The 144,179-nt window shown below is 38.2% G+C and overlaps 1 protein-coding gene and 1 long non-coding RNA gene across 2 annotated transcripts; one reads left to right on the plus strand and one right to left on the minus strand.

Annotated features, from left to right (window-relative positions):
• Positions 1-68,036: 68,036 nt before the first annotated feature.
• IFT57 (intraflagellar transport 57) lies at positions 68,037-120,008 on the minus strand. Its single transcript, XM_025990011.2, has 11 exons — positions 119,705-120,008; positions 116,874-117,036; positions 115,965-116,083; positions 113,638-113,728; positions 109,281-109,349; positions 92,415-92,537; positions 74,010-74,081; positions 72,954-73,085; positions 71,546-71,608; positions 69,602-69,668; positions 68,037-68,597 (listed from the first exon to the last, which is right to left on the minus strand). The coding sequence occupies exons 1-11, from the start codon at positions 119,914-119,916 to the stop codon at positions 68,419-68,421; spliced, it is 1,290 nt and encodes a 429-aa protein (XP_025845796.1). The 5' UTR covers positions 119,917-120,008; the 3' UTR covers positions 68,037-68,418.
• Positions 83,599-118,052, plus strand: LOC112913413 (uncharacterized). Its single transcript, XR_003233687.2, has 3 exons — positions 83,599-83,683; positions 108,146-108,199; positions 117,968-118,052. It is a non-coding gene; the product is annotated as an uncharacterized lncRNA (long non-coding RNA).
• Positions 120,009-144,179: the final 24,171 nt, after the last annotated feature.

Genomic DNA, 144,179 nt, shown 5'->3' on the forward strand with positions numbered 1-144,179 from the left:
TAGGCAGTCTAATTACTTCTTCCATTATACTTTGGTCATGTTACTAATGTGTCAATACATATTTCTTTCTGCATATCTGTCTCCTATCTTGTCGGCTAGGAGAAAACGAATTTTTTCCCCAGGTATATTTGCATCTCCAGGGGCTGGCACAATGCCTGGTCAAGACCTAAAGGCTCTATGTATGTTGGCTCAATCAAGAGAAATCCGTGCGGGATGTAGTATACAGAAAACTTTAGCCTAGGTTTGAGTTACAGCTCTAGCCATATACTACCAGGTGACCTTTGACAAGTTATTTAACCTCTGTGAGTCCTGGTTTCCTCATCTTTAAAGCTAGATGATAATAATAGACGTTAACTCTTCAAATTGCCTTAAGCGTGTAAGTTAACACTTTTATAGTTACATGGGACAGAGCCCGGTATATGCTAAGCATCCAATATTAGCTCTTATTATTACAATCTCCTTATAGTGAGGTGGTTTTCCTAGAATGGCAGTGAAAATTATTATTAAAACAATCACCGGTTGCTGGTCTGGAGCCTTAAAGAAGTACTGGGACTTGGCAAAATTTCTACAGTTTGATTCAAGCTAGAGGCACATGTCTGTACCCAGTGGGTAGCCCTTAATCCTCTTGCTTTTCTGCACACTTTGTTAGTGACTGAATGCTGAGTGGCCCACATCTTCGACACCTGGCTCAGGGCCCAGTGTCCTAGGGTGTTATTTCAACTTGACCTAGTTATTAAAGCATAGGAGCTTCAGTCATCAAATAAAGCAGTTATAGCAAGGAGGGTCTGTGCTCTCTGGTTAAGGACTAGGTTTGGTTGGTTAGGCAGCTGGAAGATACTGCCATGTGGTTGGAGAGGTGGAGTTGGTTGGTGCAGGGAAACAGAAGGAAGGCTTTAGCAGCAGGAAATGACCTGCCTAGACTGTGCTTCAATTAGAAGCAGATATTAGAAACTGCCTCCAGGTAGGAGGACAGCAGGACTTGAGGGTTCCAGGTAAGGAATATCTTCCAGGTAGGAGGACGGCAGGACTTGAGGGTTCCAGGTAAGGAATATCCTACCAGAGACATGACAGTCAGCTCTAGGGTGAGTTTCCTTCTGGATGTCAGGTGCACAGGTTTGTTTTGCCTAAGTCGGGGGAAGCACAGCATTTCCTGCCCCACCTCGTCCTCCTGCAGCTGGAGGCTCCTCATGTAGGGGGCCCACACTCAAGACAGCTGGAAAGCACTAGAGAAAGCCAGCTTCGAGGTTAGATTGCAGAATTACAGCAGGCTTACATATTTGAGAGCACATAATGTTTAGGGTCCTGGGAAGGCCCCTCTGTATCTTGGCTCCTCTGTGAGTGCAGATAACACACATGTAGTGGGCACACACTATGCACCAAGACCTCACTGTACTAGTGTATTTATTTTCTATTGCTGCCAGAACAAATTACCAGAGATTTAGGGGCTTAGGGCAACACCCATTTATTATCTTACAGTTCTGTAGGTCAGAAGTCCACTGGACTCAGCTGGTTTCTTTGCTTCTGGTCTCAGAAGCTTGCTGCTTTCCCTCCTGGAGGTGCTAGGGGAGAATCCATTTCCAGGCTTATTCAGGTGGTTGCCAGAATTCAGTGTCTGAGGTCCCCATTTTCTTGCCGGCTGCTGCCTGGGGGTTGGGGGTGCTGCTTAGCATCTAGAGGCCTCTTTTCGGGTCATTGTGTTTTTAGTTGCATGTGGTCTCTGAACATCTCAGAGCTAGCAGTGGTATGTTAAATCCTTCTTACGTAGTCATGTCTCTTCTGCCTCCCCTTCTTCTGCCACATTTGTGTGACGGACTCTTCTGCCTTCCTCTCCTCTCCTACTTTTAAGTGCTCAAGTGATTAGATTGGGCCCCTTGGGTAATCCAGGATAATCTCCCTATTTTAAGGCCTGTAGCCTTAATCACATCTGCAAACTCTCTTTTGCCATGGAAAGCAACATATTCACAGGTTTGCAGGAATTAGGGCTTGACAATCTTCGGGAGGCATTATTCTGTGTACCACAGTGAGGTTCTTTGAGGTTCTTTTCATATTTATTCCCTTAATCTTTGTAACAGCCCAATAAGGGAAAAAGCATTGTTCATACCCACTGTGTATGAGGTTCAAAGAGGTTTACATCACCTGCAGAAATGGTGGACTAGAGTTTGAATCTTGCTTCAGAGCTCATGCTCCTTCTTCTGGAGACAAGAAGTATAGGAAGCAAAGCAGATGTGTGATCTGTCATTCTCACTGCAGTTCCCACTACTGGTCCACTAGTGCTGCTTCTCAATTTAGTGAGGGTGTCACCAACGTGTCCGTCAGATTTCCAGCTCTCCTCCTAGGCACAGAGATGTGTAACCACTGGGTCTCAGAGAAAACAGATGGCATGCTCAAATAGAGTTAGAGGAGATTAATAAAGGGACTGTTTACCAGGGTGTAGGCAGGGTTAAGGGAAACCAGTAAGGAATGGCCAAGTGCCGTTAGCTAACAACAGCTGTTCTCCCCTCCTCCACAGCCCAGGTGTCTGGTCTGGAAGAAATGGTTACCAGAACCCTGAGAGAAAGGAAAGACAGGAGGAGGGCTGTCTGGCAGGACAGCTTTGGTGGAGGAACCCAGCTACTACCAGCCTTGAGGAGAGGAAGGATGGCAAAGTAAGTACTCCAACTTGACTCTCCTCCTCCTACCTCTGAACTTCTGCTGTGGGTCAGTCTCAACCAGAAACCTAGAGGGAAATGAGGCTGTTCATACAATTCTCAAAGCTTAGCTTCCCAGGCTCAGAGCAGAGGAGAACTGACCTGAGGGGAGTACCCAGCACAGCTGCACTGTCTCTTCCTGTACCCTTGAGCTTGGGTGTGATGATGTGACTTACTTTGCCAAGTGTATTAGCACCTTAGAACTATCTTAACAACTACAAACGAGGGGACTTAAAACAAGAGAAATGTGTTCTCTCATAGTTCTAGAGACTAGAAGTCTGAAAATAAGGTATCAATAGAGCCATGCTTCCTCTGAAAGCTCAGATAAGAATCCTTCCTTGCCTCTTCCTAGCTTTTACTGGATCCCAATGATGTGGTTATGGAATGTGATTGGGGTCCAGAGCCAACCACCAAGAAAGAATTCTTGAGATGTCTCACGTTTGGTGAAAAAAAAAAAAGTGGTTTTATTAAAACCCAGGGACAGGACCCAAAGGCAGAAAGAACTACTGCACCAAGGTTGTGAGGAGTGGCTGATTACAAACTTGGGAGTTGGGGGAGTTAAGGACAAAGAGAAGTATCTAAAAGGACTTTCATATGCTAAAGAAGATTCTCAGGATACTGGAGGCCTGGCTGTAGCCTACCAAAAGTGTCCCCCGCCCCCCTCCCCTTCCCTTCCCTCCCCCCCAGCCCCAAGGCATTAACATTGGGATAGTTGGAAGTTTCAAAGGAGAAATGTTATATACTCTTCCTATTTCAACTATTTGTCAATGAGCCGCAGGTTATAAAGAAATTTAATTTGGGGGTTCCTGAGTGGCCCAGTCAGTTACATGTCTGCCTTCAGCTCAGGTCATGATCTCTGGGGCTTGAGCTCAAGCCTGCTCAGTGGGGAGTCTGTTTCAGTGGGGAGTCTGTTTCTCCCTCTCCCTCTGCTGCTCTTCCTGCTTGTGCTCCCTCTCTCTCTCTCTGTCAAATAAATAAAACCTTAAAAAAAAAAGAAATTTAATTTTAATTTTATTTACATTCCTTTTTGACTTTGTTTCCTACATCACTGTGGAAGGGATGGTGATGTTAGGGCCCCAGGGAATTGAGTCAATGGGTTTCCGAAAGTTAGGCTATTGATAAGAATGCTTTTTCCTTATAAATCACTAAGACATTTGTAAACTGATGGAGACTAATGCCCTGTGGGACTGTGATCTCTATCAGTTAACCATTCATTTTTCCCCCTTCCCTTAGTTTTAGGGCAGCCAGAAGTGCCAGAAGAATGTCACACATAGCCCACCTGATTGTGTATGTATAGGGGGCAGGGGAGGGTTAATGGGTCCTTTGCCCTCAGCTTGCCTTCTGCTCCCTCATCACTGGTAATCCTTGGAGTTCCTTGGTTTCACCTGTAACATTCTAATCTTTGCCTCTATTTTCCCATAGCCTTCTCTGTCTCTATGGCCTTCTTCTTCTTCTTATAAGGATACCAGTCATTTGATTCAGGGCCCACCCTAAATACAGTGTGATATCACTTCCAAATAGTTTCAAATTAAATACATTGGCAAAGATCCTCTTGTAAAATAAGGTCACAGTCTGAGGATCTGGGAATGGACATGAATTTGTGAGGGATAGTGTTCAACCCATTGTAGCCAGTAAAGTGTGTTACTTTCGGACAAAGCATAAAACCTAGCATGTAATTTGCCATTCTTTCTTTCCCTCCACCATGGCAATCAGCAATGTTCCAGACAGTGGCTGCTCCCTCAGCCTGGGTCCTAGAGTAAGGATGAGGCAAATCATAACCCTAGCTGACCTACAAAAAATACACAAGAATAGAAATAAATGTGTCATGTCTCCTGACAGATCAACTACAGTATTTAATGACACAGTCTAGCCCTTCAGAAATAGTCCCACAGCTAAGGCAGCTCCCCACTCCCTTTTTTACATACAAAAACACCCTTGAATACTGGCATCAGCCAAAACCACTCTGTGGCCTTGCTGTTCCTCTTAGTCCCTACTCCATTGGCAACATTTTACTGCACTATTGTTCCTCTATGGAGCAAGGTGTAGAAAGAAATAGATTTCAAAGACTTCCTTTTGTATCCTTAGAGGGGCAAGTTTTCTAGGAAAAAAAAAAAAAGAGTGAAGGCTACAGCATATGAGTGTCCTTTGAAATTAGCTACAGAGTAGCTGCCTGCATTTCAGGCTGATAGTCTCATCTCCATTTTCAAAAGAGTTCCCCACCTGCAACACCCAGGAAGTCTGCTGATAGAACTTTTTCTCTGCCTAAACCAGGGCTCTCTAGGTGTGCTCTCCCTTGCCTGTCCATGGCCACTTGTGCAAAATCACTCAAGACACCGTGCCTCATGAAGTTTGCTTATTGATGCTACATGAGTTCTCCGGCTACAACTGCCAATCTGCTCTTCTCTAATACTGGTCTAATTGCTATGGGTGTGGGCCAGCGGACTCCAACTATCATCAGATGGGCTTTAAAAGTGGAGTGGATAAACTAGGATCAAACTGCCAGACAAGACAGATGTACATATTTGGAATCATGAGAAAGGTTGCCTGATTCCATGTGCCCATAACCCCACTTATTTGTCTGTCTTGAATGGCAGCCTGGACTTGAAGGCTCCCATGTGCCAAGTGCTCCTGTGGCAGCTGTGACTTCTACCCCATCTTCCCCAACAACAGGCTCCATGAGCCCCAACAGTAGGAGGAAAGGAAAAAGTTACAGAAACGTTACGCTTACAGGGGTAGCTCTCTCAAAGATCTCCTTAGATCGGCAGCAGTTGTAGCTCCTGGGAACTTGTTAGAAATGCGAGTTCTTGGGCTCTAGCCCAAACCTACTAAACCAGAAACTCTGGAGTGGGACCTAGCAATCACTGTTTCAGGGAGTCTTCCAGGCCATTCTGGTTTGTGCTAAAGAATAAGAGCCACTGGTTTAAGGCCTGACCTAGGAAGTCAGGTGGTCCTCCTAGAAGGTAATCCATCTTGGTAAAAATACTATCAGTTCCTCAGTCTCCCTGGATTTGGTAGGAAAGACTCACCTATGTATGGTACAGTGAGGAATCCCTGGAAACCCTGGTTATCTCCTTCCTGGCCCACGGGGCATTTTGTATTAGCTGCGGGTCATAAGCACTGGTCTGGCTGTGGCCAAGCCCAGGAGACAACTCAGCAGCTGGCAGAGAAGCATCTCATGTGGAACAGCTCATACCAACAGCTCATACTGAAAGAGCACCCATTCTACCTCTGGTCTGATAAAAACCAATGTCTACTTTACAGTGACTTGTGAATCACCTTAGTCCTAATAGTTAGTGGGTTTATAAGTAGTTTAAGAAACTGATTTCATGGTAGTTTACAAACTGCCTTTTTGTGTGTCCTTCAAGGTACTTAGTATCTGAAATCTGGGTTAATCTTTTGTGAGTTTCCACTTAAAAGATGCCATTTTGATAAAACGTAGAAATCTTCCATGTGGCCACATAAATGTGTCTCTTTGTCTAGAGAAGGAAGTAAACGAAACTGGGGATTCCCTGGAGGAATGACAGATCAATACCCATTTCACCAGATGACAAATTCAGAGACACCTACGGGCAGTATGTGGAGTAGGGGAGAAACGAGTCATACTCTATCATAATTCAAAAGAAAATTATTTGTTCATTTTCGACAGCCATATGGGCTAGACCACCTGGAGTTGGTTCTGATGAACTAAGGTAAAGGGATCATCTTAATCTACTCTATCCTAGAAAGGTAAGTGGCATTCTTGCCTATGGAGTATACATGAATGCTCTTTCCTCTGGATGGAAGAAGGGCTCCTGGTGGACAAATCAGTCAGATTTCCTAATGGATGTATTCCTCCTCTTCAGTTGTTTAGAAGATTCTCTTAATTTTCTCTGGCAGTTCTGGATGGCCTGAGAAAGTCTACTGCTTTCCTTGCATAGCACAAATTCTTATGAACCAAAAATTTATTGTTGTTGGTATTATTTTTTGGTGTAAAGGTTTCACCTCTCAATCTTTTCCTTCTTTCTACTCTGAACTTTCACTGTGTTTTGGAACATTGTAAATATGGCCCCAGAAGACCAATGGAGCATGCTTGTAATTTGTGCTCCAATAGTCATCTCCTTTCCATGTCTTGCCTCTTTGGGGGCTGAATATTATGCCTATCCAGCTTCCTTTTCCTTCCCAAGCAGTGGCTTTGTGCTAGTGGGACCGCAAGCTAGATGAAAAGCTATCAAAGCGCTAAGGGAAGGAATCAATATAATATATGTAAGTGTGTACATATATCACAAGTGACAGGCTCATTTCCATGCAAGTTAAGATGTTCTCACTGCCTCTAATTGACACCCTGTGTGTCTGTGTGCACACATAGTCCGAAGGGGATATACATGGCTGGATTCATCCTATAGAGGCAAAGTGGACAGCTGCTGATGGGCTGTGATTTGATTTTGCTGGAGGGACCTTTCCATGACTACCCCAGCTGGCCCAGGCCTTTTGCCTGCTGGGAATTCCCACATCACTGGCCTCTTTGGATTGAGGCACTGAAAGTTGTTTAAATGCAAATTATTTTCTAGGAGGTAGAGACATTATTATTCATTAATATTTGGGCTTTAATGAATTTATAAGTTTAGAAGAGGACAGGCCAGAGTCTTTTGGTAATAGAAGCCAGAGAGATATGTTTTAATGATGATAGGCCAAAAAGAAAAGAGTGAAATCTAAAATACTACAGAAACTATAGCCATAGACTCAAGGAATAGGGCAAGTCCACTAGTTACATGGTAAGAAATAAGATGGAAAAAGGAAAGTGGGCAAGTGGGAAATAAAATGCCCCCCACAAGTATAGAAGTCATTTCTGCCTGGAGCTCCCTAGTCAGTCTTTCCTAAGCAGGAATGTTGGTAGAAACCCTGACTGAGACACTGATGCATTTCACATTTGCTGTAGCATCACTACTTGTAAGGATTTATTTATTCAAAAACAGCTGTTGAACACCTAATACATGCCTAGGCACTGTGGGTATATCAGGGAAACAAACCAGAAAAAAAAAAAAAACTTGCCCTCACAGAGTTTGTGTCTTAGTGGGAAGGTGGGGAGAGACAACACGAAATAAATAAGAGATGTGTGGTACGTTAAAGGGTGGTAGAAACTGTGGAGAAAAATTAAGCCATGAGAAGGAAGTGGGGAGGAAATAAATAAGAGACGTGTAGTACTTTAAAGGGTGGTAGAAACTGTGGAGAAAAATTAAGCCGTGAGAAGGAAGTGGGAAGGAAGTGCCATTTTAAATACGGCAGTCAGAGAAGGCTTACTAGAAGGTGACATTTGAGTAAAAAGTGAGTAAAGAGTGAGCAAGCCAGGCAGATGTCAACATGGATATAATTTCTGGCAGAGAGGACAGTATGTGCAAGGTCCTGCATTAAGATCTGGTCTGGCTTATTTGAGGAAGAGTGGGGGGTGAGGAGAAGAAGAGAGGCCTACGGGCAGGGAGAAGTGTGGTCAGGTGAGAGTGAACACAGGGCAGAGCAATAGGAGATAAGGTCAGAAGATCATGGCAGGGGCAGTTCACAGGGCTCTATAAGACTTGTAGTCTGTAGTCTGGGGGCACCTGGGTGGCTCAGTGGTTGAGGGTCTACCTTTGGCTCAGGTCGTGATCCTGGAGGTCGTGATCCCACAAGGAATCTCCTTCTCCCTTTGCCTGTGTCTCTGCCTCTCTCTCTGTCTCTCTCTCTCATGAATAAATAAATAAAATCTTAAAAAAAAAAAAAGACTTGTAGTGTGAGTGAGAGAGTTTGGAGCAGGGCATTGATATTATCCAACTTTCTATTTAATAGGCTATTTCAGGGGTTGGCCAGAGACAGCAAATATCTTCAGCAGGCCACCAGAGTATCAAGGCCAACTCCTTGATCCTTCTATTGGAGCATAAGGTAAACCAATGAATATGGCTGTGTTTCTATAAAAGCTTATTTACAAAAGCTAATGGCAGGCCAGATTTGGTACAAGCTGAACTTGGGCTATTGCAGGAGTCCATTGGAGAGAGGAAGGTGGCCCAGACCAGGGTTGTAGCAATGGAGGTGGCGAGGAAGATAGTAGCTATATTTGGAAGGAAGAGCCCAGGAGATTTACCATGGGGCCAGATGTTGGGTGTGGCCAGACGACTCCGGGGGTTTTTGGCCCAAGCAACTAGAGAAATGAAGTTGCCAGGACTGAAGTGAGCAAACTGATGGGTTTGGTGGGGGAGGGGGAAAAGAGGGGGGAGGGGCATCAGAAGTCCAGTGGAATATGAAAATTGAAGTTCCTTTAGGATAAAAGAATTGGACTAGATGTTCCCTAATGTTCCTTCTAGCTCTAATATTCTGTGATTCCACAACTGTGAGAGAATAAGCATCTACCCTCGTGGCTTCTGCTGTGAATGTGTTCTTTGGGGAGACCTTCCACGCTGCATTACTCCATCTTTCCCAAATGCAATTGGTGATTGTGCTGGCTAGAGATCAGTTGCTGGAAGGAAGAAACACTGAAAGGGAGGCAACTGGCAGCTGAAACTAGCAGGGGGACTTGGAAGAGCAGCTTAAATGGTGTATGTGCCCGAGGAGGCTTTAAAGGGCTGGAGGCAAATTCCTGTGAATCTTAGTTTCCTGGAGGTTATTCATAATGGAGGGTTGTCAGCCGACCAGGCTAAGAATGTTCAACTCATTTTCAGAGAAAAAGCAAAGCCTCGTCTTCAGTTTCATTTCTGCTGCTCTCTCAGAATGCCTGCACTTCAGACCTGCTGGCCCCTGCATAGATAGCCCCGGCCGAGCAGGCTCGTTCTGGTGGTCCCCCCAGGAGACCTGCAGGCCACAGACAGGGTCTTTTTCATTGGCTTGCCCAGGCCATTGCCCCCTCTTCTCTTTCACCTCTCCTCACTGGGAAGTATATCTTCTGTCTGCCCAAATTCTTTCTACCCAAGAAGTGGCTCCGTGCCAGTGGGGTTGTTTGCTGCGTGGAGAACCAGCAAGCCACTTTGGGAGTGAGCTGATAGTAATATATTTAGAATATGAGCATTTATCAGAAGCAGCAGATGGAGGCAGCAGAGTGGAGCTCCCAGAACCGAGGGCAGGGAGCGTTTCATTCAAGTGTAAAGCGTGTGCCATCTAGACTCAGCTGGCACCAGCTCACGAAACCAGTGAAGAGAAGGAGGAAAACAAAGAAAGGCCACCTTTGTGCTAGGTTTGAGAGGTTGCAGCGTTCCCTGACCAAGAATCTTCGGTGCCTCAAAGACTGCATTCAGTCTGGGTTAGGAAGGAAAACCCTTGGCGGTTGCTTTCCCTAACATTTGTTACTTCCCTAAAGCTGAGTGATTTTAATAAAAAATTCTGAAGCTCAGAATAAATGGAAATATAGACCGTTTACTTATGTATGCATAGATTAATTCATTTGACAAACATTTGTTACATGCTTCAGACATGCCAGGAGCTGTGGAATATTCTGGGATGGAGAAGAACCAGGCAGATATATATGTTGTAATTCTTAACTATTAGAACTGTCAAAAGTATTTTAGTTTTAATTTTTTATCACCATTCCCACAGCCAACCCTTAAAAATACAAATATATTCAAGACCTGTTCTATTAACTATTTGAACTAGAAAAGTATATTTTTTAATGGTAAATCTCCTCAGGGCATAAGTATCAAATTCAACATATTAGTGGGAGAAAAAAAAAATCATATTAATTCCAAATCGCCTGTTCGAGCAGAGTACTGTGATGAAGCCATCCCATTTGGAGAGGCCAATTTTAATGGTGGATGTCAGGTCTGAGGAAGGGCCACAAGTCACCCAACAGGGGGCAGATAGGTATACCCTTAACAATGAACCTTTAAGGAAATGCCTGTCGTCAAGTTTTGGTTTGAGGGTTGGGTTTTGTTGTTGTTGTTGTGTTGTTGTTGTTGTTTTTTTTTTGAGAGATTTTGAGAAGGATCATCAGTGAATAAATCACATATTTCTTTATATTGCCTTTATATGAGAATCCTAAAATGTGAACCATTGCACGATGATAGATGGAAAATGTGGATCCCAAATCACCTAGTCAGAATTCATCACTCCGTCTCTTGGTGCCACCAGGGAAGCAAAACATCACATTTAAACACACCAAATTGTGTACTTAGTTCTTTCTCAAGATATATCATAGATTCCTCAAAGGAATGAGCAGTTCAGTGCCTCACATACAATTGGTACTGAATACATCGAATGAAAGAATAAAGACTACAGAAATACTTGTAATTATGAAGAAGAAGGAAAAAAAAGATTACCAAATGTCCATTTTTATCCTATTATCCTAAGGGTAAAATCAGTATATTAGAGAACATTCGGTTGTTATAGGTGGGAATGTCTCTAATCTACATACTCTCAGAGTCATTCTTTTATTTTGTTTTTTAAGCTATTTATTCAACAATGTTTGAGCATTTACTCCATTTCAGATTGCGCAATTCCCTGGAAAGTATAAAGGTGATTAAGTGACATTCCTCCCTCCACACTTGCCCACCTGCACTTCAAAGGCTGGACCAGAACTATTCTTAGGGGAGCTAAGAGAGCACCATTGAAGGATAGAGCCAGGGTAACACCAGTGATGGAAAGGGAGACCGGGTAAACTGAGGGTTGAAGAAAATCTTAGAGTGCATCTGACAGACCAGCAGTTCACAGCAGGAGAGGTATTGTCCCATCAGGAACTTTGGAAATCTCAAGGGCATTACTGATGGTCACTGATGGGAGGATGCCTCTAACATTTAGTGGATGGAGGCCAGAGATGCTAGATGTCCTGCTATGCATGGGTTAGTCCTGTGTAACAAAGAATTGCCCTGCATCCAACACGACACCTGAATGTCCCACCAGACATTCATGTAGGTTAAAATCTGGCTATAATTATCTGAGCCTAAAACCCAAGTTTGTTGTGTATAAACAAAGTATGTTTTGCATAGTTTTAATAAAAACTGAATTTTCCAAGAATATGACCCCATTGTGCGTCAAAGGAAGATTGTGCCCTTTGGAATTTTGCCACGAGTTGTTCGCCATCCTGAAAAGTACATCATTGACTGCCTCATTGCTCATGGTATCTGTTGTCACCAATACAATATACCTGAATTAGTCCTCGTTTGTGTCTGTCAACCGCCAATGATTCTAGGCAAACATTTCATCATTTTGTTATGTCTTTGAGTACAATTGTGTCCCACCATTAACATACAGAAATACGTGTTTTAGCCCATATGACTTGCCTTTTTTCCATATGATTGTTAAAGTACTATATTGGGTTTTTAAAATTATGAGCATAGACACATTATCATAGCATATATTTCAAGATGATAAAGGACAGGTTAATTTTTTTAATATATAAAAAGTGTCCATTGTGTCTCCAAGCCTGAGAACCAGTGAGATGAACAAAGTAGGTGGAAAGAATATTCTATGCAGTACTCTAGAACTTTGAAGTATATAAGAATCACCTGGTATCTTGTTAAAACGTGGATTCTGCTTCAGTAGGTCTGGGTGAAGCCTGAGAACCTGCTTTATTAAGAAGCTCCCAGGTTGATGTTTCTGGTCCATGGACCACACTTTGAGTAGCAAAGTTCTAGACAAAGGGATTTGTAGGTATAAAAGTATGGAGCCTTGGAAGAGCTTTTTTGGGAACCAACCAGTAATTTGATATAATCAGAACACAGAATGCAAAGTGTTATGTGGTGGGAGATGATGAGTTTAGAGAGGAAGGCAGAGTCAGAACAGTCAAGACCTTATCCACCCTATTAGTATTTCATTTTGTAGATAAAAGAGTACCTCAAAAGGATTTTAAGTAGGGTAGGTAATATTAGATCTCTCTGCCACCTTGTGGGATGGCTCTGCTGGATTCAGGGAGTCCAGTGAGAAGGCTTTTACAATTATGTTGGAAGAAGGAGAAACAAGTGAGAGGAGGAAGACAGGCTTGTTATTTGGAGTTAGGTCTACTGAGACTTAGTAATTGATTGATTGTGGGTAGTGTAGGAGCAGTGGGATCAAGGAAGACTTGCAAGTTCCTGGCATGAGCGCTGGATATATAGTGATGCCATTGACCAGCATAGGGAGCAAAGGAGGAGGTGTAAGTTTAGAGGCAAGGTTCAGGGAAACTGGCTTTCAGGTAAATGAAATCAAGTTGCCTGTCGTACTGAAAAACAGAAAGACATTCAATTGGACTTTGATGTGAGGACTTTTTTTTTTTAAAGATTTTATTTATTTATTCATGAGGGACATAGAGAGAGAGAAGCAGAGATACAGGCAGAGGGAGAAGCAGGCTCCATGCAGGGAGCCCGACGTGGGACTCGATCCCAGGTCTCCAGGATCACGCCCTGGACTGAAGCTAAACGGCTGAGCCACCCGGGCTGCCCTGAGGACTTTTTTTTTTTTTTTTTTTTTTGAGGACTTTTTTTTAAGAGTGTATTTTGTTGTAGATAAAAGGGAACTCTTGTACATTGTTAGTGGGAATGTAAATTTGTGCAGCCACTATGGAAAACAGTTTGGAATTTCCTCAAAAGATGAGGGGCAGCCCCGGTGGCTCAGCGGTTTAGCACCATCTTCAGCTCAGGGCCTGATCCTGGAGACGGGGGATCGAGTCCCACATCAGGCTCCCTACATGGAGTCTGCTTCTCCCTCTGCCTGTATCTCTGCCTCTGTGTGTGTGTGTCTCTCATGAATAAATAAAATCTTTTTTAAAAAATGAAAAATACAACTACCATATGATCTAGCTATTCCACCTCTGGATATATTCTCAAAGAAATAAAGTTAAGAAGCTCAAAGAGATATTGACACTGGCATGTTCATTTAAGTGTTATTCACAATAGCCAAGGCATGATACACACTCAGTGTCCATTGATGGATGACTAGATTGTAAAAAAACTGTGGTATAAACATACAATGGAATATTTTTCAGCCTTAAAAAAGAAGGGAGTGCTGCCACTGTGACAACATGAATGAACCTGGAGGGCATTATGCTAAACAAAGCCAGATATGGAAGACAAAAAATACATGAAACCATTTACATGAGGAATCTAAAATAGTTAAACTCATAAAACAGAGAACGGTAGCTGCCGGGGCTGGGAGGAGGCTGAAAGAGAGAGGTATTAGTCAAAGGCCCAAAATTTTGGTTATGCAAGATGAATAAGTCCTGGAGATCTACTGTATAGCCAAGTGCTTATAGTTAATGATAATGTATTATACATTTAAAAATTTGCAGAGAGGATAGCTATTAACTGTTCTTATCACAAAGAAAGATAATTATAAGAGGGCCGGAGGAAACTTTTGGAGGTAATGGATATGTTTATGGCATTGATGCTTTCATGGATATATACCTATCTCCGTCATCATGTGATATACATTAATTATGGACAACTCTTTGTGTGTTAGGCATACTAGAAAAAAGTGGCTTAGAACGGTGTATTATATTTCACCCTAACAGGCGTCAGTTGGACAGGTATATTCATTTGTCATATTCCAGTGGATTATGGAGAGGGATAGAGGAGGAACATGGGCAATGTCTCCAAGCTCCACAGTTGTCCAAGCCAGGTGTTAGGATGAGAAGAAAGGGGGCAGTTTGAACATATTTGTTTTATTATGGAAAGTGGCTTAAATATTATCATCTGGGTGTCAGAGGTAGTAGACACAGGTGGAATGAATTTACTACTTCCCAGGGTTAATCTTTCTTTTTCTCCACCCCCACCCCCACCCCCCCCCCCCCCGCCTACATACACACCCAGTTCATAGGTATTGGTATGGCAGTGAGGTTGAGGTGGTCCTGCGAGGTCATGGGCCTGGCGTTCCCTTTCTTACACATTTAATTGTGTCAAACCCTGCAAACACCGTGAGCAGCTAGCTAGCTAGTCTTCATTGACTGGCTTGGGGCCAGTCCCTATGTCAAATCTTCAATATACTTCATTCTGTTTTCACAATAATCCTAGGAAGAAATGTTATAAATGAGGAAACTGAACTTATGGAGGTCAGGTCGTTTGCCTAAGGTTACACAGAGAAAAGAAATTACAAATCTAACTTTGGCCCCCATTTCTTTTCTCATTCATGCTACAGTTCATTTCCTTTAACCTTTCCCAGTCCCACTGAAGTAATAGCTGTCCCTGTAACACCCCATGCTGCATCACACCTCCTCACATAATGAGTAGCTTTGCTTGGAACCTTCCTTTTGGATATTCGGCTGTTAAAGCCCTACCTGGTTTTCTGTCAAAATCCTACCCAGGGGCCATTATATCTGTGAAGACTCTTCTGAGCCTCCTGACCAGGTGCCCTATACACATTTCCCCTCTTGCATGTGTCGTGCTGCACTGCAATTATGTGTTTATACCTCCCTTCCTCTGCAGGCTGTGGGCTCCTGAAGGACAGGACCATATCTTGGTGGTCTTCCCTCACTGTGTGTGATACCCATGGCTGTCTGGTAAGGGCTTTTGAACCAAACTGGTGGATGTGTACAGTTATTACTCGATTCTCAGTAAATATAACTGGATGTCTGTAGTGCCTGGGAAGTACAAACCAGCTACTAAAGAAAGTAGACACTAGCAATGGGCAAAAAAGGTGACCTGGAAAGTCATAATCTCTTAACATTATTTATGTATAAAAATTTTTGTAAAAGTGGATTTTTACAATGGATTTCCTCCTCTCCTGTAATCTCTCACCATTAACATTAGGCTCAATTATTTAGGGGCACCTGCTTTGGCTCAGTGGGAAGAGCATGCAACTTTTGATCTGGGGATCATGAGTTTCAGCCCCACATTGGGTGTAGAGATTATTAAAAAAATAAATAAATTTTAAAAATCGTAAGCTTGATTTAAATTTAGTTTATCAGAAGCCAGTATTTAATTTAAAATATAATTTTTATTAGTTTTAATAAATGATAACATTTAGTAGCTGCAAATGACAATTTAAAAGCACTTCTTAACATAATTAATTTTTATTATGGAATAATATGTGAAAGTGGAAGATTTACTCTACCTACAACTCCACACCTTGACCAAAGTTTAGTTCTAATCCTTATCCTTGATTTTCTTTGTACTGCTCATATCCTCAGGTCTTCTTCCCATTATTTCTTCAGTGAGGCTTATATCAAAGAAGGTAGACTTTCTTCAGGCTTATCGTAAAGCGGGGGAAATCATCACTGATTTTCCCCACCTGATAAAAAAAAAATCAAGCAACATATAATTACTTTTAATACACAGAAAGATATAAAAAAATTCCTACAAATTAGCATATTTGGGTTTGAACATTAAATTCCATATTCTGTAGCATGTTTATTATAAATTAACAAGTATTTAAAACATCTAGAATGCTGTCCTGGCTTTTGTGATTAATAAGAGGTTCTAGAATGGGGCACACACATACACACATTTATATCTCCCTGAAACTGCTGCATTAGTTAGAATCTTCAGGGAACATTCAACTAATATAAGTTTATTGTAAGACCATGTTTCTCCAACTGAGGTAGCCATACCTTAGAGGATTACATGAGTTATTGGCTAGGAGTTATGGGAAGGAACCGAAAAATAAGAAGTGGTATATCTCCCTAAGTTGTTAATTTGAATCAATGGGTTAAACATTTGTTGATATAGAAACTGGTACAGATCTCTTAAGGAGGGGAATGCAAATTTCTCATGAAATTTTAAAGATAAAAATACCACGGGACGGCAAAGAAATGTTGAACTGGTGATAAACTGCTTGGGCTATGTCCCAGTCTGCTAGTAGTACACATTCTTTTCTTTTCTGTTTCTTTGGTTAAATAGGAAAGTGAGAGAAATATTGTATAGGATTTACATGAAATAAGGACAATAGTAAGAGCTGCACAATAGTTATTGTTAGAGATTAGAATGTTATTCAAAGAACAGAGTTAGCTAAAAACATCCAAGACAGCTCTGGCAAATGAATTATCTTGACATCACCTCAACAGTTGAATGCTTCCACCTCTGCTCTTATGTTAACTCTGGCAAGAGTCAATATGTGTGCTTCAGCAGTTCCTACTCCCACCAGCCAACCACACTCCTTGCTCCTTGTCATATATTTTCGTTTCTACTTCCTTATGACTTTTGCCTACTAATAATTTAAGCATATCCAGTGGTCTTTCATAGCTTACACAGTTTATTTTCTGTGTCTTCTTCCTCTGCTCCATCTTCCAAATGCCCAGACTGGTGTATTAATATAAAACTCTTCAAAAGAGAGAATATAATCCCTTTGATTAATCACCATAATCTCTATTTTAACATAGATTTTGTGACAAGCTGCCACCTAGAACACAAGCCAATCTCCATGTTTTTTTCCCTTGAGTCCAGTTTCCACTTCTGATGAGGTTGGCTGTTGTGTTGGTGGAGTAGCGCATTATAGGGATTAAAGTTATGTCAGGTTAAGGATACACCATGGTTGAGTCTTCTCTGCAGGACTCTAGAAGTGTGTCATGGGCATTCTGACTCTCCCATTTTCCAAAACAGTCCTGCTAAAAGATGTCAGAAATGGATTCCTTTGGAAGGATGAACACCTGATATAACCAGATGAAAGACTAAAGGCTTTTCATGGCAACCATAATGCTGGGTAAACTTATATAGAAATTTAAAGAATGGAATCTTTGAAGGGACTACCTACATAATGCAAGTATCCTTTCTTATTTACTTTCCTTTAACTTAAAAAAATATTATTTCAATTACAGAAGGTTGAGTTAAATCTACTCCTTACTTCCAAGCCAACCACCACCATTGTCCATGCCTGACCTCCTGTAATGGATTTATTAATTGGAATCCTCAGTTTTAAACTGCTGCTAGAACTCCTCTCTACAGGGAATAGCCCATACCACATTTAGAGGTTTGATTCTTAGATTAATTTTTTCTTACATTAAACTAAAAATGACTTTCCTAGAACTTTGCCCCAATATCCTCAGGTCTGTCCTATGAAACCACACAGATTAATCAATTCCTTCCTCAACAACTCAGTAGCTTTTCAGTCTCGTAAAGTCAGCTCTCATGACATATGCATGTTCACTTTTCTATGTGAAACATATTCTGTTCCTTAATTCTTCATAGGATGTGGGTTAAAGACACTGTACTACCTAGTTACCTTCCCTTGGACACATGGTAGTTTGACAATGTCTTTTTAAAAATTTAAATATTTTAAAATAGATGTGCCCTGCCAATGCAAAATATGACGAGTGCAACCTTGCCGCTCCATTCCTTAATTTCAGTTTCTATTAATGCACCCTAAAATTTGTATAAGTTTTTTTAAAATAATATCACATTTTTGACTCTCATTGAACTTTAAATCTTTTTCAAGTGAACTGCTGTCAGTCCAGAGCTTTCCTACCTTGTATTTAAGTAGTTGATTCTTTGAACTTAGATGTAGAACTTAACATTTAACCCTATTAAGTTGTATATTGTTAATTTTCATTTCATCCTTCTCCTTTGTCAAGGTCTTTTTCAAGTTTGATTCTTTAATACAGTTTATCAGGTTTTCTTCCAACTATCCATCATCTACAAACTTGATAGGCAAAATTTATGTTGGAATTCACCTAATTCACTGATTAAATGTTTAAGATTTCAGATCAGAGGGTAGAGAACTTTAGTGTGGTTCTCAAACTTTAGTGTATAACAGGATTATCTGGGACATTTGTTAAACATGCAGATTCCCAAGTCTCGTTTCCAGAAATTTTGATTCAGTAAATGTGGGATGGGACTCCAGGAATGTGCATTGATGCATTTGGTCCCAGGTCAACTCTAGAGGGATTTTTAGAAATGCCCTTTGAGTCTAAGTTGACAATAATGTGTTCATTAATTCCAACACAGTGGTTGTCTAGCACAGTGCTAGACACATGATTGATACTGAATGAGTAAAGGGTTAAAAGAACGATGGACGGGAAGGAAAGCTCAGCTAACAACCCAGCTTATATTTCTCCATTTTAATCACATAGCCAATCTGATGGGCTTTTTCAAATACTTCGTTGTAATTAAATTATATCTTTTGATGTTCCCCACTGGGAAAGGTATATTATGCATGACCTATTCTTCATGAACAACATATATGTTGTCTCCTAGTGATCATTGCTTTCCTTTCTTTTTTTTTTTTTTTTTTTTCATTGCTTTCCTTTCTAAGTGCTCACAGACTATGGCTTTCTCTCCAGAATTTTATTGAAAATTAAGGAGTGTTTTATATTAAAAGACAGGGATCTCCTTCCACTACTTCCTGCTTGACTTTTAAGAAATTAGGGCATGGTTTTTAGTGTCTAACTTATTTGCTCCCCTTTAGGCCATGTCAGTTGGCTTTTCTGTTTGTTTGTTTGTTTGTTTTCTTTTAAGATTTTATTTACTTACTAACAGCACAAGCAGGAGGAGTGAGTGGCAGGCAGAAGAAGAGGGAGAAGCAGGCTCCTCCAGGAGCTGGAAGGCCCATGTAGGCACCATCCCAGGACCCTGGGATCATGATCTGAGCTCTAGGAAGACGCTTAACCTCTTAATTGACTGAACTACCCAGGAACCCCTGAATTTTCTGTTTTAACATGTTTGCAAATAAATAAGAACCCAAGCAATAGACATTTCAACAAGGAGAGATTTGTTTCTTTCCCCTGAGTTTATATTTTTGAAAACTTTATATTTCAAAATCACAGTAACACTTGAATGTTCTTTACTTAGATCAACAATTATTAGCATTTTGCCATATTGGTCTTTTGTGTCAAGCTATAGCTAGATAGATTTTTTTCCTCCTGAACCAGTTGGTCACGATGTTTCTTTAGTCTGTTAGAACAATTCCTCTACCCTGTTTCTGCCTTTCAAGGTGGGCATCTGAATTCTCTAAGTATACTTTATTTTTTTGTATTTGTTTGCTATTTTGTTTTTTTTTTGTTTTTTTAATAAATTTATTTTTTATTGGTATTCAATTTGCCAACATATAGAATAACACCCAGTGCTCATCCCATCAAGTGCCCCCTTCAGTGCCCATCACCCAGTCACCCCCACCCCCCCACCTCCCCTTCCACCACCCCTAGTTCGTTTCCCAGAGTTAGGAGTTTCTCATGTTCTGTCTCCCTTTCTGATATTTCCCACTCATTTTTTCTCCTTTCCCCTTTATTCCCTGTCACTATTTTTATATTCCCCAAATGAATGAGACCATATAATGTTTGTCCTTCTCCGATTGACTTATTTCACTCAGCATAATACCCTCCAGTTCCATCCACGTCAAAGCAAATGGTGGGTATTTGTCATTTCTAATGCCTGAGTAATATTCCATTGTATACATAAACCACATCTTCTTTATCCATTCATCTTTCAATGGACACCGAGGCTCCTTCCACAGTTTAGCTATTGTGGACATTGTTTGCTATTTTGAGTTTTGGTTTTTGAATCACTTAAAGTTTTACATATTCAAAAAATAAAGAGTATTGGAAAAGCAAACTTTAGAATTTGTCTCTAATGAGAGATTAGAGCACATTACAGTGTTCACCACAAATTTTAAGGACTCATATCGTAAGTAAAAGTGAAGGAAACAGAAGGCTGGGTGGAAGTATCCTAGATCACTATAAAATTTAAGGAAGGTTCAACAAGGCTGTGGGAGATTTCTTCAGATAAGATCAGCTACAAGATCAGTCTCCAACCTCTGAGGAAGGGATATAGTATCCCTTGAGACATAAACACAGTGATGGATTTCAGATCCCAGCACCTGGTCTGTGGGAGGAGACCTGAGAGGAGACTTGCAGCTGCAGCACCAGGGTCATGACCCCTTTCCCAGTTGCCATTACCCGATTGATTGCAGAATATCAAGGCCAGCTCCCCAGCTCAGGGCAGATCTGGAGCTAACCCTACTGAGGCTCTGTCAAGACTTTGTCACAGCTCATCCTCTTCCTCTGCTCAGTGCTGCTTCCTTCCTCCTGCTATACCAGGTACTGCTTTTAAGAGCACTCCCTATGAAAGCACCTGTGTGCCCATCTCCCAGCACTGCTCCAAGCTCTTCTTATCTATGAATGTATGTAATCCTCACAATGCAATGAGGTGGGTGTTACTGGCATCCCCATTTTACATGTGAGGAAACTGAGGCACAGTGAGTGGCTATGTGACTGACCAATGATACAGTGGCAAGGCTTGACATAGGCATCTAACATCCCTGCTACCCCCTGACTAGCCACCACAGCTCTCCTCTGACACAGATTGCTGTTAGCATACTCAGTATTATAGTTCTGTTATAGTTTCAAGATTTTCCTAAGTAAAGATAAAGAAAAACTTCTGTAGATTTGGCATGGGAGAGGATTTGTCCTGATGGTGTAAGAAAGGCAGGTAAAAAAAGCAGTTCAAGCCTGATTCTTTGTTCTTCTACAGAGCTTTAGCTCTAACCAGGAGGTTTGCTTCACCCTGTAAGCGGATTCTGCAGAGCTCACTTTTCCTCTGGTGACATGATACACCTGCCACTCCCACTGTTGCAGAGGGAAAGAATATGTACAGCACAAAAAACCAAATGAGAGATAAATAGGCTTCTCTTCCCTAAGACAAGGGGTAGTTCTTGTTTCCTGACCTATTTGAGTACACATTCAGAACTTGTATAATGTCGCTTAACCAGCCTATTTAGCATTTATGCAATCTGCTTTGCTTTCAAGCTCTTTAAGATGTGACTTATTTAAAAAGCTTCATAAATCTGCAAGGTCAAAATAGACAGTTCTATAGGGAGACTGAAGGAATTATCAAGACTACTGTCAAAATTTACAGTTGGGAAATCTTTCTACTTCAGTGATTCTTTTAGGCCCAATGGTAGGAATGACCCAACTGTCCTGGCTCTCCCTGTGGCGGAGAGGGTTCCCAGGATGTGACCCTTTCATTGCTGAAACTAGGAGAAAGCCATGCAAACTAGGTGAGGTGAGCAATCCCCAGTATACACTTTGGGACCCAGCACCAGTGGGTCACAGGAAATGTCAGCCCCTCTATTACAGATACTTTTTATTATCTCAAAAAATACTTACATTTTATTGTTAAGTTAGAAAATTTAGAAATTTTGGAAGAAAATAAAGGAGAAACTAAAGACCACACATGAGCTCTTATTGCACAGATCACTGTTTTGATCTTTCAACATCCTTCATGAGTTTTTCTTGTGTGTGTGTATACATGTATTTTACAAATCTAAAATTGTGCCATATAAACAATTCTGTATCCTGATTTTCATTTAGTGTGAGCATTCTCTCATATCAATAAACACCTTTTGAAAACACCATTGCTAATGGTTGCCTAATTTCCATTGAGGATGCACCATACTGTATTTAACGATTCTCCTATTGTTTAGCGTTTGGCTCATGTTTGCTCTTAAAGATAATATTGTTGTGAACATCTTTAGGTTTCTAATTATTTCTTTTGGAAAAGTTTCCAGGACCTCATTGGGTGAAAAGTTATGGGTTTTGTTAGAGCTACTGAATCCTATCTCCAAAATGCTTCTGGAAAAGTTGTATATTAGCATTGTTCATGCTGGCTCCACTGAACTGCCAGCAGTGAATACTTTTTTAATCTTCAAAATTGTTATAGGTTAAAAGAAAGTTACCATAAATAATGTATATTTCTTTGTTTACTAATGAAGTGCAGATCTCTTTTATGTCTTTCTCTTTTGAACTTTCCTATAAGTTGTTCATTTATTTTCCCAGATTTTATATTGAGTTTGTGTCTACTCAATTTACACAAATTCTTTACAAACTATAATAACTCTTTAATGTCATGCTTATTTCAAATACTTCTCTTGGTTTTCTGTTGGATAGTTGTTTTTCAAGTAGTGACCCTTAAAAGTTTTGATGTTTCTGTTTATGCTTAAGTATATTAAACTGCACACATGTGTGCACACAACCCTGTGGGTAGGCCTATGCTTTCCTTTAAGTCTTTTTTTCTTTCACTCTTAGCTCATCAGACTTAACACTATTTTGTAATATTTGAAGAGAATATGTGTAACATATATGTATTTGAAGAAAAAATGGTAAAGAAATCATATGAATCCACCATCCAATCTAAGAACTAAACCATTCCAACTACGTTGTGTTTCTCCCTGTAATGACTAATTCTATGTCAACCTGATTGTACTATGGGATGCCCCAGATTAAATGTTTTTCCTGAGTGTGTCTGTGAAGGTGTTTCTGGATGAGATTAGCATTTGAATAGGTGAACTCAATAAAGTAGATTGCTCTCCTCAATGTGGGTGGGCATCATCCAATCTGTTGAGGGCCCAAATAGAACAAAAAGGAGGAGAAAGGAAAAATTGGCCCATTTTGCTTCCTGCCTGCCTACTGAGCTGGCACATTGGTCTCCTGCCCTTGGCTGGGATTTGCACCATCAGCTCCTCTGGTTCTCAGACCTTTGGAATAGAATTACAGCACTGGCTTTCCTGGGTACCTAGCTTGCTGATGGCAGATCTTGGGACTTCGCAGCCTCCCTAATCACATGAGCTAATTCCTTATAATCAGTCTCTTTCCATACATACCCTATTGGTTCTGTTTTTCTGCAGAATCCTGACTAAAAACTCCACAATCTCAGGTCTCTGCCTTTCCAGAGATGTAGCTACCATCCTGCTTTTGCTTTTATCATTCGCTTTTTTTTTTTTTAGATTTTATTTATTTATTCATGAGAGACACACAGAGAGAAAGGCAGAGACATAGGCAGAGGGAGGAGCAGGCTCCCTGCAGGATGCAAGAATCAATCCCGGGACCCCGGGATCACACCCTGAGCCAAAGGCAGACGTATAACCACTTAGCCACCCAGGCATCCGCCCTTGTTTTTAAAAACCATTTTTATCCTGTGTATGTTTTGTACCTCTGAGCATATGTTTGGTTTTCATATTTTTGAGCTTTATAAAAATAGATTAATCTTTTATCTCATCTGCTCAGTCTTGCTTTTTTTATTAAGTACTATATATAAGATTTATCCATATTTTATGTGAAGATATAATTCATTCATTGCCACCTCAGATAATAATTCCTTTCAGGAATATATCTATATATATGTATATAGATACATATATATATATATATATATATATACATACATGCACATATATACATGGGAATGAAATTACTAGGTTGAAGTATATGTGCCCATTCAAATTTACAAGCTATTGCTAAATTGTTTTCCTGAGTGGTTGTACTAATTACATTCCCAACTGCAGAGTCTAAGTCTCCTGTTGCTTGACTTCCTTGCCAGTACTTTGATATTTTCACGTATTGAAATCTGGTAACCATTTTTCATTCGGGATATTTGCACTAACTCTTTTGGTTTATTTGGCCAAGTTCTTAAAGACTGAAAAGTAGTGCTCAAAAACAAGCAAACCTTTTTATTTAGGCTTCCAGTTTCTCCTTGAGGTCAGTCACCTTGGCATGGCATCTTTACAGTGCAACACTTAACAAGCTGCTCATAATGTGTCGTGCTGGGCCCAATGTTCAGCCCTTGGAAGAAGAGGCCACATCAGCGAGGACAGGTGAAGAGTAGACTGGGTTGGGAATTAGGAAACTTGGGCTCTAACCTGGTTCTGCCCTTGCAGCTTTTCAAGGTGCGCGTCTAAGTCACGTCACCTCTCGGCATCCCATCTGCTCACGAGGCATGATAGCGCTGACCTTCCTCCCTGGCCTGCAGTGAGGATGAAATCCTGTTGTGGAGCACTTTGAAATCTTTGGATGAAAAGCACGACAGAAGTGCCAAGTATGATTGTTACCCGTGCCAGCAACACTATAAGACAGCATAAAAATAGGAAGCAAAGAAAATTTCGTTTTACAAAAGCTTCAATGAGAAAATTGGCTGGTCAGAGCGTCATTCCCTGTTTTTGGTTCACATAGATATTGGCTTTTATAAAATTAAAAAAAATGTACACATTTTTGTCTTTGCTAGGCAGAAATCCTTTGATCCTCACTATCCCTGTGACATTAGGTAAGTCACTGATGCAGAGGGAAGATTAATACCTTAGGAAACCCTGTGAAATCAGTTCTTTGTAGTTACACCCCAAATCTTAGCTCTCGATACAAGGCACCGAAGCTGTCAAGTTGGAGAGGATGTTACAGATTGAGGCGTGGGGAGAGCCTAAGTCTCAATATTGTTAACAATATAGGATCTAAGACCGTTTCAGCTGAAATGGAGACTGGGCCTCTAGTCAGGTTCTGTTAGATCCTCCATCCTGCTCTTAATATGAAAATACAAGAGATGCAGCTTTAAAATCTGAGAGGGGACCTTTGCGCTCACCTTTGATATATTAGGAACCTCACAATTAGATGCGTCATGCTGCTTAATGTGAAGGTTCATTCTCAAAATGATTTTGCCATAGTTTTGGTAGCTCATACTCATCCAGGTATGAAGCTGTAAATGAGTTGCCATGAGCTGTAATCAGCTTTCCTTATGAATTAAATGGGCTGCGGAGACAGTTCCAAGCCACAGAAAAGGCGTTTCAAACCCTGATCTTGCCACCTGATATGACATTCAAAGAATTTAGAACAGGAACTTTTGATTCTTTTGCCACGTCTTTACCACTCAACCTTTTTATACTGGGGTTTCACAAAGTCTGTCCCCCACAGGGTGGTTTGTTTGCTGCATCCCACTGAGAAGCTGAGAAAGTAAAAGGTGAGGAGGTGTAGCCTGGGTGTAAAGGGGAATGTGGGTGATACGAGTCCACCCACGGCAACCGTTCCCTGAAGTTATGAATCATATTGAACTTGACTCTTGATTCCTACCCAGGAAGGCAAAACTACTGAGCACTATAGAAATGTTTTGTTCACAAGTTTCTCAGAGTGAGGGTCCTTATACTGTTTTGTGGAACAATTTGCATTCTAATTGGCATAATTAAATTATTGCCATAGAATTGGCATTGTGGGACTCCAGTAGGAATACTTTCCATTAGGAAATACTCCTTAGGGAAAAAAATGTCCACTGTAGTACCCAGTCATATAGCAATCTCTATTTATTCTATTCAGTAACCCCACGAGAAAGGTCATTCGCACTGGATTTTCAATTGCTTAACCGAAGAAATTAGTTGAAAAGTGGAAATCCAACCTGCTGATAGTTTCTTTCTCTGCCCACACCTAGTAATTGGTTTGACGGATTTTTTTCTTTAGATTGACAGATTATTTACGCTTCTGTGAATTGCAATGTGGCTAGAGTCTCTGTTTCTTTCTTAATTTTTTTTTTAAGTTGGTGGTTGAAATTGTCCATAGTCAGGCTAAAATTCTGTTCCTATCTTCAGAATTCTCATTTACATAATACAAATTTCTAACAACGGCAGGATAGTGGATTATTATGCAGCCTTGAAATATCACATTGATTAAGACAATGGAGCATCATAGAGAAATGGTAGCATGTTGAGTGAAAAAGAATATGAAATTATGTCTGTACCATGATTTCAAGTACATAAATTATGTGTATGTGAACACAGACTGAAAAAGGAATATGGAAGAGGAAACAGATGGTTGGGTAAGGTGGTGGGATTATGGGAGCCTTCCCCTTTTTTTAGTTTTCCACTAACACTATGACAGTACTACTTGTGTAAGAAGTATAATTGTAAAAGCATTTAGATTTAGTTAGGTGCAGGAGAAGATATACCATGAAACTAATAAATTGTAAGCTACAAATCCCCTCACTTGCAGGGGCCCTGTGAGTGTCGGAATTGCTAAGAGTTATGGAGGGTTCCAGGTGGGAGAGAGGATTGTGTTACAATCAGAAACATTTCCATGTCAGCATTTCTAGTAAATTGCTTGAAGAGATCTCAGAAGAAAGGGACCTAATTCTCCAGCACTCTGGTAATCTGTCATGATCTATTTTCTCGTTCTAAGTAAATATTCACTTTCATGCCTAATTTTGTATTTGTATATCCGCATTCTTTTTTAAAAAGAGGGCTCCCATAATTGTCTAAGCTTCATGCCTCACAAAACCTGAAGGTGCCTTTGATTAGGCAGGTCATCAGAACCCCAAACGAGCAATGGGAAGTGTGAAATCTACCCCAGGGTCTCATCCCTGACTTTTCCTAAGAACTACCTCGCATGTGTTAGACAAACTGCTGCTGTGCTCAGTGATTTGTAAGATCACCATCCATTTCACTTATGCCTCCTTCTTAGCTGATGTCAGTTCTTGGTCATGAGAAAAGCAGCTTGAGATACCAGTTCAGAATCCCAGGGTGAGAAGGGACTTACCTGATGGTCATGTCCAGCCATTCCTTGGACACTTGATTCTCCTCTTCAAAGCATCTGGGCCAAAATGTGAAATTAATTTGTGTTTGGAGAAGAACTACCAAAGTGTCACATATTTTACAAGGCAACTCCATTATATGCCCATTTTAGAGCTAAGGAAACCAGAGTTCAGAGCTTGGCAGGTGGCAGCACTGGAATCCAAGCCCTGGTCTTTGACTTCAAAGCTCAGTTTTCCCAGTCGTTATATGATACAGTTATATAATATCTCCCTCTGACCCAAGCAAAATGTGGAATTAATTTCTCAAGAGAAGGGATCCCTGGGTGGCGCAGTGGTTTGGCGCCTGCCTTTGGCCCAGGGCGCGATCCTGGAGACCCGGGATCGAATCCCACATCGGGCTCCCGGTGCATGGAGCCTGCTTCTCCCTCTGCCTGTGTCTCTGCCTCTCTCTCTCTCTCTCTGTGACTATAATACATAAAAAAAAAAAAAAAAAAAAAAATTTAAAAATTTTAATTTCTCAAGAGAAGAACTCCCAAAGCTATTCAAACAAAAAAATGAAACAAACAAACAAAAAAACCAAACATACTCTCAGCTAAGAGAGGAAATCCCCAGGAACTACTACTCGTCTATTTATTTGACATTGTAAGCAGAATTCCTGGTGAGAAACTCGAAAGAACTTTAGCTGAGAGTGAACACTGGAGGTGTGAGGTGACCCTGAGAAAGAGATGAGAACAGTGGGCTGAGGGCCCCTGCTGTTAGAGCAGCTGTTTCCAAAGGCCTCTGCAAAGCAGCCTCCTTTGTCAAAGCAGCAATGGGAAAGGGGAGGCTGGGACCCTGCTGCACAACCCCTCCACCTGGGTGTCACTGAAACCTGATGTCCTAATCATATTTCGCTGTCACCTCTCAGTGCTGATTTACTTTCTCCTCCCATTCTACATGCTGCAGAACTAATTGCCTGCCTAATTGCCAAAACTAATTGCTGTGACATTCATTGTTCATCTGCTCTCTTCTCTGGCTTGAGCTCAGGCAGGTGGCTCATACGAAGGCAAGGATGGAATTATTCCTGGGTTGCTTTGGGGACAGTGATGTCCCCCAGCAGTTGCTCTTCTCATGAAGGTGGACCAAGGAGCTAACTTTCTCACTTCAAAGAGAATAGTGACTCTTGGCAGAGGTTTACCGTCTTCTGGCTTGAGATGAGGCTGTTTGGACTAGTTTAGCGTCTGTTAAATTGTACTTCTCAGGAAGTCCCTCTCTCCCAGGTAGAGATTAGTATTCGATTTGCTGACTAAGGAATTGGGAATCAAAGAGATGAGCCTGCTTCTTGTTGGCCACAGAACTCATTAGTGGCAGAGTTGGGTCTGCTCTGATTTCCCAGTTTCTAGATCAGGATGATTTCTACTGCATCACCCTGAAATTGTTGCAGTAATTACTCTTTTACATTTCTTGGTAAATTTGTATTAAAACACTGTCAAAGAGTGTTTCCTTATTGGTAGGTAGGATAATCATCATTAGTATTTATTGAGTTGTTAAAAATATCAAGCTCTTTCCATGCATTATCTCCTTTAATCCTCAAAAATAGTAGCACGAGCAGGTGCTACCAGTATCGTTGTTTTATATATGGGGAAACTGAGGCAGAGGGAGGTGAATAACTTGCCTAGGTTTGATGCCAGAGCCCTTCCTCTGGCAACCACAAGGTCAGACGCATGATCCTGCTGACAGCTTCTGGATCCTGATACATGAAAGAACTTCTGAAGACTGGTTGAAGGCTGGAGTTGGAGCAACTTGAAACTAGCCAAGCAGACTATGCAAATTCTTATGTAAATTCATGTTGCTGAGGCAGAAGTCTTGACATTCTCTTTTCTCCATGCTGCTGAGATAAACACAGATAGATTGCAGTACTTCTTTGGGATGAACCTGGGGACCTCATCAGGAATTCCTGGGGCTTACTGGGCAGTGGCAAAGACAGCATGTTGGGCATGAGGCCTGAGGTTTAGTTCTAGATCTGCTGCTAGGCCACTAGCTATAGCTGTATGGTCCCAGGATGACCTGATTGCCTTGGTTTCTTCCATGAAGTGAAGGGATGAGGCTCCATGGTCCCGAGGGTCACTGCCATTCTGTGCCTCTCATTTGGCTTACCCAAGGTGAAGCACACAATGGCAGAAGCTTGCTGTGACCTTCAAGACAGCTCTGCAGTGGCTGTAAATAAAAGTCTTATTGTTTGGTTCTTGATCTTTTCCCCCTCAGTGATAGGAATAAAAGCAATGGCACTATTGTGTGAAATAAGAGTTTTCTCATTCAGAAGAAAACTATGACACATGCAATAGCAAACCATTTGGAAGCTGAAAAAAATAATTGTATAATTCATTGAATAGGACAGGAAGAGTGATTTAGGAGATAGGAGCACTAAGGGTTAAAAAAATTATTTTAAAAAGGTTTGGAATTTTATTACTAAAAAAGGGAGCATTGTAGGGTGATTAGTTACACAGAAAGAAATAATTTTTTCAAACTGTTTTAAGGAGGGAGGGCTAAACATAATTAGAAGAAAATAAGGGAAAGGAGAAAATTATCATTTCATCTGAGGGGGAAAAAGTCGTCTTTATGAAAAAAACAGAATTTGAAATAAGGATGTCTGTCATCAATTGTCTTTTCAATTCTTCTGGGTAATTTTATGAGGCCCTTGTGACCTTTCAACTTCTAAAAGCATGTTTGAGGGAAAGGTGGTTGGTTAGGCATGAATTGTAAAAATTAATTTCTTTCTTTTAGTTTAATTTTAATTCCAGGATTGTTAACACACAGTATTATATTAATTTCAGGTTAAAAAAGTTAATTTCTGTGTTGTGGATATTATAGTAGAAACCCCCTTAGCAGGTGGTAAGAGAGAGAGAGAGACTGCTGGAGAAGAAGACAGGATTTGAAGCCTCAGTCTGCTCCTTTCTCCTGTGTGACTGTGAGCAAGTCCCATCCCCTCTCAGGGTCTCACTGTCCTCCTGTCTGCACAAGTCATAGGCTTGAATGCCTTCAAGGCCGTATCCTGTATGTTTGCGTTTCTTACTGTAAAGCATGGTAAAAAAACAAACAATTAAAAAAAAAAAAACCAAACCAAAATAAAAACAACCCAACATTTTATAGTCATCTATGGGCTCCTGACAGTGAGATAAAACCTAGAAAATCTATTTTTAAGATGATGAGTATTAGGTATAGTGAAACATTCATATTTTAGAAAAGAAAGTTCTGTTGATAGAATGATTCTAGAGTAGTCTGACTTGTTCTCATGACAAAAAGGAGGTGGATGCAGGTCCTTCTTCTTCCTCTACTTCCTTCTTTGTTCATGGGAGTGTATAAATGTTTGTGGGAAACCATAGTAGTCAACTGTGTGAGAAGGTACTGGCATAATTCATTATGGCAGTAACTGTATTTCCTCCCAGTGCCCTGTCACTGAGCTGCTCTGGGTTGGGGTACAGTGTATTCAGCAGGCCACCGTGAACCAAGTTAGAGCTGCAGCTGCAGGCTGGGAGTGACACCCAGAGTGACTCCTTGCGGTGGGAGGCAGAGCCACCCATCAAAGGGAAACAGCTGCCATGAAAGATTTACTGAAACTAGAGAAAATAAAAGTGAAAGGCTCTGGGTGTCCTACCACCAGGCTCCACTATTACTGTAGGGCAGAGTGCACCTGTTGGATCACAGTGCTGTGAAGGGGACTGCAACAGCCCCAACTGTGAACACTGGCCTCCAGAGATAATGAGCCATTGAAATAGTTCTGAGGGGGGAGCCAGAGGGGCAGGGACAGAGGAGGCAGTCAGAGATGAACTAGGGAGATAGAAGAGGCTAGACACAGTGGTCTAGTGCCTTGTCTCATTCCACATATGTGGCCTGAAGATCTGCTTATGCATAGGGTAGTGGCCAGAGGTGTGACTGGAACGGGAAACATCGGGAAAGGAAGCAAAAAGAGAACGTTCAAGTCTTGACAGGATGGGGGCATTTGGGTGGCTCAGCGGTTGAGCGTCTGCCTTTAGCTCAGGTCGTGATCCCAGGGCCCTGGGATCGAGTCCTGCATCAGGCTTCCTGGAGGGAGCTTCCTTTTCCCTCTGCCCATGTCTCTGCCTCTCTCTGTGTGTCTGTTATGAATAAATAAACAAAATATTTAAAAGAAAGAAAAAAGAAGTCATGGCAGGATCATAAACATCTGAAATATTTAATTGCCGTAAAGTGTTCTGAGCCTTTATCTACAGCTATATTTTCCAAACCACAAGTCATGGCTCAGTTGGTTGTGAAATCATTTTAGTCATGTAGGAATGCTTAACCGGGGGTCCATGAATATGGTTCTCCCTCCTCTCAAAGGTTCAAGGATGGGAACTGTATTTCAAAATAATTGATTTTTTTTGTAATCCTACGAGGTTTTTTTTTTTTGAGTTTTTTTTTTAATGCATTTAAAAACATTAGTCCAAGAAGGTATCCTTTACCAAACTGAGTAGAAATGGCACCAAGAACTAAAAAAAATCCCAGGGTCAAGACCAGCATTTTTATTATGATAGGCTAAAGAGAGACAGAACAATTTTAGTTCCACATGTAATAAGGATAAGTATGGGTTCGTGAAAATTTTGTTTCAGATATTTAAATACGTGTGTGTACAAACACACATATGTGTGTGTTTATACATATATATGTTGATTTCTAATAGTCCCACATGGCCAAAAAATTTGACAGCCACTGATCTATAGGCTTCCAGACATTAAGGTAAAAACTAAAAAATCAATTTAAAAAGTTATGGGTGTAGAATATGGTGACATACTCATATTTTGGATCAGAGAAATCTGCTTTTATGCAGACGTTTGACATTGTACACTCAGCATCGCTACATTCTGGCCAGCCTCTCAGTAGATGGTGACCAGCTGGCTCTGACCACAGCCTGTAATGGATAGCCACATTCATCTTTGCCTTGTTGAGCCCTGAGTTAATTTGAAGTGGACAGACCCTCTCAGAGACACATGTTGATTCCTGTGGCTACAAGGCTCCAGGAAATGTTAGAAGCAGAGGTCTTATTTCCGGAGAAGTGTATCTTCCTGTTTTTCTGCCAGGAGATTTGCTTTCTAACCAAATGACAAGGCCACGGGAAGAAATAGAGCCTCTCCCACTGAGGGTGACAGCAAAGGAGAAATGCAAAAGTGAGGAAAAGAGAAATAGGAGCAGAAAGGTGAGATGTAGCAAATACTCAGGCAAAGGGAATTAGGGCTATAAAAAAAGAGAAAGGCAGAGAGAAAAATAGCAAGTGTATAAGGCAAGTAGCTGGGCCAGCTGAAACGTGGGTGTGGTAAGAAGCTATTGCTGGCCCGTTAGCCTCCTGCAGGATTCACAGCATCCAGGATGGTGAAACTAAAAGAAAGAAAGGCAGCAGGAAACATCAACAAAGTCAAATCCTGGGATAAGACCAAGTCGCAATTAGACCTGAACCAATACAGAGATATGGCCTCCCGTTAGTGAACTGTTGCTCACTCATTAATATTTTTTTAAATGAAACGTGTATGTATTCAGTTCATTTAGAAAGTGTAAGCTTCACTAGAGCAGGGACTTTATCAACCTCATTTTCTAGGTCAGCACCAGTGTCATGGTAAGGGCACAATAAAGATTTGTAAAGAAATGGTAATGGCTTAGCTGGTAACTGATAGTAAAGATTATTTGGAATAATAATAGTGATAACTAAAATGTATGCACTGCTTAATGGTTTAGAAATCAATTTCTTGGCTATCATCTCATTTGGCCCTCATACAGTCCTACAAGTATCACCATTAGCATCATTATTTTAAAGATGACATTAATTAATTAAGATTTTATTTATTTACTTATTTTAGAGAGAGTGAGCAAAGCTGGGAGAGGGGCAGAAGGAGAGGGCAGAGGGAAAGAGAGAGAATCTCAAGCAGACTCCCTGCTGAGTGCAGAGTCCAACCCAGGGCTCTATTTCACACCCTGAGATCATGACCTGAGCTGAAACCAAGAGTTCAACACTCAACCAACTGAGTCACCTAGGCATCCTGATGAGGACACTAATTTGATTCTATTCAGTGATAAGTGTCTAGGATTTTAATCTGCACTTTCTCATGCCAAAGCCAGTAGAGCACATTGCCTCTTCTGGAATGTTGTATATTTAATTTAGATGTCTTGTAAATCTAAGTCATATCTATAGTAGGTATGTGTATTAGGTTAGATCCTTTAGGAAGCAGGTACTCTGATGGAATTGGGAATGTGTGAAGAGGAGGGAGTACCACTTGTGAAAGATAAAGGGAGAGGGAGCAGAGTAGGGCAGGGTTACTGGAAAGGCACTTGTGAGAGGAGAGACAGAAGAAGGCAGAATCAAGCCAGGAGTGCCCCAGACTATGATGCAAATCTTACAAAGACTTAGCCAATACAACAGGAGTTCCAGAGCAAAGCTTGCCTGTATCGGGTATAAATGGCCAGGCTGCAACCTCCCTGTCTCCACCATGCTCGGTGTCTGGGTCTGCCTAGGAAGCACGTGGCCTTGACTTGAAAGTTGAGGTGTGTTTTGCAGGAACTGTCGCTGGATGTTGTCAGCTAACTGCGCTTCTTGCAGCCAAATGACAGACTCTTTTTTGAAGGCAGAAGCAAATGGTGCAGCCCCATGGCCAGCACAGCATATATTAAAGTTTTCTTAAGTTGGAATTTCCTTACAATTCCAACTTAAGTACACTAGCTGGATATTATTTTATTTAGGATACCCTCACTTTCTAGTTAGTAAACTAGAGCCCATATAAGGACTAAACATGCCAATTTGAAATACTAAATTCCTATCTGCAGGATTAAGAGAAGAAAGAGGATTATAGTAAGTTGAGCAATTAAAATGTGATAAACTGGATCAGGTCAACTATTAGAAAATACAGGTGCTCCCAGTCCATTTTTCACATTCATGGCAGACTTGGCCGATTGATCACAACACTCTTCCTCATGAGTTGTGTTGTCTGCCTCAAAATTATTCTCAGCATAGTGATCCAGACAGCCACTACCAATCTATCAGTGTTGGCGCCTGAGATGAAACCAATTTATCATCTCAGCACTAGGTAATAGGGGCAAATATAGGTCTTTGAGCAGGTGCATGTGTGCACGGATGTGTGTGTGAGTGCTAGTAAGAGCATGGAGTTAAGGGAGACACAATGAACACTTGGACTTTTTTTATCCATTAGGGAGTTGATGTTTCAAATTTTTATTTATAAGTCTGTTTCAACTCAGAACACTCCCCTCACCCAAAAGCAATGCTATAAATAAGAATTATACACAAATTCAGTCCTTAAATTCTACTTACTTGTACATAAGTGTTAGTGAAGATGCTTTTGGATCCTAACACAAAACAACACCCATTGGCCTTAATAAATAGTGGTTATTTTTTTCTCCCATAATAAGAAATTTGCAGGTAAGCAACTGCCCGCATAGGTTCAGCGTTTTAACAATGCATCCCCATAATCCTGTTGCTGTTTTCCTCATGGTTGCAGAATGGCTCTTGTTACAAGCATTATTATCAGTGGCAGGAGAATTGTGGAGGTGGGGTACCTCCATTCATCAGGAAAGAAAAGCTGTCTAAGTAACCTCCCCCAGAAGACTTCCATTTACATCTCATGTGCAGACAGTATCGTGTGACTCTCTGGTCTGGCTTTAAGAAAAATGAAGAAAGAACATACTTCATTTTTCCAGCCTCTGTGGTGGGAAGCAGCAAGAGAAAGAGAATTGGGAGCAGCTCTTGAATAGGTAACCAGTAGTCAACAGCACTTAAACACCTAAAGGTTAGTAATAATCATATTTTAGAGGTTGAAGCAACTCTCAGATGTTTTTGAGGAAAGGTGTAAGATACTCTGTGTTCATTCTTCTACTTATTCCTACTTTCCAATAAAAAAATAACTTGATAAAAAGAATAAAGTGTCTCTTTACAAGAACTTTTGTTGGGTGAGGGTAGGTTCTACCTATATGAGCTTTAGGAAAATAAATTCATACCTTGACCTTCAGTCGACCTAAGTCTTAATATCTAGTCATTGGATAATTGGGAACCAAGATACTGTTAATACATTACTATTCACAATAGGATTAACACAACTCAATGCAAACTAAAATGAGGATTCTAAAATTAAATGAGCAATAAATTATACTTATAGGTGAGAATGTCATAAGTTAAAATCTCCAGGCTACTCATGATGACAACACTCAAGATGTACAGCATAATTACTAAAATACGAGAAGTTCCAAACCATCTCCATGTCTTTAAGTAGGTCACATGCCAAAGTTGACAATCCTTTGGTGCTATTCAAGCTTCTTAGTAAAATACAGAAACAAGTCCTTGGTAAACTCTAATAATGTGTTAATTTTAGATCATGATACCATATTTTAATAATCCTTAGTAAAGTAACATACTTTGTAGGTCACTAGAAAGTTTGTCTCATCATATGTAAAAAAGACAATCTAGGACATTACATGCCATTTGCTTCTAAGAACTAAAAGAGGAAAATTTGGGGGATCAGTTTTTGGTCCAAATGTTCAACCACGTTTTAAATAGTTATGATGGAGTAGAAGAGAGCTCTGGTTTGAAGTCAATAGCTGAATTTGAATTTTCATTCTATCTCTGACTGCTAGGGCAAGTCTGTTGACCTCTCCAAAACTCACTTTCCTTATCAGTAGGCTAGAAATACTAATATAGAAACTCCTCTACTTACAATCAAGTTGTAAGTGAGTCTATTTGTTGAAAAGTCCAAAGTGACTAAGCTTGCAGTCCCAGATACATTTCCAAGAATAGGAGCATGAATCAGTTTCTCAAAGCTTTAATTAAGGCTAGTGTTCTTGTTCATACATCTCTTATGCCATGTGGGCCTAGCTAAGAGAATAATGCTTGGCACAGAGAAGGCATTGAGTGAGTGAATGATATCGTTTCCCCAAATCATCCTTGTTTGTATCTACTGGAAGTCTGTGGAGGAAGATAACTACCCTACTTGGGGATCTCCGAGTGTCCTGGGCTGTCCTGTAGTAGCCAAGGTTTCTGTTTCCACCATCTCACCCCTCATGCGGATGGAAACCACATTGGAAGAGGCTAGAAATAAGAGTTGTAGCAGCAGGGCCCCATCTGCTAATCCTCAGACTTCTTTGATGCTTAGCCCTTTCTGGAATTAACATGACTCTCCAGCAGTATCCCTCTTTCCATCTCTTGTTGGTATTGTCCATTGGCAAAGGGACAGCACTTTTGTACATTGCATGATTTGTTCTTTGTCCTTCAGAATCATTTCTACACTTGAATAATTCATTCTATCTTCACCTGAACATTCTTCCTTTTCTGACCACTTTTAGTTTTAAATCTCTTCTGTTTCCATGGTAATTGTATATCTTGACAAGGGCTTTTAACAGTATCACTGCTCTTGGACTTATTAGACCTGATGTGGTTAATGATGTTTGGAAAAATGTCTCAAAGTAAAAACAAACACGCAAAATGCATGGATGGCAAAAATTGCATTTTTATGATCCAAAGGCAGCAGAACACATTCCAATATTATCTGCTGGTACCATGTAGTGTATTCTCACAGGAGAGCTTTGTTTTTATCTGTGACCATCCGTAGGGTGAAAGTCTGTAAGCAGAAAAGCATCTGTAACTAACCTACTTTCCACACAGGTTTGTTGTTGGGATAAAATAAAAGTGAAAGTGTAAAATGTTATTCAGATCTTTGTTATCATTTCCATGAAGCTTGCCTCATTTCCATACTTTCATGTTGGAACACCAGAGACAAACCTTTCTCCCGTGGCAAAAGTAGGAACTCTAAGCATAATCTCTCTTCATCCCAAACATACAAGCATGTATGCATGAATGCACCCACCTATGCACATGCACACGTACACATCACTATCAGGAAGAGAAATAGGGATCTTGGCTCATAGAGTTCACATCTCTCCCAGTAGGGAAAGGAGTAGAGTCAAAATTCTTAGTTGCTGATCACTTCTCTTCATTTTCACAAAACAAAACTTGCTATTGTTTCCTTAATAAAAGGAAACAAATCATTTGAAAAATGTTTTGAATTGGATTAAAATAAGACACTGGTTGAGATTAGGGTTAGGGATTTTATTATATCCTGGAGTGCCTGTATAAATTGTGTTGCAGTGATGTTTAATTGAAAGCTTTTCTAGATAATAAATAGGAAACTCATTTACTGGCACTTCTAAAATGCTATAGGAATGAGAACATGTAGATGCCAGCACATGTTCATGTAATTAAATAATGAACGACCAATTTTTATGTTGAGTTTTAGAATCACACAATTATAAACAATTTACATAGAAGGAGGGGTCATAGAGATAGCCTTTGGGAAAACAAGATGGATTTTTCCAGCCAAACTTGTCTTGGCGCACAACTACCTTAGACATATTGCTGGATTTTATGAAGATATTTTTCCTCTCACACTTCACTTTCACTATCTAGAAGCCAAGTTGAGGCATTTTCCTTGATGAGTGGGACTTGTAAGGACTAGCTCAAAAGTGGAGTAGGCTTTTAGCAAAACTTTAATGTAGGGGAAATTATTGCTTTAGCCTGCATCTTGTTTCAGTGTCTTGAATCTAAGCCCTATCCTCACCCTCAGGCACCCAACTCTCTACAGACACAAAATTTCTCACAGAAGCAGCGCCCTGAGGAAATAAATATTAAAATTGTTAAATTTTAGATGGCTGCAAAAGGGAAATTAAGCCCCGGGCTTCAGTTTGTGGACATTAATCTCTGCTAATATCCACATTTTTTTCTTCTTTTTATCTGAAAATGTTTTTCTTCTAAGTAGTTTGCATTCTAACGAGGGTAAATAAATGCCTTGGCTCAAAAGAATGGCACCACAGGATTTTTAAAGTGCCTTTCTTCTGGGAAGTATCTCCAGGCTTCCTCCATCCCCACAGGCTAGGTGTTCCCAGTAAGACTCCTAAGCAAAGTGTACTTTTCTTGTTATGGCACTTAGCACCCATTATTGTGACTATTTGTTTAACTGTCCCTCCTCCAGTTCAACTGAGAGCTCTTTGAGTCTTATGTATATTCCTATACGTATACCATTATATGAATCCCACCACCTAGCTCCATGATTAAATACTTGGAGGACCTCAGGGCACCTGGCTCGCTCAGTTGGAAGGGCATGCAACTCTAACTTTTGATCTTGGGGTCATGAGTTCAAGCCCCATGTTGGGTATAGAGATTATTTAAATAAATAAAGTTAAAAAAATACTTGAGGGACCTTGATAAATACTTGTGGATTGAAGAATGAATGAACGACACTAGGAGTTTCAGAAGTTCTAGAAAAATGATAGGGTGAGGGAAAAAGAATGCAATATTTTGGAGGTCAGATGGCTTTAATTAATGCCTCCTACTTAGTTACTTTATAAGGCTAGAGGACCTTGCTGACAAACCCCTGAAAATGCCACCTCAAGATAACAGATACAGATTTCAATATCAGTTAAGTGCTTTTAGAAACCCACTCAGCATTGAATGTAAGTAATTAAGGAGTATAGCTTTGATCTTCTAGAGCCACAGTTACCTTTAATATACAGAACTTATACAGAAAGTGTCATAGCATCCTTGTTTTACTCAACAAGGGAATTCATTGAGTTGAAACCTATATGGAAACTACTCCTTCCACCAACAAAAGCAGAGAATGAAAAGAAAAAAAAAAAGTAAAATCTCCCCATATCCACAGTATGACATAGAATAGTTCTATAAAAAGAGAAAGAAGGCTTCTGGGAAACACAAATAAAAAAGAGAATTATTTTAGTGATAGTCTAAGAATGTAAATAGTGGCTAGCATTTGACTCATTTTCTAGAGGATACGAAGACACCCCCCCCCCCTTAGCAACACAGTGATAAGAGCTCTTCTCCAAGTAAAGTGAACTTGGAACAAGTGAATGAGAAAACACTGAGAATAGGGGGCAGCTAGAAGAATGCAACCTCTCAGAGCATGCCGGGAGGTTCAGCTGAATTAATACAAGGAGAGAAGACAAATTTATTCTAGACCAGAGACTACTCTATAAATACTCTGGGAGTCTTCAGTTCTTAGTGAGGAGCAAGTGTAACTGTTGGGGAAGAACTTCAAAGTTCTTGTGGCTGATCTAAGAATTTAAGTGGCATGAGACACATTAACAGGAGAAAATAAAATTTAATTATATAGGTACAGGGACTCCACCAGAATATGAGGCCCACCACAGTTTAGCAGTTGAGGTTTATATGCCATTCAGTGCTAAGAAGGAGCTTGGTGAGGGTCTAGGATTTCAAAGGGAAGAAAGACAATTCACAGGAAAATGGAAAAGAGTAAATATTTGTTAAATATATGTTTGCTGGGCTACACAGAAACAATGGGACACAGAGAGGAATTATAACAGACTTTGCTAAATTTCTCCCTACCATACTTAGCTCATATTATCCTGTAGGTATCTATGGTGATAGCTCCCTTCTTGAAGCTGGTCCTCTATATTCTTTTAGGCATTTGGGTGGGGGGAGGTGGCAAAAAAAAAAAATCTCCTTGAGTCTTCTGTTTCTTAAAAATAATCAGCCCAAAATAATTCACATGCCAAGGAGACACATTTTGGGGTGGCAAATTTTACTCATCTTCAGTCTTGCATTTAAAACTGGAAGTTTCAAAGTCCAGAAGTTGAGTTTATAGACTGTTCCCTGTCATTGAATCAGTCTCTTAGTTCTGATAGTAGGTCAGTTCAGTTAAATTCATCTCAGGAGGCAGTGATGGAGGTATGCTCCCAAAATTAGGTCCATGGTTCAAGTAATCAGGTGTTAAATAAGAGCTATTTCTATGGATTTTTTTTTTAAAGAAAGAAAACAATGGTTAATGATTGGAGCAAACTATTAACCCAGTTGCTGAGTTCTGAAGACAGCCAGCCAAGAAGATTTTTTAGATGGAATGAAGGCAGGCAGTGGCAATCTTACATATTTTCCTGGTTTGTAGTTTGAATGTCTCTGATGATCTTTCTGAATGGCTACACAACTGCTATGAACATTATAAATACATGAGTTGTTATGGTAATTTCTCTGAAGTTTATATCAAGTCATTCATATTCAGTCTGTAGGGCTTCCGGAAAAGGCAGTTTTCATTCTCAATGATTCCAAGTCAGAGGGTGGGAGAAAAATTGAAAATGTTAGTTTGGAGACTTGTAGCCAGGTGTTAGAGGAAACTAGAAGAATTCAAGATTGAGTCCAGTTTAAAATGAACAATATTAGAATTTAATCCACGAAGACTTGCTATTGAACATCATTTTTCTCTTTACAATCAGCCTCCTTTCTACCAAAGATAGCCAAAGTTAGACTAATTCGTTTGCAAAATAAGTCTAGTTTTAATAAGCCTGGTCTGATTATCTGCCTAAATGCAGCAGGAATAGTGATTGATCATATAGGTTTTTATATTTATTAATTCATTTTTTTTCATATAAATCTGCTTTGGTGAGACTTCTCATAAAGAATCTCAAGACTGAACTTTTAACAGCCTCTTGAGCCTAAGAAGCCAAGCCAAATATTTACCATTAGACTTTGCCTCAATACCTATAGATTTGGGTTAATTCCTCTCTTTTTGAGGTTCCCAAATATCCTGAGACTCCTGCACCTGCCAGGAAGTAATCTTTTTTACTCACCTGGGAATGCTACTGGAAACTCCATAAGCAAGGTATCAGGCTCATATTTCCAAAGGGCTCTCTTGGCTCCATAAAGTCAGCCTAGTTCGTTAAAGCTGTCTGGTCATGTCTGAGTCTATGCTCATCTCTCACAACTATGATGTTTCAGTCAAAGTCTTGGTAATATAACCAATGTTTCCAATTATGTCCTCTTACAAGGAGAATAGATTCTTATTGAACATATGCAAATAAATATAAATATATTGTCATAAAAATAAGAATACTCACTAATTTTCTGAATTCTGGAGGGATCAGGTAAGGAGAAAAAGATAAATGTGTCAATTTGTTCACAAAGATATACTTTATCAAATTGCTATAAGTTATAGTTAGCTCAGGAGAAAAACTGTGCTTGAATCTAAAAAACAAAACATTAAAAAAATCAGCAATAAACATCACAAAAATTATAATCATCCTCATCACTTCATCCAGCCCCACATTATTAATTTTTGTTCTACTTGAATCCAGTTTTTCCATTAGTTCTGAAAATTTTTGTCCACATAAGTTTAATGGTCTTAAGGTTATCAGAAACTTGTATTCTAGAGGCTTTTCAATAACTTTAAGATGAGCATTTTTGCAGAAATTCTTTTTGTAAAAGCATCTGAGTAGATGAATAACTAAATTAAAAAGGCTTAAAAACAGCATGGTTAGGGCACCTGGGTGGCTCAGTTGGTTAAGTGTCTGCCTTCATCTCAGGTCATGATCCCAGGGTCCTGGGATCAAGCCGCGTGTTGGGCTCAGCAGAGAGTCTGCTTCTCCCTCTGCCCCTCCTCTGCTTATGCTCTTTCTCTCTCTTTTCCACTCTCTCTCAGATAAACAAATAAAATATTTTTTAAAATAGCATGGTTAAGGGTCTGATTAGAGTTCATTACAATGCGATTGACAAGGAAGTTTGATTATTTCTGTGACATGCAACATTTTAAGATAACTAGAATTATGACTGATAACATCATACCAGGATATATCAGAATTTCAGGAATTTTGTACAATTTATAGAACTTATATTAATAATATTTATCTACTACAATATAACCACTAGTTACCCCTTCCTATATAATTTAACATATCAAGCCCAATTAGTTAAATATCTCTCTTTTATTAGGAAAAGGACAAATCTTTTGTAATTTCTTAGGAGCTATCTGAAAAATCCCAAAGTTATTTTGAGTCAAAAAGACTTTATTTAGAATTTTATTTTTGGGAAGTTTGTCAAAAATATCAAAAAGTTTGTAAAACACTTTGTCAAATAGGGTCATTGATCTATGTGAAACAATACTTATCCGTTTAACCATGATGACAATTGAAGACTTTGCAGGCAACTACAGAATGTTAAATGGCCCATAAAGAAAAACTTAGCTAATTTTAATATTGAGAACATTCATTTTCTTAAGTAATCGAGGACCGGATTAGAAAAAACATGAAGCACAGGACAGTATTTTTTAAAAAGACAGCATTTTTGTTTCCACAGATTAAGAGAAAGAGAAACCCTTTATAATCTGTTATTATAAAGAGCAGATCAAGAGTTCAAGAAGACCTTATACTTTTAACAGACAGGAAAACCAAATTCTAATTGTGTACTAGTGTACTCTCGATATTAAAACTCATTCTTAAATAGGTTTATTTTAATCTTAGCCAGCTTGACTACATATTAAAACTCCTTTTCAGAGATTCCATTTCCATAAATTTTGTATGACTTTCTTTTTTACATTTAGATTTTGTCCTTTCCTCTTTTCCATAACCAGTTTTACTTTAGGACAAACTTATTTTTATTTCCTTTAACAAAAGCAACTTTACCTCATACTTTTTTTTACTCAAAATACATCCTTCTTTCCTTGTATATACATTCTACTTCCCTGATTATTTTTAACAGCTTTAACTACATACATTAATTAGAATTCCTAACTTATTTAAGATTTTATTTATTTATTCATTAGAATACACACAGAGAGAGAGAGAGAGAGAGAGAGAGGCAGAGACACAGGCAGAGGAAGAAGCAGGCTCCATGCAGGGAGCCTGACGTGGGACTCGATCCTGGGTCTCCAGGATCACACCCTGAGCTGAAGGCGGCGCTAAACCACTGGGCCACCCGGGTTGCCCAGAATTCCTAATTCTTAGAAATTTTTTTTTTTTTTTTTTTTTGGTGAAAACTAAGTAGTAATCAATTCTGAACTATCTGTTATGTCAGCATTCTTTAGGTTGGCAAATTTATGAATACATTGCATAATTTCTAGCAATGTGCATCTTCAAAGGACAACCTTTTAATAAAGGATAAAACGTATTTACTAACAGACCCACCTAAATTTGTCTTTAGTTTCTTTGTAATAAGGATGCCAAAAATAAATAAACCTATTTTCAGTAGCTGATGTTTCATTATTCATTCATTTTATTCTATTTGGAGATGATCTAGGTATTCAGTGACTTTCCATTATTTAACTTAACTAAGCAAAACTCTTTAAGTTTCAGGTTGCCAAAAAGATTTTGGAAATTATTTTTAAGTACGCATACCATAATGCATAACTTTTGCTAAGAAGTTTACCTAAAAAGTCTTATCTCACATCTCTCTGAATAATTTGCCCCCAACAATTATGTTTATATTACCCATGAAAACTTCATGAGATGTTAGGCAAAGTCAGCCATCATTCTAAGTTATTTTTTGCTGACAGATTTTGCAACAGAGATAATATTTATTTGACTAATAAACCCAATAGAATAAATGCAGTTCTATGCCTGCATTATAGTCAATTTTGATTACTCTAAGATATGCCTATTTTAATCAAACCAACAACTGAACATTACGTTGGATACTAAATATTTTTTATTTATTTATAAATATATTTATTTATAGGTTCAATTCCATGACCCATGACTCAAGCCAAAACCAAGAGTTGAATGCTTAACTGACTGAGCCACCCAGGCACTCCAGTATATCTAGTTTTTGTTCTTTCATCTTATTAAAGGAGTCCCTAAGGCTAGCCACTATACCAATAGGACTATTGTTGAGGATGAGAGCTCTCCAAAATTTTTTCTTTCAAATAAAGCCAACTTAAGGGGTCCATTGTCTGGCCATTGATGAATAGAACTTATATTAAACTCAATAGTGACTTAAACCAATAAACTTTTTTATGGCTTAACTGTATATACAAGAGATATCCTCAAAGGAGAGTGCAAAAAAAAAAAAAAAAAAAAAAGACAATCCTCCCAAGATCCAGAAAGTTTACTCCCAAAGTTAGCCTAAGAAAGATCTAGCCACAAACGGAGTGATACTTCCATTTCTGTCCAGCCATATATCTAGCTGCAAATAAAGAGCAACCCACATTTCTGTCTGGCCAAATTAGTGACGGTGAAAGTTGAGATAATAAAGGACCTTTATGAACTGGAAGACCTTATGACAAATTCTTCTAAGAGCTGGCACTGTTGGACAAAGAGAATGCTGACTATTGGATCCATAACCTATCAGGCTTCCTGCCAGATGTTGCCAGTATAAGCATCCTCCAGGTGGTAGAGACCAGAGAGAATATTCTCACTGATCATAAAGCTAAGCTCTCAAGACATAGAACAAGGTGACAGGAAAACTTAATCAGAACTATGGTTCACCATTTCTTATGACAAATGACACAAAAGACAGAGAAGGGGCACCTGGGTAGCTCAGTGGTTGAGTGTCTACCTTTGGCTCAGGAAATGATCCTGGAGTCCTGGGATCAAGCCTCACATCAGGCTCCCTGTGGGGAGCCTGCTTCTCCCTCTGCCTGCCTATATCTCTGCCTCTCTCTGTGTCTTTCATGAATAAATAAATAAATAAAATATTAAAAAAAAAAAAAAAGACAGACACAACAGAAAACAATGACCATCTTTGGGAGAAAAAGGATCAATAGAAAACAACAGTACTCATAATAAATTTTTACCAAAGTCGCTTTACCCAAGGAAATAGTTCCATGAATATTTTCTCCTGCTAACCTAAATTTAGTTAAAGAAAAGGACTTTTAAACTACTCTTGCTTCCATTAGATCCTGCAGCCAGAGATGGGGAGACTGGTATGGTAGGAATTCTTACCTTCTTTGAGCTTTTTGTTGCAAGTCCCAGGATCTCTCAGCTGCAGCTGTCCTGGAGTGAGCAGCATTCAGCCAGTTAAAGTTTATCCTGCTGGCTATATCAACGCTTGGGGAGGGAAAATTTTCTCTACCCTTCAAGATTCTTTTGGCTGGTCTAAAAATTAAATTGACACGAGACCAATTAACAAGAGAAAATCAAATTTAATTACGTATGTCTGGGGGCTCCATAAGAATATGAGGCCCATTGGCAGTTAGGTAATTGAGGCTTAATATGCCATGAAGAGCTGAGAAGGGGGTATGTGGCAGCCTGGTAGGCAGAGGGGGCTGAGACAATTGACAGGAAAGATGAAAGGGAAGAAAGTTCACAGGAAGACTAAATGTTTGGTAAACAAACGTTTGCTGGGCTATACAGAAACCATGGAACCCAGGAAGGAATTCTAGCAAACAGATATTGCTAGTTTCCTTCCGGTCTACCACCCCTAGCTCATATTACACTGTAGGTATTTATGGTGATATCTCCCTTCCTGGAAAAGGTCCTCTATCTATATTCTTTTAGGCAGTTGAGGGAGTGGCAAAAAAGATAAACTTCTTTTTTTTTTTAAGATTTTATTTATTTATTCATGAGAGAGAGAGAGAGAAAGAGAGCAAGAAAGAGAGAGAGGCAGAGACACAGGCAGAGGGAGAAGCAAGCTCCGTGCAGGGAGCCCAATGTGGGACTTGATCCCAGGATTACCAGGATTATGCCCTGAGCTGAAGGCAGAAGCCCAACTGCTGAGCCACCCAGGAGTCCCAAGATAAACTTCTTGAGCCTGTTTCTTAAAAATGATCAGTCTAAAATAATCCGAGTGCTAAGAAGACACCCTAAAGGGTGGCAAATTTTGCTCCCCTACATAAATTATATCAGAACTGCACTACACATATGTATATGTATGTATATGTGGTTTGTTAATGTAACCGTAGTTCATAGTAATATGGCATTTGGTCATTTATAACTCTTCCTTTTTTTTCCTCCTCTTTTTTCTTTTTCTCTCTCCTTCTTTCTCCCTCTCCCTCATTTCTTTTGTCTTTATGATATTTCAACTTAAAGAACCACTTTTAACGCTGTTATAGATTAATATATATGGACAAGGTAGACCAATACATAAGTTATTATATAAAGTGGCCAAAACCCAGTAAAAGTGTCTAAATTCTATGGGCTTATTTCAATCCAAATGTGTTACATATTTTATTTACACACACACACACACACACACACACACACACACAGAGCCACTTACTTAATTCCCCAGAACATCCCTACTCTATAATAATTTTATTGCTATTTTTTTGATAAATAAAATGAATTCAAGTAAGTTGTTTGGCCAATGACAACTAAAACGTAGAGCATGAATTTAAAGCTAAATTATCTGGCTCCAAAACCTATAGTCTGTTCCCTGCATATCTTGGGAGATAATAGGTACAATGTAGGACAAAATCAATGTTGTGCTTGTTGTTTAGCTTAGATAAAGATGTAATGTCCTCATTCATAATGGAGTACTCATTCCTACTCTGGAAGAGGAGATTTTTTTTAAAGCTGCAAGATACTAGTAAGGACTCAGAAGGTATCCATGCACAAGTTTGAAAACCCAGTCATTTCATAGTTTCCTTTTCCTTTGGCTGGGCCAGTGGATACAATGGTCACATTCCTAGCATGAAGATCTCACCTGTGATGGGTATTCCTGAATTGATGCCTGAGGCTCCAAGGCTTAGGTGGTTTCTGCAAGATGCTGCATACCTTACACTCTTCCACAGGGTACCTGCCCAGGTGAACAGCATGCTGATGGCACCAGCGAGACTCTATTGCTCCTACTTCTCCATACTTTACTTACAATATGACTTGGTACAGGATCAGAATGTTGATATATTTTAATTTGCTCATATGCCAAATCACAGGGTTTGTATTTGCAACTCTGAGAATTAATGGAGAGAATAAAGAGTTAGAATTCATATTCCATGAAGTACTTTTGAGCTTCACTAAAAAGGGAGACATACAAGACATTACATTTAGAAATTGTTTAGGAGCAGCAAATGGAAAGAAGCAACATTTTGCTTTAAAAAAAAAAAAAAGAACACATCACAACCCCTTCATTATGTGCAGCACACAATTTAACAGGTGTGTGATTTATTCATTTATTCACAGATTCATGGACTAACCATTCCATCACAGCACTATTGTCTGTGAAGCAAAACACATTTACAACAAACTATATCAGCTTCTTCAGAGTGACTGAATTAGTTGATCTCTAGAAATCCTTCACTGCCAGTTGAAAAAGAGGGTTAATAATCACCAAAATGGTGATCAAGGATAATTAAGCTTTATCTCATTAAAGTCCTTTCCATCCTTAGATTTCTGGGTAACCTATAACTGGCAGTTGATATGAAAGGGAAAAAATTGTGTATTATTTCCATTGGAGAAATAATAAAATATATATAAGAGTTTCTCCACATGCATCTAGAATGGTCAGTGGTCCTCTCAGAAAAGGTGCTATAGCCTGCCCTTTACTGCTTCCTTAGTTCTTCTCTTGAGAAAAAAGATGATTTCCCTGATCGGTGAGTGACCGCAGCCATCTACTTGGCCACATTTCTTTACTGGCAAAGTTAAGTGTTGAAGGTCATTGTTCTTTTTCTCTTGGCCTCTCTGACTCACGCGTTCCTAGGAGCTGCATGTGCCTGTCTCAGGTCTCCACATGGTTAGCTTATCACTGGTGGAGCCAGGCTGTTTCTTGTTTTTGCTTCTCCACTTGTGGCAGGATAAGAAGTTATGGCCCAGTGGGTGTCCTGGTGTAAATGTGGAGCAGAGAACTAGAAGTTTGGGGCTGCACTTTCTGCACAGTTTAACAAAGTGCCCTGTGATCTTTGGCCCATAACATAAAGCTGATACTGTGCTTGGACTGTGCAATGTTACTCAATCTAGCTTTACTGCTGGTAAAGCTGATAACTGTGCTATGATCCTCCACTTACTCCTTTTGCCAGATTTTCAACTGTTTGGAAATAGAAGGTAAGGATTGGATGAGTGATTTTTATCCTGCCCCCAAATTCCAAGAAACACCAAAGGTTCCCGAGAGAACTAAAGGGCTTAGCAAAGTGGAAATAAGTCAATCAAAGAAAGACAATTATCATACAGTTTTACTCATCTGTAGAATTTAAGAAACAAAACAGAGGATCATAGAAGAAGGGAGGGAAAAATAAAACAAGATGAACTCAGGGAGACAAACCATAAGAGACTCAACCATAGGAAACAAACTGAAGGCTGCTGGAGGGGTGGTGGGTGGGGGAATGGGGGGATGGGGTAATAGGATGATGAACATTAAAGAGGGCACGTGATATAATGAGCACTGAGTGTTATATGCAACTGATGAATCACTGACCTGTACCTCTGAAACTAATCATACACTATGTGCTAAATAATTTAATTTAAACAAACAAACAAAAGAAACCAAATATTCCCAAAGACAGGGCAGCAAGAGGGAGAGGAGAAGGGGGTGAGGATGGGGAAGAGAGATTATTGTTGGATGTATGCATACCTATGGATGTGTGTGGGGAGATAGCTATTTTTCACTCTCTGCCTGCCTTTAATGCATTATAATGCCCTTGTTAAAAAAATTTAGAAGCTGCATTCAAAAGTGATCCCCGGGACTATAATGCCGAAGACACAGTGGGAAACATACAATCAATAAGTAAACAGTGTCAGCCTGAAGACCTTTCAGAACAACATTCCTACACAGGAAAAAAAAATTAAGATTTAACCTATTTAAATATTTCCCAAGGTATTTGTTAAATTTCAGGTAATAGTCTTCCTTCTTTTGAGCAAGCTTGCTTGCTTGTCTTTGAGAATAGCCTAGGATAGAGACCATTTGATATTCAACCTGTGACTATTTTAGTATTGGGGTTGGACCCAAAGAAATTTATACTCAATCAAATGATTTTCACTTACTGAGACAAATTCACTTTTTCTCCTTCAGCAATTCATCAATCTAATGGGAGAAATAGAAGCTATCATAATAATGAGAATAGACTTCTAGGAGCATGAGCCAATATCAATACTGTATTTAATAATGCAAATTCTATTGCTATATATTTGATCTCAATCCAAATTTGCTTTTAATTAAGTTTTCTTGCCATTTCATGCTTCTCTCTCTCACTCTATCACCAGACCTCCAACTTCCCCCCACTCCCACCACACATATACATATGTATCTTTTTTCATAATACCGGTATCACATTTGGCCAGATCCTATTGTCACTGGCAAGATTTTAACGACACTGATGGCATCACTATTACCATCATCATTGTCATCATGTTGGAGAACATTTTTAGAACATTTTGAATGTGGCTGTGAGTGGGTTTTGGATAAAGTAAATACTTCCTGTCTGGTATATTACATCCCCAAACAAGAACACTAATTGAAAATACCATAGAATATATATTTTTAAGAGTAATGTAGTAATATGATATGTAAGCATCAAGGTGTCATACTGTGTCATGACTCAACTTATGTAAGACAGGATACTCTTAAATACTTGAACAAGAAGGGCTACCAAACTCTGTTATTTTATTGTTTATATTTAAGACAATTAAAAATATTTTGGTGGTAGGTGACTCTGAGCAGCAGACATCTATCTACTTAAGAATGTAATGAAATACTATGGCTTCTCCCATCCTGTCCATCTACCTTTAGTAGGATGCTCTGGGCATCCCATGGTTAGCATCCATTTCCCAGCCCCTAACTCCCTGGTTTCTAACCTGCTCCTAACCTATTTCCAGCTTGTTCCTGACTCTGCGTTGCTATCTCTCTTTATTCTTTAGACCTATTTAGGCCTTTGACTTTGGGCTCCTTTTGAGGACTTTTGGCTCCCTTTCTAGTTACTTTGAAAGGATTAACCCATCCTAGCAGCTTCTACCTAGGGCTGCGGACCTAGTTTCTCTGGTGGGTAGATTGAGACAGCACAGTTTCAGACCATGACTTGGTTGTTCTTCATCCTTCTTTATCCCACCATTAAGTTTTGGATTTCATTAAGGCTTAGTTCTGGGTCCTACTTTCTAACTTCATGTGCTCTCTGGAAGAACTAAAGTCCACATTTAATGACCGGTTAATAAAATAATTACTAGATTCTAAGAACCATTTTAGGCTTTTTAAATGCATCATGCCATTTAATACACCCACCAGGTGGAATATTATTGTCTCTGCTTTATAGATAGGAACATTTGGCTTAGAGTATTTGAGTAATTTCTTCATGGTTGCACAGCTAGAAAGTCACAAAGCTGAGCTATAAATCAAAACAGTTTTAACCCAAGACCTCTGCTTTCCATCCATCCCCAAAACCCTTCCCAAGTCTCATTAACTTTTATGCATTAAGTTTTTAGGTCACGTGTCAATTCTTCAGAGACAACTTCCTGGCCCCCCTTCCCAGAGTGGGCCAGGTTCTCCTATAATATGTAACACTATGAGCCTCATTGTTATACCACTTAGCTCAGTTTGTAATTATGCTTTTGTTTATGTAGTTAATTGTTCCATGACTCTCTTCCATAGTGGAGTATAAACTCCATGAGGGTAGGGACCAAGTCAGTTTTTGCTGAACATTGTATCCCTTGCAGGAATTGATAAATATGCATTGAATGAATAAGGTGAATGATTCTGAAAACACAGGAATTTTAAATGTAACAGATTAAATAGTAAGAACTAAATCTTTGTTGAGTGATAGACCATATATTAAATTTTAAGGCAATGTGGGTTTTTCTTTCTTTTTCTTTTTTTTTTTTTTTTTTTTTAGTTTTTTGGTTTTTTAAACATTTTATTTATTTATTCATGAGAGACCCAGAGAGAGAGGCAGAGACATAGGCAGAGGGAGAAGCAGGCTTCTCACAGGGATCCTGATGTGGGACTTGATCCCTGAACTGGGATCATGCCCTGAGCCAAAGGCAGATGCTCAATGGCTGAGCCACCCAGGTGTCCCTAAGGCAATGTTTTGTTGACTCAAAACTTCCCTCTTTTATTATAAGCTTCTTAACACAATCTGAATATCTCAATGTAGAATCCTTTTAATTTTCTCAGTAGCATGTAACAAAAGGGTATGATCTGGTCCTGAAACCCATACCTGAATGTTGAAACTTGGCCCCACTACAGTGCATGGAAGCCAGAGCATGCTGCTCTGGGATATTGGCCTGACTGTTCCCCTTCTCACCACACTATTCATACTTCCCTGCATTTGTGACCTTCTGGTCTTTCCAACTAATTGCCTTCAAGTCAGAGTTTACCACTGGCCTTCAGGCCCCCCCCCCTTTTTTTTTTTGCTCCACCCTTGGATTTTCAGCAGGGCTAGGGAATAGAGAATGGTGGTGATACTGATGTCTGGGCTAATTCCTAGTCCCTGGCAAGAGGGGAATTTACGTAGTTCTGATCTGGAATCCAAAATGCCTAGAAGAAAGAACAGGTTGTGGTGGAGCTGTGTGGAAGGATAAGGTGCTAGTATTATTATCAGTGTGTTTGGGAGGAAGTGGTTATTTTTAAAAAGATTTTTATTTCTTTATTTGAGGGAGAAAGCACAAGCCAGGGGCCTGGGGTAGAGAGAAAAGTGGACTCCCCACTGAGCAAGGGAGCCCATCATGACCTGAACTGAAGGCAGATGCTTACCCAACTGAGCCACCCAGTCGGCCCTGAGGAAGTCATTAAATGCCAGGCCTACTTACTCTGAATCTCTGAAACTGGCCCAGAAATATGTAATTTAATATGCAGCCCAAATAATTTTGATGCATGTCATCCCTGTATAGCACTTTGAAAAAAGTACTGGCATAAAGACATAATTTATTAAGAGCAATGTTAACACTTACTTAAAAAAAAAAACCCCAACAAACTACATATCTCAGCTGTACTGATTTGCTTGGAAACAGAATACATACATGCCATCATGTAGGCTGACCTTCTGGTCTCTTCCATTGAAGTATATTAATGGATATCATTGTGTTTTTATGCTAAGAAAAATAGAGGTACAGTTACCTGTTTTTCTTTGTGAAATCCGGGAACATCTGTTGCCTAACACCTGGCAGTCTCTGTAACAGGTGTATGCTCAAGATAGCAATGATAAAAAATCATATGATGTTGGCTCAGATCACAATTTGCAGCCTGTTACTCCTGCCAAATGGGTCAGTTGAGATGGAAACCACAATCTGAGCAGCTGTGTATTAATAATTTAGGGAAGTGTCACAATTTAAAACAAAGATTATAAGAATATGGAATATCTTGAGGAATGGGAGAGGCAATTTTCAACTCCCAGGAACCTCATTTTCTTTCTTGCCCTCGCCCCCTCCTTACTCATCTCCCAAAGCCTTGGCTACTTTTATGACTTTATGAAGGAGATGAAAATTAGAAAGTTGTTTGAACAAAATAAAGCAGTTGTGTAAATGGTAGAGACCTCAGTTGGGATGTCCTCAAATTGTCTGGTTCAGACCCTCCATTATGTAGACAAGGAAATGGGGGCCCAGGGATATTATGTGGATGAGCCAGGTGACAGGCTATATTATCTTTTATCTGTTTGGAACCCATAGCACAGATAGAGTCCAAGTGCCAGATGTAGTTCATTATTCTTCCCACACTACCACAACATGTTAGCTCAGAGTTCTGGGCAAGGGAAATGGCCAATGATATTCCGTCTACTACAGTGGACTTTGCCTTTCTTTTTCTCCATTGTAACCTCAGCATTTAAAGCCATGCAAGGCACTATGTGAGTACTTGGTAAAGCCCAGTAACTTCTACTTTTGTGTGTCTGGGGAACATAGGTGCCTCTAAGAAATCCAGCTACTCAGATGGAGCCGATATGGAGAGATCATGTACACATTTGCAACCCATGAAAGAGATTTATTTGGAAATAGGGTCTTTGCAGTTGTCATCAAGTTAAAATGAGGTCATATTGGGTCCGAAGGAACATAAGTGCAATAGCTGGTATCCTCATAAGAGGGCCAGGGGAAACAGAGATGCATACAGGAAGAACACTGTGTGAGAACAGAGGCAGAGACTGTGGTGATGCAGCTTGCAATCCAAGGAATGTGACCAATTGGCAGCAACCACCAGAAGCCAGATAGAGGTGAGGAAGAATTCTTCCCTAGACGCTTCAGTATGACCATGGCCCCACAGTATCTTGATTTTGAGTTTCTAGCCTCCAAGACTGTAGAGAATAAATGCCTACTGTTGTAAGCCACCAGCTTGTGGTTACTTTGGTATGGCAGCTCTAGGAGAGGCCTTGAAACTTCATGGGAAGGGAATGAATCTCACCAAGCAGCCTTCTAATTGATCCTTCCAATAACTCTAGCCTCAGCTGGCATCTGACCACAAGCACATGAGAGATCCCAAGTGTACTCAGTACTGAGTAGTACTGTCAAGGGGCCTCAGACACGTGTGTGTCGATGGCATGGGACATCTCGGACATTCCAGCCCACTAGAGCACTCCGATGACTGCAGCCCCAGCTGCTACTTCCCCCCAGAAGTATGACCTAATCCTGCAAGGAGCTCTGGAGACCATGTAATTCGTAACTCAGTATTATCTCCAACAAGGGCATAGATACTGGTGTGCCAAAACTCTCTCACCCTTTGGTCACTGACTAAGAGATCCCTCAGGGGTATGTAAACTGTCAGTCACTTCTGGCTCTTGAGGGGAGTAGGTTAGGGGGTGTTAGCCTGTGGGGAGCGGGTGGAGATGTTAGCAGCCTGAGGGCAGCCCTCCAACAGGCATACCCAGCGCTGGCCTTTGGGAGTGAAGATGCACACAGAAGCAGTGTGTGTGGAGTGGTACAAGAGGGGGACCAGTTTGTCTCAGTTTGCTAGGGACTGTCTGCATTTAAAGTGGAAAGGCCCACATCTTAGGGACCCCCTCAATCTTAGGCAAACCTAAACAGTTGGTCACTCTAGAAAGGGATTACAGGATCTGTGGGTTAGAGCCTGATGCTTCTACTCTAGTAGATGCATGAATATCTCCAAGTTGGGGTAAGTGGGGTACACAGGGCCCTCCAGAAGCATCTTTGTAAGGGGCTAGGGATGCTGGAGGTCAACTAGCTGCTGAGGACCCTTTTAGTGTTAAGAGCCTGTGACCTGTAACAGGTGTAAATGGTTTCAAACACTGTGAAGGGGCTGAGGATGATCAGAATGGGGACCATCTCCTAGTTTGGTTGTGAAAGGTGTGAGTGAGACGAGGGGCAGAAAGTGCATTGGTATGGAAGCCCAGAAGCTGGGCTGGAATGTGAAACTCAACACAGAGCACACCGACACAGCATCTTCAACAGTTCTAAAGGGAATGAGAGGCAGACTGAAGACTAGGAGTTAGAGGAAGGCTGCAGACAGGCAGAGATGAATTTACTGTTAGCTGGGATTTAAAAAAAAAAAAAAAAAGATTTTTTTGTCCAGAATCATCTTTTTTTTTTTTTTTAAGATGTTTTCTAAAGCAAAGGAGTTGATGGATAAAAATAAAGGTGAAGGGTAGTTGTGGGAATAGTGAGGCTGGTGACTCTTGTGGCGGAAGAAATGAGTCCCAGTCACCTCAATTATAAGAAGAGAAGCTGACACATGTAATAGAGTTGAAAGAAGGCGGTTATTATCAAGAATGAGAAGTCTTCAATGAGAGAAGGCAAGATAATGGGGGAGACTTCATTAAGTCTTATAGATTAATGAATGGTTTGAGGACAATAAACATAAATATGTTCATTTAATCTCAGAATATTAGATAAAAGGGATGTTTTGAAACCAAGAAAGAAATGCCTATAAGATAAACAAAGGGAATGATATTTTATTCAAATTTCACAAGTAAATATATGGAAGAGGCTTACAAGAGGGGGTATTACTTAGCCTATATTGGTAAAGAGGTTTGAGACAGGTTTAGGATAGTTTAGTGAGTGCAAATTCACCTCTGATCAATAGGGAAAGGTGCGTAAGATTTTCCTGCTTATTTTTTCATTTTTACTTTATTTTGATTTAATATTTAGAAAATAGAAAAGACCATATGGTGAAAACTTGCTCTCTTGCACCTGTCCCATATCTGCCCAGTCCCTGCCTCTCCCAACAGACATGGGTTTCTTATGTGTCTTTAAACATATTTTGTAAAGTGCACATAAAAGCAAATAAGTTCTTTGAAGGTAAGGACTTTGGTCTGTTTTTTTCACTGACATACAGATATATGTCACGCCTAGAAAAGTACCTGGAATACCGGAGGTGTTCCCTAAATGATCAAATATATTCACTTTCACAATTTCTAAACAAATGGTGGTAGTGGCATCGTATACTCACTCACTTGTATGCATCTTGCTTTATTTATTTGATACTATGTCCTCAAGATTTTTCCATATCAGCACATAAGGACCTCTTTCATCCTGTTTTTTAGAGCCAAGTTCTTCTGTTCCATTGTATGGATATACCATAATTTATTCGACCAGTCTCTTATTAATGGCCACTTAGTTTGTTTCCAAGTTTTTGTTATTAAAACATCATGGCAACAAATAATCTTGTGTGATTTTAACATTTGTAGGATAAGCTACCCAGAAGTGTAACACCAGTTTTTAAGAAGTCATGTCCTCCCCCAAATGTCTCAGATATTGGTGATAAAATTCTCAATCAAATAGAGCACTGATCTACCTGGCATGACATTTCTTGTGTTCTTTTCAGTGTCATTGGAGTTGCTAATACCAGGTGTCGTTAGCCTGCTTTTTTGAAAAAAACAAACACAGATTTGCGGAAAGAGAAACAGTGAGCAGTGTCGGGAGCAGTGAAATTGACACATGGATGCTCAAGATCGAAAGATCATAGGAGGATCAAATCTAAAATCCCCTAAATCCCATACAAATCTTGTGTGGCCACTGCTTGGGTCTCTAAGCTGGCTGTCTCCACTGCAGGTATAGGCTTTAATTGCAATTGTCTGATAATACACATCTGTGTGGCTTCAGTATTTTTCTAGGGATATTTGAGAACCCAGGCCAATACATAATGGCTTCTTGCCAATCTTGCTTCATCATCGCCTTTCGTTTTCCTCATAGCCTTGGGGCTTTGATTTTATTATTTTGGTCAGACTGTGACACTGGGGACATCGGGCTGAAATGACAGCTACCCACTTGCTTTATCTCAGTGTTGCTTCTTACAGGGGAATCGGACATGGATGAGAGTGCTGTAAGAAAACAGTCTCTGAATCCTTAACCCAGGCACACGTGGCTATGCTTCTTTTCACTGCCATATTTCCATCTGAGACATGAAGATAATGATACATGCCCCGCACCCTTTGAGGATGTGGTGGAGAATATTAATGAGATAAGCTTCAGAGTGCAGTTTGAGCTCTTCAGGCCTGAGGTCCTTGATAAAAATTGGGTTATAGAATTAGGGAGATAAAGGAGCACAGTCCAACCATGACCATTTTTCATTATAGAGTACCTTGACAACGGCTGTGCCTCTGACTCCAGTACAATACCTAGGAACTGTCAGTACAGTGCATATGTATTTTTAATATTTTCCCTTATCTTCTCATGTCCTAGCTGCCAGGGACTGTGGGTAGTTTATTCAATCAGCAGATATGTGTTAAATATCCACTGGATTCTGATGGAGGGAGGCGTCAGTCTCAGGAAGAACCCTGGACTGTGGGCCAGGAGGGCTGCTTTGCTCAGACCCCACCCCATCCACCTGGATGCTGTGAGCAGCCCACCTCACCTGAGCCTCTGCTGCCTTTTCATTAGACCAGAGTGATGATCTCTGCCCTGTGCCTCTCTGTGTATGAATGGGAATATTCAGTGAGAATAGAAGTACAAGCGTGTTCAGTAGAATAAGGCCCATTAAAGATGAATATTAATCTCCATGCTGGGTACTTCCTCAAGTTGGAAAGAAAACTGAGATGTCAGGAAACAAAGATGACATACTCTAAGCCAGGGCTTCCCACCCACAACTGAGCTATAAAACAGGAACACATCTACATTTTCTAGTGTGATATGTCAAAATCATATATGTCTATATATGTATAAAATCTGTACATAGGATATTTGTAAAATATGCATATACAGATTATAAAATATAGAGATATCAATGCTTGAGTGACAACAACAAAAAGAATCTTCCTTTCAGTTAGTTCACACTGAACTGGCCAATGAGGGGAGTTGGTTTTCTGTCTCCTGAAAAAAAAACTAGGAAATGTCAAAAGGCGTAATGCCAAACTCAGAGCCCTGCCAGCATGCATTCCAGTCCTGGCAATAGTCCTGTGGCCTTGGGATGGCCTTAGGAGCCTGGTACAGATTCTATTCCAAGAGCTCTAAGGGCTCAGTGAGAGGAAAAATAGCTGTTGATGTTGTTTTTCTTTCCTGAGAGTGGATGGCTAACCAGGGGCTGGTGACACTGGTGGATGTGGTGGTGATTAGAGCCTAGAGGCACCAAAAATGTATTGCTTCCACTTCTGGGCTGGGTGGGGGGTGGAGGCAAGGGGTGGAGGTGCAGGGGCGGGTATGGGCAATGCAGATGAGAGGGGCAGGCAAAGTAAGAATTCTGATGATCCAGTAGTGTTATATCTCACATTCAGAACTACCTCATTTCAGGAACACAGTTGGGACTGGTGAGGACTGAGGTACTATAGAGAACATTACTCCACTTGATTGTCATAGGTACCAATTCAGGCTTCGAGTTGGGACATCTTCTAATCTTCAGTTAAGGTCTGCAGTCGATCATTATGCGAAATTCTCATTTTTGAATGTTGGTGTGTGTACAGACAAGCTCAGACATACATCCACGGATAATTATGTGAGAGGAACTGGAGTGGTCTCCATGGGGATCCTTGGACCTCCTGGTGCTGGAGAGGAGAGAATGGTGCCAGCCAAGAGGAGCAGACGTGATTAGAAACTAGCCCTGGGGCAACATTATGATGTTCTCTCCTTCTGGAGCTCAGCCTGGCCACCAAGGAGGGGCTCAAGAGGCTTCTGGGCCACAGTGTAAACATCTATCACCTTCCTAGGGACTGGTAGCAAAGGAAAGCCACTTTAGCACTGTTTTGGATTCCCCATTTGGTTCATCAAAGTTCATGGGTCCTCCAGGCCATAAGGGAGTTAACAGGGGGATCACGGAACTGTTCTCTGAAAGCCATGTGAGTTTCTCAGATCAATTACAGGAGCCATATTACAAGAAAGGTGGACCCATGAAGTGGAACTAATGGTGACCCCTATAATCATAAACCTAGCTACTTCACATAAGGGGAAAAGGTAACAGGCTGATGATTTCCGTCTTTGCACATGTAAAATGGCAGTGCTGAGATCCAATAGCTAAGCAACAGACTTCCTATAAGTGAAGATTCTTCCTGTAGGACTGAGTCACCTTTCTATAAGGTGATTCTGAGGAACTGATTTGCTCCAGAATTGGAAGGATAGGGATGAATAATACCAAATAATTCGTGGTCTTGCCTCTTTGGACTCCCTGGAATTTCCCAAACACTAACAGGCAAGAAAGTGTCTGCCAGGGCACAGGCTACAACTATGAATTTGGAGAGAGCACTTCTGTTCAGCTGCCAATTTCAGTTTTCTCACCCATAAAAGGATATGGCCAAACAACACTTCTCCCATACTCTGCAAAAGCCAATTTGGAAACCAAAGGCTTAATTCTTTTCTTTTCTCTCACCGTTAAGCCTATATGTAGAAATCAACCACATCTAATGTAATCACACCTGCTTCTATTTTGATGATAAGATCAAAGGATTCATAAGCTAAAGAATATAGGCCCAGGGAAGGAAGGAGGTGGGCCAGACGTGGTGAGTATGAGCACATGCTGAGCACCTAATAGATGCAATTGCGAACATTATCCTATTTAATACTCAGAACCTCCCCAGAGGGAGGCCATATTACCCATCCTTTTATGATGAAGTGAGTTTTCTTCTTGAAGGTTTGTTCCAATTACAAATAAGTGTATAAAATAAAAATCATACACAGGAAATGAAGGAGAAAGACAAAAAGGCAAACATTAGAAACTACATTCTCTTCTCTTACCTTTAATTTACCTGACTAATCCTTAGTTTCCTTCCTCTGGCCAGTTCTTACAGGTAAGCATTTCTAATCCTTGGTCCTTTCCCCAGTCTCAGCTTCTGCAAGCTCCTACCCACTCCAGACATAGAATAGTGTAGTTGCCAACCACAGCTGCCAAACCTCCTTGCTTTCCTCCACTGATACCTCTCTAGAAAGTCATGACTGGCATCCTCTCTCCCTCCTCTCCTTAACTCCCTCTGCACATTTTGTGTGGCGAGAATTTCTAAGTTTGCCACTAGTTAGGTGATTTGGGTCAATATTCTCTTCAAGGTATTGTGATAATATAATACATATGCCATTTATTGAGCTTGTGACACAGTAACTGCTCAATAAATGGTAATTATGATTTAAAAATTATGCTATAACCAACTTGATTTACTCTTGCCCTTCCGTGTCATACCATATATCTTTATATTTCTCAGATTGAAGGCTTATGGTATAATGGGTTCAAATCCTGAGGCCACTATTATGTGGTTTTGGGCCTTTTACTTTGCTTCTCTGGACCTCAGTTTCATATCTGCAAAAGGGAAATAATACTTCCCCTACTGAGGTGCAAAATAAAACATGGTATTATATTGATGCTTAGCACAGTGCTTGGCATAACATAGTGATTATAACGATCATTATTATCTGTGCCTTTTGCTCATGTTAGTCCCTCTTTCTGGAATGCTGCTTCTCCTCTTTCCATTTTGCAAAATTCTGAAAGACCTGGCTGGAACATCCTTTCCTCCCAGTGGATTCATGTCTCCTCAGCTGTGTTCTACTGTATCTGAGTCCGCTATTATATTTTATTGTATTATGTCTGATTTACCATCTCTCCTTCTTGACTCCTTATCTTGGCATTCACAATCTTCCATTTGATCTTCCGTTTTATCCTCCCAGTTTACCTCAATTTCTTCCTCTCCACCATCTGATCCCTTAATGCCTCTCTCCACTCCAATGACTTCGTGTCTTTCCCTCTGCCTGGAATGGCCATTCCTGTTTTTCTTTGCTACCAGAATCTTATCCATCAAGGACCGACTCTAGGAATTCTTGTCTATTTCCTCTGAGTCAGAATAACTTCTTCACCCAACTCATTACTCTTCAGTTTATTTCTCTATTATGAAACTTACCATTATAATGTTTTAATTAATGCACATGTCTTTGCCGTTAGACTCTGAGCTCTTGAAGGGAGAGATTATGTCTGATTATTTATTTCCTTCAGCACCTACTACTGTGCTCAAAATATAATAGTTAACCATTACATTTTTGCTGTATTTGTACTACATAAGTGTACTAAATGGCGTCTGCCTAAACGAAGAGGTCAGAAATATGAATGAAGATGGCACTTCTAAATCAGCAGCAACTTCTATAAAGCTCGTGGATTGCTGGATGGTTTCCAAGAGTCAAATGAACAGGGAGTTTAAAATCTGTCACAATCTCTATCTGAAATAAAATATCCAGTCATGAACATGAGAATAGGCTAACATTTAATGACTAACGAAGCTCAGGGAGCGTAAGGGAAATTGGGTCATATTCAAGGGAAATATGTCAGAAAAAGTAAGAAAAATGTAATAAACTCTGGCTACGGTTTTTAGTCCCTGTGTATTATATAGACTCATTATTGAAATTTATGGTTGTGGAAAACTGGCCAGTTTCAGTTTCAGCATGGTTGAGTCAGGGACATTTCCTGTTATCAATAGGAAGCTGCTATACAATTAAATGGATCAATGATGCAGTGAACTGAATTAGTTGTTTTTTTTATAGCAAGTAATTGGACTAGTTGTGCATTCTACATTTTTTCAGTTGTACAAGCATGATGATCTTTGAATCTATCGTGAGGGAAGATGCTTGGGCTGCTTTAGCCTATTGATTTGAGAGGCAGTAAAAGGAACTGGGTTTAGTTAGAAAGGCAGTAAAGTTACATCAATAAAATGGTACAGGGGATGCACATTTGACACACTGAGTGGCTTTATGGAGACTTAATGATTTTTTAGAACAATTTGCAAATCTGATCTAATTCAATTAGTACTATAATAATCTACCTTAAAATATGGTGAAACATTCTGTTATATATTTACTGCATTTGGTTCTGCTCTACAGAACATAATAATACTTCTTATCAGTGGTGTGCTGGTTAACTGACTTTTTGTTTTGTTTTTGTTTTCTTAAAGCCCTAATTTTTAGTGTTTTCCTATTTCCATGGTATAAATACTCTCATTATGTGCCAGCTTAAAGCGACCAACAGTTTAACAAGTGCTCTCAAAGTTTCTAAATATCTGACAATCAACTCTTAGGAACTGGTACACCATTGCAAATTATTTAAATAGTGTAGGAGAGCCTACACTATTTAAAGATTTTATCTTTATGCTAAAGATTTTAAATCATGCAATTTTAGAATGAGAAGGATTCAGAATATTCTAGTCCTACTCGTAACTTTCCAGAAAAAGAAATATTGACACTGAGGATAAGTGATGCCCTAAACGTCATGCAGAAACTTACTAGCAGACTTGGAATCACAACCACAGGCCAAACTTTAAGAAACACTAGTTGAGGGATCCCTGGGTGGCGCAGCGGTTTGGCGCCTGCCTTTGGCCCAGGGCGCGATCCTGGAGACCCGGGATCGAATCCCACGTCAGGCTCCCGGTGCATGGAGCCTGCTTCTCCCTCTGCCTGTATCTCTCCCTCTCTCTCTCTCTCTCTCTCTCTCTCTCTGTGACTATCCTAAATAAATAAAAATTAAAAAAAAAAAAAAAAAAAAAGAAACACTAGTTGAGATCTTTTTAAAGAGCTCTTCTGATCAAGGTGCTTTATCGTTTGCTGGTAGGCAGGGATTCTAGAGTGGTAACTTCCCAAAGTGATTCTTTGATTAGCTGCATCAGGGTCATCTGAGCAGCTTTTTGGTATTTCTGACTTCTCAGTCACACCCAAGAACTATCAAGTAAGAATTGAGGGGTTAGAGGGCTGGGAAATTGTCATGTTGTTGTTGAAGTCGCCTATTTGATTTTGATGTCCAAGCAGAGGTAGGAACTTCAGATGTTGCTAGCCTGGAGAATGTTTTTCAGGGTAAGAAAATGGTAACTAGTTGAGAACTTCTGACCCACAGAGAAGGGGCTATGCACAGGAGCTTTAAGCCTATGCCATAGCATCTCAAGTGGGGGATGGGAAAGAACAGGTGATGGATTCTAGGGTACTGCCTGGTGGTGAGCTGGAAAGTGTCCTTGTATTACTTAGCAGTACAAGGACAAAGGGTGGAGGGGTCCACACTTTGTGGAGGGGTCCATGCTTTGTGGAGGGATGAAATAAGGCACTGATGATCAATCAGTGAATCACAAACTTGAACTTTGCATGTCTGTATCAAATACACACAGTTATGTAAATCTAACACTTGAGAACTGTTATTTAGGACACATTTAGATGAGCATGGTTCTTGTCTTCCTCTCCTATATTTTAAAAGTCTTGTCAAAAAAAAAAAAACTGACTAGTGAATGAAAACTTGTTTTCACTCTTTAAAATGCTATTTCTCCTTCTAAAATATAAAGTTTTAGGATTTATGCCTGTGTTGTTAGGCACATTAAGTTTTGGAAAAGGTAAAGCTATGACAGTGGTTGCTATCTGACCACAAAATAGGGCAGTGTATTCTAACTACTATAATTACATTATTATTAAAGACTGCCTTAAAGGAAAAACAAAAAGCCTTTTTGGCAGGCATAGAAGAAAGAGTTTTAAGAAGAAAAGCATTTGGCCATGTCATCCTAGGTTCTCTACAAAGTCTCCCAAATCCTCAAAGTCTACTGACATTCAAAGAGCATTGCATGCATGTTAATTATCCATGCGGGAGAGTTATGAACCAGAGTGACACATGTCTCCTCATCTTCCTCCACAGATCCCTGGTTCTAATAAAAGGTTGAAAGTAATCTCAAATTTGTACACTGATTTTCACATGTGCATTCCTAAACCTAAATCTATATTCTCTGAGTGTGGTCTTGGATGGAAGGAATCTGTGATTACATATTTGTAAAAAAAAACAAAAAAAGGAACTATATTAACTATTTGCAGATTCACAATGGAGATGAGAAGTCCTCAAAAAAATGAAGCTTGAACTCATGGTTTTGCTAACCTAGATAAGCTAGAGGGCAGTAGAAAAAAAACCTCCTTTAGAATTGTTAGAAATTTTGTTCCTATTTGGTCAATGAATTGATGATTATAAGAATAGAAGATGTGTTCAGTGGGTCATATAATTTTATTGAGGAGGTCATATTATTTGAACAAGTTGATTTCCTGTTTGATTCAGAGGGACGATGACTTCTATTTAGAGCATATAATTTCCAAGAACCATCATTTCTTAAACTTTGTATTTTGAGATAATTTCAGTGTTACAGAATAATTAGTAAAAAATATAATGGGAAAGGGTTAATATCCAAAATATATAAAGAACTTAAATAATTCAATACCAAAAAAAAGCCCTAAAATGGGCAGAGGACCTGATTAGATATTTTTCCAGAGAAGACATACAGATGACCAACAGACACATGAAAAGATGTTCAACATCACTAATCACCAAAGAAATGCAAATGAGATACCACCTTCAACCTGTCAGAATGGCTGAAATAAAAGACATATGAAATAACAAGTATTAGTGAGGATACGGAGAAAAAAGAACACTTGTGCACTGTTGGTGAGAATGTAAATTGGTACAGCCACTGTGCAGAACAGTACAGAGGTTCCTCAAAAAATAAAAAAAATTGAATTACCACATGATCCAGTAATTCCAGCACTGGGCATTTTTCCCAAAGAATACAAAGACCTTAATTTAAAAAGATTGTGCACTTTTATGTTTATTGCAGCAGTATTTATAATAGGCAAGATATGGAAGCAATCCAAGTATCCACAGATAGATGACTGGACAAAGAAGATGTGACATATATATATATAACTTTGGAATATTACTCAGCCATAAAAATGAATGAGATCTTGTTGTTTGCAACAATATGGATGGATCTAGAGGGTATCATGCTAAATTAAATAAGTCAGGTAGGAAAGACAAATACCTAGGATTTCACTCATATGTGGAATTTGAGAAACAACAAAAAACCAAGCACAGAAAATAGGAGACAAACTAAAGAACATACTCTCAAATACAGAGAACAAACTGGTAGTTGCCAGTTGAGAGGCAGAGAGAAGGGCTGGGTGAAATACATAAACGGGATTAAGAGTACACTTATTTTGATTAGCACTGAGTAATGTATAGAACCGCTGAATCATTATATTGTATGCCTATAACTAATGTTAACACTGTATGTTAATTATACTGCAATAAAAAAAAGCCGCACCTCCTTAAAAAAATACAATGGATTTCTATATGACCTTCCTTCAGATTTCCAAAATATTAACAATTCACCAAATTTTATTATCATCCTTCTCTTTACATATATGTGAATATACAAATACATACATATTCACATATTTCTCCCCCAAATCATTTGAGAGCAAGTTACTGATAGGATACTCCTCCAAATACTCATGTGTATTGGTAAAAACAAGGATATTCCTCTATATAACTATAGTATAAATAGTTTAAAAATTAACATTAACACTATTATTCAGTCTACAGAATTTATTCAAATTTTACCTGTCTCAATAATGTCCTAACAAAAAAGTCTTTCTTGCTCCAGGATCCAAACTGGAATCACTTGTTGCATGTAATTGTCTCCTTAGTCTCTAATTTGGAGGAGTTCCTCACTGTTTCTTGTTTTCCATGCTCTTACCATTTTTGCAGAATATAGGCCATTTTGTACAATGCCCCTCTACTGGATTCGTCTGATGTTTCCTCATGATAGATTCAAGTTATGCACTTTCAGAAGGAACCCCATAGATGTTTGCCTTCTCAGGAGACACATGATGTCTATTTGTCCCATTTTTTTTTTTTTTTTTTTTTTATGATAGTCACAGAGAGAGAGAGAGAGAGGCAGAGACACAGGCAGAGGGAGAAGCAGGCTCCATGCACCGGGAGCCCGACGTGGGATTCGATCCAGGGTCTCCCGGATCGCGCCCTGGGCCAAAGGCGGGCGCCAAACCGCTGCGCCACCCAGGGATCCCTATTTGTCCCATTACTAGTGACGTTAACTCTTGATCATTTAAAATGTCTGCCAGGTTTTTCTTCTGTAAAGTTATCATTTTTTTCTCTTCATGGAATAGTTTAGTTTGAGATGATGTAAATATTCAGATTTTCATTAAACTTTCACCTAGTAGTTTTAGCATTTGTCAACCTAAATAAAGAAGTAAACTGAGGCAAACTTGAATTACTGGAAATTGAGTTTATTCAGAGGAATAAATCTTGGTCTTCTATAAATCAGGCATTTATGAAAAATCAGTCTCTCAGTTCTCAAATTCTGTTTTGAGAGCTACATGGATGGGAGCCCCCATTTCATAGCCTCCGGTTCCATTTTGGATTGAAATCCTTTCATATATCTTTTGATGACTCTTGCCCCAAACAATTACTACTATGGTTAATCGCCAGATGGCAATTTCTAAATGCAATATTCTTTTTACATTAGCTGTCATTCTATTGTAAGGAAGACCTCTCTCCATCCATTGATTCACTTATTTTGTCAACATTAAAAATAAAATACTAAGTTATTTTTACTAGCAAAATGAGTTTATTTAGAAATAGCAGAGGAATTGCAATATGGGACAGGCAAGCTATTGTGAACCATAGGCAAGTCTGAAGAGACAAAAGGAAAGTTAGCTTTTACTAGGTTTTAGGAGGAAATTGGGGAGGGGGTTGTTTTTTACAGAAGTTCACGGGAGAAGAGCAAGAGTTGAAGGTTGTGGCAGTTTCTCATTGGCTGCGAGTGATGGTTAGTGCTTTGTTGCTGGGGCAAGAAGGGAATCTTCCTTTTTTTTCTTAAAAACAGAAAATGAAATTCCTATGTGAAAAATGTCTTTCCTTGTCAAGATAATTCTTATCTTCCCTCTCTCTGCTGGTTATGGAGGCTGCAACAAGTGGTATGTGCATGAGAGCTCCCCCTCAGGGCTTTCTGACTCCATTTTTTAAAGTGAGGGTTCCTTCATTAATTTTAACAATTTCTACCTGTATGGACTCATGGTTTCTTGTTTTATTCTGTAGGTTATAATTCATTACTATCATTATTTATTTTAATGTTCAATTGTCCCAGATTGGCTGGTTGGGACGTCCCTGAGTCTGTGTCCTTTAATGAGTTTCCCATCATTCTTTGAGTACTTCTTCTCTTTCTGGCGGAACAAGATATTCCGGCTCATATTGTGCTTTCCCTGTCCCAGCCCAGGAATCATTCTCCTAAGAAACCTGTTTTTTTGTTTTTAAGTAGAAGATTTAAAAACCAAGATCTGAGTGTGAGGCATTCTCACTGTCCCTGAGGTGTCACTGCTCTAGGCCCTCTTAGAGGACAGAAATAGTAAATACGTGCACGTATGTATGCATGTATTTCTATATATTTATTTCTATTAATCTGAATTAATATATTATTTATTAATTTATTAATTTATTTCTATTAATCTGAAGAACCGTGTGCCCATACTGATGCTTCCAATTCCAAAGCAATACCACAGGGGGAAAAACATAATTTACAATTACTGTCTCGAAACTGTGTCAAAACTCAGACTTGAAGTCATTAAATTCGCCATGCTGAAGAATAGGAACTATGAGACATTCTGGAACTGGGTAATGCCAGTCATCCAAACATCCTCTTAGAAACTCATGCTCTGTGTGCTAGGTACTTGGCTAGAAATATGGAAATGAAAAAACCTTTTTCCCTATTCTCAAGCAGCTTAGTCTATGAGAGAGGGTAGAAGAAAATAGATAAATACAATGCAATATATTCTGTATTAGAGGTATTCAGTGTTCTTTGGGAACAGAGAAGAGGGGTACCAAGCCCAAACTGAGTAAATTGATTACTTCGGAGAAGAAAATAAAAATAGGTTGCCCATACTACTTCCTAGAAGAATTGTTAGATTAGTGCATGTTTCCACAAAGTAAAGAGTGTACTTTGCTTCTGAGCAAAAGTACATTTTATGGAGAGCTGATTTATTTAGAAGGATTCTCTGCATTGATGGAATTCATCAAAAAACTGCAGCCATGACCATACCTATGCAAGTAAGTTCCAAGAGAATCAGTGTTCGCTTGTGGGACCCAAGTTTGGGTTTCCCTCCTCTAGGCCCCAATCAATGGACATAAAGGAAAGAAAATATTGGATTTTTTTCAAGCTGCCTATTATCACAAACTAAATGAAATGACTTATTTGCCATTGTATTTATTGTCATCCTCTTGAGCCACAGAATAGTTTATGCATACTGATTTTCTTTTATCTGAGCTTAAACTCAAGAAGAGTATGAAGGAGGGAAAAAATTTGTGTGTGTGTGTGTGTGTGTGTGTGTGATCTACAAAGGAAAGACTAAGGCAAAAAATTGGGGGGAGAAAATATTAGGATAAAATTTGAGAAAGGGATTTTATTATTTTTGTTGTCCTATGTATATATAGGATTCTCATAAAAAGCTACTACTAGATTTCTTTTTCTTCTTTTTAAAGATTTTACTTGAGAGAGAGCACGAGTGCATGAGTGGGAGGAGGGGCAGAGGCAGTGGTAGAAGTAGACTCTCCATTGAGCAGGGAACTCGACTTGGGGCTTGATCCCAGAGTTCTGAGATGAAGGCAGATGCTTAACTGGCTGAGCCACCTAGGCACCCCTTTTTTCTTCTTTTTAAAGCATAAATGCGGGCTATCTTCTGGTTTGTGCTCTCCTTACCAGTCTCCCCCAGTGTTTAAGTCTGGTCACTCTAATATTGCCTATTTCACCAATTTAAAGTCCCAGACTAGGGGATCTTTGGGTGGCTCAGTGGTTCAGCGCCTGCCTTTGGCCCAGAGTGTGATCCTGGAGTCCCGGGATCCAGTCCCGTTGGGCTCCCAGCATGGAGCCTGCTTCTCCCTCTGCCTGTGTCTCTGCCTCTGTGTGTGTGTGTGTGTGTCTATCATGAATAAATAAATAAAATCTTTAAAAAAAAATAAAGTCCCAGACTAGAAGGTTGTTCAGTAAGATGTGTAAGTAAAGATTATCAGCACTGGGAAGCTGATCTTCACTTGTCTTGCTGTCTCCTGTTGTGCTGCAAAATGATTCTTCAGTACAGCCGATACAGCAGAAAAAAATAGAACTGAGACATGTATGTGCCTTTTTTGTCACTACAGAGTCAAACATGACTGAAATATTTATTTATTTATTTATTTATTTATTTATTTATTTAGTGGCCTTAGAGAAAAAATAAAATCATTTTAGTCATGAAATACAATAGTTAATACACTTCAAATGTTAGTAAAGACACTAGAGTTTTTCATATTTTTTCTAAAGAAATATAATTCTAGGTAATAAAGCTGAGGCAAGGGTAATTCGGATTCTTAAAAGGATCCTCATCCCTCATTAGCTGCCTCTGGGCACAGAAGCACTTGAGATCACTGCAGAGGTGGACCAAACTGAAGGTGCCAGGCTGGTGCAAAGGTCCATGTGGTGACAGCAACAGCAGCCCCTACAGACAGCATGGGTCATGTACACTGACTTACACAAGAACAATAAGAAAAACATGCCACCAGGTGGGGGTTTTAACATCTGTAATGATAGGTGAAAGCTTCTTTGAAAGTGAGAATTTTTAATTACTTTATTAAATATTATATTCAATTTAAAGGCTTTAACTATCCATAATCACCATGATACAATATGTATGCATATATATGTAAAATATACCCACTGAACATGCTTTAGGAGGTATAATTGTGTTTTGAAATCTATGTGACATGAAATACACTTTGATATAAAAAAGCAACTAATCAAAAGCATGAAAACCAGTATGTTTTAATAAGAGCCTACTGAAGATTCTGGAATGATTGTTGCATGCATGTCCCTAGTCATGTTGGACTTCTCCTTGAGTTTTGATTGGAGTAATGTGTGTTCCACAACACCAATTCTGATGTCCATCTGAACGGTTTCTTGCTTCAGCTTTGTTAAGCTCTGTTTAATCTTTACCAAGGGAGCTGCAGAATGAAAATAAGATGCAATAAAAATGTTCATTTGGAGTATCAGTGTATTACAGAATTGTATGACATTTTCCTCACTTTGTCTTAAGCCAAAAATAGGGTTAAAAACACAGCCAACAACATACTGACATTCACACAATTTTGCTGTGGTATTTTAAACACCTGAGATTTTTAGGATGGGAAATGATGCAGAGTTTGATGTACTGAGGCTGAATTTCTTTCCTTTTCTCAGGGAAGAGTTGCTAGCTAAAGGGATATTTAAGGATGTCTTTAATAACTTTTATGGGCTAGAATATTTGTCTGAAGGAAGGGGACACGATGGGAAAAAAAGGAAGAAAAAATTACCTGCAAGATATAGATAATGGGCTCATTTAAACATACTGCAAAACCTCTATACGTTCCCTTTTGAAGGAGCATTCAGTATGTATCATCAGAACTCTGGAAAATCTTTCTAGAACACAGAATGGCCTTAGGCAATCACCCAGGGCCATGTCAAAGCAAGTAGCTCACAATGGACCATGAATACTAGAGGGTTATTAATTCTTCTCTATTTGACCCCTCTGCCCAGTCAGGTCCACTGCGGGGAGAGGAAAAAAACAAAGGTCGTCCCATCGCTGCCTTCGTGCCATTGGGGCACACACTTAGTGCTCTTCTGCACATAAAATGGAATAATGAAGCTCATTTGATGAAAACAGAAAATACCATTTTTAAAAAATTTGAATAACAAAGGATATATTTAAGTATTTCCTACTCTATCTCTGAATCAATGCAGTCCAAATCAAAAAATCCTAAATAAGGGTAAAAAAAAAAAAAAAAAAGTAGGACTCTTCTCAGCTGATTGATAAGGAAATAGTACATGGATTATCAGACATCAAATTCATTTTGAGGAGAGGTAGGAAAGTGGTGCAAAAATGATTATTGTTTATTAATAGCATTTTGTTAAATAGATTTCTTGAGAAATACTCTCACTAGTTTTCCCCTTAGGATGGGTGTGTACTCACCACCGTCAGTCATGCTGCTGCCTTTTTCTTCCATTTCTTGCTTTACCTTTTCTAGTTCTTCTGTCACCTTTAATTGAAAAAAATTTTTTTTCATGAGCTCTAGATTTTAATAAGCTTTCAAAATTATTGAATGATATATTAAAAAAATATAGATCTAATACATCCATAAAGGGACATAAACATATTAGGAGTGTTCTGGACATAATTTGAATAATAAAAGAGACAGAGAGACAAAGCTTTTTATCTTCTGAGAGTGCTCCTAACATTAAACTTCACCAAATGATGTTTTCAGGTTGTCACATGACAATAAAAACTGATCTAAGTTGTTGTTTTAGGCATCAGACATGCAAACCTTATAGTTATCTCCTAGCATCTACCATGACAGTCCTTTTTTTTTTTTTTTTTTTTCTTTTTAGAGAGAAAAAGAGAGCAGGGAGGTGGGGTGGGGTAGAGAGGGGCAGAGGGAGAGCGAGAGAATCTCCACGCCTGACTTGGAGCTCTGTCTCACAACCTTAAGATCATGACCTGAGCTGAAATCAAGAGTCAGACACTCAATGGACTGAGCCATCCAGGCATTCCAACCTTGCCAGTCTTTAATAATGAGTTATTAATTAAAACAGTATATACATTCTGAGAAGATTTTGGATTTCTAAGGCTTACTAGGTATCTTTCTTAATATTATAGTTTTATAAGAGAAGATGCCATCTTTTCCTGTATAGGATGCTAAAAATAACGTTTATACCATATGGCTGTATATAAAAATATTCCAACTGCTCTATCCAAACCGTGAACTCCAAGAGGCATATTGTGCTGTCATATTGGCTCTTAGCTGTATTCTACGTCATATTCAAAATTATACTACTATAGCCTCTATTAGTAAAATTCCAACCTAGAATATTAGCTTTAAAAGTTTTTTAAAAAAATTATATGACCTAGAACTAAGCCATAATTATTGTAACTTACTAGGCTTTATTTTTATCATACTGGTGAGTAAAAACTTCCTTGGGAATAAAGTGCTCATCCAAGTAAAGCAAATTAATTTTTTTTTAGGCACCTGCAATGTTACAACTGGGGATAACTACCTCCTCCAAAAGAACTAAATGGGTCCCTGGACTCCCTTCAAGTGTTAATTTACCTAACGTAAGTGAGCACTTTACTTCCACATAATGTTCTATTTGCCTAGAAGCACCACAGGATTAGAGTCTAAATATTTCTAAAGTTATACTTTTAGTATTCTAAAATAACTATTTATGCCTCAAATAATCGCTATAAAAGAAGCTTAATTCTATTATATAGAAAATGACTGTGACAATTACACTGGATTATAACCAAAGACACTCTTGTACATTGGCTATTGAACTTGTAAGAATTTTTTTCCCCTGGCTCTTCAGTAAAAAATTGGAATATATATTAGATTGTACCCCCTTGTGTGATGATGAAAATCAATGCAGCAATAAATGCAAATATTTCAGAAGTTCTCAGAAGGATAGCCACTTTCAGTTTGTAGACAGAAATACTTAGGATCACATACATCAGCAGCAATCACTAAAAACAGATCTTATATCTTACAGACTAACATTAAAATTAATTATAAGACATTTAAGCCAGTGCTTTACCTACTCTTCTATGTATTAATCATGATTACTCTGCTTTTAAAAAGATTAAGGAAGGTTATAAATGTGCTAATATTATCAACAGGTTCTATGTTGAATTTAATAAAACAACTTCAGGCGTTTTATGGAAATAAGAAGTATATAAATACATAATTGATTCATTGATAAGAAAACTAGGGATTTTCTCCTAAAGAAAAGGACTCAGAGCTACAGGAAGCAGTTACTGAAATAAAGAGCGCCCGGTTGGAGCAGTATTAAACCACGACGACTCTGCATGGCTGGGGCCAGGGTGCAGCTGAGGGTGAGGAGAGGGCGAGAGCGTGGTGTGCACCTCAGACAGGAGCTTGGTCCTTTCCGTTACTCCGCCATTACCCTGCTGGTATCGCTCCCGTGCCTAAGGGAGAAAACATTTTGTTTAATGACAAATTCACAACAGAAGCAGATTACTTAAATGTGACCTCTTTGTGTTTGCAATTTCTGCATATCATTTTATGACAGCCCCCCCCCATTTGTGAATACATTTGTGAAAGTGACATTTAACTGTAGCTTTTTTATGTCCCTAATAGGCGCGATGTATTTAAACTAAGGCACTATAAAATGATAAACTACCTTAACCTTCATATACTGACTGTGTAACTCACACGGGCATGGTTCACAATAAAAACTGTCCTCAGCTATTCCTACACAGTTTAGGAGAGCAGCGCTTGGTCGATGTAATTTGCATGCTATGCAGAGAAAACCAGTTCAAAAAATCAATCATAACAGAGCATCAGGATGAGCAATTAATAAGGATTAACAAATGGTATGACAGTACGGAATATGTTCTTGGGAACTAATCTAACAATTATTTAGTATCAGTGTTTGACAGTGGTTTAAATCAGACTTTTTACAGCATTTTGAAAGTAAAAACATCCATGAGTATATATGTATATGAGGGAATAATTTGTTAAATAAATAACATAATAAAAAAGTGAAGATTGTTTTCTGTTTGGTCTTTGAGAACTTCTGAAAGTACAGAAGTATCTTAAGTTGATTTCCATTTTTTCCCTTCTTCTAACCTTATTTGCTGAAAGAAAAATAAAAAACTCTTCAACTAGCATTTCTAAGTGTTCTTACTAGCCTTCCTAAACATCAGGAAAGAGGGGGTATAACTCCCAAGGAAAGCCTTTAGATCCCTACTGGGGTACAAAGAACCACTGCTTCCAAAGGCTGAAGGTTTTATTTTTTTGGTTGAAATTCTAAAACCTTGAAAGGATTAAAAAATTTGCTCATTAAATTAATTAAACTGCTTGTCTCTGAACGTGTCTTGCTTTCATATTCTTTATTATGTGGCTGTAAGCCATTAAGGCAATGATGTCTTTTCCCTCTGACACATGTAAATGCATACTATTCTTTTTCCTCCTACTCACAGGGTAAATTAACGGCAGACTAAGAAACAAAACCAGGTGTCCTGACACTCTGTTCCTGTTCTAAGCAATGTTCCCCAACAATACATGCCTTCATTTATTTAAATCAAAAGAAGAAATGCATTTAAAGACTTCTAGGAGATAATTTCTATTGCATGTAACATGGAGATGACAAGTTCTACTGCCTCACGTGGCTTCCTAAAGTGGGCAGAGTATCCATGTGTTGCTGTTTGGGAGAAGCATTTCATGATTCTCAAATGAAAAGTGCTGTGTCAAGTTTGGGAATTAAGGTCATTAACTGAAATAAATCCCTGGATATCATTCCTAAGTTACCTCACTCAGTTGGGCTTGGGCTGCACGATATTCTTGAACCAAATGCTCAAGCTGGTTGTTGATGTACTTTTCTCGGCTGCCAATCTTTTCCAGAGTTCTACTAATTTCATTATGAAGCTTATCCAAAAATCCCTAGAAATTCCATAGGATTTTAGTAGATAAAAGAACTCACAAATACATTTTTCAAAAATAGTATAAAACGGGCTAAATTTCCTTCAATCTGTCCCACAAATTCCCAACCACTTGTGAAGAAGAAGATAGCTTGAAATTTTCAATAGCAAAAGAAGTCTGTAATGAGAAATATTTTAGTCACACTTGGCAGAATGTTAAAATAAAAAAGCACCTGGAAGTGTTAGTCAATTCATTAGTCCTTATGCATATCTAAATTGTACGTGAGTGGAATTTACTTTTATATAAAGTTTGCAATCAAAGTAGGTAACAGAATAACACGACTTTCTTGTAGCACAGTTCAAAGATGACTAGAATGTTCCAGTTGGAGGTAAGTCATTAAATTTCTAGCTCTAGCCTGGGACCATAACTTCTCTTTCCATCTTTGCTTCCTTGTGGCATCCTCCAAAAAGTCCTTATTTCTGGCAGAGCAGCAAGCCTGGGGAGGTTGTAGGTTCTAAGCATGCTGGCCTGATGCTCTATTATCCCTTGGGATTCAGAAAGGAAAGAATGATGCAATGTTTCTCTAATATATATATATTTGCATATAGTATAACTGTATGTATATAGTATATATATATTATACAGTATACATGTTTTATATAGACAATTGTATAATTTGTACACACATTGTATAATTGTAAAATATGTACATATTAGAGATATGTGTCTCTCTATATATCAGATATATATTATACTGCTTTGATATAAAATTATCTTTCTTTAGTTAGTTGTTAGAGCTGTTGAAATTTAATATGGTACATTCAATCTGTAAGCTCCTCAAAAGCAAGGACTGTCTCTTTTCATTTTTTTCTTTCATGTTCTCCTTTAACAGGTGTTCAATAGATGAGTAAATGTACATTGATCCACCTGAAGTAATTCACATACCTTGGTCTCCTTTAGAGCAGATTCTATTCCACTTTTGTGTTGGTGCATTTGGTCAACATGGATTCTCCAATCCTACAGGCATAAAAGCATAAAGGAACAAGTAAAATATACATTTCCTTCTTTCCTCTACTTTTTTGAAGCTGTATCCTTTATTTTAACTACTTTGGTTGCTGTCCTATTTCAGGTAGGAAAGTACTATATATAGCTTGCAATCAGATTATAAAGAAATATATGTAGAGCACTTTAGGATAAAAGTTTCTAAATAAATGTAAATTATTTTATGTGTTCACAGAGCGATGTCTGACAATTTGAATATAAATTATTTCCTGCACTGCTGGTGGTTAATATTTATGACTACCCATCAAAATGAAAAAAAATCTAATTACTAGAAAAGAAATACTTGTTTAAATAGTAACAATTGCCAGAAGCAACTCTGGAATCAAGTATCATATATCAAGTATTAGTTTGTCCTCTGAAAATTAAAATGAGGCCCTCTTCTTCAGGAAGAATTCTCTTAAAAAGAAAAAAAAAGAAATCTATAATGATTATTAAAGTTCAGATATTTTAAGATAAATCGTATTACTAGTAGGCTAACTCAAATCAGTGTGGATATTTGAAACCTATGCCAACATTTTAATTTCTGAAAAAGATATCCTCAAATTTTTTTGATTTACATTATTAAAGTTAACAATTTTAAGACTGGAGACATATACATGATGACAGAAAATATTATGGTAAGTTGAAGTGATGGAACCAGGATAATCCTCAATTATACATATCTGTTTGCATACCATGACGCTCTGCTTTACTATCTATACTATTCTATGAAGAGAAAAATATATTGGGAATTGTCCTATTCTACTGATTTCTTAACTTTGAAACATGAGCTATTGATTACAGGAGGGAAAATCCTTGGGTACTTCACACATACCAATTATCAAATTACAATATATTAAAGAACCTTAAAGAGCTTCTAGCCTCACCTTTATCATTTCACAGATAAGCAAAAAGAGGCCCAGTAACAGAAAGGGGCACACCCAAAGCCACACAGGTAGTGGTGCACCTGGATCAGAAGCTAAATGTATTAATTCCCACAGGATATATTTTGGCAGTTCAGAGTTAATAAAAGGAGCAATTGGCTACTTGACACCAGTGAAGGTGCTAGAGCAGAGAACAAATCAGCACTTTGTCCTTTAGCATTTTTCTGTCTCATGAGCAAAAAATATCTCAGAATGAGAGCTGAGAAGGACCTTAAAGATCATCTACTCATCCATTTAACAGTCATCTGGTGCAACGTTTTCATTTTACAGTTGAGGGGACTGTTCATCACCCGTGACTATGACTAGACAGATTGGCAAAGGAAACTGGCCTCTCCAACTCAGTCAGTCAACACTGGACTAGGGAGGAGAGGTGGCTGGCTGGCTGCTGCAACTGTACCATATATGGTTCATCCTCAAAATGGAAACCTGTTTAAGCCCAAGCAAGCATCCTTATGGAAGAAAATGAACCTGAGGAGTATCATTATATTAGTAATTTTTCCAAAAAAGTACTCATCCTACCTGGTTCCCAAAAGAATTTCATAAGCTTAATAAATAACAAGTGTATTTCTACAGTCTCTGTGTCTGTAGATATACACATGTAGAAGCATATACATATATACATACATTTACTTTATATACATAATTTTATTTATAGTAATTGATCTGTTTAATATGGTCTGTGTTCTGCTTTTTCTATTCAGCATTATTTTTTACCCAGCAAATGTAAAAACTCTTATTTTTTTCAACTTCTGACAAAATATTTCAAGAGAAGCAAACATGCCTGACTCATCTATGTATAACTATGATAACTTACATTGATGTTAAACTCCATGGAGGAGCTGGCATTTCAGTGGAAGCTTGAAGCATGAGTAGCATTTCAACAGGCTGGAAAGGAGTGGGAGAGGAAGGGTATTTTAGGCCGAAGGAGTAACAAGAACAAGAAAAAACAGGAAAATATATAGGGAACAAGTAGCCCAAGCTGGCTAGAATATAAACACAAAGTTCTTGGGTGGGGTGGGCTGGGGTAGGGAGGATGAATCATGAGGAAGCAAAGTTGGAGAGGTAGATTAAGTTAGATTGGGGGTTTAACTGAGGACCATGGATTTTATTACATGGACAAATGGAGAGCTATTAAAGATTTTTGGTTTCAGTTTTAAGATACATTTGTGTTTTGAGAAAGTAACAGAGGAAAGGACTAGAAGGCAAGGAAGGATTAGAAAGGCAAGAGACTGAAGGTGGGTAGGCAACCAGTTAAAAGGCTCTGTAATGGGCCACGTAATACATGAGCAGGGTTCACAGTAGAGCAGTGCCTGTGAGAATGAAAGGGAAGGGATGGATTGAAGGGACATCGTAGAGATAGAACCAGCAGGACCTGAGGACTAAGGGCAAATGTGGGGTGGCTGAAATGGAAGTGGGATAGTAGAGAGAAGGTGTCTTTAAGGTTTCTAGCCTTAGGAACTAAGATATTAGTAATATCACAGTGTGACAAGAACAGAATAGATTTCAGGGAGTCAGAAATATTGAGGAATTTAGTTTGGGGCTTTTTAATACAATAAGCCACTGGGACATATTTGTGTATATTCTTATTGCTTTTTAAAGTGGAAAGCTAGGGTAGCCCTGGTGGTGCAGCGGTTTGGCGCTGCCTGCAGCCCGGGGTGTGATCCTGGAGACCCGGGATTGAGTCCCACGTCGGGCTCCCTGTGTGGAGCCTGCTTCTCCCTCTGCCTGTGTCTCTGCCTCTCTCTCTCTGTCTCTCATGAATAAATAAATAAAATTAAAAAAAAAAAGTGGAAAGCTAGAAATGATTTATAATTATCTGCCACATATTCTGAATATTTATTAAAATCTAGATGGACACATTTCCTGATGTACGGTTATTTAAAAAAAGCCTCAAAACTGTTCTAACCTTTTAACCCAGCAATTTCACCTCTAGAAATTATTCCCAAAGAAATACCTGGGGATACACACGAAGATGAATGTACAAGTTCTTTGTAAAACAGCTCTCTAAATATTTAACTCTTTAAATATTTAAGAGTAAAGTTTAAACTAATTTTGTGATATCCATTTCACCACTAAAAATAATGCAGTATGATACCATTTTTATAATGCTCAAAATGAAGCAAAGCTCCACGATACATTATTTGGAGATAGACACAAAGATACACTGTTTGGAGATAGACACATACGTGAAAACACTGCAAAAAAAGAAAAAGGAAAAGGAAGAGGAAGAAGAAGTAGAGGAAAAAGAGGAAGCAGCAGCTAATGACAATATATAACATACAAACTTGAGGAGAGGGGTTACCCATGGGAGGGAAAAAGCAGCAGAGGAGAGTTACACAGGTAACTTCAAGGGCATGTAAGAATCTAGTTCTTAAGTTGAGTCATGGGCTCATGAGTGTTTGTTTTATTATTGGGCTTCATGATTGTATATGTACTGCATATCAAAATGCTAGATTCAAAGAAATTTACTTGGCAAAAATGCACACAAACATCATATAGTAAAGTGGAAAAACATTCCCCAAAGAATATACTATTAAGTGTCCAATTTAGTAAAGATTAGTATTTGTAGGTCTAGGTGTATATTAAGGAATTTGAATGCTGATGTTTAAAATGTCTTCTTTATCCTTCCAAAATTCTCCAAATTTCCAACAAGAGAATTTTTAACCATCACTTTAATCATCAGGGAAAACAAAGTAAAAAATCTTCTGGATGCCCAAGTAGTTCTTGAAAGGGGTTTAATACAGTTACAGCAGAAAATATAAGTGATCATACTTCTAACATTTTAAAAACATGAAAAAGGCAAGATATGGAACTCTTAAAAAACTGTAACTGAAATGTTTAAAACGTTTACAGAAGTTTGTGGTAAGAATGAAGAAGCAATGGGTTTTAATGGTATGTAAGGACTTTATCCCCAAAGTAAAAGCCTGTCCAACAATGCTAACAATCCTTACATTGGTAGAGACTCCGTTAGGTTACAACCTTTCCTTTTTGAGGCTCACAAAGGTTTGGAAAGCTAACTAGATCTCTCCTCTCTTCTTTTTCACTTCTCCCCTTCCCTGTAAGAGGGTTATGCGATTTGCAGGCTGGTTGGGGAGGAGTATATACTTTCCTGGTCCATGGATGCTGGCCTTGGCCATGGGATTCTCTTTGGCCATTGACATAGTGGTGGGCATGGCCTATGCCAGGACTGTGCAGATGCTGTAAGAGGCATCCATCAGCCCCTTTGCCCTTTCTTTCAGCCATGATAATAGACATGCCCAGCACAGGGGTGATCCTTTCAGCCTTGGTCTGGGAATAAGAAATATGGGACATTGCAGGAGTAGAGCCATCGCTGAGCCACACATCAGCAGACATGTATCTTGAGTGAGAGTAAATGTGTTGTTATTATTATTATAAGCCACTGTGATTTGGGCTTGTTTTTGATACAGAAAAACGGACTATCCATACATATTATATAGGAGAAAACCAAGAATCAGGTAGGTTAAATGACCTTTCCAGGGTTTCATGTCTGAAAAATGGAAAGCACTCCAAACCAGTACATTTTCCACATACTATACACTACTTTTCTTTATGATAAAATGAACTACTGAAGAGTATCTAAGGTAAACCAATTTTTTTTTTCTTTTATATGAAGTGAGACCATATGGGCCTCTGGTGTTTACTGGTCACCTGTTCCAAAGTGCTCTGCATTCATTAAGCTCATTTTTCCTCTCTATTGAAGTTGAGTTTTTCACTAATCCAGCACATTTCCTCTCTCTGAGGAAATGAAAAGACTAATAATGGTGCAGTATATTACTTCTTTAGATTTTCAATTTTTAAAAATCCTTTCATACAAAATCTCTTATAATTCTGTCACTTTTGAGGTAGATAGCAAAGGTACTGTTGTAACCATAACCTATTTCCCACTCCAAATTCTTTAGTGCCAAATTAGATCTCTCCTTTTATCAAAAACCAGAGAATTGCAATGACATGTCTACAGATGGTGAGTCACAGCATACCACAAAATCAAAATGTAGGAGATCGAGCTGCAGCCGTTAAGGTGACCAGCAAGAATACATGGATCTCTGGGTTTGACTTCAACAGCACAACCCCTGAGTGATTTCCTTTGCATATGCACAGACATTTGGTTATTTTGTCTGGATCTCCAACTCAATGCTTCAAGCTCCTCTCTGAAACTGCTGTAGAGAGAGAGATGGAAACATGAGCTAGGGATGGCAAATGGAAATTTTATCTGTGTATATGTTTCACTAATTTACGACTTGTAAAATGTCAAACTCGCAGTTTTTCCCCCAAGTTTGAGCTTCTTTATGCATAGAGAGGCAGGGTGCCAAAGGACTCTTAGAACAAAGCTGAGGAAGGCACCTTGGTGTATCCTGGGATATTTTTTCATGGGCTCAGGAAAAGTCCATGCCAGAGCACAACTGAGCCTCATGGTCCATGGATGTAGTAGCACCTTTGCTCTAGCCTGATGGAGCAGGAGCAGGGCCCCAAGGCTCAGATGTATTTTGAATTGCTCTCCATCACAAAAATGTTACTTCTGCCATCTACCCTCCCTTTTCCCTCTATTCTTACGGGTTCTTCCTCAATTGTGTTATGAGTAATTACTAATAGAATCTTAATTTAATGTTCTGTTTTTGCAGTTGTGTTTTAGATGATGATATTTATGAAGTAGTTTTTACGGGCTTCCTGCATTTAAGGGGTCTCACCATATTTTTCTCATTAGGCCTCTGTTTCACCCCTGAATTGCCCTGTGGATTTTCGAGATCACTCTGGGGAGGAAATCCTGTACCTCCATTTCACAGATTGGGCAACAAATTGAGGTGGTATGATTTTTACCATGTCAATTACAAAATGAATAGGAAACCAAATGTCCTTTCTCTCACTCACAGATTTTTTCATTACACTAAGCTGTTTCTTTCATTTCCTTGCTTTGTCACCCAATTTCAATAAGGAGCACAAGAAACTGACAACTTTCAATTCAGGCTTGCACATAATAAATGTTTCTTAGCTCGGTTGTTTTGCTAAAGCTTAGATGCTACAGGAGGTTTGCTGCTTCTAATCTGCTGTGGATGAACAATCTGTTTAACCAACCTTGTTAGAATAATCTCTGAAACAACTATATGTTGGTTCCAAAGAAAGATTTATCAGACTCTCCTATAAATAAAATGCATGAGCTTCAGTACATAGTTTTTTGTGATTTCTATTTTGGCTACTTAGAATACTTTTCTATTTTCTTCCTTGACTATAGAGTAGAGATCCCCAATAGTCACATCCATTCTGAGATCCTTTAACATCTAATAATAGCTTCAATGTTAACATTCAAGGAATGTCTAGTATGTGTCAGGCACTATGTTAAGCACTATCCATACATCATCACATACAGTTCTTTTAAAAACACTCATAAGATGAGGAAATTGAGACATAGCTACTTTAAAGTAGACTGCTCAATCTTACAGGCAAGTCAGCAGTACAGAGCAAACTTGCAGAGACCATATCATTACTTCTCATTTGCCTGATGAAATGTAGTAAAATATAACTAAAAATTTTAAGGAGGTAATGGTTAAAGGAGACTTCAGTTTTACCTGTACTATTTGAATATTTCCAAACTGGTATTTATATATCAATCGTATAATAAAAAATGAATTTAAAACAGTTTTAACATAAACATACGCAATTAAAAACTTTCTCACAAAGAAATATCCAGACCCAGATGGCTTCATTGGTGAATTTTCTCAAACATTTAAGGAATAACAACAACTTTATACAAATACCAGAGAAAAACAACAACAAAAAAAGCAATTGCCAACTAATTTTATGAGGCCTGCATAGCATTACATTAAAACCTGACAAAGACACCTAAAAAAACAGGAAAAATTACAGATCAGTATCTTTTATAAACATTGATATAAAAATTCTCAACAAAATACCAGCAAGTCGAATCCAGTAATATGCAAAAAGGATAATATATCATGATTAAGTTGCATTTATTCCAAAATGCAAGGTTAGTCTAATACCCCAAAATCAATCAATATAATCCATTGTAGTAAGAGAGGGGAAAAAAAAGAAATAAATCATATGATCCTCTTAATATATGAAGAAAAAAATCATTTGAAAAAATGTAACATCCATTCATAATAACTCTTAGCAAACTAGGAACAAAAGGGAGACTCCTTACTCTAGTAAAGGGTGTTTATAAAAGTCATAAAGTTAACATCATACTTAATGGGAAAACTGAAATATTGAAAGCTTTCTCCCTGCTAATACCACCTATATCCACCATAGACTAGAGTTCTTAACTGCTATACAAGGAAAGATAAAAGAAATAAAAGGGATAGGCTTGTAAAGAAAAAAATAAGACTGATGTTATTTGCAGATGATATATACACTGAAGATGCAAAATAACCCTTAGGCCTATCATTAAAATGAGTAAGTGAATTTAGCCTATTTGCTACAGATGTGTTTGTATATATATATATATACACAGAACAGTATTTTTTAAAGATTTTGTTTGTTTGTTTGTTTGTTTGTTGGGGGGGGTGCGGAGGGAGAAAGAAAGAATCTCCAGTAGACTCCACACTGAGCACAGAACCCAACACAGAGTTTGATCCCATGACCCTAAGATCATGACCTGAGCTGAAATCAAGAGTTGGCCACTCAGCTGACTAAGCCATTCAGGTGCCCCCATAATTATTTTTATATACCGGCAATAAACAGAAAATAAAAATCTAAAAAGATACCATTTTCAGTAGTATGAAAGAATAGGCTAGTGCAATAATATATATATATATATATATATAGTCTATATATGAAAAAAAATATATATATATGAAAACCAAATAAATCTTGGGTTCTACCTCACACCAGACATCAAGATAATGCTAGATGAACCACAGAACTCAATGCAAAAAGTAAAGCAATAAAGCTTCAAAAAGAAAACATAGGAGAATAACTTCATAGCATTGGGGTAAGCAAAGATTCTTAAATAAAACATAAATATTAGCCATACTCCTTTCTCCTAAAAAAGATCACTTTAAGTATATTAAAGTAGGCCACGGTTTATCATAACGTACCAGTAAGAGTGAAAAGAAAAGTTAAAGAGTATACATTTGTAATACATATATCTGACAAAGGACTCATATCTAGAGTATAAAAATAATTTCTATAAATCTAAAGAAAAAGCAGATAACCCAATAGCAAAAGACAAGATAGCCAAAGGTCACATAAACATATGGAAAGGGACCCAACCTCAGCAGTCATCAGGGAAATGCCAATTAAAATGGCAATAAGACCACAGCATATCTATTATGATGACAAAATGTGAAAAAGACTCAATATTTAATGTTGATAAAGACGTGGAGCAACTGGAGCTTTCCCACACCTACTTGGAGGAGTATACATATGTACAAGCATCTTCAAATACTATTTGGCAGGATCTGCTAAAGCTGAACATACACATACAGTATGACCTAGCAATTCCACACCTAGTAGAAATGCCAGTAGAAATGTGTACAGATGTTTACAAAAAGACATGTACCAGAATTTTCAAAGTAGTATTATTTATAATACTATCAACAATTCACATAAGCCCAGACGTGGGCTAGCCTGGAAGGGCATGAGCTGGGCTAGGAAGCTCTCTGCCATCAAGGGAGCAGACAGCTAGAGGTTATCTGTTGACCACACTCTCTGTGGCTAGGCAGCAAGTCCTTGCTTGTAAAGGGGATCTGGACATTTCATCTCTGTTTCAGCCACAGGGAGAGAGATTCAGTTATTAAAATTGTAACTGTAGCTGCAGCAGTAGAGAGGGAGGGCCTTGTGTGAGCGGCAGTCCAAAAGTGATCAGTCTCAAGATTTCAATGTGGAATACTGCTGTTCCTGACATGTTTAATACCCCATCCATGGTCAATGATAAAATTCTTTGGAAATCTGATGGCAGGGAATCAGGTTAAGTGAAAAAAGCAGAGAAGACAGCTTGATAGAAGTGGTTGCATATGTCTTAAGTTCACTGTAGCAAATGTTGCTGGGACAGGTCGATAATCCATCATGTTTGCAGTGCAAGGAAAAGAGCAGCAGATTTCCCTCCTCCACCCAGAACACTCCCTTCTCTAATAACAGAATATTATCTATATTCTCTTTATGCCACTTTGCACAAGCAGTTTTGCAATCTCTTCTTCTTGTTCTAATTGTTAGATTAATTTTCAGCTTTGCCATGGCTCATGTTTGTGCACCTATTTGTGTATGTGTGTGAGAAAGAGAGACATTGTCCATAATATTTTTTTACATGAGACTGAATTTCTTTCTTAATGAAAAATGCCTGTCAGGTTGTGAGATGATTACAGAATGTGGCTTTTCAGAAATTTTTAATATGACATTTTTCTTTCATCACCAGCAGCTTAAAGTCTTCTGTGATAAACACTTGGGGTGTGAAAACATGATTTTTCTTTGTAAATGTTCAAAGAACTAAACATATGACTTAAGAGAAGTTGAGTACGTATGTGTGGTATATATTGTACATATATATTTGTTGCAGGGAATACAGAAATCCACTAGTGCTGGAAATACGAGTTTCCTCAGGAAAGTTCCTGCTTTCTACATATCCTCTTGATGTAGAGAAGAATAAGACAGTGTGCACAGAGGGTAAGCTAAAGCTAACAATCACTAGTATTCTCACACCTGCCTGTAGTTGAACTGAAACTAGAGGCCTATAATCTCTAAATAAAATACCTTGTTAAATAATTACATTTCTAATGTGTGCTCAGAGATTATCTTTACTGACTACCGTCTGTTACTAAAGTGTTTTCGAATGTTGACTCTGACTTATTATTCATGCTTATTATTCATGCTTACTCCATCCACACCCCTTCTATATGGCCATAGAAATCTCCCAAGGGAGGGTTTCTAGACTTTAGGAGTTACAAGCTCAGAGAAGAGATCTGGCAAGGCAGACAGGGAGTGAGTGGGACCTTTCTGCCAATGCAGGAGCACTCAAGTCAAATCAGAACATAATTACTTCACAGGGTGCTGAGTAACCACAATGCATAGCCAGAAGAGACAACCTTGGCAATCCCTCTTCAAGAATCTACTAACCAAAACCTTGATCTCATATGATACTCAAAAAACAAAAAACTAAAAAAATAAGTAGAGCCATCTGCATATTTGAAGAACCAAGAAACAAATCATTATCTTCGCATAAGGAAACAGAGTAAAATATAATGGAATAAAGGCTATGGAAGTAAATTTTGACCACATAATAAGAAATTTAATAATAAAACAGTGATAGTGAGAACTACTCTAATATCACTGATTGGAACAATGAATCAAACCAATTAAAAAGTACATTTCATAGGGAGGCCCATATGACAAATGGTTTCTGTTTCAATTCATATTTTTACATTAAGTAATTTAAAGGAAACATTAAATCATACTTTGCAATAATGAAATATTTAGGCAGTCTAGAAATTTTAATTATAATCAATATATATTAATTCACTGCTCTCAATCACAAACGTCTATTTGAGGTATCTCTGCTGTGAGGCATTAGTAATGTCCCTCTGCAGTGTTTATATAACATGCAGTCTTTATTGGTTATTTCCTTAAAATCTGCTACCACTGCTGATGCTCTTTAGTTAGAGCTGATGGTAATCTCTAAAGCAAAAACACTTGTTCTCCTATTTCGACTTGTGATAAATGAAAACTTTCCTTGATCCAGTTGAAACATTTATCATAGTCAGGGTAAATAGGAAGGAAGGCATCATCAACTATCTTTAAACAAAATATCCTGAATGTTCAACAAGACTGTGACAGAAGCAGCTGAAAATCGTTTTCAGTTGCTTAAGGATGGCTGGATTTTTCTCCACCCCTTTGCAGTAGCTTTACATATATAATTTTAAGCACAGTATTCTTTTCCACAATCCAGATATTTGCACATGACCCATATGCTAAAACAAACAAACAAAAAAAATAGTTGACCAGCTTAAGAAAAAGAAACAGTGAATAAAACTTTAAGTCCACAAAATAACACCATGCTTTAAAAATAACACAATCCAAAGCAATACTGTTTTTTTGTTGTCTCCTTTAAAGAAAGCTTGCTTGTAAACGTCCATCAGTGAATATTTCCCCTCATTCTTTGAGACAACGTGGCAGTTGAGTAATCATGCAGGCTGCTCTAAAAATGTATGTGTGTCTAGTTAATTTAGGCAGTTTATTTTGATAGCATTCACCTCTTTTTGATTATAGCAGGTGTTTCAAGGATAAATTTGCTGAAAATTGTATTTTGTTTAAACAACAGCAGCATGTACATTTATGGCCTTACTATATTAAAAAGCATTTATTGTCTGGCAGCAATAGATACAATTACAAACATTTGTGACAGTAATTGGAGCTATTACTCCTGCATGGAGCCTCATGGAGACCAACTTATTGCCACCTGTATTTACATTTGTTACTGGTAATTGTAAAAGCTGATTTTTTTTTATTTGGTGCCTTATTTTTTTTTTTAATTATGCGAGTATTTCTCAGCAAAAGGTCTGTCTACCAGAAAATCTTTAAGAATTATAAATCTAGTATCTCCATTATTCAAAGAGGCAGAATCACATTTTAATGACTACTATATACATAAACTGTATTCTTGTATCCTAGCCCACAGAATATATTATACCTTTTTGCTCATGGATGCAAGAATCCTATCAATATAGCCTGTCTAACAACCAGAACACAAGTCTTAAGAAACGCTCCTTATTTCCAAACTATAACAATTCATAAATCCTTGCAGGTCAGAAATATTTAGAAAGCTCAATTTTATTAACATTCTTCTTATACCACATCAAAACACAGCAATGGCAGAAGGTCAAAGCAAGTTACTCTCTGCATTGCTTTGGAATGAGAAAAATACCCTCTTCTCTTGCTTCCAGATACATATGTGTCTATAATAGTAAAAAGAGAAAGCCTACTATTGTACATTTTCTGCAGGATTTGGCTTCCAATTTGAAGAGACTTAAATCTAATATAGTAATTCTGTGGTCCCTCTAGGTTCATTTAAATGGAATTCCACCTGCTGATTAATAAAGGCCTCTCTCCTCCCTCTTAGGTTTTAGCTCTTTCAGTGACTAGAAAGCCCAAGGGCTCAAGACTATTGCAATGATTCTGTCCTTAGCACAATGACTCTTCCAGAAAGGTTTCTTGCTGTGAATTACCCAAGGCAACACCTGTATGGTTTATTTACGTTAAAACAAAATCCAGTTGTTTGGAGTTGAAATTTAAAGTTTAAAGTCCTTTTTACAACTGCACCCTAAGAAAGCCAGACACTGATAAACAGGTAAGGATGTAAAAAAGCCGTTCAGTGAATCAAAGGCTTGAAATAATTAGAAACACATGCTGTAATACTTCCAAAGCCTTTAAAAAATATATAATCTCTTTATCTAAATTCTTGTAATGAACCTGAAGATTTACATAATGAGTAGGAGACATTTTGGAGGAATGAAGGGGGGTACTTAGCCAACTATCTTTTAAAACAACAAAGCAGGAAATATTTAATTATAATTTGGAAAAAAATCAATTTAAGTCATTAATCAAAATTTTAATTACAATATCCACAGGGCATTAAAGCATGATAGAACATTTGTTCATTGCATTAAACACCTCATATTAAATCATTATAATATACAATTGTTTAGGAATAAATACTGTATAATTGAAGAAAAGGGCCTATGTAAGGTTTAGTTGAAAACTGATTTCACACTTTCTGCTCTTCCTTATTTCTGGGAACAGGAATAAATATTATTAATGTTTACTTGGTTTCCATTTTGGTAAAAACCCTTGTCTTGAAAAAAAAGTTATTCTACTGATAAAGACTGGTAAGACTGATCATTTTAAGAAGCCACTTTCCTTTGGTTCGACGGATGAAGCTGAGAGACTGAATATATGAATGGACAGCAGACAATGCCCAGGCCATTATATAAAATAGAATTCTGACCCACAATCTGAAGCAACTAGTCCAGGAAGTCAAACCATAATCTCTGAGAGAAATTGGCTGAAAATGGTCAGGATTTAGTAACTGCTGGTTTCCTCAGTTTTTCTCCTCACCAACCTGCTTCCAATGTAGGACCAACCAGACAAAGCCACATATCCTCCCCTAACCAGTTACATAGAAAGCCCTGCTTCTAGTTAGCCTGCCTCCAAATCTCCAGTCTTATCTGAACATTTCTGAAGGCTTCCCCTTTTTCTCACAATAAATCTTTCATATACTCCTGCCTGCCCTTATGTCTGCCAAATGCAGGTGATGGTGACTAACTCCTTTGTTACAGCAAGCTGTGAATACAAGTCTTTGTTCTCATGTAGATGGTCTCTTTTTTTCCACAAAGTCAAATATGGCTTGTTTTTTATTTAAAAAAAAGAAAAAGAAAACTAAAAAAGAATAATTTTCTTCAAGAAACACTAGTTAGTGATAAAAATTAATAAAAAATACAGAAAGTGAAATCTATATGAATAGGCAACCACATCTTTTATTTCCCCAGAAATTATGGAACATGTAGAATTCTTTGGCAGCTCAGTCTCAACTACCGTTATTATTCTAGGCAGCAACTGTCAACTGATTCACTTAAAAGTTTTTTAAAAATTGCTATTATGGAATTAAAAATATTTCAGTCATGATGGAAAATATTATTTTTCAATGAATTTCACAAAGTACCTCCACCTTCAACAACCACTTGTTTCTCTAAAATGACTCACTGGTGGGCTTCCCTTCTTGCTATTGGTCTATATTCTCAGATCTTCTGGTCCTTATGCTTGCCCATATTCTAACCATCCACTGTTACATGACTCTGGCTGGCTGGCCATTCCCCCAAGATCTTAGCAAGATCTTAGACCTCCTGGTTTCACCCCAACCTGCTAAACTTGGCCAAGCCATCTCTGCCCCCTGCCACTCAGCTAAAGTTATGGCTTATCAGTGCTAAGGATGTGTGGAACTGCTCATGATGTACTATCATGTTTTTTTTTTTTAAAAAGAGGTGTAATCTCAACTGTATGCACATAAAACTACGCAGAAATGGTGGTCAATATATATTACGTGATTTTCCTGATAGCATTCTAAGTGTCTAAGATATGTGAATTCATTTAATCCCTTTAATAACTCTTTGAAGTCAGTTTTATAAGGCACTCCATTGTGCAGATGAGGAAACTGAGACAGAGTGGTTGGAACTTGCCCACAGGGTCCAACAGCTAGTAAGTATTAGAGCCAGGATTTGGACTCAAGCAACCTGGATTTAGAATTTGTGCAATATTGTCACTAATCAAATAGGTAAGGGCTTGGGTTGTAGGCTCAAATCTTATCTGTCACTTACTAGGCAAAAGCAAATTGCTTCATTTCACTGTGGTTCAGTTTCTTCCCCTGCAGTAAAAGGTACCTGTAGCTTATAGGGCAGTGGAAAGGATTAAACGAATTAATATAAGTGAAGTGTTAAGAACTGTACTTGGCACATAGTAAACACTTACTAAATATCAGTTATTACTACCATGTTATACATATATATCTTTACTAGGGAAAAGAATTGGAAAGATTTACCAAAGTGATACTTATATGAACCTGATTATATCTCCATGTAAGACTAAAAGGCTGATGTTTTAAAATATTCCCTTAAGTGACAGAAGCATTAGTACAGAAATTTTGTAAATTCTTTCTGAATACTGATGTAGGTGCCAAGGGAAGATGTGTGAGGTAGGCTCTATCTTCCCCGTGGTCTTTGTGGCTACCACAGTTCCACTAAGTTTCTGAAACTCTGGTCCAATAAATCAGGAATTGATAGTGAAACTAAATGTGGGATCACTAGCTTCCAATTCATAACACATTGCCCATCCTTCTTTCCCTTGAGTTGTTTCCATATTATTTTTATAATTAAAAACAAAAGTGTATTTTAAAAAGACTCAGAGATTACGATAATTCTTGACTAGTTGTAGATTTAAGTCTAGTCTGATTATAATCACAGATGTTTGCTCTTAGTTCTAAATTTCACCAGACAACTTCTGTAACACTTGTGGGCACCACTGATGGTCTAACAAAAAAACAATAAAAAAAAGAGATAAAAACACACAAGAAGAAAGGGAAAGAGCTATAAAGAGAAAAAATGAGGAGGTAAAGAACAAAAGTATAAGATACATAGTCACAGTGTACAAATAATACGCATAGATAATTTGATTAGATGGCACTGACGTCTACTCTAGTTTAGCTATCCTCAGACTGCCCTTCTAAGGAATTGACTCCAGAGCCTTACTCACTTGGTCATAACTGAAAAATTAACTAGAATGCAGTAACCCAGGATTTGGCTGAATTTATTCACTCTTGGCAGAACTTCTGACTATGTGTTTAGACACATTATTCCAAGTTAGGGCAGATCTGAGTTGGTCACTGGGTATATAACACTCTAGAATTAATCATCAGGAGCATTCTCTATAACCAGCTCTAAAAAGGGAACTACTAATATGGTCCATTCAAGCTATGACAAAAGTCCTTCATCTTCAGTTGTGGAACATATTATTTTTGGCAACATATGTATTTTCCCAATTGTAATTTGCTTAAGCTAATATTAAAATTTGTTTGCATTCTTTGAAAACTGTCAACAGTAACAAATGGTGCCAGAAAAAAAGGATAAGCTAGCCTACCAATAAAAACCTAATTACAACATTATGGAGGGTATAAAATATTAGTATATGAGAGGATCTCATCAAAGCATATATACTATAATATACAAAAACAACAGAAAAGGAGAGTTACTTTTTTCTTTTTCTTTTGGTAATTACCTGGCAAGAAGCATACAAGGAATATACTTTTGTGGGAAAAGAAAGCAAAACAAACATTTGATCCAGTGCTAAATAAAGATGGGACTTATTTACAACTAACACAAGGTCATTTTCAAGAACTTTATAATGGATTTAAATAATTGAGGCCCTGTATTACTTATTTCCCACATCTCTATGCTACTTAAAAATTAATCTAACAGTGATCAGTAAAGCACATTGATCTGAAAAAAAAAACCTCATTTTCCCTCAGACACAAAGCTAAATTCTCTAAATGTCCTAAATAGCCTGTGTTGAGTGAAAGATAATTGTTTTGGCCAAAAGAAAGTAGAGGGTTTGTTTTTCGTAGAGCCAGGAGTTAAGGAAGAATGGGATCTATCATGATGCAGGAGTCAACTTCTTCAGATGGAGGAGGATAGTGAGCCCTTGAGAAACCTCATCCATGACCAGATTATTTTTATTTCTGAGGCATGAAAAACATTTTTTTATTCATTAGCCCCTTATTTTCTCAAGTCAGTGTATAATTTTGTTTTTCTTAAGTAAAGCTGAGTAAAGAATTGACCCCAAACCTGTATTTCCCATTTGATACCTCTGAAATACTTAGAGTTTGTGAAATACTAGATATAAAGACCAAATGACGTAGAGAAGAATTCTGAAAAAGCACTCAAATATTACTTTAGGTCAGTATATTTTACCACAAAAATCTAAATTCAAAATGATATTCATATAAAGAAAAAAACCTCAAAATTTTATCTGGTATTTCAGAATGTTGCTTATAAAATTTAGCTAAAATTAATTTGGCACAGTATATCCTCATAAGATCAAGGCTGGTCGGGAACCCTGGGTGGCGCGGAGGTTTAGCACCTGCCTTTGGCCCAGGGTGGGATCCTGGAAACCTGGGATCGAATCCCACGTCGGGCTCCCAGTGCATGGAGCCTGCTTCTCCCTCTGCCTGTGTCTCTGCCTCTCTCTCTCTCTCTCTCTGTGACTATCATAAATAAAAATTTAAAAAAAAAAAAAAAAAAAAAAGATCAAGGCTGGTCATATATGGCATGAGACTAAGAGGCCAACTTTCACCTCGTTAATTCTTCCCCAGATCAGGAAATCATCAACCCTGTAAGAACCTAGGATCTGATTACTATAATACAGGTTTGTAGTAAAATTTGACTTGTACTCAGTTTTGTAAAACTGTACGTTAGAAGTTACATTTGTATTCTTTCTTTACTCAGTTACTCCCATTATGTAGAAATCAGTGGCCATACTTTAAAAAACACTCCTGTGTGAACCTATTAGGTTCTAAATGAGATGCTGGATTTCCAGTTTACTTAGCTTGAAAGTAAACTAAACTTGCTTCCTTGTGGGATTAAGATGTACCTGAGAATTCCTAACTACATGGTTATTTTAACATGTCATTCTAACTAGAATCACAATAATACTGATTTTTAATTTTACCAGATTTCTTATAAAATTAAAGAATTAGAAATTGCATTTTTACCAAAAAATCATATTTTTGCAAATTACGACTTCCAGCAGGAATTGAATCAATGAAGAAATCTGTATTAATATATATCTACATATAAGATATATGCAAACAAAGAATTCACTCCTACCTAATGTAGTCAAATAATGGATATCCATTATGTTTAGGTAAATAAATAGGCTGCAGGATCTGCCCACTTACCTTTAAGTTTATTCCACAGCTGCTCAGTCTAGTAAGATCTTTGCTGCCTTTACCCTATTGTAGGACTGCCCTAGGAGTCTAGGGTACTTCTTACCCTCTCTAGGACACAGTTTTACAAGCTCAAGTTCAGACATCCTGAGAATGAATTTGTTTCCAAGGCACTCTGAAAAGAGCAATCTTTGGGGATAGATAAGGACCATATTTTTCCTAGAACCTTGTTCCATAACACTGGTGCTTTTCTCCAGCCTCAAGGATAAAACCCTTTAGTTTCTTTACTAGACGTCTCTCAAGTCCCTTCTGTAGACATTATTATAGTATCAATGAAAATAGTATTGACCAGTTTGTTCTAAAGTTCTTGTAAATTGTAAGTAAAAAGGAAGCAGGAACTTGATTAAATGGGTCAGTTCATCTGGCCCAATCTGCAAATCTTAATGCAAATGCTTTGGTTACTTGCTTACTATTTGACTTTTAATCATATGTACCAAATAGATCATGTAAGGCAACTTCCAGAATATCTTCCGTTCTACCATCCAGCAGGATTCCAAAACCATTTTCTAACTATATTCTGTTGGTATACCGTCATGAAATTCCAATTTTGCTCATTATTCATCTAAACAAGATACAATTTCTAAGAAAATACATCAAAATGTATTGAGAAAATGCCCCTCAAGCCCAGGGAATCATGACAAGTGTTCCAAAACACTTTAAAGATCTATTCCTTTCTTTTTCCTTCTTTACATTGTGGATTCACTCAACAACAATTTACTAAATCTTAGTTAAGACAAAACACTGGAAACTGAATCCCACCACCTTAGATCATTCATATAATCAGGAGTACCCCTGACCCTGATATTGCCTTATGAAGCTCGATTTGAACAAAATGTGTTGTATCCTCTCTACCTTATTGTCAGTCCTAATCGTGACTTTCAGTTGTGGTAGTACACGTTCCACTTCGAGACTCCATTCTGCAGCATCTGTTGTGGATTCCAAAATATCTTCTTGTTTGGCAGACTCGTTCATATCCTAAGAAAGGAAAGATATCACAAGATTGAGAGTTTATAAAAAGAAACAGTAAAATTTTGAGGCATTTTAGCAGGACTGCACAATTTATATCAAGCATGGTAGTGTTAAAATTACAGTGGCAGAAGTTCTTATCTGTCCTTCTATCCACGTTGAAGGAAAACAATGCACAAACCTGCTAGGATAGCAAAATTAGCATTTTTAAAAAGAAGCAAATATATGATTTCAACCATTCTGACAAAAAAACAATACTTTTGAGATATCAGAGTGAACTCAATGGGTATACTATCAAGTGAACAAGTCATTTAGTTATGTTAATTGGTAACAGTAAAGGAGTACAAACATTCACACATTTGGTAAGAAAACATTGTCTCAGTTTGAGTTTTCTATACTGAAACACAGACCTCCAATCTGAAAGACAAAAAAGACAAGATCCCAGAAGCCAAGAAGTCACTACTTACAAATTTTTTATCCATAATTAAAGTGATATTTGTTAGGTCAAACTATAACATAGCTTTAAAATGTGGTTTAACACAGACCTATTTGAACTCAGATAGGGTGGAGGCCACATTTCTGCATTTGATTTCCACTGTTGAGAAATAAAATCAATTCAAGCCTGTTTTTGAATTACAAAAGGAAAATTTTTTCTCTCTTCTTTTTCATTTTCCCAGCCTTTCAGCATTAAGTATATCTAGATCTGAAAATGTGAAGAATATACAAATTAATGATTTAACAATATATCCTAACACATTAATTTTAGTAGCAATTTTTCCTTTAAGCTTCCTTGATAAAAGAAAATATACAGAAAACATGTAAAAATTTATTAATATAGAAAAAAAGAGACCTGAGAAACATAAACAGCCAGATACAACGTAGACGGAGTCTAGTTTGAACAATCCATAAAAAGATGTCTTTGAGACAATCAGGGAAATTTGAATGTGGAAGAGTATTGGATGATAAAAGGAATTATTACTAATTTTGTAGGTATTATAATGGCATGATGGGTTTTCATGCCAAGGCCTTATAGAGACAAATGCTGAAATATTTACAGGTAAATGGACATGATGTCTGAAATTTACTTTAAGATTCTAGAAGGCAAAGAAAAAAGAGGGGGCCGCCAGAGGAAACATAGTTGACAAACTATTAATTGCTGAAGCTGGGTAATGTTACATAAGAGTTCATTGTCTTGTTCTCTCCACTCCAGTTTATGTTTGAAATTTCCCATAATACAAAACTTAAAAATAATAGATTGTATAAATAAGCTCATGGTGAAATTTCATTCTCAGTGTGAATTTATGTCACTAAAAGACATTTCTGAAACAGAAGTTCATTAGACTAGTCTTTCCAATCCAGTCTAATGCTAAGAAAAACCTTATATTGAGATTTGTATTTTGGTGGGAGATTGAGGTCTTTCGGGGCTTTAAACTCCCAACTGAGTCTCTAGAGCACCGCTGGCATGAGAAAGCCTCTCTCTCCTACCTCCTAGCTCATATTAGCAAGTCCTGAACAGACTCAGAACCTTAAAAGGAGCATATGTTGCTTCCTGTTCAGAAATTCAGGGAGCTGTATAGTTCTAACCATGCAATTAGAGGATGGATAAGTAATACATGCTTTCACATTCTACAATATGTGATCTGAATTTTTTCAGGTATATTCTACTTAAAAAACCAGAAGCATAAAAAAATATAAGCATTAATATAGGTAAAATGTGGAAATTCTAAGTGAAAAATGTTTAAGATTCTGCTTTAAACATTAAGGTGCTCACTTTAATATAGAAACATTGTATTATTTTGAGTACTAACAGAGCACACTACATCTATGTGAACTGAATCAGGGTAGCAAAAGAGCACCATGGCTGGAGAGAGGTGGCAAGTGGCAGTATGCACAAGACAGACATGGGTGAAGTTTTATGAGACATGTGACAGCAGGAGAAGAGATACTGAGTCTCCCAGTTGAAACGTAAAGACATGGGTAAAGTTTTCTCTCATGTCACCTCACCCTGGCACCCACAGCATGCATATACTTGGAAGAACTAGGTGCTTGCTCACATCCCAGTACCTGTCCCTAGTTCGAGGAGGCCCTAGTTCTGACTGGCTCATTTTCTGTACCAAACAGAGTAGACTGATGGGGATGGGGTAGGGTGGAGTGGGAGGAGGTATGCACTGCTAGTGGTATGTAAGCCCCGACATTTGGGGGCTGTGTGTGGTATATACACAGGCTTACTCCTGCTGTGGTGATGGGCCCCCACACGCCAATCCCACAGAGCCAGGCTGAACCAAAGGGGCATGTCCTTTGTCCTCTCAGCAGCAGTTTTGAATGATTCTTAATAGAATGCAGATGTTCTGGTCACTGATTTAAAAATAAGTTTGGTTTATGGAACCACCATTTGAGTGAACTGCAGTTAGGTACTGCTGATTAAATCCTGGAGCCAATTCTCAACTCCATTCCCCTCATTCCCATTCCTTCTTCTTCCCTTCCCTACAGGAAGGTGGAGTCCAGAATCACCAAACAAGGCTGGTGAGGGTACTTGTCCGAAGTCCCACTTTCTTCAGGGCTGAATTCATTGGATTGTTCAAGTTGTGCAGAACATACTCAAAAATTTTCCTCAAGGAAGGGCACATTTTTCTAGTTTTCCCAAAGGAACAAGGTTAGCAGTGGCCCTATCTGAATCAGATCAGAATCAAAGAGTTACTAAAGTACATGGAAATCACACACTGCATTAAGACATCCCAGGGCAAAAGCTACTATTTGGCTTATATTGGGCCCTTTAGTAAGTTGCATTTACTCTTCTTAAGTTCTTATTTGGTTCCCTTAAGCAATGATTTGCAAATTCCTATTCCCAATATCCTAAAGTGATTTAATATAGCAGCTTAGATGTTTTCACTCACTCCTAGGCCACAGTTAATATATTGGGGGGAAATGGCCCAATTACTAAATGAGGAAGGGCAAAAAGAGATCATTAGGCTTGGTAGAGCAGCATTAACTTATTCAAACTATACAGTCTCTTTCTGTTTCTATGTTTGCACATCTATTTCCTAACCTTGTTCCTCAGTCAAAATTTCCTAATGCCTAATAACTGGATACATTAACTGAGCGAGCCCTACATATGAAGTAGAAATCACTTTTAAATTATATCATGTCTTAGTTATAATAACTTGAGAAAACCTTTCCTTCCCAATTGTATCTCCATTTAACAAATGGTACTTTATGTGGAGATATTAGTAAAACAGAAATAAACTGTTGTTTTCTCTTAATCAAAATTTTATATCAGCATGACAAAGTCCCAGTCCTTCTCTACAACCACATTAACTAAGTAAGATAAAACATAGCTCCTGGGAAATTGTGTTTTCTAGCTAATGCTGCTGAAGAAACAATTAGAAGCTCAATAAGACACAGGCTATCCAGAAGTCTTTACTTATACTTAATTAATTTACCAGTAAGCCATTTGTAAAGCTTCTATAACATGCAAGGTAAGAATCCAGGCACTGTGTTTGGTGTGGGAAGATAAAAGGATTTAATCCCTGCCTGCAGAGTTTATAGCCTGTTAGGGAGAGTCTTGGGCTAGTTTATGGTGGTAATAAAAGGACCTAAGGAAAAAAAAATTATGAAAACTGACCCTAAGACTGCCAAAGGAAGAACTAAAGACAACAGTCTAAACCATCCTATAATATAAACCTGGGCAAAAATAGCGGGGATCAAACATGCAATGTTAAAAACCTGCTTAGAATCCTGTTGCAAGTAGTAATCTCTTTTCCCAAGAAATATTAATGGGAGAGTTGCATCTGAATACTATATTCTGTATATATTTAATCATATAAACACATACAGTTGGATGTCTGTGTGTGTATATGTGTATATATATATATGTGTGTGTGCGTGTATATGTGTGTGTGTATGTGTACATATATATATTTATATATATATAAAATTGGATGTGGGTAGTCTTATGGTTACAAGATTAGAATAAGGGAAGGCTTCACATATCAGCAGGGGATGGTAAATAAAGCCCTTTGCAGTCTCTGAGCTGTAGGAGAACCTACGTAGTGCACTCTAGGTTAAATGCAATACAAAATTTAATACAACCTCAAAATATTTTCACCTCTTAACACTGAAGACTCCAGGTAGGCCATGACTACCAGTAGGGGAAGTAATAGATCTGACACTAACAGAAGGAGACTAGCCCATTAATAAGTATTTTTTTAACTTAAATTCAATTAACATATAATGTATTATTAGTTTCAGAGGTAGATTCGGTGATTCACCAGTCTTATTTAACACTCACTGCTCATTACATCATGTGCCCTCCTTAATGTCCATCACTCAGTTACCCCATCCCCCCACCTCCCTCCTTTCCAGGAACCCTCAGTTTGTTTCCTATGGTTAAGAGTCTCTTACAATTTGTCTCCCTCTCTGATTTTGTCTTGTTTTATTTTTCCCTCCCTTCCCCTATGATCCTCTGTTTTGTTTCTTAAATTCCACATGAGTAAAATGTTATGATAATTGAATGAATAAAGATGTGCTATATATGTGTGTGTGTGTGTGTGTGTGTGTGTGTGTATACACACCACACACACACAATGGAATATTACACAGCCATCAAAAATGAAATCTTGCCATTTGCATTGATGTGGATGGAACTAGAGGATATTATGCTAAGCAAAATAAGTCAATCAGAGAAAGACAATTACCATTAACAAGTATTAATACAGAAAACTGTTACAAGTGATACAGTAGAAACACTGATCACATTTTTGTATACCTGATGAATTACCATCTTAAAGAATTAAAAAAAAAAATCTCTTTGGACTGAAACTATTTCTAGTATGTAGTACATACTCATTATTGGGAAACCCCATAAGGGAAAGGGGACTAAACATTATTGGACAAAGCAAAGTTGACTATGACTTCCTGATACCAGCAACAGTTACGCATTCATTTCAGTTCTGCTATAATAACAAAAATTTAGTACCATAGGATCTTTTGATCCCAAGAGTCCAAATCAGGTTGGACAGTTAGCTCTAGTTAAGACATTCCATTGGGAATGAAGAAGGAAGAAAGCTAGAAGTAGGGTGAAGTAGACTTTTAAAAACCTGACTAATCATGGATACCCTACAGTACTTCCCCTTATTATTTTTTTTTTAAGATTTATTTATTTATTCATTCAGAGAGAGTGAGAGAGAGGCAGAGACACAGGCAGAGGGAGAAGCAGGCCCCATGCAGGAAGCCCAATGTGGGACTCGATCCCAGGTCTCCAGGATCACACCCCAGGCTGCAGGCGGCACTAAACCACTGCGCCACCGGGGCTGCCCACTTCCCCTTATTATTGATGGAGAAACACTTTGTCTGGTAAAGGGAACATATATAGCTGCATGGGCATACCCAAGAGTGAAGCTCAAGACTCAGGGATCCGTGAGAAGATATTTCCTTGGGAATGGAGACCTTGCATCAAAAGTTGCAGAGAGATCTTAAGTTCAGATAGGAGGCTGGCCAAGAAAACCTAGATTGCATGAGGGCCTGAGGAGAAACTGGATTCACAGACCTCCAGGTGAAAGTGAGAGATAAAGGAAGCTTCAGAAGATCCTAACACTGAACTAATGAAGCAAGAGCAAGCAGAGGTTCTTGAATCTTCAATTACCAAGCCCAAATCCCTATCTCTTGTAAGAATGAGATACCACTGTTAGAATGGATTCTGGAAACTGGTAAATGCTGACATTTACTGACCATAAATTAATCTTTTTATGATGTGTCTTATTATACTAGTTCTCTAATACAGTGATGCTCTCAGGACTGAGAAACCTGGGTATTGATTAAATGTTCCCAGGTAGCTATAGTTTTTGCATTTTTATGTCTGCTTTTAAAGTTTTCCTGTGGGCAGCTCTGGTGGCTCAGCGGTTTAGCACTGCCTTCGGCCCAGGGCGTGATCCGGGGGTCCCTGAATCGAGTCCCACGTCAGGCTCCCTAAATGGAGCCTGTTTCTCCCTCTGCCTGTGTCTCTCTCTCTCTGTGTGTCTCTCTGTGTGTCTCTTATGAATAAATAAAATCTTAAAAAATAAATAAAGTTTTCCTGTAGCCTCCCAGTATCAAATGCCAATGATCACCTCTGGCTGTCTGCTTGACTGCCTGTAATACCTCTTCCTCCTCCTAAACTTCTGTGGGCTTAGAAACCTAATATCTAAGTTTGTTAGAATTTGGGCAAAGTAAGAATACAGGAGAAATATGTGAGAGCTGCTAAGAGTGGTGGTGGTGGTGGTGGTGGTGGTGGTGATGAGGTTGGGATCCTTCGGAGGTTGCTTTTTTTTTTTTTAAGATTTTTTTGTTTATTTGAGAGAGAAGAGAGAGAGAGAGAGAGAGAGAGAGAGAGAGAGAGAGAGAGCGCACAGGCACATGTGAGTGGGGGAGAGGGGCCAAGGGGGAAGGAGAGGGACAGACTCCACACTGAGTGCAGAGCCCTACACTGGGGCTCTATCTCACCACCCTGAGATCAAGACCTGAGCCTAAACCAAGAGACTGATGCTCAGTGGACTGAGCCACCCAGGTGCCCCTTCATAGATATTTTTTTTAATGGAAGTAGTTACACTTATTTTGGTTGCTCAGAGGCCTTTTTTGCAATCTTCCTAATTTGATGTTTTGTTGCAGATAGGTAATAGGACAGGTGGCCAACAAGCTAAGTACTGCATATATATGGTATTGCTATTATTTTTTTTAAGATTTATTTCATTGTGAGAGAGACTGCGATTGTGAGGGGGAAGGGTAGAAGAAGAGGATCTCAAGCAAACTCTGTGCTAAGCAAGGAGCCCATCTTGGGGCTCAACCCCAGGACCCTGAGATCATGACCTGAGCTGAAATCAAGAGTTGGAAGCTTAACCAACAGAGCCACCCAAGTAGACCTAGAATTTCTGTGTATTAAACAGGGTTTTCTAGTGTCCCTCTTTCTTTATCATCGATCAATAAAAAGCTAGAGGGATAAAGACATTTCAATCAAGAAAAGTGTTCCCTTAAAATCCAGTGATTTTTAAACAAATCATATTTAAAGCACAGAGTTAAAACTTTTCATGTCCCTACAAGTCAATTCTTCTTCATGATTAAAGAAGCATAAATCATGAGTCTGATTCACTATTTTCTTTTCAAATTAGGTTTTAAATGATTTAACACTATTACGATGAAGAAAAATGTTTAATATGATACAAAACGTATTTTCAGATTTGTTCTGAATAACAAAATTAAACCCTGGCTATAACCCATCAAAAGAAATAGATAGATGGTAGCCTCTGTCTTTAAATATATGGAGTTCATAAAAGTTTTCAATTCAATATTAAAGCTATCAAAAGAAATTTTATTCTGTTATAATGTGGACTAGGATTTCAATAAATTATGCTCACAAATCAAAAAACTTAAAAAGCTTCCTAAACACAAAATCAATTTAATTTTCTAATAAGAAATCTGAAATTACTTTTGAATGAGAATATAACTTCCAGTCATTATTTCTGTTTAATATCTCAAACACCTGTCTTTGCTACTGCTTTAAGCTACTTTAATGTGCATAAGTGCTATGGTAAAATCATCCCTGATTTTTTATTTTCTCAAGATAAAAACCAAAAGAAAGTACTTCAAGAAGTTTGTGTGGAAAAACTACCATAGATATGAGAGTTGGTGTTATAGAGTATGCCAAAGTAAGTTTAATTCTTTATGTAATGAATTTCTATAAGGCTTTTTTTTTCTCTGAAATGGCAACCTTATGGATATACCAGTGCCCAAATACATTTGGAGAGTTCAATTCATATATCTACTGAGAGGGACATGAAAATCCAATTAACTGTCAAGATTACATAGTCCCAATACTCAAGGAAAAGGGAACTAAATTGTCTTGAGAACTGCCATAGTTTGGTGTAAATGTCAAGACGATGGATCTGGAATCCCATCTCTGTTCAAATCCTCCCTCTATCAATTAGCTGTTGGTCAAATTACATAATCTCTCTAAATCTCAGGGTTCCCATCTGTAAGATGGGGAGAATACTACCCTCCTTATTGGGAGGGTTGTGGTGAGGATTAAATCATATAACGTATTTTAAAAGGCATAGTTCCTGGCACATAGTTAAGCCCCAATATATTTTAGCAGTTACTATTACTATTTTTATATGCCAAGCATGGTATTAGATGCTTTGCTATGTTAAATGCCTATAATAGCACCATGAATCAAGAAGTCTTATCCCCATTTTGCAAATGAAAAAAGTGATGTATAGAGCAGTTAGCTAATTTTCCCTATGTCACATCATTAATAGAGTCACAAGGCCCAAGGAATGTTCCTCTAGAAACAAGCTTTTAGATACTTTACCAAGTGCCTATCAATCCTTTGTCATATAGGTTACAACTATGTTCCCCCCAGTTTATTACCCATCTTTTTAACTTTATAGTGTTCCCCATTCCATCCTTTGATATACAGGCTTTAATTTTTATGCATTCAGATTTATCAGTGCTTTTCTTTTGTGATTTTTAGTTTTCTTCCCAGGCTTTATCATGCCAATTTCAACCCATGAGTATAACGCTTATCACTCATGTTTTTGTTTTTGAACCTCATCATTTTCTAATTTGTTGATCCATGAGGGGTTTATTTGGGTGTATGATATGAGGGAAGAGTCCATCTTTTGTTGCCAATTGGACAGCCTGTTATTCCATCATCCTTTAACTGAACAGTCCTGTTTTCCCCACTTATTTGCATTACTTCCTATATTATTAATATCACTATATATTTGGGCTATTTTATGAATTCTGCACTACTTCATCAATCTATTTCTGTGTCAGTATAATTTCAGACTTACAAAAGAATTACACAAATAGTACAAAGAGTTCCCATATACCCTTCATCCAGATTCACCAAACCTTAGCATCTTACATAACCCCAGGGCAATTATGCATAAAGTGATCTAGTGTTTACAGTATAGTGCTGAGATTTAGTGTGTTTTCAAATTTTTTTTGTACCTTTGTGCCTTCATTTAAAAAAAAAACAAGGAATTTATTTCACTTTTAAAAAGAATAAGGTATTTTTAATAAAAGCAGGTAAAAATAATAAGTTTGATTAACTTCCAGAAGTTAATCATCATAGCTGGTATGGGTGTATACTTTAGGAATTTGAATGAGGGACAGAAGTGTGTTTTAATGGAGATGGTGAGATCTAAGTTTAACCTTATAAGGATGTATGGAATGCAAATAGGCAGAAAAGAGACAAGCCAAGTGTTTATAGTCAGGAAAGCACCATAAGCTAAGATACTGAAATAGAAAGGCACATGGCTTGTGAAGATCATATTAAGAGCGACTAGGGGCTTAGAAAGGCGAATGCTGGGGAGCTAAAAAAGAGTTAAATACTTTATGAAAGACCTCAGAAGCTAAGCTGAGGAATATGAATTTTGTCCTCTAAGCCAGAAGGGAAATCAGAAGAGTTACAAGCAAGGTCAAATGACTTTTAGAAATCTTTATTTAGCACCTACTGTATGCCAGGTACTATTCTATATCAGGTACAGTTAATAAAATGATAAAAATCCTCCTGAAAGAACATTCTAATTATGTTTTATGAAGAGTTATGGATTATAGATTTGTGGGTCATAGAATTGAATGAGGCTGGGATAGTGGGAAAGCTGTCACTTAAAGGCAGAATTTGAGCTCAACTTTGAAGGCTTAAGAGTAAGGTAGAGAGATGATGAGAAGGCATTTCAGGTAGGAGACAAAGATGAGAGATCTGCTCATAAGGTGTTTGAAAACCTATGAGAGGATCCATTTATCTAAAATAAAGTTATTCCAGCAGAATAAAATAGGGTTGGCTATATGGACAGTTGTCAAATTGCTAAGAGTCTGGACATCCAGACCAAAACATTGTTTTATAATCTACATAAATTGGCCTGTAGTCAGTGAAAAGCCACCAAAAGTTACTGAGCTCAGAATGACCTTATAAAAATCATTTTGGTAAGTACGATAAAAGCTTATGGTGAAAAACATTGTGCAAAAGAGTGAGGGTGGGATTGAAGGATGAGGTCAAAGACCATTCACGCCATTATTTTACATAATCCAGACAGGAGATGAAGAGGAAGTAACCTTGAAAGATAGCTGAAGGGATACAAATAAGAGATATTTCAAAAGCATCATTTGCGGGTCTTAGTGACCAACTAGATGTCTAGATTAAAATGAATCATTAGACAAATATTCAGAGCACTAACACGGCTAGAGTGGATGGGTGGGGTTGGGTGGATTTAAAGAATATAGGTTTATACAGGACAGAGAGAAACACACATTCTGGGTACCCATCTAACATACTAAATCACATAATAAATATCTGCTATTGGCATTGATTCAGGAAATATAATCTATCCACTTACAAAATGACAGGTCTCAAATGAATCTTAAAAAATATATATTACTTTTCATCAAATTCTCCTTAGTCATCTCTATAGGGGAGACCTTATGTGATAGCAGATTTAGTTTAGTGGGCCTTCAATAGGAATCCATGTGACATATAAAAATAAAGATGTAACATCACCAAGCCTTCCTGATTTACATAAAAATGTAAGCTTCTTGATAACTTATATCCTATCTAAGCTTCTTACTCAAAAATACGGCAATCTAGAAACTTATATTGAAAGATTGGGGCTTTTCCTACTTTCCTACAGTACATAAGAATGTTGATAACATTCCAGTCTCTTAGTTCCAAACTCTAGGAAAGGTGAAAAATTATATGAAATAAGAAATGCATCAAGCTACATGCTGTCCACAAGTTAGGTTATATTAATCTCAAAACAACCCTGGGAAGAATTGTGTCACCACTGTACAGATAAAGCAGAGTCACAGGTTAATTTACTAAGGCTAAGTGTCTAGTGACATGCAGTCACAATTTGATCCAAGGATTATTTTCCACCATGATGTCGATGCTGGAGATATGGACTCAGATCTGGAAAGGACCTTGAGAAGTCCTTGCTTCCTACTTTTTAGGTTCACAATAAAAAACCAGGATGGAAATAAGGATCTTTCCTATTCCAAGTGTAGATTCAAAAGCTACGCTAAAGATCAAGCAAAACTCCCTTTTACACCCAGCAAGAACTGCCATTTGAGGTTCTTCTGAGCAGGGCAAAGTACAGCTTTTTTTCTCTAACCTACATTTTCTATTCACCTCCAGATGTAAAACTGATGAGGTGGTACAGGTTAGTTACCAGAGAAATAAAAGCATTTACTCAGTCATAATGTGTTCCATCAGGCTCAGACATGTGATACTGTGTTTCTCCTGTGAAATACCAACCACAGACTTCTCAGTTACAACACAGGAGGACAAACACTCAAATGTTTTAGGAAAGGAGAGGAAAAAACATTTTCCTCATGCAGGAATCAAAACCAATGGTGACTTAGAGGGCAAGTTATATTGCAGAACAGTACTATTCCCCCCTATGTTACCCAGAAAGGACATTTTGTCAAGAAGTGAAATGTAAATCAAAAGTAAAATGAAAATTTAAAGTATTTAAAATATTAACCAAAGTAGATCCATCTTCTTCCCTTTTTTTGAATACAATCTTGCACTCGCCACAATGACACTCTAAAACTGAGATGACATTTTTATTCTAAGCTCAGATTTTTGCTTCCTTACAGCTTTTGCTTTTTAAGCTAAAAATTCTCTCATTCTTGGTACAATGAATTTTTTGCTAAGTAATTAAAAACCAATTGTGTTTAAACCTTTTGAGATAGTTGGTTTTATGCTGTCTAACTCAGAATTTGGTTTCTAAAACCTCAAATTTAGCATCTCAAGGAAGAATGGTATCTATGGCATGTTTGAAAAAAATGTTTTGAAATGAAGTGATGGACATTTAAAAATAGAACTCAGAGCGCACAGCTTCCCTCCCATCTTTTTTCCACTGGGGGAGGAGAAGGACACATCTGCGTTATGCTGCCACAACAGTGCTGCTATGATTCTACTGAGCTTCAGAATGGAGGGGAGCTACAAAGACCACTTGTAATTACAGTGTATAGCTGCCACAACCATGCAGGCAGTTTCCAATTAACATTCTCGAGATAAAACTAGAAATGGTCTCAACACCTGCCCCTAACACCTCACCACCAGAGCCCTCCTTTCCTGCTCCCACCTCTCACATCTCTGAAATTCTACTGTACCCCTCCATCAGGAGCTCTGCCCAATTGTGAGAGCTGTAATACAGCACCAGTGTCTTCCCTCATGACCACTCTCAAGGAGTTTCTGGCTAAATTTTGGATTTCAAGAATATTCAGGAATCAGAGGGACAGAGAGAATGTGGAACTGTGTGGGCTAGCCTTGAAGACTAATATTTATCCATTATTTTTTTTCCTTCTAAGAAAAGCTCTATCAAAATTCAAATAACTAACCTACAAATAAAAATTCAGAAGATAAAACAATCCCCCACTAATTGCAAAGGTTATTTTCTTGACAATATTATATTTGGCAAAACTGTAATTGTGGTAAGAGAATTATAAAGGGCATCATACAATGACAAGAAAAATAATGGCAAGAAAACATACTTTTAAACGGTTTCAGAGTAAATACATGTTCTGAAAAACAACTGCTTCCAAAATAAACTGATTTCTTCCCAGAAGCATTCAACATTGATCGGAGGAACCATTTTCTTAGAACACCATTTTCAGTGTTCATGAAACACTACTGCCATGTCATGACCCTAGTAGGCAGACACTTCAAACTTTAGTCCAGAGGCACATGGTATCTCTTTATGAATTCTTCAGATTAGCAGTTACAGGATTCAAATAGGTTGTGGTCGTCAGGAAGATGGATGACCGGGTCTCCTTCCAAGGAAAGATGTGCTGCCTACCTGCAGGCAATGTGGCCAGCAGATAGCTTCCTGCTGTGGCTACCTCAGGCTCTTACCTACAGAGGGTCACCCCAACCTGGCAGTATGACCTTCCCAGGGCAGCCTGCCTCCAGTGACTGAGCCAAGCAGGCAACACTTGCTTCAGAGCTCTTCAGGAGGTTGCTCCAAGCTTTGTCAGGGCTGAGTCACAGCTACACTTCTCCTTTGGCCCAGTTTTTTAGCCCCTTCCTTTTACAATGAACATCCTACACCCAAACTCTGGTCTCCATGTCTACTTCCAGAGAACATAATCTGCAGCACATCTTTTCCATTTATATTCTCTCTCACTCCATTTACCACAAATCTCAAGAAAATGCTGTGTATGCTCATCTTCTTGCATTATCATGATACTTAAGAGCAAGCCCACTTTTTAGGATCTAGACATCACTTTATTTAATAAAAAAAAAAAGGAATATAAGTAGACTCTTCCTTGCATTATCCTACTCGGTACATAGAAGAGGACATAATTGTTGAGCCATCCTTTTCTCTATGAAGATTAAACTATACCTTGCCTATAAAATTAAAAATATAAAATAGTATTCATTCATACATGAATTCATTCAATATTATTCAATACTTAGCACTTTCTACAGACCAGGCACAGGTGAAAAAATATTGAAGAAAGCTCCCACTCTAGAAGAGATTGCATTCTAGTGATTGAGTTGGATAATAGATAGAAATTAATACATTGCCAGGGTATGTAAGGAAAAATAAAGCCCAGTGAGAGAATAAAGAATGACTGGAGAAGCATCTCTTGTTTTAAAACCACAAGTAGAGAGGGACTGCTGTAATCCATAAATGGCTGGGGTAGCACAGTCACATCTACGTATAGTATATCAATTTTCTAGATAGTACATATCATTTTTGTTCTAGTGAAAAACTCATTGCATGAAACTTCGCTAAAATAATATTTCCTCTGCATTGTGAGTCCACCTGCTGCATAAAACATAAAATCTTAAATCTCTATTACTAACCTATATGGCAGTTTTGTCTTGGGGATAGAGCAGCCTAAGCCATCATAAGCTAGAGTCAGATACAGCTGTCTCAGGCAGATGGCTTTAGTGGGCAACATCATAAGCTTGCCAGATTTTTTAAAATATGAAAGGGTTTTCTGCCTCATTAGTACTTCATGGCTGACCATCCACAAACACCTGGTGTTCAGACTTCTTCCTCTTGTGAAAATGCAACAATATATAGGCTTAGCTCAAAGGGGTTTGTTATATAATCTTTGTCCAAAGAATATAATACCTAGATAATTTATAAAGGCACAGGTAGGGGAAAACTTATATAGTTCAATTAAGGTGAAAAATTGAAATCAGAACCAATAGGAACTTAGAGTAGTGGTAGAGGCAAATTAAATTACTTTAAATCCTTCCCAATTCTCAAACTACATTGTGCAGAGGGAATCCCAGGTGGCCTTTAGAGGTCTCTATTTATACCATCAATGAAAGAATAAATAACATATATTGACAGTTTTGTTCTAAGAACAACTGTACATTCATCTTCTTTTCTTCTCTTATACTGCAGGAGAACTTTGCCGATATCTTCAACACATACAGGAACATAGAGTACCACAGTGGCCTTCCTTAACACAGGATTCAAACCATACCTTCCTGCTGAACTCTTATATAAGGGAAAGCAAAAAAAGCAATAGACTTAAGAGTTTAGAGAACACATAATTCAAATTCAGCTACTATAATTTTATTAGTTTTTAAAAAGAGTGTACTGTCCCAAGGTTACAAATTTAAGTTTTTGTATCTGTAAAAGGGAGATAACATCTACCCAAATACTTCACAAGGTCCATAAAGAATGTGTTTCAAAGTACAAATGACCCTTGAGCAATGCAAGTGTTAGGGGTGCTGACCCCCACAAAACCGAAAACCTGGGTATAACTTTTGACTCCCTTAAAACTTCTTTATTTTTTCAAATTACAAAAAAATTTCCTTGAAGAGAGAGTGTGCATGTGCAAGTAGGGGGGGAGGGTCAGAAGGAGAAGGGGAGAGAGAGAGAGAGAGAGAGAGAGAGAGACTCAAGAAGACTCCTCACTGAGCACGAGCCAAAGTGGGACTTGATCTCATGACCCTGAGATCATGTCCTGAGCCAATAATCAACAGTGGAATGCTCCACTAACTAAGCCACCCAGGCACCTCCCAAAAACTTAACTTCTAATAGCCTACTGTTGACTGGAAGCCTTACTGATTAATTAATACGTATTTTGCATGCGATATATATATTTTCATAAGGAAAATCTATTTACAGTATTGTGCTGTATTTATCAGAAAAAAATCCACGTGTAAGTGCACCTGTGCAGTTCAAACCCATATTGTTAAGGGCCAACTGTACTTTGAAAACTACAAAGCGATTTGCAAACGCACTGTTACAAATGGAGTTTGGATTAAAATGTCAACACATTATCCTGATAAACTGTATCAGATGATCTTAATTTCAATTGAGCAATAAGAATACATTCAATCTTTTAAGAATAAATGAATGAATGAATTCATTTATTTGGCATCTTCTGTGTTACACTATGGAGAATATAAAAAATGATAATTATCTCCTATAATCAAAGAACTTATATTATACAAAGCAGAATTGAGAAGGGGAATGTGGGAAGAAGGTGTGGTTTTGGTTTTGCCAACACTTACTGAGCACTTTCTATGTGTCAGATATCATTATAAATACTTTATATGGAGTAACTCCTTTAATCTTTAAAAATTTAACATTTCTATCCTCATTTTACAGATGAAGAAGATAAGGCACAAGAATTTTGGAAACCTGTGCAAGATCAGACATCTAGTAAGTATTAAATGTATTAAAGTCAACTCACACATTCAAGCAGCTTAGCTACAATAATACTCATTATATTTTATTGCATCTCAAGTTGAGCAGGAAACAACAAACATATCAGTAACAATAACAAATAATGCCGACTAACAATTCTAATGCAGTAAATGATAAAAGAGGAGATCATCCTGGGATGGGATGGGATGGCCAACCAAGTCTTCATGATATGTGCCTAAAACTATACCTAAATTTGTTTATAGAATTTTCACAAGAAAGGGCAGCCCGGGTGGCTCAGCAGTTTAGCGCCACCTTCGGCCTGGGGCGTGATCCTGGAGATCTGGGATCGAGTCCCATGTCGGGCTCCCTGCATGGAGCTTGCTTCTCCCTCTGCCTGTCTCTCTCTCTCTCTCAATGTGTCTCATGAATAAATAAATAAAATCTTAAAAAAAAAAAAAAGAATTTTCACAAGAAAAATCAAATTAAGGGCAAATGAGAATATTATATTCCATATATACAACTTTTTGAGCAAGCAATAGTTATCACTTTATTGAAATATACATACAGGAAAATATAAAAATCCCATATGTACTTTTGAAATATTTCACTGAGTTGGTTCTCATTTATAGAGTAGATTTATTTCCTAATTATAACAGAGCAAACACTGACTTAAAGCAATGTCTGACTACTTATCCATATATCAGTCTTAAAAGAGTCCAATTTATTTCAAAGAATTACCATTGAAGTATTTTCCTATAATCAAGACCATTCAATACTACCCAATTATAATGGAAAATAACTTGAAATCAAATAATGTCTTTCCATAATAAAAAATGACAAGTTATTTTCAGTTTACACGAGGAGCACTGTGTTGATTTTCCATGGTACAGACAGGAGGCTGCTCCACTTGGCCCTCTGGATTTTAATATTTGCTGTAATTATAACATTTTACTGGAATATAGGAAACAATTTTTTAGAGCTACTTTTCACATGAGGCACAAAACTATGGCAAACAATGGTTTCTACTTGTTTCAATTCCCAGTGGCACAAGTGTACTGATTGCTTGTTGGTCCTATGCGTATCCCATGTTACTTACCAAGCGATATGTCTGGGCCTTTAAAACGTTGAGATCAATAAAGTTTTCTTCATTGTCTGTCTCCTCTTCCTTAGAAAAATAAGGATTTTAAAAGTTAATAATTATAAAAAGTTATCATTTTAAAAATGTGTTTCTAGTTTTTACATATATAATATACTAAGCTCAATACAAAGACTAATGCAGGAAAAGAGTATTTAAAAGCCCAGTGGTGTGCATAAAGTAGGGCATAATGTTATTAGCAGCTCATCTGTTTTTTGAGGTTTTGATGATACCTTTTAAAATAGGGCCTTTTTATAGTCACTGAAAAAAAGAAAAAAAAAGATGGAAGAACTATTGCTATAAAACTAGGGCTAAATAAACAGAAGAAGAAAAAAAGAAACAGTGCACTGTGGCAAATCTGAAATAGGAGAGATAATGGAAGGAGTTAATGGCAATTTTGAGAAAACAATGAAAAAATGGACAACAATGAGGTTGACAGACAGAATATTTTCACCTGCTCCAGGGACCAATCCCATTAATGCATATATTTGACATCTCGTCTTTTATATGCTCAAGTTTAATAAATTAATAAGGTTAGTCATTAGTACTGCTTGGCCCATGGCCCCTAAAACTATTTAAAGATATTAAGGGCAGCCCGGGTGGCTCAGCGGTTTGTGCTGCCTTCAGCCCAGGGCGTGATCCTGGAGACCCGGGATCGAGTCCCACGTCGGGCTCCCTGCATGGAGCCTGCTTCTCCCTCTGCCTGTGTCTCTGCCTCTCTCTCTCTCTGTCTCTCGTGGATAAATAAATAAATCTTTAAAAAAAATAAAGATATTAAAATATTAAATATATTTAAAGATATGAAATATATATTTTAGATACTAACCTTGTATCTCAGATATTAACTATCTTAAAACATACTTCAGGTAGATTCCAAGCTGGTCCTGATCTCTGAACCAACTGGAGTGGGGAGTAGGGTCAAAAGTGACCCTTTGAGAGGCAATCCCTTTCCCAAAATACAGCAAAAATGGAGTCTGAGCAGGTTTTAAAGCATGTAGGACAAAAAAATATCTCCCCTTTCTCTTCAAATGTCTTCATGGTGACAAGTGACAAAGTGGGTAAAAAAACTAAACAAGAGGTTTAACCACATGGTAAGACAGTGAATGGAGTATAGGCCTCAAAGGAAAAAAACCAAAACAACATAGTAAGTGTGTGTTATTTAGTGGACACTTCCACATATCCAGTTCTACAAAGCTGCAGTGAGAGAGTTCAAAAATAATCTTTATCTTTAAGAACTCAGAAGATGTAAGACAGTGGTTCCCAAAATGTGGTTCTAAGACAGTCAGCGTCAGCGTCAGCATCACCTGGGAGCTTGTTAGGGTGCAGATTCTAAGGGTCCCTCCCAGAACTACTCTGATACTCAGGGTGGGCCCACTAAGGTAAGCTATGAGAACTATGTTAATCTTTGGGAAATTGGAAAGATTTTTTTATATATATAAAATATAAAGCAATATAAATGCAGAGCATAAATATACTCAAGTGACATTTACTTTTTTTATGTTTACATTTTTTTACATTTACTTTTTAGGGAAGATGGGCAGTGGAGCACAGACATATAGACAAAATTGATATAACTATTTACATTTTAAATCTTAACCATAAATGCAGATGCACACCTTTGAGATGCAGCTCAGTTTATTCTGCGTTTGCACTGACAATGACCTACTTAACAACCAGAGTAAATGATTTAAATGCCAATGACAATGCCCATGGGAGAAGAGACAAGTTTATTATGCTTTTACAATAACCTAATCAGTACTGTTTACATAGGGAATCAATAAATACTTGTTGAATTAGTACTGGATTAAATGCTAATAGGTAAAAAGCTTTAATAGTAGGCAGTCAAAAAAAAAAGGATTTAAGTTACTAAGTATTAGTAAGAGCGCATTCAAAAGGAATCCAAATATAAACAGACTTAGAAAAAAGTTTTAAAATAAACTAAAAGGATTCTGATTTCAGTAATTCAGAAGACACTCTACAATTTCCTACCATTTCTTTGCCTAATATGTACTATGTACCCTCTTAATTCTGTGCCAATTAATAAGTATCTGATTATATATAGCAGGTGAAAATATTGTTTTGTGACCAATAAATTTTTTTAAGTTATCAATGTGTCCTATCTTGATTTGACAAGTTTAAAACTGAAGGATTCTAGTTTCTAGATGATTATAGCAGAACTTTGTCAGAAATTATCTTTTCCACCGTTGAGCCAACCTGCAATCTCTGGCAACAAAATAATGTAACATCCCACCACCCAAACACTTTTTGGCACTCATCTCCTTAGTAAGAGGAATGGGAGAGGTAATGGGAGGGCTCCTTAAAATGACAGTAAGAAAGAAAAGGAAAAAATTCAAGAGACTTGACATAAGGGAACCAGCAGCCTCAGAAGCAACCTTTGAGTAAGTCCTTCAGGAGGTCTTTACCTTACAGTTGGGAAGAAATGTGAAAAGAGGCTACTTTCTAGTTTGTTTCTCTAATTTACACACCTAATGATGCTGCTTTGGACTTTTAAAAGGTTCTCAGAAAAAACTAGCTATATTTCTAAAAGTTATATAACAATTTGCTGACAGCTGATTGTGTAGTCAAATAGTTAATGAACGCCCACTTTGCACCAGACACTGCACAATAACGTGGAGATATAAAAAAAAGTGCAAAATTATAGTCTTCTGACTAGTAGGTTTTTGTACATTTTTTCCCTGACTGACAGTTTTGAGTTATGTCTCTGAAGCTAAATGTTGATGCACTAGGGCCAGGTGTCTGTCTATAAACCGTTAACTAATAAATAGTTACTAAAGAGAGAAGATGAGGAAAATACCTGAGTAAAATAAATGAGATGAACAAATGGGAATATATGAGAACTTAGCATTTCCTGAGCCTGAATGGAAAGATCTATTACACAAAGATAAGTCAAAACTCCTTAAAATGGCCAAAATGATCTGGACCTGGTCTATCTTTCCTATCAATCCTAAACCACACACATGCACATACCCGCCTCACTGACGAAATCTGGCCCCAATGATCTTCTCTCAGTTCCTGGATCAAGCTAAGCTCTTTCCTGCCTCAGAGCTTTTGTACATGTAGTTCCACCAGGGTCTTGCCCAACAGGTGCTCAATAAAATGCATGCAGCATGAATGAATATATATTTACCTTAACTTTTAAAATGTACATTTTTAAAAGGTATCTTTTAAGTTGATTAGTTTTCCAATGGTCTTTTTCCTTCTATAAATAACAGTCTTCTTTTTTCTATTTATGGTTTAAAATATTTACACTACTGATACATATTTAAAAAACTTTGACAATACAAAGCAGCATAAAAAAGGAAATAATCATCCATAATCTTTCTACCCATATATAACTAATGTTAACATTATTATTTTTCCTTTTTTGTATATTTTATATACTTGGGTTTACGTGTACAGCATAAGTTATCATCCCTATGTCACTAACATTTCTTTGTAAACAATTTTAATGGCTACATAATATTCTACTATTTGGATATAGTCTAATTTATTTAATGGTTAGTTTTAGCATTTGCTATAAAACAATGCAGTGATTTTTAAGCATATAATAGCTTAATAAATTAAGATGAAATACAGAATATACTTACTATCTATTGATTTAAAAATTCACTTGGAAAATGTAATTGGTCTATGACAATAAAATACACTTCAAAAAAGGGTCTTTTTCCCGCTATTTCAGTTCCAGATCATAGGTATACTTCCTAAAACACCAGGGTCATTCCATCTCTGGATCTGAGAAAGTGTTCTTTTTCTCTACCATTTTATTAGTTTAATCTGTTATACACACTTGATCATTTACTTTCACAATATGAATAGAATGTTAAGAATTGTAAAGGCCCAGATGCTGCCAAAAAATTTAAATAATGTTGGTATTTATAACTATTTTTAAAAATTCCTAAAGGGTAGCATTTACCCTAATTTTAGAAGCATACAGGAGTTCCTGAGAAATGAACAGTGTTCTTACGAAGTAGAATATATTAATCCTAAATCTTATTATTCTTTTTCAAGTTCTTTATTATTTATGGCCCATTTCAAATCATGAATGGTGCTAATAAAATATTTACTCATATAACCAGTAGTCCACAATTTCCTGTCTACAGTTTAGGAACCTCTGCTATAATTCAGACCTCAATCATTAGAAAACATGAGCGTTAACTTAACCAAAGGTCTAAACAACTGATGTGTGGTGCTCTATTTAAAAGCTTTTTTACTCTAGAAACAACGAAATGAAATATATTACTAAAAATAGAAGTCTGGGGGAGGTAGAAAGAAACAAAATGTTCAGCAATACACATACCACAAATTCTTCATCCACTTTATTTAATGTTAATTCTACATCATCTTCTGGGACAGTTTCTTCTTCTAATTCTTCCACTGGGTATGTTGGTCTAAAATAATAAGGCTTAGTATGAGATAAGAGTTAAAAACAAAACATTTTAACAAAATAAAAGGGCATAATGTGAATATCAAGAATTTCCTCTACACTGGATCTTGTCCTTTCTAGGCCCCCTTCCATAATCACTATTACATGTCTACCAATATTGTAAACAAACATTAATTTTTGCCAACCATATAAGTGAAAAATCTCTTGTTTTAATTGCATTTCCTTCAGAGAGTGGGTGAATACTTTTTCATGTTTTAATTGGTTATTTTGTATCTTAAGAAGTTTAATGCTTTGCCTAACTTGTGTTAGAAACAATTTTCCTAGTTTATCACTTACAATTTTGGCTATTAAGGACTGTTACAATTCTTATTACACACACTTGGCAACCTTTTCTTGCATGGATCCTAGTAGCTTTAACATCATATACAAGGCTTTTCCCTCATATGACACGTCCCAGCCTTCTTTGACCTTTTAGTATGCCTCTGGTTTCATTTTTTACATTTACATTTTTGACAGATCTGAAATTTATTTTGATAAAATAAGAAGGGTCCCAGCTTTCTAGCTTCCAAAATCTACTCAATGGTCCTAAGTATTGAATGACCATTTCCCCAGCAAGATTAATGACATGTATTTTCCATATTAAAAATACCTGAAAGTATTTAAAATTTCTAGAAACCTATTGAAAAATCCATACCTCAGAGAGATTAACAAAATACAAAAATCAACATTTAATATTAAGGAAAGAAAGTACTGAGAACCAAATCAATCTTCTTAAGGAATAAATTTTCTATTTTATTAATTAGAATTAGATAATATCTCAAAAGCAGTGTTCTTCTAGGATTTGCTTTGACATATTTAATATATAAAATAATCATCATAAATATGTAATTTCTATGTAGTTTACATGTTATGTAGCTGACATATTATCTGATGCCTACTTTTAATATTTTCCCCCTTTTTCTCCCCATGTATTCACAATCCTTATAAATTATCCAAATCACAATACATGGTCAAGAATTAGATATGCCTAGAAACAAAGGAGGTACAAAATTGAATAGTGGTAGAGATACCAATCATTTCAGGTGAATTTAGAACACATTGGGCAATAAATTTAATGATATTTAAAAATCCCAAATGGGGTAGCACATCTCATAACTTTTCTTGGAGTCTAATAAAGAAGTAATGTGAATCATGTAGTTTATTCCTTATATTGCACTAACTGGTAATATTTAGGTCGAAGCATATGAAACTGACATTTTTTAGTTCAGTGATAGGTTAATATCAGTAATTTCATATGGTTCAAGTTGATGATGACCTAAGTCAAGTACATTGTTTAAAGTACTTATTAATAAGGGAATAGATTATTTACATGAGAATATAATTAAATATACATTAAAATATTAACAGGGAACAATATATACACCTTTCCAAAGAAATTTTTTCTCATCCCAAAGCACTGCTTGCTCATGTCTTACCTGAATAATGATTTTCACAATCTCTAACCTGTCAATAATTCCAATCTTCAAAGAACAAATTTATGTATTTCCTAACTATACCTTATATAAATTGATAGTTTCTGAATATTTTACTCTTATCCACAAGATCAACATTTATTGAGCATCTATGATATACAAAGTGCTATATGCTAACTGCCATACAGTACATATGAAGAGTTCATAGTTTCTGGCAAGAAATCCACACCTGTAAACAAATGTCTTTAATACCAAGGGATAAATACAATATTAGAAGCATAAACAAATCACTATCAGGATAGAGAAAGAAGCAATGAACACTGTCTAAGAGAGTGTCACATGGCTTTCTCAGGTGGCTATTATTTTTGCCAGTATCTATAAGCAAAAGAGAAAATTCCACTTAAAGTACTGTATTAATTTCCATTTTTTTCCTTAAATCTACAGCTATCAGTTACCCCCACGAATATACTATCCTTGTGTGTATAAATAAAGAGACCCTGAAAAAATTTCCTACATTGATAAAGATATTCAGTTACAGTTAAACCTTTAATAATTTATATATTTGAACTGGGAAGGGACATGATAAAATCAGAACTGGTGTGAATATACTAGATATTCCAATTTTGTCTATGCAGACATTTCTATGCATTTTCAGCTTAGAATAGTCAAGAGGAAATACTTTTTGTCAGTTCAATTAAATAGCTCTGAATCCACAGAGGAAAAAGCTATCCACATAAAATTACTATTGCCAGATTGGGTAATTTTTACCTTTTCCAAGTGAAACCAATATATTTTAATGCTTCTTCTGCTAAACAGTCAAGAACATAGCATACGTGTTCTCCATAACCTGACTTTAATTTTGAAGGAGGAAAATCTGCAGTTCTGCCCTGAAATACAAAAGATAAACAGGGTATTATTTGTTATTTATATTCCAAATGTCAAAATATTTTAAGCAAAGTACTGCTGAATAAATGTATCACTTCTCTACTTTTCAGATATGATTTAAAATAACTGTAATTATGTTGCTTCTCAGAAATCCATCTTTTCAATCCATTGATATGTAAAAAACTAAAGGAAAATGAAGATGTTTTATTGTCAAAGGTATCAAATTGAAAGGTAATGACCTCATGACAGAACAAGTAATTGATCCTGGTAGGGTGAAAAAACAGTAAACCTACTAGCTTGGTATCCCATCATTAAGCAACCATAGGAAAGACAGAGTGAATCAATTGTCAAAAATTAATAACATGTGTGCCAAAAATTCTTGCCTGTCCCCCAGGAAAAGTCAGAAATGAAAAGTACAACTGCTATCATGGTCTATTAAATCAAAGCTCCCTTTCAAAATACAGTGTTTCAGCTTCCTACTATCATTTTTTAGAAGGAGAACTAAGTATCCATAAATTTACCTCTGAGACATAACAAGATTAAGAAAAATATTATTACTTTGGGCTATAAAGAATATACTGAACATTTTTAGAAGTAGCATCAATATTGTAATATCAACCATTCTGAGGTTTTATCTGAAAAAAACCCAGACATAATTTTATATATGTATGTATGGGTGTATATAGGCATATTCATAGAAAATTCATCTAAAAGGGTAGCATCTACATTGAATTATCAATATTAAAATTTATAACTTGATAACATTCTGAAAAAAGAGTTATTTACACTTACAAATAATCGAAGCTCAGATAATATGTTAGATATAGTTGCATTGGGGTCATCATATTCTTGATGTTGCTCAAAAGGGCGTCCTGCTTTGTTAATCAACCAAGCAGCAAGAGTGCAAAACATGTAGAACTGTTCACCAGGGTTGGTAGGCAGTGCAAAATAATGTCTGTTTCAAAACAAGGCAGGGAGGATGAAATATGAAGTATTGCAAACAACTTTATAGTAACTAAAGAGACTAAGCCCAAAATTGCTAAAGAACTTTTTTTTTTTAATGGCTTTAAAATCAAAAGACATTTATAAATCACTCTGAAGTTTCCAGTAATCCACAATACTCATATTAAAGTTTTTAACCAACAGGACTAGGGCAATTACTACTATACACAAAATATTAGATCAAATATCCTAGATGCAGTAAATGCAGGGCATGTTAAAAAACTGATCATGTACAACTTTTGCCAAAATCATTTACATGTCAGGAATAATGAATAAGAGAGTATCTCTTGAAAATGGTAATTGGGAATTAAGAGAATTTCAGAGTTTAAAAAAAGACTTTAATGATTATTCGCTATGCATTTTTACAGTTTTTACAATGTCACTGGTATCTTTACATACTGTTCCCAACCTATCAGGTATGTTAAACAGCTGTCCTCATCTTAGCTGCATATTTGAAGCACCTGAGGAGCTCATCGAACTATTGCTACCAGACCAAACCTTGCTTCTTCCCTTATGAATTATATCAGAACTTCTGGGAATAAAGCCCCAGTACAAGTATGTTTCAAAAACTTCCTAGATGGTTTTAAGGTGGCAGGATTAAGAACCACGGAGTATCACATCCACAGTCTAACAAACATTTGCTGACTTTTGCTAAATACCCTAGCTTACTAAAAACAGTCCTATGAAGATCAATATGATTTGTACTTAAATAGGTTAAGAATAAACTTGCTCACAACATTCAAGTCAGTCTGATCAAAGTTCTTAGTTTGTCTTCGCAGTTATTAATTTTATGTGCAGCTTTAATTGTATTTGTGGCTATTACAACTGTTTTTCCTGAGAATCATCAGTCTGCTCTTTCATGCTTCCCAAACTTTTTCCTGCAGGTACATGCAAATGTTCTGATAACAGCTGAGAAGAAAAAGGTCAGGAGGTCCTTCCAGGTGTACGTTCACAACACTTTCAAGGTGAGATTTTCCTTACAGACTGATGATAACTCCAGGACAGAGGACTGGATATTGATAAATCCTCCAGACTAGGACAGTGATTCTCAAACTTAAGCATGTATCAGAATCACTGGAAAGTCTTGTTAAACAGACCTGTAGGCTCCACCCCTAGAATTTCTGATGCAGTAGACCTGGGAAAGGGCTTGTGGAATTGCAATTCTAACAAGTTCCAAAGTGATGCTGCTGCTTGGTCTGATGACCACACTCTGGGAACCATTAAATTGGGATATTGCCACGCAAATCCATGATTCACAATATCCTGCTGAATTCCTTAGGAAGTTGTACAGAGGGTTATATCACTAGAACCTTAAAACCATTTTCTTTTATTTTGAAAAATATACTTGGGAACAAAAATGCATTTTTATCATAGAAAATGCTGGTTGTTTAGATTATCCTGATTCATTGAAGCAGTAATTCCCAATCCCAGAATTTCTTTTTTTTTTTTTTTTTAAGATTTTATTTATTTATTCATGAGAGACACAGAAAGAGAAGCAGAGACACAGAGGGAGAAGCAGGCTCCATGCAGGGAGCTCAACGTAGGACCCGATCCTGAGTCTCCAGGATCACACCCTGGGCCGAAGGCAGGCACTAAACTGCTGAGCCACCTGGGCTGCCCCCAATTCCCAAAACTTCTATCATGGATCAAGCAACACCAGTTTTCCCTCTAACTTTTCTCCTATTACGGACGGCCTTGATCATATGGGCAGTTTACATAGAGCCTATGTGTATCTTAAAATTCAAGTTCTTGGAAGAGAGCAAGGAATGAGATCAAAACTGTCCAGGGAAATTACCTTAGGCCAGGTATAGCCATTAGAAGCAAGCATTACAGATTCTCCATCTAAATTGCATTTTAGACCATAAACAAATGTTAAGTACCAACTTATTTATCCGGCCGTCACTAAGCTGTGGATTGAAAGATGGACTGCTAGCCATGCATCACCCTCAACAACTCCTGGCCCTGACTTCAGGATGCGATGGGCTTTTCCCCACCAGGAGCAAGGGCAGAATTCTCGGTCGTCTGCTACACACGGTTCTAACAGTCGTTGGGGTCACTGGCCTTTCCCACGGCCTAGTTTCTGGGAGCACGGTTATTGCCAAGGCAGAAGTCTTTTCTACCAGAGCCGCGAGTCAACAAGTTTCCTGACTGCATGTAGAGTCAGGCGAGGCCCTGGGTACTCAGTTACCAGCCGCAGAGGAAACACCAAAACTTGAGCTGGAGCTAAGGCGGTGACGGTGGTCACTTGTGGGCTGAGGGAGCTTAGGGGTGAGATCAGTATTCCCCCCCCCCCCACACACACACACTTTCTTGTGTTTTTCTGAGTGCTCTACAATAGGCACTTTTATGACTTTTATAAACAGAAAAAAACAAACAGTTTTGTGGAGGTGCGTGTGTGCTTTCAGGACTAGGAGAGCCAGGCCGTCTTCTGAAACTTTCCTCCACCAACCAACCGAGGCTAACCTGGGGGCTCCGCGGCCTCTGCCGCCAGGTTCGGGGAGAGGTGCCCCTCCTGGCTAGCAGGTGGCGGCAGGTGCTACCTCGCGCTCCAGGCTCCCCGGAGGCCGGAGGCGGCCTGTCCCGGGGGCCCGGCACCCGGCGCTGGAGGACGGGGCACCCACCTGGACGGGGGCTTCAGGTTGTTCTTCCGGAGGAGTTCCTCCTCGTAGTGGAGCAGCTTCAGCTTCTCCACCAGGTCCTCCATCACCACGAACATGTGGTAGGCCGCGCCGGGCCCCCGCTCCACGACCGCCTCCCCTGCCCCTTCGCCGCGGGACCGAGGCACTCCATCCTCCACACCTGCCGGCGCGGCCACCGCCGCCGCGGCCGCCATCACGGAGCCGGCAGGAAGCGCCCGGCGTGGGCTCGGGCCCACACACCTCGGCGGCCGCCGCCGCCCGCGTCGCCGCCGCCGCCGGGACCGCCGCGACCCGTTACCAGGGAAACTAGGCCCCGCCCCCTTCCCGCCTGGTTTCTTCTGAAGTCCCTCCAACCAGGGCGGGCCTTGCGGGTGACGTCACGTAGGGCCCGCCTCCGAGGAGGAGGTGGCTGGGAGGTAGTCCCGCCCCTCGGGGGGGAGGCGGGGCGGAAGGTTCGCCTCCACGTCAGGCCCCGCCTCCTGGCGACGGAGGGGCGGAGCGCGTTTGTGCTGGGCGCTCCGGTTGGCTGTGGGCGGGCGGGGGCGGGGCCGGGGGCGGGGCCGGGGCTGCGGTGACGGACCGCCCCGAGCGGGTTAGGGTAGCGCGCGGACAAAATTAAAGGGGAAGGAGGACGCGGCATGTGGCCGGCTAAGCCGGCGCGCTGCTGTGTTTTCGTTTCTTGTCTCAAAATTGAAAGTTTTCACGGTGGCACCAATAGTCGACGTCGTAGGTTTCCCTTTACCTCAGGAACTTTCCAACAAGAGGTTTCTGTATTTCAAAGACTATTATAAACCTTGAAGTATCCTAATTCCCCCGTGACTCGGGCGCTGGGAGAGGGAAGGGGCGGGGAAAGGAACGGCAGAGGGGCCCCGGGAAGGATTGGTTCTACCTCGGAAACAAGAATTCTAAGTTCACATCCTGTCGATTCATTGGTTTCGAGCCCGTTACATGGAGCCTAAAAGTTGGGGGTTCCTTGTTAAGAATCAAAAAAAAAAAAAAGGGAGTTATCCTGAATTTCTCTGCACGACAGCTCTCAGGGGGCTAAGGGGGGGGGGTACTCCTGCACTCTGCAGCTGTTGACTTAGGAAGTCAGGAAAGGTCACGTAACTGACCACCGCTTTACAGTTCTCAAAAGGGTCTTGCGTGTCAAGCAGCTTTCCAAAAAGCTGCATAAAATACGAGATAAGTGGTAGATGTGTGTAGGTTTCCTGGGAGAAGAAACGTGTGGGAAGAGGTGGAAAATGTGTTTGTGTTTATAATGTGGTTTGGGGGAGATCTCTGATGTTTTATACATGCTCCTAGAGAATACAGAAGAGTCACTTTTTTTTTTTTTGACATAACTGGAGTTTTGAAATTTACCTAATATATTTTTGTTTTTGTTAGAAAATGAGTGAAGGAGCACTTTTTCCTTTTAATATCAGTCTAGACCTAACTTTCAGACATTAAGAAAGTTATTAAAGTGGGATATCAGGAAGGCAAATACCTTTTTCCATTTACCAGAGAAATACATAAAATAATTTAGAAAATAACCCAAAGGGAAGGGCCATAGAGAATTGCTTTTTAAATAAATAACATGCCTTTCCTACTGCAAGTCATTAGCCAGCTGCTTTTAATAAAGGGAGGTTGGAAAATTGGATTTGGCTGTACCCCACTGTAGATTTGTTTTTTGTTTTTTGTTGTTGTTTTTTATTTTTTGCTTCCTTAGAAAACTGTTTCTCATCCATACATCCCCACCGCAGCTACCATATTTGTGGGTGAGGGATGTTGTGGTATGTCTGTATAACTTTCAGAGTACAAAAAGGATGTATAGCTTTTTACAATTGGAAAAGAAAAATGAAAGTTCAGACACATGCTTTGAGATGCTTGGTTAGTCAACAAGCAACCTGTGGCTGTTTAAATGACACTCAAAAAGGTTTCAGACTTTACAGGTAAATTGGTTCCCCCCAAGGACGTAGATGTTCTCTGCTGTCTGCATGAGATGTTCTGACATTTTCAGAAAGTTATATATAGCACTCAAGATGAAATAGCCAAACATTGTATTTGGCTGAGAAATACCTCCAACGACATATGTATTTACACTAGGGGAAAAAAAAATCCCACCTGTCCCAGAACCTATCCATTTTCTTCCCAGGTACAATACTGCTGCATCCTGGCTTGAAAGCAGTATGAAGAATTATTTTTCCTCTTCATTGTTGTGAAGAAAAAAGACTAAACTATAAAGTGTGCCGCAGTAACTGTGGCACAGAAAGAATGAAAGAAACAAAGAGCCAACTGTTCAACATTGTGTGATTTCCCATAGAAAAAAAAAAAAAAGATGAGAACCCTGAAATGTCATTTCATTCTTATAAGGTCCAGGGATGAGTTTGCTGAATCTTTGTTTACCCATCGTGGCTGAGAACACTTCTCTTTCCCTGCTGGAAGTAGTTTCCTTCACATGTCTGAGAATGCGCACTTAAATCCTCTTCCAGCTGTTTCAGCCACTTGGAAGCTTTAGGGTACGTTTTTGTTAGTAATTTTGCAGGACTAGCTCCTATATTGACCAGGGAGTTAGAGAAGAGCTTGAAGGGGAAGGAATATTGAGGCATGTACTTACTTCCTTTTGAGAATCTTATGGGATTTATCCCTGGCTCTGTGTGTTGACTGCAATTAATAGGCAGGCTTTTCCCTTGGACTTTTATCTCTTGCAAACCATGAAATGATTGGAGGTAATTTTTAAGGCCCTTAAGATCTTTTTATGAGTAAATGGGCTAATCTCTGGAAACTGAACAGTATTCTGATCAAAGAGGGATTTAAACTAAATGGATTTCCCTGAAAGATGCTGTGCAAGGCCAGCGATGAAAAGGAGGCAGGTTCAAAGATGGAGGAAGGCTTTCCAGCTGCATCTCTAACTGTAAGACAAGACTGGGCATACTTAAAGAACCAACCTGCTTTGTGTTATAAATGGCTTAGTACCACCCACTCAAGATGTTAAAAACTTAGAAAGCGACTAATTGAATAAAACTTTCTTAGGCTAATAGAAAGTACATGCCAGAAATCTAAAAAGAAAAAAAGTCATGTTTAAATGTGAAGCATTGGAGGCAATGCCTTTTATTTTTATTTTATCTTTTTAAAGATGTTATTTATTTATTCATCAGAGACACAGAGAGAAGCAGAGACATACACAGAGGGAGAAGCAGGTTCCCTGCAGGGAGCCTGATGTGGGACCTCATCAGGATCAAGTCCCCCTCAGGATTAAGTCCTGAGCCAAAGGCAGATGCTCAACCACTGAGCCACCCAGGCGTCCCGACAATGCCTTTTAAAGTCAAGAACAAGATGAAGACACTCACTATTGGAAACTGTACTACTAGAAATCAGAGCCAGTACACTGGATGAAAATTAGTAAATATTGCAGAAGAAACTGTTGCAGGTGATACAATTAAGTAAAAAAGTCCAAGAGAATTTATAGACAAGCTATTAAGACAGCTCAGCAGGTTTGCCTTATATGACAAGATCCAAACTAAAGAAAAGTTACTAGAAAAACAAAAACTTCAAAAAAAAGACAATATATAGCATGCAAGAATAAGTCTAAAATTATCATCATGGTGAAATTGTTAAACTTTACTGAAAGTCGTGGAAATATCCAAACAGGAATATGATGTTCATGAATTAGAAATATTAGTTCTCTTTGCCCAATCTTTAAATTCAATGAATTTTGGATAAAATTGCAAGAGGGCTGATACTGAAAAATCATACATTAGAATAAATTCAAAGAAGATTGGAGAAGGAATCATTATCAGATAGTGGTTTCCTAATCAAAGTGTAACTTAAAATAATAACATCACAGGAATAAATAGAAGATGGCCTGGAAACAGGTGAGAGTTTATTTGGAAACTCAGTATATGGCAAAATTTGTGTTACCAATTAGTGGAGAAAGATGAACTAGTCAGTAAATGCTCTTGCAGTTATGGGCTATCCATGTGGAAACAAATCTACATCTCTTGATTCCAACACATAAATTTCAGTTGGATTGAAGACATAAATGTGAAATACTTAAGGAAGTTTAGAAGGGAACAAAAGAATATCTTCAACCTCAATGTAGGGAAGGATTTCTCAAAGGAAATAAAAAAACAAATTTTAAAGGAAAGAGAAACTCATTAAATTTAAGAACTTAGATACAAAAGAGGAACATAAACAATGAAGAAAAGAGATATTTGTGAGCCATATAATGTCAATGAATTAGTCTCCAGAATATACAAAGGTCATCACAAGGCCTCTGGGCCATGTTGAAGGATTTTAGAAGTTTTCTTTTGGGTCAGGCTTTCTTGGCTTTTAACACTATTGGCATTTTAGTCTGGATAATTCTTTGTTTTTGAATACAGTTCTGTACATTGTAGGATGTTTAACATCCCAAACACTGGTGGGACACACGGAGTCCTAAGTTGCTGGCTTAGAAGGAGAAGTGGCTTTGTAACCCGTAGCCCTGGGTTTACTTCATTTTCTAGGTCTTCTCTACTAGTGGAAGTCTTCTAACTCCATTAAGATTGTAGTTAACTGCTTTACGTGACTTTGGTCCTCAAGACAGATAAATGCCATATAATTATATCGTACATATTTCAAGGCTTTGCTTTGCTTCATGGTCTCATTTTCTTGGGTGAGAAACATAGTGCATGTGTGGACTGAGTACAGTCAAATGTTCTGGCAATATTGTAGAGAAAGGACTATAGGGAGGTGAATATTGATTCAGAAGGCAATTTGAATAATCAGGTGAGAGATGGTCCTGAACTGAGACGAGTGGCAATTGAAATAGTGAAAGAAAAATGATACATAGATATAAGGAGAGAGATTCAATAGCACTTTGTAACAGGCACCATAAGATGTTCTCTAGTGTATGAATGGCACCACACAGATGCCCCCACTTTAGGACAAGAAAACCGGCCTTTATATCCCTGTCTCACTGAGTCATTGGCTGTGAGATATCCCAGATATTTCTGGGTGAGGTAGCTTCTGTTGGCCAAGGGTAATTTTCTGGAGAAGGATACAGCTGTGAACACAGAGTGGTTAATATTTATAGCAACTGGTGGATGGGAACATCAGCCTGGTAAAAAGGGATCTGGGTAGGCATCAGCTGCTTTTACTATAATAGTTGACATTAAAATGCAACAGTTCTGAATTTCTTTATGTGGAATATGAACTGAAGTAGTAAGATGGTCTTAAGCTAAGGTTTTAAAAAAAAATGTAGGCTGCTACAGATATAACTTATTGATCAGCTGTAGTATAAATGGTCAGAAAAATAGCAGATAAGTAGCTGAAAGTATGTAAACAGTCTAGTTTTTTGAAGAGAGTTCTATTCCATCATATATGATAGTAACATTTTGATTTGATGTATACTGGGTACTAACAAGAAGGATTGATCTGATTTTTCAGAATTTTGAAGGTTAAATAGAAATGGGTTTATTCTTTAAGGGCTAGATTCAGAAAATTCAATTTATTTTACAGGCAGAGATGGCATTTTTCCCCCAAGGAAAAATTAAATTCAAGCAGAGAGTAAACAATAAACGTCCTAACAACAAGCTTCCTTAATGCGGCTCTCTCTGGAGCCTAATAAAAGCAAAATCTACTAGATGCTACACCTTCATGGAACAGCTCTGCATCTCAATGCATAGTACACCAGCCTTTCTGACAACCGGTTTCTCAAATGGTTATTGGCACCTTGTCGTGGGTTTTTGGGACCCGGTGCCCAAACCATTGCGTGATAATAAAACATTAAATACAATTGCCTTATTTTTATTCCTAGCTATTTAGTAGACATGATTTCTATTCCATGTCTACATATTTTGCTACATGAATATAACAAGAAATCCATCTGTCTTTGCATCTAGTAAGATTTTGATAAGAGAACATTCTTTTCTTTCTTAAACTTTGAATGTGAAAGCCCAAACTAATAGATCCAAAGATCAGTGTTTTGCTTTTGACAGCCACAAAGAGTATTTTCTAGAATTTTTTTGCACATCAAATATTTAAGTACATATAATATTGTGTTAGGCATAATGTGTTAGGCACTGTGTGTGGGAGTAGCAATATACAGGCTTACAAGCTTGGTGTCTGTGCTGAAATATCTCATACCCTAATCTGGGATACACATGTCAACTGACAAGGGCAACCTATGATATAGAGAAGTGTGCTTTGGGAAAAGGCTCTCCAGACTTCTTTCATCTTGCCCCTCCACAAGACAGAGTTGGGTGGGCCTCCTCTCTACCTCCACAGCCTATGATGCTTTCTCTCTAGTACCATTTTTCTCCTAGGATCTGAAGGATTGGGAAGAATTAGTAAGGGGACAATAGTACCAATATGACTGCGATAGATCTGTGGCCTGGGGAGCCAAACTGCTGAGCAAAGGTGACGGCTCCTCTCCTTTGTGTCTAATGTGAAGGTTGATACTGGTTAAGCTTTTGCTTACGTGTGAAGGGGTATGAGCTAACTCTGCCTAGGAGCTTCAGCAAGGGGTCTGTAATATATAATCAGATATTTTCAGAATCTGGAGAATATGCACCTGTGGCCCATTTGCTAAGAATTCAAATTGGAATGTGTTTAAGTAAATTCCAAAGAACTCATCCCAAAATAGTCCTGAATCAAGAGCATATACTGAAGACTCTATGACTTTCTAACAACTTACAATTTTCAGTAAGTCTTTGTGCTTGATCTACATGCCCAGTGTGTGTGTGTGTGTGTGTGTGTGTCTGTAGCTATGCAACTCAGTGTGTGTGTGTGTGTGTGTGTGTGTCTGTAGCTGTGGAACTCAAAGGACTACTCATAAAGTTAGTGTAAAACTTTTTTTCCTTCTCCCCAATACACCAAGGCAAAGAATGGATTTTTCATAGTATCTTTCTGAGAAAAAGTAGACCAAGATGGTACCAAGACTGTGTGGTTGTCTGGCCCCCAGGAAGAAAGGTAGATTTTCCTCACAATCTCCCCATAGAATGGAGTTGACGGTTTCCACTTCACTCCATAGCACTGTGAAAACAAATAATTAACCACCTACCAACCCATTCTTTTCCTTATTAAAATGATATGTTTATACTTTTTTGATCCATTTCCAGACTCCAAACTTTTAACAGACTTCTCTTTACTTATTCTTGTGCCTCTAAAACTGTTTTTGTTTTCCTGGCTTTAAAATATGATTTACTCTCCAGTAGAAAAACTCGCCTTTCTCAATCTTGATTATCATATATTTATTCTTCTGGATAAATGCTAAGCCTGTTTAATGTTAAAATGTGTACTCTTAGGATATTTTTTATAAGACTGAGTTTACCATTCAAGAGTATAACATATACTCTACTTGAGTCTCTTATTAAACAGGTTTCTGAAAAAAAAAAATAAACAGGTTTCTGGGTTGTTGTTTTTTTTTAAGATTTTATTTATTTATTTATTTATTTATTTATTTATTTATTTATTTTTATTTAAATTCAATTAGCCAATGCATAGTACATCATTAGTTTCAGATGTAGTGTTCAATAATTCATCAGTTCCGTATAACACCCAGTGCTCTGTTCTATTTTCAATTTTTAAACTGACAGTCAATTTTAAAACACAAATTCTTGCTATTTTCCTTATTCTAGTAATTTAGCAGTATTGAATATGAAAATTCATATTTTACTTTCTGAAGGCAAGGACAGATTGTTACACTGCAGAAGATTTGAATCTCCTCAGCTTCTTGAAGAAAGAATAATACTTCTGAAATGGGAGGCAGAAGCTTTTATAAGTAAAATTAGAAATGCCCCAGAGGGTCTTGTTCTTTCAAAGGAAACACCAAGTCCTTTTATAAAATAAAAAGAAAAAGGTCTTTATTCCTGCTTGGAATACAATGATGGCTTCCTTATAGTTTTCCCTGCAGATCTGGTCCTTTTTCACACTTTTGTCTACATTGTTCTCAGAGTAATCTTTCTAAAATGCAAATGTGGACATGTCACTGTCTTACCTGATATCTGTATATGGATCCCCACTTGTGACAGTATCCAAATTTCTCATCCTGCTATACAAGCCTCCTGGGACAGATCCAGGCTTTGTGGGGTCTGAAGTTTATGCAATTCATGGGGACTGGTGGTCCCTTTTTAAAAATATGAAATTCTGAATTCAAAATCAGCCACGGGACCTTAAAAGGAGCAATGCAAGTGAGGTTCCCTGAGCATAAATTTTACTCTTTTCCTAGTGTATCTGCCTCTACTAAGGGAATTATTTTATCATCTCAAACAAGTCGAGGTTACTGGATCAATAAATAATGACCAAAATAAAGCATCTAATGAGTTGAAATTGAAAAAAAAATTTTTTTCTCTACCTTCTAGATTCTCTGAAGGTAGCCCTACAAATTAGACTGACAAAAGGCATATTAACAAGAGAAAAATGGTTTATTAACATGTGTTGTCAGCAAACATGAGAGAGAAACTCAGTAATGAGTAACTCAAAGAGGTGATTAGAACTTGGGTTTATGTAGCATCCTAATAAAGAACAACAAATGTGTAGAGAAATGACAAAACAAAGGAAAAGGGTTTTAGGCTCCCAAGGTAAAGAATGGGGGAAACTAATGGAGGGTAAGGGTTGTTTTGGTAAGGCATGTTATATAGATTTCTCTCAGTGCTGTCTCTGGGCTTGTGAGAATGTTCAGTGATTGAGGGTATCAGTTTGATTTTAGGCAAATGTGAGGGAAAGCAGAGAGCTGTTTTTGGGCATCTGCTATTTCTTGATTGTCTTCAGCTCAAAATAATCCTTATGCCAAAGTTGCATATTTTTGTGTGTCCTATTCTGATCACCTATAGCCTACAGATCTTTGACTAGAACTTGAAACCACGTGGCTGCATGTGGCCAGGATGGCTCTTCCTAACCTGGGACAGGCACGGTGAGCCCTACAGTCATCACAATAAGGAGAATGTTAAGCCCATAGTTTTCAGACTAGGCTGTTTATGATTAGGTTCAAGTTTGATCTTACATTACTAAATTAAATAAAGTTAACTAAATTATTTCCCTGTGATTTGAGATTGTACCTCTCTACCTGGTAGTGACTAACTTCCTTCACTAACACTTTACTACCTAGTGTAAAATCTATTTAATAGTCTTCCTGTCTGGCTGAGCCACAGTTCTTAATATCTGACAAATGTTTGATTGGATTCTCTATCTCTTATGCCTCTGTCTGGCTCTGTAGTCAACATCACCAAAGTTTTGCTAATGACACCTATTGTTAACTCTTCTTCACACCAGCCAAAGAGACTCTGGTCTCTTTCAATTGAGCCTAGAGAAGATGGAATGATGAGAACTGCTTGCCCATACTCTCTCATTTTTTTCTTACCCAAGTACCTATCCTCTCCTCACACTTTAAATTTGGTTTTCCCCCTTTTATTTCCTCTAGAGCCTCTTCTAGTATGCAATAATTCCTTATTCTTTAGGTGACTTTTCTCTAAAACACTTGTGTTAGTCCAAATCTTCCAAGAATCAGAGGCTGAGTTGGAGTAGACATGATAAAATTTTATTACTCTGAATGCCTGGGCATTTAGTAATGAAAACTGGGCAACGACTGGGCCAACAGTCAGATCTTGGTACAAGACTAACCTCAAGTGAAGAATAAAGGGAAGGAAGGTTGTGTGGAAACAGTCATTCTACACTGCTTTGCAGTTGAAGGGCCCCACTTAAAGCTGACAGCCTTTTGTATCACGGCAGGATGGGCAGGATGGGCAGGATGAATATTCTGAAGTCTGGAATATATCATCTCCAGAAGCCCAAGAGGCCTTTGAAGTGCTTTCCTTCCTTCTTTGTTTAAGGAATGCAAGATACAGTACTTTGTCTTTGCTTTGGAGCATGTCCCAGCATGCCTCTGAATACTGGGTTCTCAAAACTTCACTGAAAAGACTGGCACCTGAATCTTTGATCTTTCATCCTTTAGAGTGCATGCATCTGCCCAAGGTCTCCAGCATACTAATCACCTCTTGCTCCTACTCAGTATCATATAATGGCTAGGCGTGATGGTCTGTGGGAGGTTTGGACTATGACCGAGAACAGGAAAGTTAACATAGCCCTGAGGGAAAAACTTAAATGAATATTGTGTCCATCCATGTGAATGCCAACTGTTTCTGATCCTCTCTCCTGATTGGGATTGAATGGAATAAATACATTCACTAGATTGGTGACTGCATATGGTATACCTGGACCTCACCTTGATTTTCTCTATCAACAACACCAGTCTTGGCACAGTAGCTACAATTTAGAATCTTCGTTGTGATAGTCTACAGTTATTCTCCAGGATCCATCTGATTTTTGAAGGGGCCAGAGTATCAAATGAAATGGAAATTTGATAAGAGCAACTTCTCCTGCATCCTTCAAATACGGAATGCTGATGCTTATCTTTGCAACACCCACTCATGGGATATTATTATGTTTTAAACTTACTGTGTGTGAGGAGGGTTGGTTTCAGAGGTTTCCATTTGACTATCATGCTGTGATAGCTCTTATTCCAGAGCCCAGGGACATAATGTGGGAATTACTCCAACTCCCAAATGTAACAATTCAAATCATGCGTACGGGCACTGTATTGTCATGGTACTTACTCGATGTGGTGCAGCAGAGTTCTTTCTCCTAGGAACTTAGCTCCTTCTTTAGCAAATTGGTTATAAATGTGAAAATTTATTCTGATCTGGGAGCTGAGCAAGTGATTGTGACTTTGTTGGGCAACCACTCTCAGCATCCTGCTCCGCTGTTCTTATTTGGTTGTAATGTTAAGCAACACCCTTGTTAGCTGTCCATCTGTTTTGCCCCTAGAGACACTATGCTCTATTAACCATCTCTGCAACTCCCTGTGGGTCAAGCAGCCTTGGCTGCCCTGCGGTCTTGCCAGTCATTATGGTAATTACAGCCTCCTAGCTCCTGATAGACAAGTGCTGCCATCTGGCCTCTATTACTTCAAGGCCCCATCATTTCCGGGGATGCTACCCACCCCAGTTATGCAACTGTTTCTAGTACCAACATTTCTGGCCTCTCGAGTATAGCTGTCACAGAATTTTGTAGTGTTGCTGGTTCCCTTCTTACCAGTGTGTTCCTGAATGGCCATTCATGGTGTGCTATCTGGACGCTCCAGTGGAACATAATCTTCTGGTGAGTCTTCTGGCCTTATGTATCCATACCACATTGTTCACTTCCTTCAGCTACTTCATTGCTTCACTTGCCTTCTGCTAGGGCAATTTGGGCATTTCTACTTTACTGAGAGTTATCCAAGCTTCTAGGAGCTATCCTAGCTGTGAGTTTACCTATCTTCTGGGTTCTGACTGGGCTTTTAAATCCTGAGTCTTTATAAAATGTCCACAAGTCAATGAATTCTGGCTTATGCAGTTGTACATTCTGTCCCCATTAATCAAAAACTTTCAAAATCAGGGCAGGTGGGTGGCTCAATCGGTTGAGTGTCCGACTTTTGGGTTTGGCTCAGGTCATGATCTCATGGGTTTTGGGATCGAGCCCCATGTTGGGTTCTGCAATCATGTGGAGTCTGTATGGGATTCTTTCCCTCTTCTTCTCTCTCCTTCTTCTGCCCCTCCCCCTGTTGGCACTCACTCTCTCATAAATAAATAAATAAATAAATAAATAAATAAATAAATATATTTTTAAAAAGAAAGAACTTTCAAAATCTACTTCCAGGAGTAATTTCCTGATTCTTCCTATCATTTGCAAGCTCATTCATATAATTTTTTAGGGGTGTAGTCTCTTTCCTCCCTTGTAGAGCTCAGTGCATATCCAGCTGTGTTAAGCTGAGATTTAATGCTAATTGTTATCCTGACAACTAAGAAAGATAGCAGCAGTAGCTCTTATCATTACTTCTCCCAACCCCAAAGTATATAATTACTTGCTCCTCAAAATCCTGGGGCAGCAGGGAGCAGCAGGCAGTAGCTCTTTCTGCCAACGGGTCCTGTCCCCTGTGCTTTAATAAAACCACCATTTTCTGCTGAAGACATCTCAAGAATTCTTTTTTTGGCCATCAGCTCCAGACTCCACCAACCTCAGCAACATACCGACATTCAAAGACTACATCGTTTGGTGCCCAATGTGAGTTTCCCAGAGTGGCTGCACCAGTTCCCATTCCCACCAACAGTGCAGGAGGGCTCCCCTTTCTCCACATCCTCTCCAACACTTGTTGTTTCCTGTCTTGTTAATTTTCACCATTCTCACCGGTGTGAGGTGATGTAGTTTTTGAATGTTGGTGTGTTGCTGAGGTGCAAAAGGGTGGTTTTATTAAAGGAAAGTTGCAAAAGGACTTTCATATGCTAAAGAAGACTCAGAGGATCCTGGAGGAATGTTCCAATCTGCCTGTTCAAGTATTTGTCAATGGGCTGCGGGTTTTAAGGACATTTCGTTTTATTTACATTCCCTTCTGTCTTTGTTTCCCACATGACTGACTCTGACCTTAAACTTTCTGACAGACCTTAAGCTTTCTTCAGCTTCCAATGAGCGAAAATTAGTAAGATTATGGGGTTCTTCCTCCCTAAATGGAGTGTAAGTTGCAAATAACCAATCACAACAGGAAACAATGTACGTTCTCACTCAAGCTTTGTACACTGAGCTGTAACTCTGAGACCTGAGCTTCAGACTGTTACTGGTGCGGCCTGTGAATGGGGGTTGCAGTCCACGTTGGAATAAGGACAGCCAGAAGGAAAGTAGCAGCACAAAGCAGTTTATTAAGGACAGTACACTCTCAAGGTAGGAGAGCAGGGGCAGGCTCAGAGGTGGCAACTGTCCTGGGGCTATAGGGTGTTGTGCCCAAGATTGCAAATCCGAGAAACCACCAAGGAGCCGACACAGTTGCAAGTGCACAAGGGTTTATTTGCAAGCTCGAGCTTGGGTCCAAGTATACCCGACACAGCGGAGCAGGGACTTGGACCCCGAAGTGGCTTACAGCTGGGTTTTTTATGGGCTGGTCTAGGGGATTTTCAGAAGGGGTGGAGGAATTTCTCAAGTTCTGTTTACATTCTGATATGGGGCTTTCAAGGGCATTGAACTCTGTTCTCATTCTAATATGGGACTTTCTGCCACGGGTGTGGGCTCTGTTGTCTTTCTGATATGGGATTCCCTGCCGAGGACATTCTGCAGTTTTTCCTGTGAAGTTCAGCTTATTCACAGGGTCCTAAGATGGCTGTACTTGTGCTAATGCTACACTTGAGGTGGAATGGCCTTAATTTTTCTCAGCCTCCACATTGGGATCCTCTTATGTGAATGGGGTCTTGCATCATGAACAGGGTGGTCTTTAATGGAGGCTGCTTCCAATCATTTGGGAGCTCTTCCCACAGGTTGGGAGAGTAGTTTTTGACTCTAAGCTTTGTAACACAACTGTCATGGCAGCCTCTTCCCATGGGGTGGGGGGCTGTAACTGCAATGCAAACGTATGATAATGAGCCTAAGAGTTACCCTGGGGCAGGGGTGGAAGGGGAGAGAGCATGCTCTGTCCCTGTGGCTCTTGATCTGTTAGCCCCAAGGCCTGAGAAGCTGCAAGGTCAGGATGCTGTGCCCTCGGGCTTCTAATGCGTAACCTGTTTATGGTTGTCCTTGCCTCCAGCTCCTGTCTAACCAGCTGCCTACTCTAATCATTCTCCCTGCCAGGACTTGGGACTCTAATCTTTCAGGTCAAGGCATGAAGTTCCTCAGGGCATTCCTTCCAGGCTCAGATCTAGCTTTTACCTAACAATACCACTTTCGTTTTTAACATCTCCCTGTTTGCTGAACGGTTTATTTCTCATGCAATAAAATATTCATATAAGGTAAAACTCTGATTTTCCTTTTGATAGTAGATTCTATGACCCAGGAACTCAAATACAGTGTGTCAAGCATGGCTTATCTTTGTAAGGTTTAGGGATTCAGCTAGGAAGACTCTGATGCAGGATAGTTGGGTAAAAAGGCAGGCAGGGATGAGGGGCCCCACCCTAAGAGGAATTGATTTTACACCTCCCTGGAAGGAGCCACCACCCTTTCCCACATGACTGGTAGGTGACAAAAACCTGACTGGATGACAGGTGTAGGGAGGGTTAATCAGGTTCAAACAGCCTGCCAACAAGTCCATAAAAACCCCTGGGCTTAGAATCTCTGGTGGCAACCCTCTCGGGTCCTTTCCCCCTATGGGAGCTTTGTACTATCACTCAGTAAACTTTGCTGCCCCCCATTCTTATCTGTAGCTTGGCTTTCTCACATGACCTCAGGATAGTCAGACTTCTTATAGGGTAGCTTAGGGCTCCAAGTGTTAAGTGTTATAGTGAACAAAAAACACTTTTTATGATCCAGCCTTCACTGTATTGTATTGGTCAAAGTAGTCACAACCTCACCCAGTGCCATGGGAAGGGGACGAACCACCTCACCTTTTGATGGGAGGAGTGACACAATTTTCCAGCTGCCTATTTCCTTCCTTCCTTCCTTCCTTCCTTCCTTCCTTCCTTCCTTCCTTCCTTCCTTCTTTCCTTCCTTCCCTCCTTCCTTCTTTCTTTTTCTTTTCTTCTTTCTTTTCTTCTTTCTTTCTTTCTTTCTTTCTTTCTTTCTTTCTTCCTCTGTTTCTCTCTCTCTTCTTTCTTTCACAAGTCAACAACTTCCTATAAGAAAGACTGTAGAAAACCTGACCCTTAATTTGTTGCCATTTCTAGCTTCCTGGATTTCTGCTCATCAAAACACCCCTCACCTTGTGTTGTAACTGCCTGTTTACTTCCATTTCAGTCTTCCTTGTTCCCTGGCACCTGGCACACAGGTGCTTAATAGGCACTCAATTAACTATTCCTCCCTTAAACCTACTCTAAGAGCGAAACAAACCTATATAATAGTGTACAATGTAGAACAATACAATTACAAGTTCATATGGTTCAAGCTGTACTAGAAGAGTTTTCTTTGTTCCCTCATCTGAATTAAATCCAGGTTGATGAAAACCAGGAATTATCCAAATAAGCTATAGGGAACGATGTCAGGATTCTTTTTTTTTCTGAGGTGGTTGATACACATTTTGACTTTGGCCTGACATATAATTCTAAAATAATAAAATCCTAACTTGCCTCCTGAAAATGGCCTTTCTAAACTGGGAATTGGGGAATTAGTTTGTATCCAAAAGCAATTACACAGCGTTAATAAGTAATGAATGACTTCTTTAGGACATTCTCGGTGTATTCAAGTGCAGTGTGTTTACCGCTATAAGAGAACTATGAGAGAATTGGGAAGAATGGCAGCATTTTTTCCAGAAGGACATTAAGAACAATTCTCTAACTTTTCCCTACTCCTAGCTCCCTTTAAAAATATTACTAAAAAGTAAATGAAGAATATTAGATAATAAAATTGATTAAAATAGCTAATCTGTATCTACACACTAGTTAAAATAGAAAGTATCAGAAGAAACAAGAGGGAAATGAATGAGGCCAAACTGAAATACATTTTATGGCTGTGTGTCAAATTACCCTGGAGTTCGTTTAATCTCTCTGTGATTTATATATCAAGAGCTAGCTAATTTGTGATATTGTTTGGAGAACTCAGAGGTATCAGAGTGCAGGCAGTTTTTCCAAACTAAAATGAGTTGGGAAGATAAGAAAATCCACCATTTAAAATAAATTGGCTAAGGGACTAGCAAAACTCGGTACAAAGCTAGATCACAAATGAAATCCTTATTGGAAACTTAGCTGTGACCTATCAGTAAATATAAAATTCTTATTTTGGTCTTGTGCAGCAATAGATATCATTTACTTATAATCTTGGTTTTGCTTGTGACAATTTGCATGGGTTGGTAACTTAAGAAATTTAGAGTTTTGAAGAAAAAAACAAAGATCCGTTGAAATCAGAAAAATACCTTTCCTAACAATCCATGCTCTTCATCATTGTATAGAATCTAATTATTGGTCTTGGGACTCTCTTTCTTGAAGATCAGTAGGATTACACTGTGATCTTTTTTGTAGTCCCCCTTGGTTTTTGCAGGCAGACTAGAATGGTACAAAGTGGACTCCTTCTCCCACAGCCTTCCTGTCTTACTTCTGGCAGGCCTGACCAGAGAAAGAATATGTATGTGGAGATGAGAGACAACTCTTTCACTTTGCTTTAGCATAAATTCTCTTCAGTTGAAAGCTTAAAATAATAGTGAACAGTACCATGAATCCAGAAAGATCTGGTTAGGTAACTATATCCTAATTAGAGATCAATTATAAGAGTCTTGGAGAAGTGGAGCACCAACATCTGACATCAGTTAAGACAACAAAACTAAAGAGAAGGTTCTTCTATTTTGAGGAATTAACAGAACTTATCTGAGTCTTAAGAGAATACAATCATTCAATATACATCAGTGATACACGTATTTTGTGATACCTATTTGTCATAGATAGTTTCTGGCTATAAAGTCAAGGAAATTAACTAAAGATTAATCCTTTGAGATACCAAAGCTAATATTTGATGGGAGTCTTCTTAAATGTGTGGGGGTCATGATTCCAGTCAATTAGAACTAGTGTTCTAGTTCACTGAACAGCAGTTGGGCCGCTAATATGCAGATGCCTATCCCCAAACCAATAAGGACATTCTAATTTACTGTGCTAGGATGGAGCCAGTACATCTAGGTGTTTAAAATCGCCACAGATAAATCTGAAATGCAGCTAGTAGTTATATCATCCTCCCAGCAAAGTTACTGCCTCTATGCATCATGTTTGCTACATATAAAAATTCAGAACTACCTTCTTTCTTCCTCACAAAATACTGCTTGTTGGATTAACTACCCTATTCTGTGACATTTTGCAATGTGAATTTTCCTTCCTTGGTTATCACTTCACTCCATCCATCATAGACTTCAGCTTCCTATTAATAGTGTTTTACCTTATGGTAAAGATTTTTCTCCTTTGTAAAGAAGAAAAACCAAAAATCAACCAGTTCTGCCTCCTTTCACTGGCTGATTTTTCTTAAAAAATCATATTCTTCAAGCAATGAGGTCTTATCCAGTCTTTTGGCTCTCTTCTTTTGTAAACCTAATTTTGACTGACTTCCTGATGCAATCCCTTATTGTTTTTGATTATACACCTGTTCCCTGAATCTATAGTCTGAGTTGTTGAATTTATGTGCATGTTTTCCCTTTTTCTTTCCTCTCAAATGGTTCGGGTGCCAGAGTTCAGTCTGAGCTTGCTACCAGCCCCAGCCGTCTTGCACAATAATAGACGGTGTGACATTTGAATGCTCTGACTGCTTTGAAATAAACCTTCCTAATGTCTGGCATACTTTTCAATGTGCTTGACATGCTTTTCTTTGCTTGTAATAGATATTAGGGTGTTTTTACTTTCTCCCAAAGTTTCCATTACTTCTACTTCAAAATACATTAATTTATGTTGGTCAGAATGAAATTAATTCAAGGAGAGCAAATGCTTCCTTGCAGAAAAGCAACTTCTTAAAAATCCTGCTTCATTCTTTTCTGAGGCATTTGGCAGGCAAATCAAGAATTTTACAGTATATTCTATTTCTCAACATCCCCTCTATAGACTATTGACTATATCAATAGTCAACTTAGAGTTTTATGTAAATAGAATTTTTCTATTAGTTTCTACAATGGAAAGAATTTGGAATTTACTAACATATCCAGTGGCACATAGTTAAAATTCCACTGTATATATGGGCTCTAATATTTTTATAAATTTATTTTTTATTGGTGTTCAATTTGCCAACATATAGAATAACACCCAGTGCTCATCCCATCAAGTGCCCCGCTCAGTGCCCATCACCAGTCACCCCTACCCCCCGCCCACCTCCCCTTCCACCACCCCTAGTTCGTTTCCCAGAGTCTCTCTCATGTTATGTCTCCCTTTCTGATATTTCCCACTCATTTTTTCTCCTTTCCCCTTTATTCCCTTTCATTATTTTTTTATATTCCCCAAATGAATGAGAACATATGTTTGTCCTTCTCCGATTGACTTATTTCACTCAGCATAATACCCTGCAGTTCCATCCACGTTGAAGCAAATGATGGGTATTTGTCATTTCTAATGGCTGAGTAATATTCTATATGGGCTCTAATTAAAGCAACACTGAAAAAATATTTCAAGGTATTTAATGACATGGAAAAATAGACACGCAGTTGTGTATAAACAGCATAGTATCAGCATTCTAAAAAATATACACATATAAAAATAAGATTAGTCATCATGTTAACAAAGTTATTCTGTAATTGTAATTGTATTATCTGTGTTTCGTTTTAAATTTTCCAGTCCCTGTAATCATATACTACTTTGAAAATGAAGAAAAGTTATGAGACCATTTTAAAAAATCACATATACACTTTTGTTAATGGCTTAGTTGGGGTTCTACATCCCATTTATACCTTATTTTAGATTTGTTTCATAATCACCTACCAAGTTTAATATGGGGACAGAAGACACAGTTGCTTGCTAGATAATTGTACTGATTCTTTCTATTTCACAATAGGTAGCATCTGAATACTTACTCGGTGGAAAGCACAGCACCGAGGGTGCTGGTGAAGTGCATAGTGTTTTATGCATCTAATTTAGATAATACCTCACTGGAGTCTTAAAAAACATTTGGTGTCTTGTAGGTGAGAACACATAAACTCAGACTACCGAAGGTCACACAGCCAACATGTGGTAAGAAGCTTTATTTGATTCAAGGTTTCCAATGACAAAGCTCATAGTCTTTCCACTGCACAGTGAACACTATCATGCTTTTTCCATGGTCCCTGTGTACTATAGCAGCTCCTAACAGAATTATTTGAATATACAATAAAAGTTCTCCTTGCCCTGCTTTTCAATTAGATTTCTTTTTTTAAGATTTATTTATTTATTTATTTATTTATTTATTTATTTATTTATTTGAGAGAGAAACAGAGACAGTGGCAGAGAGAGCGAGAGAGAGCATAAGTGGGGAGGAGAGAGAGAAGCAGACTCCTCACTGAGCTGGGAGCCCAATATGGGGCTCTATCTGAGGACTCTGAGATCATGACCTGAGCTGAAGGCAGACACTTAACTGACTGAGCCATCCAGGTGCCCCTAATTAAATTTCTTTTTATTAATTAAATCCTATTTTGAGATAATTGTGGATTCCCATACAGTTGTAAAAAATAATGCAGAAAGATGCTTTGTACCTTGTACCTAGGACACTCCATTGGCAACATCCTCTAAAACTATGGTATAATATCATCATCAGCCTATTAACATTGGTTCAGTCAAGACACATCACAAAAATCATTCATGCTGACCTTTTGTAGCCGCATCCACATCTCTCCCCACCCCATTTAACCTCTGGCAACTACTATACTGTTCTCTGTTTATGTAATTTGTCATTTCAAGAATGTTATATAAATAGAATCAAACAGTATGTAACCTTTTGGAATTGGCTTTTTAAACTCAGCACAATTCTATGGAGATTTATCCTGGTTGTGTGTATCAATAGTTTCTCTCTCTCTCTCTCTCTCTCTCTCTCTCTTTATTCTTTCTCTCTCTCTTTCTTTCTCTTTCTTTCTTTTTCTTTTCTTTTTTTCTGAGTAGTAGACTATGGTATAGATGTACTACAGTTTAACCATTTACCCATTGAAGGATATCTGGATCATTTCCAGTGACTATTACAAATAAAGCCGCTATGAACATTATTGTATAGGCTTTTGTGTGAATGTAAGTTTTCTTTTTTTTCCAAAGATTTTATTTATTTATTCATGAGAGGGAGAGAGAGAGAGAGAGAGAGAGAGAGAGAGAGAGAGAAGCAGAGACACAGGCAGAGGAGGAAGCAGGCTCCATGCAGGGAGCCTGACGTGGGACTCCATCCAGGGTCTCCAGGATCAGGGCCTGGACTGAAGGCGGCACTAAACTGCTGAGCCACCCGGGCTGCCTTGAATGTAAGTTTTCATTTCTCTGTGATAGATGTTCGGGGGTACAAATGTTTTAAAAAGAAACTACCAAACTGTTTCTCCGGATTAGCTTTCTCATTTTATATTCCCATCAGCAACGTATGGGTAATTCAGTTTCTCTACATCCCCATCAGCGTTTGATGTCATCATTTTTTTAGTTGTCATTCTTTATTTTGCTATTTTATTTTATTAATTCCATTTTTAAATTTTTTATTATGATAGATGTGTTATTACAGCTTTAATTTACATTTCCCTAAAATCTAATGATATTGAATATCTTTTCATGGGCTTATTTGCCATCTATATGTCCTCTTGGATGCAATGCTTCTTCATATCTTTTGCCAATCTTCTTATTGAAAATTCTTTGCTTTTTCACTGCTGAGCTTTGAGAATGCTTCAAATATTCTAGATACTAGTCCTTTGCCAGATATTTGGCTTACAAATATTTTCTCTCAGTCTGTGATTTGTCTTTTTATTCTCTTAACAGTGTTTTTCATTAAACAGTTTCAAGTTTTGATGAGTCCATTTTATAAAGTTTTTCCTTTTATAGATTATACTTTTAAAGTTGAATCTCAGAACTTTTTGCCTAACCCTGGTTTCCAAAGATTTTCTTTTACCTTTATTCTAAAAGCTTAATAGTTTCATATTTTGTATTTAAGTCCAGGTTCATTTTGGATATTTCCTGCCCAGTTCTAGAATCAACAATTTCACCAAGGAGCTCTTGTTCCTTTTATTGGAGAATGGTTTCAGAAACCAAGATCTAGGCACTAGATACACTTTTTGTTCCTGGAGTGTCCTTGATTTTAGGTTCTCTCAGCCTCCAGAGCAAGGAAATGTGTGTTACACTAACATGTGCACTAAAATTTGCATATACCTATAAATATTTTTAAAAATATTTTTAGAGAGGGTTGGGAGGGGGAGAGGGAGAGAGAGAATCTTAAGCAGGCTCCATGCCCAGTGCATGGACCCATATGCCGCACGATCTCACAATCCTGAGATCATGACCTAAGCTAAAATCGAGTCGGATGCTTAACCCACTGAGCCACTCAGGCACCCCTATATACTTATATACTTATATACTTATATACTTATATACTTATAGGGGTGCCATCTATATCTATATTAAGTTAAACTTGAGTTAATACCGATGTCTCCAACTCTATTAGCATATGGATTATCTAGATTCCTCTCTTTCCTTATCTGTCAATTCCCAATTGTGAGACACTTGGGTCCCATCATCTGCCATCTATTGATTTAATTGTTCAATTACAGTATACATTAATAATGGTATCAGAATTAAATGATTTTTTATTATTAAATGGTATCAGAATTAACCTGTACCTGCATAGGAAACAACTTTATCAACTAGAGTATAGTGCTTAGTAAGATTGTTTCCTACAGTAAGATTTATTCCTACATTGTACAGTTGGATTGTTTTGTCACAGTCTGCATTTCATCCTGGAATTCTCTGACCCCTTAAATGATTTTTTTAAAGATTTGCATAATCTTTGTTCTATGAAGGTCTCTTTGTGCTATAAAGGTCTATAGGATTTTGACAAATGTGTAACCTCATGAATCCGCAAATATGTACAAAATACATGCCTTAAAAATATCCTTCACCTGTTCAGCCTTCCCTCTTCCCCCTCCTCCTTGGCAAACGCTGATCTTTTTATGGTCTCTATAGTTATATATTTTCCAAAATGTCACATCATTGGTATCATATAGTATATAATATGCATTTAATTAATTAATGCATTAAATACATTAATCCGTGTATTTTCCGGTTTGCTAGCTTTTTTCTTTTTCTTTTTTTATTCCTAATTTTCCATTGTATAGATGTACCACAGCTTGTTTATCTGTTCATTTATTGAGGGACAACTTGGTTGGTTTCAGTTTCTTATAACCAGGAATAAAATTGCAACAAACATTCAGATACAGATTCTTGTGTGGACATAAATTTTCAGATCAGTTGGGTAAATATCTAGGAGTATGCTTGCTGGATTGTATGGAATACAGTTGTATATATGTTAACACAATTTTATGGTAACTATGTTTAGTTGTGTAAGAAGCCTCCAAACTGTCATCTAAAGTGACTATCTTTTTCATCCCCATCTGCAATGAATGAGAATTCCTGATCCTTGACATATTCACCAGAAATTAGTATTGTGTTTTTTGTTTGTTTTTAGTTTTAGTTATTATGGTAGATGTAGTCAATTATATTTATTCTTAAGGCTGGAGACAGATTATTTTTCAATGTAGGGTAATTAATAAAAGGCAGTGATACTGTTTAAAGGCACATAGCCATTGGCTTTGCCTCCTCTTCACAGAATGAGGGTTGGCCTCACTGCTAAGGAGTCCCCTTCAAGACCCAGGAGAACTCATGGTTGTAAATGTTACCATAAATCAGTGATTCTTAGTCCTATCACACCCAATGCTACCTTACACCAAAGTTTGTAATGTTTTCTTTTCTATGCCAAAGTGAAATTAATCAGCAATAGAACCTAACTACATAGTTTTTAAACATCAATATATTCTGTTACATAAAGGAAAGTTTTAAACAATAAGTTATACATTTCAGAATATAAATGTATAGTTATAACTATATTAAAAGACAGTGAAGTAGTCAAGTATTAGTACCTTCTTGAGTAATAGATTGAGAAGATCAGAAGTCCTTCCATACAAGATGTATAAGGAAATTGAAGCAGTGGTATGGGTGGACACTAAAATAAAGTCTAGTATTACTCTTGTGTATAAAAGAAAGAGAGCTCATTTGTATATGATGGAAAGGAACAACCCCAGTTGAAATAGGAATAACACGCCAAGATAAATTACAGACTGTTGAAATGGAAACAATGGTGATTTATGATTCTTGCAAATGAGCTCAGCACTACAAGCATGGTGTTAATTTCCTATATTATGACATAAGGTGTGATAGTGACAAAGTGTCACATCTCCTCCTATTTTGAAATCCCATTATGTGTTGGGCATATGTTCAGTTTCAGCTAAAAAGGCCTGGGAGGCTATATTCTTCAATAAGCAATAGGGACTATAGAACAGATTGGAAAGAAGCCATAAAATAAGAGGCTATAGAGAAATTGTGTGATGATCCATTAGGGACAGAATGGTAGTAAGAGCTGAAAGCAGGCAACCCCCAAAACAATTTCAGTGCTATTTTCACAACATAACTTTTTATGTAAGATAGTAAGAATGTGAAATGTGAAATTTTAAAAACATTTTTATAAGGAAATGTAGTGAGATCTCCATAAGTTCCACTAACTTAATAATATTTGGTATTAAGTGGCTTAAGAGGAGTCCTAAAGCTGTGATATATTTGCAATATGCCTTTTGCCTTGTCATTTTTATAGTAACTGCACTTCTTATAATATGAAACCCTTTTTAACTAATACACATTTGAAAATGCTATGCAATGTTAAGTAGCTAGAAAGTACAAAGTAACTTAGATAGTTTTAAAATTGGGTTTACCTAATTTAAGCCATTCTCTCTATAACATCCTTCTCTTCAATTATATTGACTTTTTGCATAAATTTATGTTCTTTTCAGCATCTCACTAATAAAGTATTGTTAGTTTATACTTATACTGGATTTGGCAACCTGGGATGTTAAAAAATTGTTCAGGAAGATAACTTCCTGTATGGGATTGTCTTGTGTGTTTTATTTTTATTTTTTAATTTAAATTCAATTAGCCAACATATAGTACATCATTGGTTTTAGATGTAGAGTTCAATAATTGATCAGTTGTGTATAACACCCAGTGCTCATCACATCACATGCCCTCCCTAATGCCCATCACCCAATTACCCCATCCCCTTGATCCACCTCCCTTGCAGCACCCCTCAGTTTGTTTCCTGTACTTAAGAGTCTCTCATGGTTTTTCTCCCTCTCCGATGACTTTCCATTCAGTTTTCCCTCCCTCCCCCTATGATCCTCTGCTCTATTTCTTATATTCCACATATGAATAAAACCATATGATAATTGTCATTCTCTGATTTATTTAGCTCAGCATAATACCCTCCAGGTCTATCCATGTTGATGAAATGGTTAGTAGTCATCCTTTCTAATGGCTGAGTAATATTCCATTGTATATGCAGACCGCATCTTCTTTATTCATTCATCTGCCAACGGACATCTCAGCTCTTTCCACAGTTTGGCTACTGTGGACATTGCCACTATAAACATTGGGGTGCAGGTGCCCCTTCAGGTCAATACATTTGTATCTTTGGTAAATTCTTAGCTGTGCAATTGCTGGGTCATAGGGTAGCTCTATGTTTAACTTCTTGAGTAACTTCCATACTGTTTTCCAGAGTGGCTGCACCAGCTTGAAATGCAAAGGGTTCCCCTTTCTCCACATCCTCATCAACATTTGTTGTTTCCTGACTTTTTAACTTAAGCCATTCTCCTGGTGTGAGGTGGTATCTCATTGTGGTTTTGATCTGTATTTTCCTGATGCCAGGTGATATGAAACATTTTTTCATGTGTCTGTTGGCCATTTGTATATCTTTTTTGAAGAAATATTTGTTCATGTCTTCTGCCCATTTCTTGACTGGATTATTTGTTTTTGGGTGTTGAGTTTGATGAGTTCTTTATAGATCTCAG

This window comes from Vulpes vulpes, chromosome 1 (genome assembly GCF_048418805.1).
Source record: "Vulpes vulpes isolate BD-2025 chromosome 1, VulVul3, whole genome shotgun sequence".
NCBI lineage: Eukaryota > Metazoa > Chordata > Mammalia > Carnivora > Canidae > Vulpes > Vulpes vulpes.

Bases quoted from the DNA above. Each gene is read 5' to 3' on its own strand.
- IFT57 (XM_025990011.2), bottom strand. From the start codon at position 119,916: ATGGCGGCCGCGGCGGCGGTGGCCGCGCCGGCAGGTGTGGAGGATGGA. The intron at 74,082-92,414 runs GTAGAGAGGATA...TTATGCCTGTAG, and splicing joins CGATTAGGACTGACAATAAG to GATTGGAGAATCCATGTTGA. The intron at 73,086-74,009 runs GTATGTGAATTA...TGGAATTTCTAG, and splicing joins CTGCTCTAAAGGAGACCAAG to GGATTTTTGGATAAGCTTCA.